Below are 144,179 nucleotides of genomic sequence, written 5' to 3'. Positions count from 1 at the left end.
GTATCCCGGTGAAATGGTTCACCCCAAGTACGTATACGTATAGGGCTCACACGGGTAAATAATTCACCATAGATACGTGCGTTAAAATTCAAAATTAAAAAATTCCCGAAAACTGAAATAGCTGGGAGAAATGAGGTGTTTCATCTTCACTAACGTGGACAAGTGAGATATATCCTTTCATCTATCAAATTCCAAAAGCGGGTTCTCTTCTGCTCAAACTCTGTCCAAGGGTCCGCAAAGCCAGACTACGAGTTCTTTTCACTCCAAATATCACCTATTTTCTGTACATGCACCCAATGAAACATAGTCCCTTCAAATCCCATGAGAAAAGCTTTCATCTTCCAACCAAAATGCAGTTTGTAGAGGAATACATACTCAATATGTGCAGCTATTCAGTTTTTTGCCAAACTGCATTATTGATTTTTAATTAATTTTTTCTTCATTCATTTTTGTATCTTTGGTACGAATGTGCATGTGAAGGGGTGTGGGACATTCCATTTTATTTACAGTTGTGAGCCCTATACATACAATAGGGTGAAATCATACAACTCTCAAGATTCCATGGAAGACCGCAGCTCATGCAGCTGAACATGGGCTATTCAGCCGTCTTGTCAGATGGAAAAATGAAAACAAACAAACATACGTAGCAAGAGGAAAGTGCTGATTTCGACATAGATTATAAGGCTGCCCACTAAACTTACTGCCCAGTTGAAGAGAGTATTAAGATAGTCCCGTCAAAGAAGAAGATTACAAGATAGTTATTTACAATTCAACTAAAAACTTGAGATGACGTACGCACTAACAATGAAAATGATAACATTCTATCGGTGAGCTGTTATTACACCGAGAGAGAGGGCTGCTGCTCCCACATTCCAAAAGCTTATGACGTCATGAAAAGAACAATGAGAAGCCAATTTATTGAGACTGATGACATTTTCGTTGGTTGCACCGCGTAATGTTTTCCACGAATGCAAGGAATGCAGAGCTGCCAACATGGGAAACTACTTGAGAGTGAGACTCCCATAGGCCAATGCTATAATTTCGAAGTCAAAATGAGTGAAATCAATAGAAATGCATGCAAATGAAATAAAGTTTTAGAGTGAGAAAGGACCAAAATGAGTGAGTCTCACTCTCAATGAGTGAGAGTTGGCAGCCCTGGGAATGAATGGAAGTGAGAGAAGGGGGGGGGGGGGTGGTGTAACGTCCTGTGCCTTTGAGACAAAATTGGGTCTAAAAATCCAGTTATTTCTTTGATCTTCAGACTTTCCGACCCTCGACGATCCAGAATTTTTGCAGCTTCCAACATATTTCATTCCTTTATCACATCCCTTAACCTGATGATGAATGAGCATAAAATGGTGCTTTAAGTAGCTGTAAACATGATATAGCTCATATTGATGTTATCATAGCATACTATCAATTTAGTATATATTGAAGAGGAGGTGAAGAAGATGAAGAAAATGATGATGGTGACGAAGAAGAGGAGGAGGAGGAGGAGGAGGAGGAGGAAGAGAGGAGGTCATTGCACTTCCGGCATGTATGCACATTTGAACGCTAATTCAGTGCTGGTCTCACGGAAATATCATGAACTTTTACCTACAGGAATGAGTCGATAAAGAAGTGACGGCCGCTCGTTGTATTAAGCTATAAAACAGATAACACTCTTTTTGAGGATTGAGAATAACTCTAGAATTTAATGGGTACTTTTGGACTTCTGTGACACTCAACGACTATAGATACATCAGTTAAGAAGTTGTTCAATTTTAGCAGAACATATAGATTGAAATGTAGATGTTTGAAAGTCAACGATATACAAATAGGGACTACGAGTGGACCAGAGCGAATTGATTACAGACTCACTGTATAAAGGAAACTGTTTGCCATCTATCATTAGATATAGAGGCGTATATTCTGAATGAGCTAAAATAATTAACATCTTTTGGAAACTTGCAATCACATATACAGAACAATGATGTTGTACAAGTATATTTGATGTAAAAATTTCCATGCGGAGGGATTAAACGAACTGGCATCATGATAGTATTTCTTCTAAATTTCGTGATTTGACAGTAATAACAATAAATGCTCATTATGACAATGACTGGTTATGTTATCATCATCATAATTTTTTTTTTCAGTTTTAGGTGTTTTCTCATTTGAAAACCCTATTTTACGCGAGGAAGGAGCGCTTGAATAACATGAATTGCGTGTAGCCTACATTTTTCCGCTCTACTTGTTCCCGCAAACCGCCATTTTGACCCTGTTCATCGTGAGAACTATATTATAATTAACTGTCAAGTGAGAACAGCATGGGTCAATGCTCTGAGAATGAATGACTTTTATGTATCCGACAAAATGAACATAATCGAAAAATACACTTGTTTTGAAAAGTAATGTCCTCACGTGAAACATTCCATCACTGAAGAGTGAATGGAGCGGGTTGTCACGCGACGTTTGTGTGTGTTCCAGTTGCCTTTTCCCTTCCTTTTTTTGTTGTTGATATTTTTGCATTGAGAATCAAAATGATTATCAAGGCAATAGACGTGATTTGAAAGTAGCAATGTGTTCGTGCTACGGTGAATGAATATGAGTTATGTGTGGTCGCCATAAAAACGTTTCACTGCATAAGAACGCAATACACGAAACAAAAGACATGCAATACTACTGTCACGTCTCGCGAACAGACGTCCAGATCTTTACCATCGGATTTCATCTTTCTTTCTTTCTTTCTTTCTTTCTTTTTTCTTGGTGACCGATTATCAACCGCGCCAGGACAAAATAAAACAAAACAAAACAAAACAATTACATGTGTACTGTCGTAGCGCCCAACGCGAAATCTCCTATTGCGTAATATATCTCGGGGACGGGAATTTTTGATTTGCTTGTTGCGATTCCAGAGAACAGAGAGTCGTAAACATTTTACATTACCACCTCGCTATTCAAAGTAATATAAACAGCCAGGGTTGCATGTGACATTCTCCACATTTCACCATGGACAAGAAAAAGAGGTAAGCCTATAGCCAGACAGTCTGAGCTATCGGATAAATCCGTCAAATTCTGCACAAAGGATGTCTGTTTCTTTTGTTCGAGATGAACAAAAGACATGTTTATTAGTTACACTTCAAACGACGGGTTTTCAATCCAGTGGTGATAGAGGTCTCATATTATCACCTGCTCACGGACAAGGTAACTTGCGTTGAATAGAAAATGAGGGTGATAAAGAAAAAAAAAATGCCGATACCTTTATGGCGTTGTGTGCAAGACTTGGCAGAAAGCCAACGGCAGGCCTAATGAACGTTAGACAAAACAAGAAAAAGAAAATGTCTCAAGCTTTGCTGTCATCTATTGGGACCGGTCAATAACTTTGATTATGCATCAACTTTCTGTGAAGTGTTACAAGCTTTCTGGCATATCAGTATTATTATTAGGTTTATAAAGTTCATATTGTATCCCTTTTGCAACCCTAAAAGAGTTGGTATATTGTAGAGGTATATCGGATCTTCCTCACCAATCTGGAAACAGTCCAGTCAGCATCACATAATTATAAACGATCGAATCATCCCAAACTGAAGTTTTGAAACACTGCTTAGGAAGGTCAACATTTTGGACAATCATCACAATGCATGTCAACGCAAGATTACACACCGCGCGAAAGAGACGGAGGGGAGGGGGAGGTATTTCAAGAAGGTTATACCCAAAAATAAACGCAGTTGCATAATAACAGTAAAGAAATATAGTGCGTCTTTTCTTCAGTGACCCTCTTTTTGCCAGACAGTATTGAAAATGGCTTACTGAAGGATGATGTAAGGTCGAGATTTTAAAGTGTTGCGAAGATTGCCACGCACAATCAATGCTATGACCCCATGGCGATTTGCAAGCATTGAAGAAGGATTGAAGAAGGTTGTGTAGAACAAAGCAACTAAATCATCCTACAGATATAAGTGTAAGATTGTGATTGCTCGGACATGCATCAGGCCCTAACCGCTAGATTTTAAGCCAACGCTTTACCCCTGGAAATGTTATTGCACCCTGTCCGATTCTTTCTTCTTTTGTTTTTGTTTTGTGTGTGTGTGATGTTGTTGTTGTTTTTTTGTCTACATCAACGACGTTTGTTAAGGAAAGAAATAAGATTTACTCGAATAATCAGGAATATCAGTGTGAAGACCATTAGTCATCCGTGGTGGCTGATGAGAAAGGTTTAATTCCTCTTCAAAACTGTCTCCCGAGTAACAGTTTCTCTCTTAGTGTAAAACACAGTCTTTTCCAAAAGTGTGAAAACGGCAAATAACCGTGCAATCAGGCATTGCAGGTCCCAGTGAGTTCAACGTTCAACGTTTCCAATTTTTACCCCTATGATCAATATACATCCAAACAAACGCGTCAAACACAATTACTTTCCTTGCTACAACCCTCTAATATGAGATTGCAACTGTATAAGCTGTTATTTTCGCGTAGAGATAATTTTCGTGAGTAAGGAGGTCACAGACATTTTCGCGAGATGTTGTTTTCGCGAATGATACTGCGGCTACCAGGGATGCGCTGTTTCCCTTCATCGCATGGCGACATTTTCGCGTGTTGCTAAAGTCGCGCTAAAACTGTGATTCGCGAAATTTGAGAAAGTGATGGCTTATAGTGCACAAATACCTCTGGTGCCTCAATCGGAGCACTTGCTATACGTTACGTGTTTGCAAATGCCCTGAAGATTTTGGAATTCTTTCCTTTCTCCAAAACAACAACAATAACAACAACAACAACAACGAGTTAACAGAGAATAGCAAAATGCTGGTTATTTCAAATTTGTCTCCTGTATCTTTATTCAAGTCATGTGATGATTTCCGTGACAGCAACACTTATAGTCAGCTTTGAAGGCTACCAAAAAAAAAATGTTCCTGACTTTCTCTTTCACTTCTTACATTTCTTGTTCTTCGTAATAATCCTTAGTCCTTTCATTCTAATGTATCTTCTTCTCTATCTATCTATCTATCTATCTATCTATCTATCTATTTATCCCTACCTACCTTTCCACTCGTCCTCGCTCATTGTACATTGTCGTTTTCATGTCCCCCTGTCCTCATTTCTTTCAATCATATTGAGTCTCCCTCCTCCTTGATAACCTAGTTTCCTTCCGTCTACTCTTTTCTCATTATACAGGTGTCAGAGCAGTCGATTTTTACAGCGATTATGTCTCACCGTTAACCTTTGAATTTATACCATCATTGTTTTGTTTTCAGTTCTACGAGTCTGTATTGACATCGATATCTACCCCGCTTTACGTCTGTACTTGTTACTGTTTTGCGCTTGTCAACGTTTATCTTGTTCATCTAGAGAGACGCATTAACCTGATTCAATTGCAGTGTTTGTTGCCAGAGCGAGATTACTCGCTCAAAAGATTCCAATGGTGCATAAAGAATGATTTGGGCCATGGTTATAAACGTGATTGTCTGTGATGTCATAAAGGGTACGAATCGACAACTGATATGAACGATACGGCGACATGCTTAAAAGACGAACTTCATGTCACTTCAACCCGTCACGTCCCCCAAAACCACATCTCTGTGGCACGTTCTCTTCTATTCAAATTCTTTGGTGACTATGATTATTTGTTTAAGTTGCGGAAATTTAGAGAGCCTCTCAATCTGTATAGGTGATTCTGAAATTGCACTATGAGTCAGACGATTTCAATCCTTGTTTCTCTCTCATATCTAATCGGCAAGCATATATTACACTGATCGCATGTGCCAGATTTCAGTTCAATTGCTATAAAACTAAGAGAGAAGTTTGATCCACAACATTTTGTGTGATTTTTTATGAAATTTTGCTGTTGCCATGGCAACGCATTACACTGTCCTAACAAAAAGGTGTCTTGCACATTTACCTATAAATAGATACCGGTATGATACCGGTCACATCATCATGTCAAATTTGGGGTCAATTGCTCAAAACCTGAGGGGGTTAGGTCAATCCACATATTTTTGTATGATTTTGTGTAAAAACTGCTGTTGCCATGGCAACAGATTTCTTTACACTCACGAAAAAAGGTGTAATGCACAACTACATATTACATTGAGGGCATGTGCCAAATCACATTTACTCTAAATTACTCTACAACTGAGAGAGTAGTTCCATCCACAACATTTTGTGATTTTTATGAAAATTTGCCATTGCCATGGCAATGTATTTCGCGATACTGACGAAAATGGTGTCTTTCACATCTACCTATGATAGCGGTCACACATGCCAATTTTTAGGTAAATTCCTTTAAAAAAAATGAGAGAGTAGTTTGAGCCACGACATTTTGCATGATTCCTTTATGAAAATTGGTAATGCATTTTACTCCATAGCAGCGCATTTTGCGATACTGACGAAAATGGTGTCTTGCATATCTACCTACGATAACGATCATATCTGCCAAATTTTAGATCTATTTCTCAAAAAAGAATGAGACAGTAGTTTGAACCACAAGATTTTGCAACAGAAAAAAACCGACCGACCGACCGACCAGCCGGTCGGCCATCCGACCTCAGAGTGATGCCTATATACCCCCATATACGTACTATGTGTTTGTGGGGGTATAATTAAACAAAATGTAAAACTCTCTGATGGATTGTCTAATTTGGGGCAAATTTTCACGGAGTGTTACTGGGTATACAATTCTTTCAGTTCACTAGATTCAAATCTGGGGGAAAATTTGTGTGCTGAAAATCCGTTGAACATGGTAGTGCTGCAACCGTTCTTACATCAGCCCATTCCATTTAATCTGTGCAAAAAAAGGCGCATATGAAAAGGGAATATGACAGGTGGTTAAAGGGATCGTACAGTAGTGGTGGAGCTGAGGATTTGGCTTCAACTCACTTTTTTTTTTTGCGAGATATCAAGAAACCACTTATGAAATAGTACAGAGCATGCCATTCTAAGAGGAATTCAAAGTTTATTTGATGAAAATCGGTTTTGGAATGGCTGAGACATCCAAAAACAAAATAAAACAAAGCGATCGTAATAAAATGTGGGTCCCACATTTTATCAGTATTGCTCTTTTGTGGGTCTCTCAGCCATTTAATAACCAATTTTCATCAAATAAACGTTGAATCCTCTTGGAATTACATGCTCTTTCATATTTCATAAGAGGTTTGTCATTATCTCATCCAAAAATGTTAAAAACCTGAAGTTAGGTCTCAACCAAAATTTTATGAGCCCTTTAATGTGACCTTCTGATTTGAACATTGTGATGGTTCACAATGGATTTGACAACGTCAATCATTTCCAAGAACCACACCATGAATACGTAGAGCATGGTGAAATGCGTGTGACACCTGACTAAATGTGACCTTGCTTCACAAACAAATGCCATGATCAAAGCTGACAGACGAAGTGTGTTACTTGACGTCAATTAAAGAAAAAAAAATCATAGCTATGCAATGATTAAAAATACATCAACATTGGTCGAACCCTTTTAACCTACTGTTTTTGACTAATTGATAGAAAATTCGGCATTTTTTTTTATAACAATGCTACATTTAGAAAAGGGGTTTTGAACTAAAAGGTCTGGTCAAGTGTACTGAGTCTTTGATTTGGAATCATGTCAGTTTCAAAACTCTATGGCAACCACTGTAAAGGGATAACCATATTAATCTTTAAAAAAAAATTGACTTAAACTGCACATGCAATATCCTTTTCATGGTAAGATATAAGTATCAAAACTACTTAGTGTTTTGGTTTTTTTTTTTACTTTCCGTAAGTTAAAATATTATATCTTATTAACAAAACGCGGAGGGAGAAAGGCAAATTGAGACATAGATCATTGCTTAGAAAATACAAGAGCAAACATTTACGAAATTCTGTACTTTCAAACTTTGCACTGGGAGCAAAAATGAGGTAACACTGGTTAGAAAATGCCATTAACCCAAGTTCCAGCCGAATTGCCCCAAAAAGGCATATTTCAGGCCTCCTAGAAATTCATTCACCGCGACTTGTTTTGAGGTATATTGGTATGGGATTTTTAACACTCAGAAAATGGGCATGTCAGAATGAACGGGGGAAAATGGAATCCATCGTCCGCAAAGATAGCGGGCCCCCCAAGATGTCTTCAAACTTTGATTTTTGACGTAGTATGAGTTCACCAGCCGGTCTTTTATTGACGAAACATTAGTAAAGCATATCAATCGACAAATATTTATTTACCTCAAATGCAAATGAGTATGCGTAGACTCTTAGCGATAAGTCTGCCAACCAAACGTGTGCAAACAATTCAAGGGCTGTCAGGACGTGGGACGGAACAGACAAACATTAATTTTGTGATGTGCAACATTTTAGCAGCCATTCGACTCGGCCTCATGTGAAATGAAGAGAAAATAAAGGCTGTGTGCTCAGACTAGAACCGCCACAGACGGGGGTAAACATCGTGATAGTGACGTCATAATTTTGTCATGTCACAATATCATCACGTGGATAAAGTTCGCTCACTCCTGCCCGGCGGTTGCGCTAAATTACATCCATAGCGAACTTTTTGAATTACATTTATGAGACTTTGTCGAGCATGATCACTTACACACACACGCACTCACGCACACACACACACAGACACACACGGACATTCTTAATACAGTTCGCTGTCCACACAGACGCGCAAAGGGGGGGGGGGGTAAAGGGAAAATTAACACACACACACACACAAAAAAAAAAATCCATTCACAATCGGATGTAGAGAGAGATCACCAAAAAATAAAAATGCAACGTCATAGTCCTACACCGTGACTCACTGGTATCAATCACTTTTTGTCCCCGCCGAACGAGTTCGAGCAGGGGACTATGAAACGGGCTCCGAACGTGTGTGTGTCCGTGTGTCCGTCCGTGCGTCCGTGTGTCCGTCCGTGCGTCCGTGTGTCCGTGCGTCCGTGTGTGATCAAAATGTTCAAAATGCTACTCCTTCGCCATTTCTAACCCGATTTTGATTCTGTTTGCTTTATATGATAGCACTACATAGGAGCTTTGAAACTTCTATACAGAATTTCAGTTGTGACCTTTGACCTTGACCTTTGACCTATATTGTACATTTTGCTTCAAAATGCTACTCCTTCGCCATTTGTAACCCGATTTCGATTCCGTTTGCTTTATATGATGGCACTAGGTGAGGGCTTCAAAACTTCTACACAGAATTTTGACCTTTGACTTCTTTGACCTTTGACCTTGATTTTTGACCTATATTGTACTTTTTTGCTACAAAATGCTACTCCTTCGCCATTTGTAACCCGATTTCAATTCCGTTTGCTTCATGTGATGGCACTAGGTGAGGGCTTCAAAACTTCTACACGGAATTTTGACCTTTGACTTCTTTGACCTTTGACCTTGATTTTTTACCTATATTGTACTTTTTTGCTACCAAATGCTACTCCTTCGCCATTTGTAGCCCGATTTCGATTCCGTTTGCTTTAAGTGATGGCACTAGGTGAGGGCTTCAAAACTTCTACACAGAATTTTGACCTTTGACTTCTTTGACCTTTGACCTTGATTTTTGACCTGTATTGTACATTTTGCTACCAAATGCTACTCCTTCGCCATTTCTAACCCGATTTCGATTCCGTTTGCTTTATGTGATGGCACTAGGTGAGGGCTTCAAAACTTCTACACAGAATTTTGACCTTTGACTTCTTTGACCTTTGACCTTGATTTTTTTACCTATATTGTACATTGGCTACAAAATGCTACTCCTTCGTCATTTCTAACCCGATTTCGATTCCGTTTGCTTTATGTGATGGCACTAGGTGAGGGCTTCAAAACTTCTACATAGAATTTTGACCCTTGACTTCTTTCACCTTTGACCTTGATCTTTTTACCTATATTGTACATTTTGCTACTAAATGCTACTTCCGGCGGGGACATATTTTACGCACCGCGTAATTTCTACTTTTCCTTGTTTTTTTAGTGAATATCCATGATATATGCAAAAATGTGCACGTGTGTTGATGCACGTAGTGCTTTTTTGCCCTAATAGTAGTTAAAGTTTACCGTCCAGTAATGCCTGGACTCATTCATCTTGTTGTGGGGGGGGGGGGGGGGGTTCGCTTTAATAACATCTACAGACCTTAACCTGAATTCCACCCCATAGAAGTGTCCGCAATATCCTTAGTATCTCACAACTTTTCTAAATGGTTATCAATACATATACATCATTCTGTGTCCATCATGTGCATAATGTTTACAAACACATTATCATATGTATTAGCTATTGTCACTGATATTATGTTGTTATATCAAAACGAAAGAAACCGGTTTATTTCCATTCATTTCTATTTGTTTCTCTTTTTCCATTGATTTTTCTCATGTCATACTCAAGTCATCCTTAGCGCGAATTGAGTTTACCTTCCACGCGAAAGCACAAGCACAGCACACTCGAAATTCGGTTATGTTCGTTCAGGAGAACCTGGAACATTGCAATAAGCCAGTTTGTACTTTACACATGAGCAGAAAAAAGGTCAAAATGTACCAAGACGCATGAGGGTTTTTAAATTCACAGGGACAAGCATCTGTCATATAATGATTATTCATGCAATCCCCGTGAATGATACTTACCAGTAGGCTACATCCACCTGACAGCAAACCTGGTATTTGGCAATATTCGAATAAAAAACAAGTTTTAATGCATTCAATACAAAACAAAGAAATGGATGCTTCCCACGAGGGTTGTTTGACTCATGGTCGTATCAAGGAGGTGTTACAGAAGGAGAAGAAACGAAATCGTCTTTCCTTGCACCCATTCTCCGTGCTGCCGAGAAGTTATAATGCGCTCTATCGCAGGTGTTAATAGGTTGCTTCGATGAAAGACAGCACTTTTATTTAAGTATGCACCATTCCTAAAATACAACGTACCTAGCCAGCAGCAATTCGATGTCCCCTTCAGTATTTTCGGCAGAAAATGTTCAGTGTGCAAACAATATATAGGACACGCGAAGAAAATTAATAAGAATTGTACTTCTTTAAAGGTAAATTGCTTCTGAACAAGTAGAAACACGCATTAGCCAATTATTTAATTCGAAATATTTAGCGTTCGAATGCTTAACGTGACAAACAATGCCAAGCATAAAATATAATATGCACGTGATGGATTGATATTAACTTAATTTATCTTAGCCCTATTAACCTAGGATAATCAATACTCATCTCTCAGTCCGGATATTAATAACAAGAGTAGTTGTTCCGTACAAGATTTCCACCAGGTTCCATATTCAGCATTTATTCTAAAATACAGCTTAGAATTGTTTAGATCGAGAACCTCTTCTTTGGTCTACATATCCAAACTACAAAGAGTGGTTTTGAACATGGAGCATCAAAGTCACTGAATTGCTGAGCATTTGTGGACCCCTATGAAAAAAAAAAAAGAAACTCTGCTGATCAGGGTGTTCCACCCCATGAAGTGGCAATAAATTCAAATCAAATCAAATCAAATCATTCAATTGTCATGTTACAGAACCTACGCATAAATTTGCACATAATTGCGAAGAGATTCCACTCCTTCTCTAATATAACACCTCTCTGGTCGTATCAAGATGGGATGATCTGCCACGAAATTAATTTGCTCAACAGGTCCTCCCCTCACCTCCCCTCCGCAGGATCTGCTGGGTGAAGGACAAAATGGAATGTTCCACCTGTCACCCGGCCTACTTTCTAGTCATGACATTGTCAGACGACAGGTGAGTAGGCCTACTATTATATTTGTTTGCAATACACTTGACATGCTTTCTGGGGCGTGAAAAAATAGAACGGTGTCTTTCATAGAAATGATGTCATGTCTCGTTGTGGTTGTAGCTTTTTTTTTTTGTCCCCGCCGAACGAGTTCGAGCAGGGGACTATGAAACGGGCTCCGTACGTGTGTGTGTCCGTGTGTCCGTCTGTCCGTCTGTCCGTCCGTCTGTGCGTCCGTGTGTGATCAAAATGTTCAATTTGCTACTTCTCTGTCATTTATGAGCCAATTTTGATTCTGTTTGCTTTATATGATAGCACTACATGGGAGCTTTGAAACTTCTACACAGAATTTCAGTGGTGACCTTTGACCTTGATTTTTGACCTACATTGTACATTGGGTACAAAATGCTACTCCTTCGTCATTTCTAACCTGATTTCGATTCCGTTTGCTTTATGTGATGGCACTAGGTGAGGGCTTCAAAACTTCTACACAGAATTTTGACCTTTGACTTCTTTGACCTTTGACCTTGATTTTTGACCTATATTGTACATTTTGCTACAAACTGCTACTCCTTCGCCATTTCTAACCCGATTTCGATTCCGTTTGCTTTATGTGATGGCACTAGGTGAGGGCTTCAAAACTTCTACTCAGAATTTTGACCTTTGACTTCTTTGACCTTTGACCTTGATTTTTGACCTTTATTGTACATTGGGTACAAAATGCTACTCCTTCGCCATTTCTAACCTGATTTCGATTCCGTTTGCTTTATGTGATGGCACTAGGTGAGGGCTTCAAAACTTCTACACAGAATTTTGACCTTTGACTTCTTTGACCTTTGACCTTGATTTTTGACCTATATTGTACATTTTGCTACAAAATGCTACTCCTTCGCCATTTCTAAACCGATTTCGATTCCGTTTGCTTTATGTGATGGCACTAGGTGAGGGCTTCAAAACTTCTACACAGAATTTTGACCTTTGTCTTCTTTGACCTTTGACCTTGATTTTTGACCTGCATTGTACATTTTGCTACAAAATGCTACTCCTTTGCCATTTCTAACCCAGTTTCACTTCCTTTTGCTTTATGTGATGGCACTAGGTAAGGGCTTCAAAACTTCTACACAGAATTTTGACCTATGACTTCTTTGACCTTTGACCTTGATTTTTGACCTATATTGTACATTGGCTACAAAATGCTACTCCGTTGCCATTTCTAACCCGATTTCGATTCCGTTTTCTTTATGTGATGGCACTAGGTGAGGGCTTCAAAACTTCTACACAGAATTTTGACCTTTGACTTCTTTGACCTTTGACCTTGATTTTTGACCTATATTGCATTGGCTACAAAATGCTACTCCTTCCCCATTTCTCACCCGATTTTGATTCCGTTTGCTTTTTGTGATGGCACTAGGTGAGGGCTTCAAAACTTCTACACAGGATTTTGACCTTTGACTTCTTTGACCTTTGACCTTGATTTTTTACCGATATTGTACATTTTGCTTCTAAATGCTACTTCCGGCGGGGACATATTTTACACACCGCGTAATTTCTACTTTTCCTTGTTTCTTTTTCTTTTTTGAATCAGCAGTGAATGTTGACGTGTTTGACGCAAAGCCGTGCGGTGATAATCATAGCCGCCACGAGTGGAAGAACAGGTATATTCGTCATCAATCGCAAGTTCTTCAGGGTACGTTAATTCTGACCTCATTCTAGTTTTCACTCCTTGCCTTTTTGTTTCAGAAAAAAAAAATGTGAGTTGCAGTCTCTGATATGCGTGAATACAAAGTTATTTGACAATAGAGGGAAGGTGTCTGTGAATAAATTTGATTCACTATACCCTTTATGTCCCTTCATTCAGTGAACTTTTTACTTGTTTTTTAATGATAACCTATTTAGAATATCTTTACGGTGACGTCATAATATTCAATGTATTTTTAGAGTGGAGTGATAATCAAATCAGTTCAATCAGTTTCGTGTATTTCATGATAGTATATCTTTCTGTTATCTTCTTTATACATCTTGAAGGGATTTCGATGCTGTCAGTATCAATCTTGACTCCTACCCTGTACAAAACTATATTATATATATATATATATATATATATATATATATATATATATATATATATATATTGTGTGTGTGTGTGTGTGTGTATCTAAGATTATTATGGTTAGTGTATGTTTGTGGGTAGAATCTATGTTTGGCTCAATCACCTTCTCTTATCTACCATAAGCAAGTTCATGTTTAGTACAGTACCAGTGTCTTTAGAACATTTCACAGGCGAGTTCTCTATGTCGCTGACTGGTATTTGCCTATAAAGGTAAATGAAGAAAATAGCTCATTGAACCATTTCATAAAACAAATAATGCACAGGTTTAAGTTCGGGACGTTAGTGGAGATTGGCTATTCACAATGCTGAGCAACATGCACTCGCGGCTGCGCCCCGTGCTCAGCCCCGTGTATGTATCTTGTAGGCCTACACCATTGTAGATACCTTCAAGTGCTCTGCATCTCCACTAGCCCCCCCCCCTTGTGCATTATTTAGGGCCTATATATACATTATTGTGAATTTACCACGATTTATGCTATAGGGGTCATATCATTATCTTATAGACACCTCGAGCGCTACGAGGCGGGAAGGCAAGATGTGAAATTTCGCTTGCCTTTTCGGGTCAGAGAAGGCAATAAAGCTGGGACTATATGAGATCTCGTCTTCCCTCGTTTTTGTTGATAATGTTTGCAATTTCTTTGAACTCCGAAATAATTCGTCTTTAAATACGCCTAGGTTACAGTGTTATAAATCTCCGTTTCCTTCCCTTGCCATGTGTAGGCTTATTATTGGGCTATTCCTTTAACAGGTAAAACATCATTTTATAGATTTTATAGGCCTACCTGTTACCTGTTACCTCGAGCTAAAATGTCTTGTACGTAGAGTTGCATTTGAGTATCAATGCCATTTGACCTATACACCACACACACAAAGCACAATGTTTATTGTCATAGTGAACGACAAAGAACAATGTCCTGGTATGCGATTTTCATAGTCGAGCACAGATCTGACGCTTGCTATTATTATGAGTATTCATGCTTGTCTGCCTTACAGTCGACGTTACATTCAACGTGGGTTTTTTTTATTATTATTATTGCATTGTGCATTTCACTTGAAATCGAGCGGGGAATGTAAATAGATAACTGAGAAAATAGAAAAAATGTATCAAACGACGAAAAACGTGACTATAGTTGTTCGACGCGGAAATCAACATCAGACATAAGTTCACGTATATACTCTGAAACCAGTGTCAGCCGAAGCTTTTATTTTTCCCATGGCTAATAAAAAACAAAGAGCCGGAATTTCTTTAACGCCCACAATATCTTTTGCCTTCGCATCTATTGACAGTATGCATTCAGATCGACAACAGAACAATTGCAGATAGGGGTGAAAATAGTGCAGAGATTTGTTAAAACGGTGGATGGTTTATCTTATGACGGCACAAAATTTTCTTCAAGGAAATGAAAACGTACAACAGAAAGATAGACTTATATGAGATTTATTCATACTGATTCTATTAATTTGATTCTCACTGTTGCATCAATACAAAGGCACTGTTTAACATTGCCATGGCCGACCTAAAAATTTTGTCTAACTTTGTTCATTGCGCTGTATGAGGAATTTCAAATGCACGGAAAAAATAGAAGTTTCGAAAATTATATTGTCCCTATCAAGCAATTTCGAGTAGATTGTCATTCTTTTAAAAAAAGTCCACTGAATGGGTTATTCTGACGCACACTGTCTACGTATAATAATTTATGTGGTGAATGCGGTCACTCATGGATTTAATACCCCCTTATTTTTCCTTATAGCTTTTGTATTCTCACACATTAGAGACGGCGTCTCAAATTCTGAAACCGGAGTTAATGGAAAGCACTGCCTTTGGGCCGGGTTCATCCCACTAGACAGACACCCACGAGTCATACAGCCCACAAGCTCGACTTAAAAAACGAGTCCATGAGTAATACAGCTCATCACGAGTCATACAGTCCATGAGTTCGACACCAGGCAAATAAAGCCCATGAGTTCGACACTATGTAAAAAACAGCCCACGAGTTCGACAGATACAACACGGGTCTTAGTGTGTCGATCTCGTGGGCCTTGTTTGCTTAGTGTCGAACTAATGGGCTGTATGACATGTGAGCTGTATGACTCGTGGGTTGTATGACTCGTGGGTGTCGGTTTCGTGATGTGCACCTTTGGGCCACATATCATAATGACCTGAAGCAAAAGTTAAAAGTGAGTAGACATAATTGACAGTGCTCACCTCACATCACCTACTTCTCGGCATGACAAATTCCCTACAAGCCTATAAATAGGCCTACAATATCAAAGTGTAATACGAATCCATTTGTAACGCCACGTGCTACACTTTGATCAACTGGGCGTCAACGTCCAACAATGAGGAAACTAAAGCGAGAATGTTTTAATGACTCGACAAAGTCGTTTCTCTGGGGTCATCCCACGAGCCCGACACCCACGAGTCATACGGCCCACGAGCTCGGCATTGAAAACGGTCCATGAGTCATACAGCCTACGGAATATACCAGTAACGAGTCACACAGCCCACGAACTCGATACTATAAGTCAAATAAGGCCCATGTTTCCGACAGTAAGCTAATAATGCACACGAGTCCGATTCCAGGCTAAAATGGCCCATGAGTCCGACAGCGGGCAAACAAGGCCCACGAGTTTGACACTAGGAAAAAAAAAAGACCCGTGAGGCCGACATTACGCGTAGATGAATGTCGGACTCACGACATGAACTCTAAGACTTGTGGGTGTCGGACTCGTGATGTGCACCCCTTTCAATATCCCTGACGTTTCTCTGACAACACATATGTTTTTTTTTTTTTTTTTTTAATGAGTATATTCTATTTCCCTGCTGATTAGTGGTATAGCTGTTTTCCATTCTCTGTCATCCCCCCCCCCCCCGTCCTACACGTCTGCTGTGTCCCAATGTCTTTCTTGTTGTTGTTACATAAGTTTATGTTCACGAACCCGTCATCAATGTCAATGGCAACATGTACGTCTTTGCATTCGCATTGTGTCTTTGTCTCTGTCTATCCTTTTCGTACTTCTAAGATTCCTGTCTCTGTTTCTATAATTATCTTCATCTCTTATAATTCCGTACATTCATACTGCATGATATCATTATATTCATTTATATTCAAAGCACACGTTACTGAAGTTCTTTACTTTGGGATGCGCCCCAAGCATGTTTAAAACTAACGAATTGTTATGTATGGACTTATGCATATTGTTTGTTAGAAATGAATGTCAATGAACTTGAACTTCACTTTAAGGCGGGCCACGTAGCCGCGATGGATACATTTCTACCAGTATACTTCGATATGTACAATAGAACATGAATTGATATTCTACGAAAGTGAAGTTTTACAAGATAGCTTTCTTGCTAAACCATTTAGTGGTGATGGCTTATGTAACAAAACAGCTCAGCGTAAGCCGCGAAAAGTATAAAGCATTGTGAATCTCATGTGTGTAATCTCATTTCGAGAAAAGAAACAAAGTCGACCATACTCGCTGCATAAGCTGCTTTTACTTTGCAGTCTCATTCGTTCTCTTCTACGAAGCATCCATAACAAAGCAATTTCAAAAGGGGTGTTGTTTTGAGTTGAGATGAGGATTCAGCTGTTTAACTTTTTGCGACAATTCTAAGAGGAATTGAAAGTTATAATCTTGAAATGGCTGAGATGTCCAAAAACAAAGTAAAACAGAAAGATCCTGTATAAGTCCTATCTTTAATTAGGATCGCATTGTTTTTTATATCTCAATCATTTCAAACCTAATTTTCATCAAATAAACTTTGAATTCCTTGTCGATTTATACTCTTATATTTCGTAAGAGGTTTTCCATTATCTCAAAAAATCATCATGAAAAAAGCTGGAAACTTGAAGCCCCATTTCAATACTATACCATCTCTTTAAGACTTTGCATTATTTTGTAAATTATGCTGAGAAAATGGCTCCTATACGGACAATTAAAGTGGTAGGTATGATATTTGTCTTGCTCATAAATTGCTTTGATTAACTCACGCAATATCACCATTGTTGAGGACCAAAGTTATCGAAACTGCCAATTCTATGAATATGCACATAATTATGCAAAGTCGTGTATTCATGAATTGGTCCAAAGAAAACCACGTGAATGGAAAAGTTGCTATGACATGTAGGGCTACGAGGAGAGAGATCACACACGTGGTGCTCGAGAAATAAAGTTAGCCCTTGTTGATTCCTCGTGAACAATAAATATTGGTCGTTATTCCGAAGGTTCGTTGATCCGAAAATGAAATAAGGTTCGTTATACCGAATGTTCCTTATTCCGAAGGGCGCAAATTCCCTATATACCTGTGGATGTTTATTAATTAGAATATGGAAAAGGTATGTTGTCCAAAGTATGAAAAAGGGATCGTTAATCCAAACATTAACTTTTGTGGCCTTTTACCGAAGGCTTTTTGTTCCGGAGGTTCGCTAATCCGAGAGTGAAATAAGGGTTTGCTATTTATCAGGTTTGTTAATCCGGATGTGCGTTCATCGAAAAACAGAAGAAAATGAAATACGGCTCGTTAACCCGAAACAAACAGACGATGCGTCGTATAACAAACTTCAGAATTACAAACCTTATTTCATTCTCGAATTAACGAAACTTCGGCATAACAAACTTTTCGTCAATTTTAGGATTGACGAACCTTCGGAATAACGAGCTGTATAACCAATGCAGCCATCATTGCCCGGTGTCACAGACATAATATGACACGTGTGCTCTTGGTAACCACTATCTCCTCCCCGAGGTTACAACAGTGTAACTTATTTTGCATGCTTAAAGTGATTTCTCTGGAAGGTTTATAGGCTACCAATGGTCTCTACACGTATAGAAGGTATCTGGATATCTCATTGGCCTATTTGAGCTGCACAGACAAGTGAAGCCGCCTCGCCGCCATCTTACCAGGCAAACTCTTTGGTGATTGGCATGCATTTACCAGCAGAGCCCATCACCGAGATCACGTGATGTCGTGAGCTCTGTACACAAATTAGGCAAGGGCGATGTACATGGTAAGATGGCGCCGTGGTGGCTTCAAATGGCCGAGAAGATGTCCAGGTGCCTGATGATAAGGACGTTATTATGTTGGACTTCGTATGCCGTTTCTGGCGTTCGGCGCTCGTACAGAAGGCAAGAACAACAACAACAAAAATGTAATGAAACTGACAACATGAGCACGCACTATGAGAATATCTGTATTAGAAAATATTAATAATACAATACACAAATGCTGAACTAAACGACAGCAAGAACGTAAAAACTAGGACGAGGTCACAATGAACGTGCCTTGAACGACTGACAATGATGAATATTTGCTTTCCAACTCGTGGCAGCTATTTGATTAGGCATGATTCTGATTACCAAGGTACGGCTTTGCGTCAACATGTCAATATTCACGGATGATAAAAAGGGAACAAAAGGCACATGACATAGCGTCTATGAAATTCACATCATTTTGTTTTGATACGCCCCAATAGGAAGCATTTCAAGTGTATCGCGAACCGAAAAGAAGAGCCATTATAGTCGCCAATCGTCTGACAATGTCATGACTGATTAGAAGTAGGTCGGGTTATAGATGGAATGCACCATATCGCATCCACCAATCGCCCGATCCTTCGAGTCCTGTTGTTCAAATGGAGTCATCCCATGTACCCGACACCCACAAGTCAAACGGCCCACGAGTTCGACACCTGAAAAAAAAAAATCCAAGAGTCCGTCACTATCATGACTATACAAAAAATGCGTACATTCAGCATCATGATGTCTGTCTCATGAGCCTTTTTTTTTGCGAAATGTCGGACTCGTGGACCTTGTTTGCCTGGGGTCGAACCCATGGGCCTCACTGACCTAATGTTGAGCTCATGAGCTGCATGAGTGGGCTGTATGACTCGTGACATGCACCCGCTCAAAATGCTGTGGTGGCTGGACATCCTATTTTAACATGACAAAGTATACATGAAAAACGAACGTAAAATTGCACTCTTTCATGAGCGTTCTTCAGTCCTATTCTTCACTGCATGTTCGCATTAAAGTAATGCTAATTAAATGTCATTGTGATGACTGCACAATATAAATTTTTATTATATCATCAAAGGTCTAGTCCTCAGGCTCAGGAGTGGACTATGTACATATGTCTTTAGATTGTTTTCTTGTAGGCACTAATTGCTATTATTTACATAATTATACAATATTAAGTTTCTATCTACATAGCTGCTTTCCCTTCATTCAGATATTAATCGTGGGAATAATATCATGTATTTTGTACATTTTTCATTATATTCCTCCACTGGTTCTCTCTCGTAAGTTATCGGGTGTCTTTTTTTCTGACGTGATCTTACAAGGTTTTCTCATCGCCGAATAAAAAGTACAATGGCACTCAAGAAAATACGGCATGATCAACAAAAAACAAAACAAAACAAAACAAAACAAAACACAACGGTACTTTAAAAATTTCATGGTGAATAAGCTCCATTCTCTGAACCCCCTCATTGGACTGAGCTGATGAGGTGGGAGGGAGATTCAGCTAGTACACCTTTTCTCTGGCGTCATCGGATTTTGGGGTCAGCTGTTCGCATTCCGGGAAACTTTCCGTGAAGCTAATCACCGGTTTTGATTCCGAGGCACCCCCAGTCCCTCTATTCATCCGGCGAAGTCCTAATTTCACGAATGTCCAAAGTCGTGCAGGAGAGCCGAACGGGCAAAGATGGAAAAGACAAAAGAATTACAGAGAAAGAAAGGGGGGGGGCAGGCAGGAAGAAAGGGCAGATGGGGACAAAGAAAAGAGAATCGAGGTCATGTAGCCCCCATGCAGTTATAGGGAAAGTAAGGATTCAGTGCTGAGAATAATGTGAGTTCTTGGAGGAGGACGAGAAGGGGTGAAATAAGATAATACTAATATACCAACGATGATCGCACTTTCCTGGCATGGGAAACAAACAATATTATTGGAACAGGGTATTGGATGTAATCACAACTGAGTGCCCAAATTCAATTCCCCAAGTCTCATGAACAGATTATAGTGGGTTAATACCAAAGCTCTTTAATATCCAGTAACGTCCAGTATTGTAGAATGCTCTCTCATCTGGGACCACTGCTTCGTTGTGTGAAACCTATAAAGTGCATCTAAGCTATATTGTGCGTGTAACTCTATCAAATATCGATGGTTCTTCATACCACATTATTTGAAAAAGTTCTCTGACGAACAGAGCTATGATATGGACTTCTTTTTAGCAGAATAATTTTATCATTCTGTCATAAAAATAATTATCTGTCTAATATGTGGGTCATTCATACGTTATTTGCCTAGGGAAGGATTATCGTACTGAATATTTCGTACACTGAGTATGTGTCTTGTTCTTATAATTGGACAACAGTAAGATTGTGGCGATATTCATCAACAGTTTAACTTCACCTAGGAAATATTTTCAAATTTGAAAGACACTTTAGTGGGTCGTGTTCGGGCGACGCATGAAGATCAAAAGAGGGAAATAATAATCATGTGCCAACACAATGGGCATTTCTATCTCTCATCTCTTGCGTGCCCATAGGAAAGAGTGGTTGTTCTTCTGCGAGTCTGCATTGACTTCAGTAACTTTTTAAACTTCGTTGAAGGACGATTTCTTTGCAGGGCACCTATATCCATTCTCTTTACCACCCATGAGGATTCAGATCTGAATACTAAGCTCGCAGTATCGCTTTTATCTTCATTGTTGTTATCATCACTTTTATAATAGCGTATTGATGATAATGCATGGAGTGCGTTGAAGGTCTGTAATATATGCCACGTTGTTTTCTCCACATGGTAAACCAGCAGAGCTCGTAATCTAATATAGTTTCCCGGGGATGAGTTAAAGCGAGAAGAACAGAGAAAGTGATGTTGAACAGATGATGATGTAGACCACCGCGTCATTCAGAACTTTGTCCAGTTATTCAGAAAGTTTATTGAAGGGGGCTGTCAAGGATGGATATATGATGACCTCCTTTGCAAAAATTAAAGAGAAAGTCTACGCCATAATCATTAATTGATACGATCGAAGTAGAAGGTATGTTATGTCAAGCAAACATCACTGTGAAATTTGTACTTTAAAGTCGAACATACGAAACCAAAAGTGAGAGAGTTAGAGAAACTTTGGAAAAGTTTTGGAAAGTTTCACTGTTTTTCATGGACAGTGAAGCTTCAGTCTGAATCTATGCAGTGTCGTGTGCAAGTGAAAAGACATTATGACGTCATCACCCACAAATCTCACATTGGTTAGTACATGAAGGAGTCATATACAATGTATGTATACATTTCTCGAAATCCCTCAAAAGTGTTGTCAATAAAGTGCAACCTACGAATATTGTACAATGCGAATAATGAAGTGATTAATTTTCGTTTCACAGAAAAGAAGGAAGTTAATGAAGTGTGAAGTGAATGATGTTATCACTTTAATAATTTTTTTTATATTCAATTAAGTGATCGCGACTGACATCACTTTTTCGCATCACACGTTATACATAAACTTAAAAATCTGTCACTTCTTCTTCTCTTTTCAATTTTGATATGGCTTCTTCCCTGTGTTTCTCTGATATTATTCTCTTTGTAGAGAAGACTTAACATGAAGTGGTGTTTCCCTTTAAAGGTGCATGACGGGAGGTGATTCAAGTCCTCAGAAGGCTCACCAGCTGACCTCACATCGCCCGCCCGTCACTCACCTTCCAAACACACCCTGACTTACATTCGTGCGCGCGTTTTGCCTCCTTAATCTCTTATATAGCGGGCGGAGCAAAAACTAACTATTCACTTTGTCCGGTGTGTGGCGATCGGGACCAGTATTCGTGATGGAACAATCACAATATCTCCGGGATTTCCTAGAAAAGCTAACGGTCCCGTGACGCCATTCCATCGTCGCTGGATCTGATTCAGGTCACTTTGAGGTCAATTTTGTCTAAATGACGCGAATCTAGGCCAGGCCAAAATCCCGACGAAAAATCCGAGCACACACTCGCCGGTCAAACTGTCACAGACGATCGCTTGTGGCTTCGAGCATAGACAGACAGGCCCGCCACCCCGTCATTTTCATTCATAAATTGTGACGTCGTCGTAGGTCAAGGGTATACAGCACGCGTGGAGAGACGAAGTAGGTCAAAAGTTGAACGTCCTTATAGAAAAGTCGGAAATATAAGAGGAAGAATATCGCTGTATGCATGCAGCAGACAGGTTCCTCCATAAAAAAAAGGTACTGCGCACGCAGGTGCTGTAGTTTAACCGGGAAAACTGGAAAATTTGGTTGAAAAACAGTTGAGACAGCTATAAAAAGTACGCGCTTCAGTCTTTATTCCATTGTTTTATTTTCTTGTATCCAAATCAAACTTTAGGTTTTAATAGTGATACTTGACAGGCGGACTATCATTGTGCATATCATAATAATATGTGTAAGGGTGTGTGTGTGTTTGTGTGTGTGTTTGTGTGTTGTTGTTTTTTTCCGTCCTTTGGCTTTTGGTACGTGCAAAAATGGAGGTTCCATGCTTGGTCGCGGTATGTCTCTGTAAGTACTAAAGCTCTTATTCTGACCAACAGTCCATCGTGTACTATGGGAGGTCGCGAGATGATCTCCTTTTGAATTATGCTGAGGTAAAATAGAGAGAGATGAAGTTGAAAAGAAGTGGTGCTGGGTGAGATGAAATGGGAGAAATAGAAGATGTCCTTCAAGCAAATAATGGAATAATGGTAATAGTGAATATATTGATAATACAAATAATTTGTGTGTCCAAGCTGTTCATGTGTATGTATGTATTTTGTGTATATCTATATCTATTTATCTATCCATCTATCTATATAATATATATAGCAATATCTCATTCAGCGACAAGATGCGACGGCCCAGGGGTTTAACAACTGAAAACACACCTTTTACACTCATACTCCTAGTTTTCAGCTGGTATCCTGCCGGCAATCCGGCCAGGATCCCCCTGAGTTCAGACTTCTTATCCTTACCCCATCCACCCACTCGGACAAGCATGGATACCCACACCCTCAATACACAGGCAATGCCCATCTTCAGGGCGTTATATACACTCCTATTAACTTTGTTATTTTCTGCCATTTTTACCTCTATCATTATCGTTATTATTTTCACTATTATCTTGATCATTATTATTTTTTGTATACAATATCTATATCATGTTCTGTATCCATCATCATTATTTTGTCCGATTTCTTTGATCCTCAGTCTTGATAAAGGGCAGGGCCCGAAAGCTTAAGAATAAAAATCAAACTGTGAGGATTCAAGCTACGTCTATCGTCTCATCCTTTCTCTCACCTACACACTACTAAGATGCGACGGCCCAGGGGTTTAACAACTGAAAACACACCTTTCACACACACTATATACATATACATATACATATACATATACATATACATATATATATACTCCTAGATGGGTCATTTGGAAGACATTTCCATTTGTTTTATATGCAAATTTATTATTACATGTTCAATGGCAGTTTACGCAATGGAGACACGAAAATTGTCTCCTTAATGACCAGTTGTCTCCCTAATGAAGACACTTCCCCCCAATATGTCTCCCTAAGGTGCCAACTAGGGATATATATATATATATATATATATATATATATATATATATAATGGTATTATATATATATATATATATATATATATATATATATATATATAATACCATACATATATATATATATATATATATATATATATATATATATATATATATGTATATATGTATATATATATACATATATATATAGTGGTATTATTATCCGCGTGTTGGAATAAGAGCAAATAAATGAAGTTGGATTCTAATGCATTATGTCAACTTGTTTGTCTTCATCGTCTTCATACATATATATATATATATATATATATATATATATATATATATTATATAATAAATATATAGTAATTCGTAGTACATGTGTTGGTACAATAATATAAGAATAGAACAGAACTCAAGAAATGTATCAATACCAACAGTTTATTTTAAGAACACAAATTCTTAGGCTCCCCGCCCGTTGTCAAATGATTTTGATTCAAAATCTACAGTAGATATGATAATGATGATCATGATAACAATTATAACAATGATAATGATAATATAAAATCTATAATATAACCGAATCAGCTATTGATACCAATACACCTTGGTCAAGAGGGTATAGTGTGCGTGCTGATAAGATGAATGAAATTTTAAAAAAGACAAAGTTTATTGTGAAATTTCCAAGTCGATCCCTGAACAGATTTTACATTCTTCTTCCAGTAGTCTTAAGACAAGACGAAATGAGTCTCCTTAAAATTTTTGTGATGTGTTTGTGACAAAAGCCTTTTAAATCCACGATAAAATTTGCGTTCTAAAGGCTTTACAAACTTTGAGGTGTGTGACAATTAGGATATGTAGAAACTATATTCTATATTATTTCGTTACTCCAAGTCTCAGACATCGCGGAATCTATATCATACATGTTATAAAAATGTAATGGAGGGTAAAAAATAAGCGCGCATATTTATAAACATCCTCTCCTGGGGATAGACGTTGAGAGTTGTTGTCAGAAATTGGAAAATTACTCCCAAGCCGTCGCTGGAATTAGTTTTATTTTCGCGAGAAACACAGACCCTATACAAGGACGAGTCGCTACATCCTTGTGTGTCGCGCGACCTTTTATACCTGTTTGCACCTTGCAAACACCTAGCTGCGCTCGCGGAGTTGTTCCCCGGCACTCGGTTCCAAGACAGCGGATAAAATCAAGTCTTAAAGGCATAATTTACCATTTGCAGATGAAACAAAAATCCAGCATTAGTGCTTCATAATAGTTCTAACATGTGAGTTAGGGGTAGAAACAACCAATGTAAAAGTTTGAACCAGCATCATCGATGTTAAGTATTGTTGAATATACAAAATGGGAACAATAGTTATAATAAAAATGTTTCCAGACAGTGTATGGTTTAATGAGAAACAAAGTGATATCTCCTTATATTTTAGGCTTTATTGCAAAAAAAAAAAAATCTATGAGGTAGGTTGTTTTGTGATACAACTGACCTACACATATGCATCAAATGTGATATCTTGAACATTTTAAATCACTGCTCCCAAAGGTAAACAGGACCTTTAACAAAGGTGCTATTTCAGTCATGTAGTTTACAGGAGTATATAAAAATACATATGTCCTACATGATATATACTTATATACACTTCTTCATCAAACAGCTGTGGTCGCTACTTTAACTATGAGTTTGACAGATTTCTAGAATCTTATCAGACGTTTGAGACTGTATATAATCATCCTAATATGATTAAAGCCATTGCTTTGGTATCGGGCCAAACGGTAGGTTTCGATTTTAGATAACAAAATCCACTCTTTTAGATGTGGCTTCGGCGTTTCACTCCATTTTTTCCATTTTGTATGTTATCATAGTATACATACAATGAGCTCAAAATTGTTCTTCAGTCTTTCCTATGCCATTTAATAGGAAAACCCGTTTTTCAGTTCGTCGTGACGTACGTCGACTGAAGAAGAAAAAAAACGACATGTAATATGAAAATTACCATGTAATCACTAAAACACACACACACACACACACACACACACACACAGACATACACGCACACGATAATATAATGTATATGATTTGGTAAGGCGTCTCGTGGTCGTGCCATCGAGGTACCGATGTCACCCAACCTGCGGGGGATGGTGGGTTTACAGACACACGAAATGCGACCTACTTCTGCTCGATGATTTCTAGGTAAAAGAGCACACATGATGGTCCCCGCCTGTGTACCGATCGGAGCAAACACTCGATACAGAAATGTTGCAAAAAAAAAACAAAAAAAAAATACAGAAACAAAAAGACTTATAGTAGCTCTCCAGCCTCAAATCAATATCTGGGTTACTCGAACGCCCTTAAAAATGTACATAATACATGTGCGATCACTAATTAGATCATTTTAAAGAAATCATGTGTCAGTGAAAAGGAAACAAACAAGAAACGAAGAAGTAGGGCAACGTCAATCGACGAGATAACAGCAGACGATCATGGTCGGTCGGGGAGGCAAGAACAAAACCCGACCAAGAATGCCTATCACACTTTTCAGTATTTACAAAGTCTCGGTCTATTTCATTCAGAAACGTCTGTGCCAGGCTTTGGCTTGTCCCGCACAGCACAAAGAGAGCGCCCTTCCCATTGGACAATGATGAGCAAGCGGTGGACTACGTATGAAACGTCACTTCCTATTGGACGCATGTAACAGGGGGTGATTTTATTCGATTGTAGGGGTGCGTAAATGTTTATCTTCGGTCTTCCGGTCACAGAACTTGTATTGTCGCATCACCAATAATACTTACGGTTCGAGGGAACCCCACAGGACGTTCAAAACTATTGTTAGTATATAAGTCAAGCTCGGAGAATCAGTTAGGGTATGATCATAGGCAATCCGTCATTCACCAGTCTCGACTTGAGACAGAGCTTTGCATAATTGTTTCTGGAGCAACGTATGTACAGACATGGGTATACTTAGTATACCAATACTTGACACATCTGACTCTGCATGGAAGTAACTGCAGACTGACACTTCATCTCTTTATTAATACAGCAACTACATAACATAACTTACACGAGAACATGAATTATACGATAATGTTCTTCGCTCACTTTTATGCTTGGATGGGCGATATTTGCACAATGAACACAAATCATCAGAAAAACTTGCAGCTTCATGCAGGACAATGCATATATATTAGTTTACAACGTATTTCTTTTATTTTCTTAGATTTAAACAAAGAGGTACATTGCTTAGACAGAATTTGGGAGACTTCGTATCTTCGAGCAAAAATATATCACATTGTATCGCGAAAACTCATACTTACAGTTGAGCTACACATGAGTTTCTGCCTCTCCTGTACTCAGCATATTTACCTTACCTCATTACCGTTTTATTCTTATTCTTTTTATTAATTCATTACTTCATATCGGTACAGGGGATATGAGTTTATGTAGGAGTGACAACTAGGTTGATTGTGGCTCAGCCATGAACAATACGTCTGGGGATAACTGGGCTAAGTAATTCCAAATTGGGTCAACAGAGATAGCGGCCAAATTGACACGCCTCCTGATGAAACCGTGTTGGGCACGTGTGGGTCGGACAAAGGTGAGATGCAGTTTGACGAGAGAGGGGAACAACGGTAATCGGGTTTTTTTTATGACTCATAGAATACAATCAAGTTTTGGTAAACATTGAGTGCGCATTATTCGCATCTTTTCACAACCTGTGTGTGTGTGTGTGTGTGTGTGTGTGTGTGTGTGTGTGTGTGTGTGTTTGTTGTGTCAGTTGAGTGTGTCTTTCATAATCCGTCTTTGGTCCTTATATTCCCTGTAATATAGTTTCTTTTTTTCTCTCCTGAACTGTTTATATATTGTTTTATCTCTCTTTTTTGTTCTCGATGTCTTTTCGTTTATCTTTTTAACGTCATCTCTTTCTCTTATTTATCTATTTATTTATTTTTTCTTTTTAGGTATAACTGTAGTGGTTATCAAGTGTAAGAGCTTTGACACTCCGGAGAATAGTTTTAAAATGTTTCCGTGTTTGTCTTGTTAATGTCACCCTTTTCTTCTATTCATTTGTTTCTCTCTTCTTTTTTTCTGTCCCTGTAGATATCACTGTAGGAGGCAGCTTTACTCTCTTGATTTTCATGATGACTCGATAATCTTGGCTTGCACTTTTCCCTCTCCTTCTTCTTCTCCCTCGACAAGCTCGTCTGTTTTCGTCGTCTGTATTGCCCCGATTTTTCTGCTACTTTCTTTCTCCTTTCTATCCTCTTCTCCTCACTCTCATCTTCCTGTCTTTCTTCTTCTTCTTCTTCTTCTTCTTCTTCTTCTAGCACTGCATTGACTCTCCTCACCGTTTATTCTTTCTATCGATCCCACCTCTTCGTAGTAAGGAGGTTAAGAGGATTTTTGATTAAACAACTAAAGCAAAACACACTCAATATTCAGCACGTTTCCCCTGAGAAAACTAGAGATTGGATCATGATGATAACCATTTCCTTCTTGGATTTTTTAAGAGGACCAACCCTATCAAACTCGGCAACAACATTACTGAAAGTTACGATTCTTACCACATCATATTCAAGCTAAAACCAAACAGCTTAATAGAATCAATTCAAGCTACCTCTCCCCTACCCCTCCCCCCCCCCACCCACACACACATAAACACATACATCCACACCCCACTTACCCACTTACATGTATACACATACAGTGAGAGAATTGGGACGGCAAAACTTACAATTACTAAAAGACTTCTTGCCTGCTCCGTCAGTCATATTAATTTTGGTTGAAAGGCTGTGAAGTAGGTCAACAGAGAGCCGTCACCCGAATACATGTGAATGACATGCTTGACACAAATATTCGAGATAATACTGCCAATATCAACGTAATCGGTTATCGTACAAACAGATAAGTAAATGACAGAGCAGTCACCGTGTCAATCTCGTGCTGGCAGAATGGAAGAGTCTATCATAGTATGTGTCAAAAGCCGACCAATCAGAAGCCACGCACAACAAGTGGGCGTGTCAGCTACTCGACCTAATTTGACCGTGTCACTTGTAACGAAGAGACGTCGCGGCCCACGTGCGAGCGGAATACTCGCATTGTTCTCGAGCCCGGAGCCCCTGGGCAACAGGTAGTCGTCGAGCTACGACACTATAAATTGCCGCGAATGACGGGCATTAAAACATTATGCTCTCAGAATTCGACATGAAGAGGATGAGGACCCTAGTCCTCAACGGCAGCAATTAACGAGTCAAGCTCTGGTCGAGACGAAAACCTCATTTCTCGGGACACTTGTTGTTTTCGCTGCAAGCCAATCGTGAAGAAGAAACAAAATTCGAAAGTGCCGCACATCTTCTTGAATCTCATTTGCAGGCAGCGATGTTGCCTGGACCGTTGTAGGTAAGATAATTTCCTTTTTGATATTCAGGAGAGCTGCATGAGTCTTTTAAGTTCGGATGATTTGGACAGTAATGCCATTTGGTTTGATTTGAGTGATGTCGGTGGTCTTTATCAAAAGTAGTTGAGATGCACCATTTTCATTTTTCTTCTTCTCGGTAAAACTGACGATTTTTCGGGGTGAATGATTACAGAACCTGGTTTTCTGCGGATAGGCAAAGAGCAAAGATTAGAATTAAAAAAAAAAAATCTGACTGAAGTTCTCTAGACGATAACTAAACGCAAATCTGAAATGGCTGCTCTTCAAACAGGAAAAAAAAAATAAATGCGATTTCATCTTGTCACTTTCATAGCTGAAGTGAGAATTTCATGACAGATCATCTCGCATATTTTTCTCCCATTAAAATGTTTCAATTGAGCTGTGACCTTAAGAGTAAACTTGGTTGTTGGTATACCACGACATATACGATGTCGTTGACATTGCAGTGCAGTGCATTTATTGCCACTGGTATTTACGACGAGGCAGGTAGGTCTATAAGTGTATACATTTGACTCGAACCCGGACCTGAAGGTTACAGGTTCGAATCCTATCGTCAGTGCATATCGCTTTTTACCCCTCGCGGCACGATTTCCTTTCAACGCTGCGCACCATGTATAGCAGTGCAATTGACAGACATCTTATAAACGTGTACAACAATCGCATTTCTATCATGATTGTTGCAAATTTCTACCCTTTAAAAGTCACTGCTGCATTTTGTATTGACATACTGGCTCAAACCAACCAGAGACCGGGATAAAGTGTCAAAAGCCAAAAATGATGTCGACCTCTCTAGTATCAAATATTTGGATGTTGACATTGACAAGAAGAAGAAAAGAAGAAGAATTACGAAGGGCGATAAGAGTGCAGAGTCGTTGTCCTTACTTTGTTATGTACCACTTTTTAGAGTTGTCAAAATGGAGATAGCGGGAAGTGGCCTTTTAAAGGAGGTGTTCGAGGTTCATCAGTAATATCTGTTTAAGTCTGTCTGTCTGTCTCCATTCAATGGCGCGTCATATCAGTTTGCTTACCTGTTGGCGCGTGACATTCCTCTCTGACACTGACAGCTATGGTACGAAGCATTGCTTTTATTGTGGAACATAGATTACAAACAACCCGACGTAATGCAAATAATTGGTTAGAGAAATAACGCATTGCATATATGCTTTGCAGACTCTGAGATCTGAAAAGCTCGCCCTTTGACTTGCGAAGGAATTATAATCAAATCATCTACACCTCCAAAGTATCCAGAACAATACTATTTACAGGATCGTTGTGTTTCTCTTCTTTTCTTTTACCGACACGACACGTGCAACATTAAAGTTGTAAAAAGATGAAATGCGATTTATGTTTTGCTTTTTGAAAAAGTAGGTTATCGTTTGTCATTGATCGAGAAGTGTGGTTTGTCTCGCAGTGGAACTCTCGGGAAGAGGTGATGTTGTGTGATAATAATCTCGTTTTGTCAAAACTTGTTCTAGGTAAAGATGACACCCTCCGAGTGCGGGGGGGGGGGGGGAGGGAGGGTTATGTTGTTGTGATTCCTCAGACCTTTGTTTTGGAATACGGTTGAAAGTACGGGCCGAGAGGGGACCACTGTGGTATGACATATAAGAAACACCGATCCTATCCAGGGGCGGATCCAGGAATTCCGTAAAGAGGGGGCGTGTTTACAAAAATAAAGGGGGGGCGCACGCACCCCTCCCCCCATTTTTTCTTTTTATTTCTTTTGTTTCAACAAAAAATAAAGGGGGGGCGTGCGCCGGTTGCTGTCCTCTCTGGATCCGCCCCTGCTATCATACTCTGCTGAGTTTGGTTACCGTATTGACGTATTGTATGCAACATGCATCGGCATTATACGAACTGTTGCCGTTTTGTTGTAAGGCTTTTATAGCCAATTATCAAGTTTGGAGTGAATTTGGCAAATGTCAGGTGGTAGGGGCTCATTGGATTACTATAATCGGTACTACTACACATTATATATAAATTACGAATATATTTCTTAATGACACCTAGTCAAGATGATTAATGTCTCTTTGTTATTCTCACCTTGAAATACCAAATTTGGAAAAAAAATAGTAATACATGTGATATTTCTGTCTACATCACTAATCTGCGACAAATCCAATCATACTCGAAAGAGAAATCTTTACGACTTCATTGAGAGCAAGCTCTGCTGTAACTCACAGATTTGTAAACCATGTCTTATAGTCACTTTATAACTGGTACCAAAACGTTCAGAAGCTATGCCTATTATAGGAAATACTTTCACAATTGGTGACATTTTATAAAAAGAATGACTCTGTATTAATGACTTTTCCTCGTTTTCCTGCCTAAAACCAATTTTATTATAGGCTGTCTAAGTTTCCCTTACTTTTTCAATGGCAGATAGAAAAACCCTTTTCATTAAAAAGAAAAGTAAATTTAAGTTTACATACTCTGTATATATTGGAAGAGGTGAGAAAATCTTTAAATTGTGTACTTGAATTAGGCTTTACACTTTATACTTGGAAATTAAAAAGAAACTGAATTGGAAATGGCAATTGATAATGAATTGAAAATGCTCATTTCAAGTGCCCTCTGAGCTTAGATTCCTCCTGCGATATTGATATACCAAATATCTTTGACTACTATGCATGTGTTAAAAAAAAGAAAAAGATCTACGACAATGATCAGGATACTCCACACATTTGGCCCTAATAGTGGTGCTCTTTCTGAACAAACATATCAGACCGCCATCCTTATATATATATATATATATATGGGAGAAAGTAATTTTGCTGAGGTAATGACGTCAGAATCCCACCACTGTTCATTTCCATTGGACCTTCTACGCATGTTCGCAATTTTAATTGAGATTCAGTGCAAATCAAATTGTACATGTACGTGTTTTAAGGACTTCACTGAAATAATACATTGCCGCTGGAGATAACCCTTTTAACCCTTACTCTATCTTCTTTATCAGTACGACACCTCGCCTGTAGTTGTAATGCATGATTTATGTATGTCTACCTCACGATCATAATTACCCGTAAACAATTTTGATGGTCGCTACGACTCCTTTGGTAAAACATCCCAAGTACACTGGTTACCATCATTACTGTTGTTCTCATCATCATTATCAGAAATAAAAGTATTAAGTTGACATATTTATCATCATTCTTCATTATTGTGACACTAAAATTTGTCCGTAAACAAGCTGACGAACAACAACAACAACAACTACAACAAAACTTTTGAAAGCTGATGTGACACAACAATGGAAACGTCATGTAAGGCTGCAATGGGAGAAATAGTAGCATTGTTTGTCCATTACTTTAGATTTTCTTTCGTCTATTTTAAGAGCAGGTAGTCGTTTGACCACGAAAATTACATTATTCATGACCATCTTCAAGCCCATGCACGAGGAGCCATACATGTCAAGTCATTTTGCCTAGTATAGACTCAAACCGTCAATCTTTGCACCTGAGGCTGTAGTTTTTAACCACCTCTCTTTTTTTAACGATTCAAGCAATCAAGCAGAAAAGAGAGCGATGCGGTTTCATTCACGCAATAATTCCACCCACTCTCCTTTGGTGCTTTCGTTTATAGTGTAAACAAAACCAGCAGTAGCGATTTGGATTTAAACGAGCTATTTGCATCTCATCTCGAGACTAAACCATTGAAACATGGATGAGATCAGGTGCCTGTGGTCTATGCTTTATAAGGTAACCATGACAACAGGCCTGAAGCAGTAACGTTGGACGTTAACTCTAGCAGCTCTGGTAATCTTGTTAAAACCATGACCACCCCCCCCCCCCAAAAAAAAAAACAAAACAAAACAAAACAAAACAAAACAAAACACACATACACACACACAAACAAACAAACAAAATACAATACAACGAGGTCCCGAGAAGTCTTTGGATGAAGTACAGCGTAATTCATCCAAAGGAATTTCTAAAACTCTTGAGTAGACCTGTATACGCTCTCTGTTGGCATTTTGGATAGTGTATGATGGACTAGAAATTGACCAATCCTCTTTGTGAAAGCGCGGATAATTATATGCCTTAAATCTTCATTTTATCAGATAGGTCCTATGAAGTAGTGGTTCCGTTTTTTTTTTTTTTTTTTTTTGGGGGGGGGGGGTTTGTGTGTGTGTTTTTTTTTTTTTTTAGAAATCCAACAACATTGAGTCAAACGAAGTGATGGTCCTATGCAAAATGACATGTGCTTAATGTTTTCTATAACATTCCCTTGCTAAAGATTTAAAGGAATAAACGAAGATCATCCGTGTATGTAAACTTTCCATAAGTTTTCTTCAAATAATTTTACTGCGCACCGCGATGTGATGTATTTTCGCCTTTATTGTTTTCCTCAAATGAGGTTAAGGATTTAATGTTACAACCATGAATATTCCCCATTGCGTGACTCTGACTGCATTCCTGCTCAAGAACCTTGTAAAAATAAAAACTACTATCTTCTACACGAATGCATTATTTCTTGGGTACAAGATACATTAAGTCATTGGTTCAAGGACATGCACATTACCTAATGTCATCCGATTCCCTGTTCTCTGTTTACCCGCAGAAGTAGTCCGGTATTAGCCAAAGATGGGCGGGGCTTGTAGCACTGCGAAAAGTGACGTAGGTGTTACGGACCAGCAAGGACTTGGCAATGGTGTCCTGCAACCGCATCTTCTTGACCCAGACTCCGTCATTCTGACCAACAACAACTCCACAATCAAGGCAGCCATGGTGCCGCCCAACGACGGACTCAAGAGCGCCATGAAGGACTTGGAGAACGGCAGCATGCACGAGTTCGACAAGGACGTCGTCCCGTCGCTCGGCGGGAAGACGGCGGTGACGCTGCAACATCACGTCCCGCTGATGGACCCCAAGGTGGTCGATATGCTGGTCGAAAAGATGAGGCAAATGAAGGAGATGAAGCAGCTGATGTCGACCAAGGGGCCGAACGCGATGAACAATGGAAAAGGTGTCGCACCGGAAGGGGGGATGCCCAATGGCACCACCATGGATGGAAAGTTGCCTGCAGGTGGCACCCCGCCCCCAGTGGGACCGATGCCCCCAAGTGGTATGGCACCATCCAACGGACAGATGCCCCCAAATGGTATGACTCCACCCAACGGACTGATGCCCCCAAATGGTATGGCACCACCCAACGGACCGATGCCTCCAAATGGTGTGGCACCACCCAACGGACTGATGCCCCCAAATGGTATGGCACCACCCAACGGACTGATGCCCCCAAATGGTATGGTACCACCCAACGGAAAGATGATGTCTATGCCGTCACTGCCCAAGCTCTTCGGGAGCGTAGAAAACGCCATCGCGGTGGTGAGGCACATGAAAGCCGTGTTCAATTCACAGGAGATTCAGGATCTCTGCGACGAGAAGATGGACCCATCAGAGCGGAATATCATGTTCAAAATGATGGTGAGTTAATACACTGTATAACCTACGACTCTGGACAGCCTTCGAGTCTTTGATTAAAAAGAAAATTTCCATGTTGTGCTCGGGCATGAGGTTGGGTTTCAAACTATACATTACTTATACTTTTTTCGGGGGGGGGGGGGGGTGAGGTCACTTACCCCGATGTTTATCGTAAAAATCAACCTAATCGGCAATCCTGTATAAGAGACAAGGAAAAATGACCTCACGTAAATGCATATCGATTCTATTCACACTGACAAACATCTTTGAGGACACTGTTTCATCGTGTTAGGTTTAAACTAAATTGATTAAAGCAACGTGAGCTAAGGCAGATTTGAATTGATTTGAAATGAATTGAAGGCAGTGACGGTAATCGTTTTCTTTCCTCTCTTTCTCTCTTACGTACGTATCTACCTATCTCCTCGGTGAGAGCAGCAATGTAAACTGGCGATGGAGTTCAAGGTGCTCCACGACCTTGGTATGCTTCACCTGGCTCACCTGGTCGCCACGGGGAAGCTTCCCCATCTCCTGCAGCTGGTCCTCATGGGATATCACGATGAACCAGAGGTGTGTTCCCTTTATTGCACGAAGGACAGGACAAAAGGCGGAGGGGGACGGGAAGGGAGGGGGCATTGGGTGAAGACTGGGGGCTGCAGCCCCCACCGTCCATTTCCCCCTTAAAAACAAAGTGGGCCAAAATAAGAATTTTTTCTTCTCCATTTCCCTTTTTTTTTTTTTGAAGGGGGGGGGGGCTTCTGGATCCCTCCTACGAAATTGTTTGTTTGCTTGTTTGGAGGACCGATCAGGAGTAGTGAACGGACCCCATCCTCTTTGGGCCGGGAATATATTCCATATCCCAGGTATATTCTCATGCATCTGTTGGTCTGAAATTGATTAAACAACTTTGGCGGGGTGTGACATGATGAGCTGCATTCTTGAAAGCCTTAATTGTTGGTGTCAAGCAGTTTGTGCACGAGTCATCCTTAGAGGGAACCATGTTTTCCAGTCGAATAAGTCATTCTAGCTTTTGTTGCGTAAATCGTGTTGACTGAGGGGTTTTCCACAAAACCAGACGTGGGTGTTTGCAAAATGGCTGCAGTTTGTGGACTTTATCGGAAACAAACGGATCATACTGCAAAAGTGAATGAAAGGAAATGTAAACTCATCAAAAATAATCAAAGATCTTATAAGACATTGCGCAAAGAGATGTATGTCAATCAGATTTAAACACACGATATATTGCTTCATCTCTATAAACTTGTGTCTCTTCTCTCTAGGTCATGAAAGAACTGAATTTCATCGGTCCCCTCGCTAATCTACCGAGCCACGGTGTACGGACCGGGGATCCCGTGCCGAACATTGCACTTAAAACGTGTGCTGGAGAAATGACGTCACTGAATGACGTACACGTCAACAAAGACCGCCCCCTCGTGGTCTTTGCTGCGTCATCATCCTGACCTCCACTTCAGGTTAGTAACTGGTTGGGTTGCCCTTTAAAGCACGGTACGAATCATTGCTTTTGATTAGATGGACGTACAGAATTTAGCAGCTGCGTAAACGTTGGTCCATGCAAGAGCGCCCTCTTTGGATCCCGAGTACATGTACCTTTAAAACCCTCTCGGGACCACATTCGTAAACATTCTTGTACACAATTGTTTCTTCAGCAACATATAATGACATATTTGATTTACTGATCTGTCGATAACTTTTCTCATCCTCTCTTTATGTCATCATTTATCTATAATCTCTTTTTTCTTGCTTTGTTTCGTTCCTCTTCAGGCCTGCGTAGTAGGCGGAACTCTGTCCGAGCTGGCAGAGGACTTCCGAAACCAGGCAGAATTCATCGTAGTTTACTTGGAGGAGGCACACGCTAAGGGGGAGTTTGGGATGGGGAACAAACTGAGTCGGAACTTCAAGCACAGCTCAATTCACGACAGGATCAACGCAGCAAAGTAAGTAGGAAAAGCGTCCTATCCCCCGCTTAGTTTCTTCTCCACCTACAGTACATAGTGTATAATGAAAACACACACATACACACACAAATAATCCAGATTTGTATCCAGGGTTGCTAACACGATATTGAGTATTGCTTCCTAACAGCACGGAGAATTAACTTATTGAAGAAAAGTTCAGACGTTTGAATGCTCTTAAATGCTCTTGAACACTCTTTTTCCTTTCTTTTAATGACTGCATGTAATAAACATGTTAGCATGTCTGCCACCACCTTCAGATATATTTATATCCTCTTAGTGTTTTTCATATATCAGCAGGGAAGGGGAGTTTACCCGTGGCACTGTAACTTTGAAATTTTGAAAAAGAAAAATAGCAAGGTTACTTTAGTGACAGGTCAGTGATACGAGAGATAGTTTGAGTCCATTCTGTGTAAATATACATATCAAAACTATACACATGCTAATGTCGCTGTGATTTATTTTGGCAGAGAGATATTTAACAAAATACCTTCTATCATGACAAACTCTTCTCTATGATCCCCAAAGAAGAAAATATAGTGTTACTGTTGTGTGGCTGTCCAAGTATTATTAAAAGAAGAAGAAGAAGAAAAGAAGAAGGATGAGATAATGATATAATGAACAAACTCCTGTTTTCAGGGAAATCTGTTTAATGCCTGATTCCTAGTGCGTACCCCACTTGTAGACTAGCATGAGGCAAGAGGACTCAAGAACAAAATCCTTATCCCGATTCTGATGCATTATCCCCACAGAGATCTTGTATCCTTGGATAGCGATAACTATAACTGTATGAGTGAAGACAGCCGTAATGCCAGCAGAGTTCGCGTGGTCGTCGACACCATGGACAATTCGTTCTCGTCGCGATTCAACGCATTTCCCGATCGCGTCTTCATTTTGCGCGGGGACAGAGTGGCGCACGTTGGGTCGGACATTATGGACCAAATGGAACATCCCGAGCAGCTGATGACTGACGAAGTCCGCCATTGGCTAAAGCTTAACCTGTAGGTTTGTTAGAAACTCTGCCATTTGCACAAGCCATGTTTGGGGGCTTGTCCGGGAGCTCCGACGACGCTTTATGGTATATGTGAGTGGGTGCAGAGAGTGGCAACTTGTCCGCACGTGCCCGCGTTGGCTGTATGTGTCCACGTGGTGGATGACGAACACGCGTGGAGAGGATGTATAGTCACAGCATTCGCGCACCTGTTTCCCACTGCTTGTTCATAGCGTCACTGACTCTTTATATGCCTTCTACAAGCACGCGTCCCAACTTTGATTGGGATCATATTCGTTTGTCGGCATTTCTTATTCGTCATTAATTTAAGAGTAAGATTCAAACATTTGCAGCTGTAGGATCCTTTACTTGCCATTCCATGTGTGAGTATCAAAAGAAAATACTCTCTTTGTGATTCCACTGACATTTCACATGAAGCATATGGCTGTACTATCTCCAGCTGACGTCTTGTTACTTTGAACAATGCAACCAAATTCTAGTTTCCTCGTGTCTTGACGTCCTTTTGTCGACTTTTACTCAGTATCAGTTACAGAAATAGTAGTAATAGACAAAAATATGACCAAACAAAATACCTGTGCAGTACCTGTGCATTGGTTTCGTTTGTTCCTTCCCCCCGTACACCTCCCCGCCCCCGCTCCCGCCCCCGAGATTTGTGTCATGTTCAACAAAGTTGATTACTTTCTTTTATCTTTGCAGAAAACTTCGTGCTTTCTCTAGCTATAAACGGAAAATAATGTTTGTCACACACGTTCTCTTACAGCATATCTATTCTCACTCTAAAGTCCTGATATTAGGCCTATGGATTAGGACTAAGGATTTTCTATACGAAATAAAAGACCTACGTCATTGCAACGACATACATTTGCAGTTATTTCTCGCAAAACTCTTCTTTTCATCGCCATGACCAGATGGTCACATTCCATGCAAAGTAACACACTTGCCTGGGGATGGAGCTGGGGGGGGGGGGGGGGGATTCTTCAAAATGTCATATGAATTCTATGCCGTGTTGAAGTTTACCTTACCAGAGTTAAATAGGAACAAAATATGTAACTTTCATCAAGATATGACCCTCTAAACTATAGCAAATAATTCTGAAATCTCATTCGTTTTCACCAGATAATCTTCTTGGTAACAACCACAAATGCAAATTATCTGAAGTGAAACTCAAAAAAGTGACTCATATTTCTCCCATTGGATCGTACACAGAAATATCACAAAATCATGTTTTTGGTCGATTATTGTGTACTTTACCCCCCCCCCCCCAACACACACACGTACATCACCAACAAAAAAACAATAACTAAAAATGATAAGAAGAATAGGCTACAGTTTCCATTCTTGATTTCATGTCAGATATCGAAATAAACATTCTGTATATAAGTGGAAGCTTTTTGATGATACTTAAGGGGATCGTACCGTTGTGGTTGAGACCTAATCTCAGGTTTCTAACATTTTTTTGTGTGTGTGTGTGAGATAATGAGAAACCTCTTACGAAATATGAAAGAGCACGTAATTCTATGAGGAATTCAACGTTTATTTGATGAAAATTGGTTTTGAAATGGCTGAGATATCCAAAAAAAGAGCAATTCTAATAAAGTGTGGGACCCACACTTTATTACGATCGCTTTGTTTTACTTTGCTTTTGGATGTTTCAGTCATTCCAAACCCGATTTTCATCAAATAAACTTTGAATTCCTCTTAAAATGGTATGCTCTGTACTATATCATAAGTGTTTTCTTGGTATCTCGCAAAAAGTTAAAAGCCCAATTTTCATCCCCACCAATACTGTACTTTCCCTTTAAGCGATCAGCTATGACGCATTGTCTTACAGAACAATGTAACAAGAGAACAAGGTAATTCTCATTATCACTCATTTTGGCTGTTGATATAACAATTATCAGACATGAACAAATAACACTCTCCTGGTTCCATGGACTTAGAATTCCAGGTCCCAAGGTTGTCCCTGCATATACCTTGAGTCACGAAGTTCGTCATGCCTAGCTGATATATATTGCGTTTTCCTTGTGAATCTGAACTACGCTCACATCAATCAAATCTATGCCTACATTCATTCTTGCAACAACCTTGACAAACACACACACAAACATACACATACATACATATACACTAATAGACAAATGTTTATGGAGTTCATGCACTGCAAAAAGTCCGGTGTTAAATATGAAACACCGAGCTGGTGTTAAATTTTCGGTGCTCATTTTTGGTGTTAAATTAACACCTCCTGGTGTCACTTTAATGTATGAAAATGTTTTTTGACTAGTTACTTGGTTACTGTTTTTCTTGTTGATTTTGAATTTTAACAAAACGATCAAGAACTTTCCAATAAAGTACTTGATTTTGGAAAAAAAAAAGGTGTGAAAACATCTACACCACAGTAACACCAGTTGGTGTGGTCCCTTATTGAAGCTGGGCGGGTGTTATACTACTGAAATTAACACCAGCAATATCAACTCAGCACCATGTGGTGTCAATGTTGAATTAACACCAAGGCAGTGTCAGAATATCACCAGCTACAGTGTCAAATTAACACCACGAAGTGCCAGGTGAACACTTTTCAACACCATCACAAAATACTTTTCAACACCTGTCGGTGTGGTCCTCTATTGACACTTGATCGGTGTTAGATTTAAAACCCATGATGTTAAATCTAACACCGATGTTTTTACAGTATTATTACTTTACCTCCATTCCACTCCCATTTTACAGCGGTCTTCCTCATTCATGAAAGGAAATGTACACACACAAACACACACACACAAAGCTACTTCTGTCTTTGTAGCTGACGCTGTAATTAGTGACTGCTGTGACAAGTTTGTTCTCATGTAGTGGACACAGTTTCAAGTCTTGTCAGATATTTTGAATGTAGGCCTACTTAAAATGGATATCATGTTTGTCATATCATACTATGATCATGTGTGCATTTTAATCTGTCAACTGTTCACTGAAATCGAGTAGTGGTACTTTATCACACCAATCAAGCACTCCTTATTCTATGATGGAAGTCCACGATTTTAATCATTGAATTTTTGTCGCCTTGTGCAGTAGAATCAAACATTGCTCAGTCAAGTTGACATGGCTGTTGGGGTATTTAATAGAATTCATCTCAATTGTTGCAGTTTACTCTTCGTGTCTGCACTGCATTAACCCAAAGCCAAATGAAATAATTCCATTCATTCCAGACAGCACGTGGGTGGTCCCGGAGGGCTTGGCAATTTCATTGTTTTCACCCCATACAACCTACAAAAAGAATGTGGCAAAATCTCGCATTCCGTGGCAAGAACTGTTCATGCGTACAGCACACTGTCAATGACAAGTCCCGTCAGGGGGATAGAGAGAAAGAACAATAACAGCATCAACAAACATATCAACAACGGAAGAGAATACATGTACATGTTGTAGCCGTTGCATGTTCTGTGTTATAAACATCACCATACAGAGAGTTGCCGCGGTCACACTGGCAAAAGATCTCGAAGACTTTTGTGATCATTAACTTCGCGATCTTTTGCCAGTGTGACAGCAGCTACTGATAGACATCATAAGCAGACAGAACCAAACTTGTACACACAGTTTCACCTTTGCACACAACACGAGCATAGTTATAATCATGTACATAACATTGTAGCACTACATAAGTTCCGTTTGTCATTGTTTCTGCGTGTGTGTGAGTTTTTTTTTTTTTTTTTTTTTTTTTTTATCTGTCCGTGTCATTGACATTTCTGAAGGGCATTCTGTAAAGGCACGCTTTTACATGGTACGCACATTTAAATACTTGTTGTCCAATTCTGTATGTGGATAAGACAGAAAGGAAAGATGTATAGTAGCATTGTATGATGGAAAACGAACACACTCCCATGATATTCATGTGTGTAGAGAGCTGTATATATATAATATCGTAGTTGCTATCCAAGAATGTACTTAGCTTTACCTCCTTTTCTCACGGTGACCTTTCTTACATATTTTGCAGCTGGATTGGAAAATGGGCATTGAACACTTCTCATATTTAATATGTGCAAAGTGCAACAGTAATCAGGAATGTTTGCGAACAAACTTGTTTTTTTATACCCGTGATACTTAAAGTAAAGAAGTTTAATCCATATTTAAACTACAGTATGGAACTAAATTATGTTCTGCTGAAAATTATATTTGAGCTTGTGGAAAAAAAGGTATTATATTTATGTACTATATTCCATGTTATATTATTCCATGTAATGAGTTGTGTATTATTAACAGAGTATGTATTCAAATGTGGTATGACTTTGTGTTTCAGACTTTTACTAGTCAACATAATGTGGCATTACATATCCTGCATGTCCTTAATGTTGGTTTGATTTGAAAGATGCATTCAGGATCAGAGACGGGACTATATGGTTGACAGTAGGCTCATGAAGACCTCACATTAAAGGTACGCTGTTGCCAGTGTTGGGGTTGGATATCATTTTTCTACTCACAACCGTCGATTCCCTTTTCTCGATGAAGCATTCTCGATCCGATTTCTCGTCCTATCATTCCACGACACGAGATGTTACTCAGATACGTTTAACGTACATAAGGGCACTCACGTTTGTTCTCGTATTGCACGATACAATCTGGTCAAAGATGTTGGAGAAGTTAGTGAATAATAAAAAAATAATAATAATAATGAAAACTTGTGACTGATGCATGATTTGTGTCTATACTGACTAAGAAACCTTTCTATCATTGAAACATGTTACGGAGCAAAATGATATTGCTGGAATGATAAAACATGTATTTTGTGTTCTGTTGACTTTTGATTTTACACTGCTGGCATACAAAAGTCTCCCAGGGTGTAACCCATACACATCACATTTATCTTACATTACAGTATAATCATCACCAAACTCACTCCAGAGAACATGAACATTAATACACATGACACACTCAATTATGCTATCAGTTTGCTAGCTAGCATATGTGCACACAATCATAAATATTCCTCTCAACAACTTACATTCCCTGCAATTCTGAGAAAACAGATGAATGAATACATTCAGTTAATTGTTGGTTCTTTTTTTTTTTTGCACAGAATAATTTAATACCTTCTGTGCATCGCATTGAAAACATGTCATGGTGTTTCATCACAATCATACAGTTTATGAAAAATATGTTATTCCATTACTGGAAGACTTGCGATGAAAGATAAATAATGATAAATGATGCCAGGTAGTACTTTGTTGTATTTGCATTGACTGTCATTATCAGCTTTTCTTTCTGTATGTCTAATATTCAAAGAAAGAATGAATTACCAGGCTGTGACAAAATGAGGGCTAATTCCAATACTGAACATCATCAATTTTGCCTTCCACCTGTACAGCTGAAATTGCACACACACACACTGAGCTGTAAACTGAGATGCATACTGCTTGACATAAAAACAGACAGAATATCCTTTAAAATCAGATTTTTGGCCCTGGAACTGTGAAATGTCAGAAAAAAATTTTTATCTGGTAAGAACGGGTAGGAATATTGTTACTTCATCAAAACTGATCAGAAAATTGTAAAGCAGGCATATTTTTCCTGCCCATCTAGGCTCGTTGTTCAATGTTTTTGTACAGGTTGAAGGAATTTTAGTAGTCCATCTTTCTCCACAATGATGCTGTCTTCTGCAGTTTTCTGCAATTCATAATGGCTTCATTTTATTTTTAATTTGAAAGCTGAAAAGTTGTACTTTCATGAACCAATATCGTACACCGTATCATCATATTTCACTCTGTTTATCATACTTAATACTATAAAATTGTATAGGTTGGCATCTCAGTGTGAATGTTGTGCTGGTTTTAAAATACAGCTATGAGAGAAAGTGGATATTCCTGAGTGGGGGTAGAGGTTAGAGAAATGAGGGCAATTCATTATAATAAGGTGCACTTTCTTCAGGTAATGCAATATAAACAGGATTTTTTTTTTTTTAAATACAAGACTACACAGTGCACTCCCACTATAATTAACACAGTCAGAAACAAAATTTTGGATACAACAAAGTAAAATTCAGGGCCCAAAATTATCATCTAGATATCTTTATCATTTTGTTTGTTCAGATATAATGTTATTATGTTATAAAGAAAGAAGAAAAAGTGAGAGCAGCTCTTGACTATTAAGTAACCAAAATGATAATCAGCTAAAGTAATCAATCTAAGTTTGTCAACGAGCTACTCTAGGTGATTGCCGACATCCTGAAATACAATTCATTTCCATACACAGTCAACCAGGGCCCCCTTGTCACAACACTGTGTTCAAACGCAACTAGAACTCAAAAGTAAGTCCTACAAATCTCAAGCAAGTGCACTGCTGACAGCACTTGCGTTTGATAACGAAGGCAAATATTGAACGCACTTTCAGGAATCAACTGCAACTTGATTCATGATTACACGCAAAAATGTGGGCAATGCTTTTGTTGATCTCATGTGGTGTTTATTCGCAAAGTAAATTGCAAGTTGAGTTGCCAAATGAACTTTATCATAGATGCATACACAAAGACACAATGCATATTAATCACAGCTCCAACCTAGCATCTAGTAATCAGATTGCACAATTTTCACACACGTAAGACATCTTAAAGAGGACAAATAAATTGATGGAACTTCTAGAAGAGAGATGTTTTTGTCACCTTTTCTTCGACGATCAAATTGAATTCTGCGAAAGCTGTGACTCTTATTCTGCTCAATATTACACCATGCAATACTGATCAAGCACCATGAAGCAGAGCTCAAGCAGTACCTGAAACAAAGCAGCAAGCATCCCAGTTTATATGGATTCTGACCATGGACACAAGATCTGTCACTGGAGATATGTCTAATCACAATCATCCTTAAAAATATCAACCTGGTACAAAATGTATGATTTTTTTTACCATATCTGTGTGATGTCACAACTAGGAGGCCTCCTTTAGGAAGTGTTGGAGCTATGTGGGTTCACAGCAGATGGGATAAGTATGGTTGGCGCTGGGGTGGATAAATGCCCTTGGGGTTGGTGGATGTGTGCCTATAGTAGCATGAAGAACTGATGGAAGAAGATGACTGTGGCAGGGCTACATGGGAAGACATGGCCGAGGTCTTGCAGAGAGAAGAAGATACACCACTTCCTCCTCTCTTTACAGCTTCCGATCAAACAAAGATTCCTGTTTTCATGACTTTCGCTCTCTGTAACGAATGTGCACCGACAACGTCACACAATGTAGTCTACAGTACGTCAGGGCCATGCAACACATAGTCCACTTTGTCGAGTACATGTGCATTCGGCAACGATCCCTCAGACAGCACCACTTCCGCGAGACTCTGCTCGTCCACGTCCACATGCACCATGTACACCGGCCAGTCCGACGAGGTACCGGAGGTGGGATCGAAGATGGGCTCCCGGCCACTGCGGGCGGCCAGGAGATCCTTCTGAAAGCGGACCTGAAAGCCTGCGATTCTCGTGTTCTCGCCCACCAGGAAGATGCGGCCGAGCATCTGGCGCACGGTGGCGGCGTCCAGGCACGACAGGATCTCCGTCACCATGGAGACCAGATCGAGGCACCTGTACATGTACTCGGTGGCGAAGAGCATCATCAGCTCCGACCTGCGGCACGTATCGTCCCCTCTCAGGACCCCTACAATGCTGAGAACGAGGTTGTTGTAAAAAACAAACAACAGAATGATAATACAGGAACAATTTCCTTTCAAATGGCATTGAGAAGGCCTTGGAGAGGACAGAGTTTTAATACACTCAAAACTTATGAGGGAAAAATAAGAGCCAATTATAACCTACAGCCCTTTAACACCACTCACATACTACCGACTCCATTCACCATTTAGGCTAAAACAAGATTAAAACAGAATGGTTGTCACAGAAAAAAAAAAGAACGATGACAACCGTGGAATATGTTGAATACCTGAAGACAGGTTACTCCCATTCTCATGAGTGGACTAACAGTCACTCTTCTCCACTGAGATCATTTGTTGTCAACATTTACGAACCACATCCACAGAGCAAACTATGGAGATACATGTATATGTGATACATGCATCACAATGGGCAAAATTATCATCTATACAGGACATTTTAACGGTGCATTGTTGTCCACTCAATTTCTTATTGTGCAATACGAGAGCTTATTGAATGAAATGTGTAAACCAATGGATTAATTCTCCTTTAGGTTACCGTTTGTTACTGGCCATTCAATAATACACTGTATTGCATTGTCTCATCAGTTCCACGAGTGCTTGCTGCGTGAGTGCGCGAATGCTTGGTATGTACTAGGTGCGCAAACTCTAATTGTTACAATTCACAAGCGGGCAAACATTTGCTACATGCGCAAGTACAATTCACAAGCAGGCAAACATTTGCTACATGCGCAAGTACAGTGCACATCGCTCCTTTTTCAGTGCAGTGTCGACTTCAAAGGCTGATAGAAGTACGGTACTTTTTCACAATTTATGCCATCTCTACATAATGATTATAGATGATAATAATTATATTGGATGGCTTTGATTCATGGAATAACAGGGATTATACAACACATGTATGGAATCTTGCCATCTGATTGGATAAATGCTGGTCACATGACATTCAGAGGAATCGGCTATCCAACGCTCACCTCAATGGCAGTGCAATAGTCGACTATTGAACGGTACAAGCGAGCCGACAGTGCAATAGACCCTAGGACACACTGAACTTGTGTATCGTTATACAGCTAGCTGGCATTGATGCATACGCGCACCCGTAGGGTTTGCACTGCGCCAGCACGCAACAACCGGTTCAACCCCAGTCCACCATGACAATTGTGTACCATACCACCACCGGTCACCTACGCACGTCGCACGGCCATGCCACTACGTTATCATGGCTACGTAGACCTACCTCTTTTCACCCAAGCCTTATTGTTCTCGTCTCTGATGAGGATCTCAGCGCATTGCTAATCATGAGTGAAATGCAGCAGCAAATACTAAGAAAGTGATCAAATACAGTATGCTTTAAATAGAGGTAAGCAAACTCTCTAGACCTAGCTATATAGGGTTTAGTTAGACCTTTTTCAAGACCTAGGGGGCCTACCAGAGATCGAGCCAGTGGCAGTACGTTACGTAGTTAGTTGGCCTATTAACGTTAGGCGTAGGCTTTCGCATAGTTCTCGATCTACCTAGTTAGGGTTAAAACATATCTATTTTTGGTCCAAACTGTAGACCATGCCTAAATATTTCGATATCATGTGTTGTATAAAACAAATATTCAATGTTTATCATTCGTGCGATGGTACCGAATATTACATTCAGTACAAGTTTAACCGTTCTATTCAACTCCGCTTCGCGTCGTTGAATAGAACGGTTAAACTTGCACGCTCATGTAATATTCGGAACCGTCGCACTCATAAACATCGAATATTTGTATAATATTGCACTCTTTAGGACCGATTTTGCACTCGTCTTCGATTCATGCAATATTGGCCCTACTCGTTCAATATTCTCTGGTATCCCATTCATTGCCGTTCAATGTAACATAAATATTGCACTTGTTAGGACGAATATACTCTGGTATCCTATTCATTGCCATCCAATATAATATAAATATTCCACAATCACAGAGGCTTTCATATTGTCACTCAGGATGAGGCAAGATATCAAAACTTTTTTTGGAGCCTCCTACAGAAGCAGGGTGACTTGACAGCTCTGATTATAGATAAACAGTACTTGCATCAAAAGAAAAAAAAAAGCATGACAGGTTGTCAATTTGATAGAAAAACCAGTTCTATGCCTTTGGCTTTTAAATAAAGGAGACCTCCGGATAATTTTCAGATTTTTACATTTGAACACCTATAAATTAGTTATACTGAGGACAGAGTTTCACAATTTATGAAGGTTTGGATGAAGAATAAGAATATTTTCGAAATTTATAACAAATTGCAATGAACAAGGATGATGACATGGCAGGGTCACCATAAGAATGCGTGTGTTGGGCCTCAAGGAAGCAGCACAAAAGAAGAAGGCATGCACAGATTATACACAGGTGAACTCGCAAGCAAGCGGTATTGTAATGGAATTCCACTGCTACATTTCTGAAATATGTAAGCCTCCTATGTCATCATCCTTCATGTGTCCTTGCTCAGTGTAATTTGTTTAAGGTTTTTCAAAGTATTGTTTCTCTACTCATGAACCACAATAAATTCCACAAATCTACACATGGAGCTGTTGATTTATGTACTACATGAAATTATGAAATTATGAAAATCGTCTGGAATGCCCCTTTAACGGCATCTCATTGGGCTGGAGACTGGCAACCTGGTGGCAGCTTGATTCTCCCTAGTGGCAGAGATATCTCTGCCGCAGAGATATCTCTGTGATGTCTCCGCAACCTTTCCATGACGTCTCCTGAAATGTAGCCAAGTCTCCAAGGAGTCGCAAAAGAATCTATCATGTTCGATTTTCATTCAGAGACTCTTTCCGGTCCCTAGCTGTTTGCTGGAGGTCTCTACGATGTCTCCTTCCAGTCACGGCCAAGTTGCAGGGACTAATTCTATTCACAAGGTCTCCGAGATGTCTCCGCCACTTTGCAGAGACCCACTGGCGACCTACCGGAGACATCGCAGAGACGTCTCTACAAGTTCTGGAGGAATAGATTATCATCTTATTAGGAGAAGTCTCTGAAGTCGCCCTGGAGTCACCTTCTCAGTGAGAGCAAAAGCCATATTTTTTTTCTTTTGAGTTGCACAAATTGCGGCAACTGATCAATCACGGCAGTAGCGGCAAAGTCTCTTCCAGTGAGATACACCCTTAAGTCTCCACTGAATAAAAAACAATTCATCGGAAATAAACAACCATGCAATTAACTCCTTTACAACAGCTGGCTGCACCAGACTTGATATGGCAAAGATGGAATGTCTTGCCTTTCAAACATTTCAAAACATTTGGTACCATCTTCGAGAACACATGGCAAAATAAGAATAAACAAAGAAAACAACTAAAAATGAAAAGACTTACCTGTCTTTCAAATGGATGGCAGTCCCATAATGAGTATAACCCAAGTAGGAGTCATTGGAGTAGGAGTAGGCTTGTCTGCACTCCCTGCGATACGCTGCCCTGATGGCGTGCCTTGGGGCTATGGCGAGGTGAAGCCGCTCGGGGTCCGTTTTGATCTGTAGGCAGGATGTGCTCACCTGGTTCTATAGAAAGTTGCAAGGAAACAAATATGGGTACATAATGAGTATACAGTGAGAGAAAGAGATAAAAAAAGGGTGATATAAGGTAATCATATTGTTACTATTATCATAACCATTCTTTTCTGCAAGCCACCAATATCATACATTTCATGTGTGAGAAGGTGAATGATGATCATAAGTGACCCTGCACCACAAAACCAACAAAAAGTCGGCAGACATGGATTTTTAGTTGAAGGCAGATTCTGAAAGAGCAGACTCTAAGCTATAAAATGATGTATAACTCAATTCAAATGGATTCTCCAGACATATGAGGCCTCCATCCATTTCAAGCTTAATCGCTTATGATGGTGGTCTCCTGCATTCAATTATCTCTGTTGTTTACTGAAAAATACTGTATATTTTATTTCATGTTTCTGTGTATCTACATTGCTCAATGCAATCACCTATGTGAATCTATTTATGTATACTGTTATCGATTTATTTCACTGCACTTGTTATTCTTTGTCTTTGTACTTTTTGAAGTTTGCATTCAAATTGCATCTGATTGAATGCAGAAATAAAGCAAACAAACAAACAAACAAACATATCTAAATATTGGAAAGAAAGCACACACTCTGGAAAAGCTGGAACTAAGAAAACAGGCTCTGAGAAACAGGGTCTATTCAAGCATGCAATCTTTACTAAGCAGTGCTACCGGGGTCATGAATGGGACAAAAAACATGATGTAAGCCACGGTATCAATGAAGGGATTATCAGAATTCGATGAATTTGAGCATGCTTTATTAACACATTCTGTCCGTGATAAGTTTTCAACTTTCAAAGCAGTAGCATCATCCTTTCAAAAGTTATTAGAGTTGAAAGTGAAGAGTGTGGAAAGGATTTTCAAGAAATGAAAAGGGGCCTCTAAGAAAAACTTGATCGCACTACTCTACCAAAAATGGGGTTGTAGAAAAACTGCTGAAAACCCACTTTCCCATTAAATTTATGATCCCAAACTCGAGAATAATGTAGAAGAAGAATATCTCTTTAAGAAAATGTGGAAATCTCAAATTGACTAGGTTCACCCATTTCACCTTTCTTGAGTCCTCATGTAAAACCAAAGGGTGCGACTTTTTGTTTGTTTTGTGATGAACGGTCACATATACTCAGATGTAGACACAGGAAAAGGCTGATGATATCGTGTGGGACTAGACAAGTTATGTGGGAGTTTGTTGTACTTCATAACTGCCTTGCATATCAGTTTCATTTCATTTCAGTTTATTTTGACATTTCTGAAAAAAAAAATGAACAATACATTAAACGGTATTGTAACCAAGAAACAGTCTCGCTGATGTGATTGTTCAACCGTGTATGGTAGTTACGGGACCACATTTGATACCATTGGATATGAGGGCATTTCTCCTTTTTAACAAAAAGAAAATTGACATTAACCATGAAAAAAAAAAATAAGATGAACAAATGAACGAGAGTGTGAACAATTCAGCTTCAGTTTGGCACAAAACGGTATATCATATTCCTCTGGGATTTGAACCTGCGCCCAAACATGAACTTTTCAATTGCAAGGCAAATACACAATCAACTGAGCCACCTCACTGCCATACTACAATTGTACTTGTTATTCACTGCAGCAGAGTTTAATAGCCAAACTCTGGCCTGAATTCACGAAGGTGGTACAATCTTGTCCATGGTTTAAAACATAGACAAAGACCATAATTTTTTATGGGGTGCTAAGTGTCGCATCACCTATTTCATTATGAAATCAGTCATGTCATCAACGAAATGAAAATTTTGTTAACAAAATGATCATTTCGTCAACGGATGTTGTCATTTTGTTACGAAATGACTGATTTCCTAACGAAATAGGCCATGCGACACTTGGCGCCCCATAAAAAAACCATGGCCTTTGTCCATGGTTTAAACCATGGACAAGATTGTACCACCTTTGTGAATTATCAGGCCTTTGTATGGATAGATGCCACTGCCTTACTTCACCAAAGACTGCTCTCTGCCCGTTGATGCTCAGCACGAGATAGTCCAGGACATGCGCGAATCCAACCTGCCTATGCCGAACCAGCTCGGGAATAACGACCCCATCCACAACAGGTGTGACCAGCGTGTGGTGTCTGTAGCTTTCGATCACGAGGCAAGTCTCGGCCTGGGCCCGCGTGCTAACATGGAGGGCCAGGTTAAACATGGTCAGCCTACAGCAGGATCAGCAAACGAGATATCAGCTAGTGTGAATGATGTTTCAATGAATTGCAAAGAAATGAACAGATGTAGCAGGTGCTCACTAGACACCATACTTGATAACTTACAGGCAGAATTGGAGACATTAATTCATTTTATGAGCTCCCACATGAAGACTATTTAATAACATTATTTGTTTTTGAAATGAGCATCCATGTGGAGACCTTCTTTTTTTTTTTGTTGCTATGATCTCCTCAAATCTATGGAGACAATTATCATCACGAGCTCCCTCATGGAGACATTCTACTACAATGTAGCATAGTTTAAATGATATTGTTTGATTTGTTAATTATACCATTTGATTTGATATCAGTAGTACCTGGGGCAAATCATTTCCGACAGGACAACATTTTTCATAAAAAAAAAAACCCAACAAAAACACAATTTAAAATGGGTAATACTTTGGTAACACTTTGCCAATCTGATTTTAATACCAGTTGCCAAGCTCTGTCTTCCTTTTTTCACTGCATCCATGGGATGTTGTTCTCTCCATGAGATACAAGTTTTACTTACTGCCCAAGGCTATGGTCACAACCCCCTAAATCAGTTGGCAAGTGTTTCAGCCAATCTTGGTCAGAGACTGACCGGTGACCGACCAGTGACCAACCAGGCAACCACTGATTTTTAGGGCACCGCTCGGTTGCCGCTGAAGTTTTCACATGAAGTTAAAATTTCAATAGCAACCGACTAGTTTTCACTTGCAGCCCAAAATATGCTTGGTGTTCGAGCGGCAACCGCCCAGGCACCGACCTAATTGAGCGGTTGCCATTGAGTGATTTAGGGAACAAAAATAACACAGATAAACACATGCACAAGTAAGGTTTATGATATTTATCCTAGCATGCACTGCATACTCTGGCTCACTTCAGTGCACAATTACTATTGCATTGAGTTGCAAAGATTTTCAACCACAATTTCTGTCATTACACAGTCATACCTTTCAAAGCCCATTACATAGAAGAACAGGTGGAGCACCCATTTTAACTCTTCCGGTCCCAGCTGGAAGGGCGATTTGAAGAATGTGTTTGGCATTCCCTTAGTAATGAAGACTCCTGGTTTCAAGAGTTCAATGACCCTGCAACACAGCTCACTACTCGTCTCTCCGGACTGCTCAGCAGTTTCTGCGGCGGTGACTCGGGTTGCGGCCAACCTCCTCTTCAATCTCCAGCCACTACCCATCAGGCTCAGGGAGCAATAGTCGGGTGGCATGCCGCAGGACTTGTTGGGCAGCTCCGACAGGCAGTGTTCGTTGAAGTCCGCTTTCTTTCTCATCATCATTGGCATTCTATGCCTGGAGAGAACGGCCTTTAACCTCTTCTCTCCAAATGGCCACAGCTCCTGCCCTTCCGGGGCGGCACGCTGCCTCTGGAGAATCGCAAAGTCCGTCAACGCATCCACGGCACCGCCTCCGGACTTGCGGATCGGCACGACGGTGGAAAAGGTGGAACGGATTCGGATCGGACGCGTCTGATCGACCTTCTTCCGCAGCCGCGTCGAATCGAAGAAGGAGAAGCAGCGCAGGTTGTCGACAACATCAAACCCCTCCAGCTCGCCTTCCGAATTCACGACAAACCACTGCTGGGCGTAGCCCCTGTCTCTGTGCGTCATCACGAGCCGAAAGCAAAGATTTTCGTACATGCGCGGGACGGGAGTTCGACACTCCAGCTCTCTCGTCTTCTCTGTCTCCAATCCATGCTTCAGGCAGAGTTGACTCCATATCGTCTTCCTGAAAGGTTATAACAGAATCAAAAAGATCTCTTCTCAGGTATTTAAGAGACATAAATTTCTTTACATATTATATTCCGTAGTATGACAGACACCAATATCTATTATCATTATAATGGTAAGAAAGGAACTTGCGCCATTCAGCCAAGCACGAGAGAGATGTGGATCCTGAAAATATTGTATATGAAATGTGGTGTCATCAATTAACCATCAGATTTACAGAGGTTCTCAGACATACTCTATACCAGTTACTCTTTGGGTAGGCACTATCCCGCACAAATACTACATGGTATGACAAAATTTCATCAGTTTATGAAGTGATACTGACTGATCAATTTCTTTTTGTACAGTTCTCTTGTAATCATGTTGATACAGTTTTGTATATACCCTTTCTCCTTCTGTCATGTACAAAATAGTGTCTAAACACACCATTCTTCTTCATCTTCTTAAATAAGTACAATCCACCACTAGGTGTACGTACATGAGGTGTATAGTCACACTACATTTGGCAGGTCTGGTGTGGTGTAGGTGTGGTGTGTACAGTGATTTTTAAAAACATTCCTAGGCCTACATCATATTACTGGCATTGTGCAGCTAAAAACAATACTCCTTTAACAGTCGAATACATTAATGTATATCATGTAGTGAACAATCACCTTTCTGTCTGTGAGTTTCTACTAAAATCAATCTTGTGTCACTCTTACTTAGTAAAAATATAACTGCGCTCAAAAAACACGTCTGAATTCTCTTCATTTTACACTGGTTGTCAGGTAAACTAAATTACACAATTACAAAATGTTCATTCATTCCGACTAGACTAACGACCTACAGTACCTACACTCTCCGAGTCTACACCAACACCATCTTTTTGAAAGTTCTTATTTGACACTTTGTGTGGTTGTAAAATAGTTGAACTTTGATCTGGTGATGTCTTTGTTTTTGAAGTCCATGGCATAGACTACACCGTAGATGACAACTGATAATACTAAATTAACTTTGCAAACTGTGGTGACAGTGTGTCATTGGCAAAGGCGGTTACCTCGACGAGCGTTATTGCTACGTGCAGAAAACAGAAATCTTTTCATCACAGTGACAACACCCACAGCTGCATAGCCCATAGGCAGGCACACACACTCCGCTTTTCGGCGCAGCCGGTTCTCCATCACTATTGACGTACATTATGTATGGTTGAGGGGTCTAGATATCGCGCACGTAAATTTGAAATGCTCTTATAATAGAAGTTATTCCATAATCGTACCTGAATTTCTCAATGAATATCACGAAAAAGCAGAAAAATCACCTCCCAGAATCTCCTGATGATACGATGACGGAGTAGTGCGCTGTCGCCGTTTGTATGTCGGACTTTCTTTTATGCGTTCAATTTCTCGGGGTATGTAAAGATCGCGCAGCTGCCCTCTGTAGTTTCATGCGTGAAAGTGTCTGCCCCTCTGCGGCTGTAACGTGCTCCGGCTTTCGTAGAATATTTTTTCACTTGATATTAAATTTGTCCCTGTTATAAGCAACAGAAGTTTTACCTAACTTGTGTATATTATTGTTATTATTATTATTATATGTGTTATTATTATTATCATTATTAGGCCTATTATTATTATTAGGGCCTATTGTTATTATTATTATCATCATTATTACTATTATCACCACCACCATCATCGATCATCATAATCATCATCATCATTATCATTTTCATTATTATTATTATCACTTCCACCACCATCATCATTTTATCATTCTTATTATCATTATTTCTATCATTGATATTTTCATAATCGTTAATGATTTTCATTTATAAAGTTTTCTTACAATATTTCTAATCACTTTAACCAATAATATACACGTAATATAAATGGAAAAAAGTAAAATATGAACATATACTTTGTGTGTGTGTGTGTGTGTGTGTGTGTGTGTGTTTGTGTGTGTGCTTACCCATTCGTCACCCTCTCATTTTCGTCTCCCATTTGTCACACTCTCATCTAATTTGTTTTCTTCATATTATGGCCCTCCCCTGTCACAAATATATCACAAGTTAGCGCAAGAAATCACAAGCAAATTCAAATTGAAATCACACTTCAACTTCGATAGACTGAAATATTTATTCCTTTGTAATATTATAATCGTTGTGTTAAAATTTGACTTAAAACAACATTTATTAACAGTATTTCAGCGTAGCTGGCAGCATACATTGTTCTTGTGTATGATGACGTCACGTGGTAAACGATCGATCGAACAAATTACGAATTCTATCGACTACGAACGAGACAAGCGAGACGACACGTCTAGGCTACAACATCCTTAGAACAGATTTTAAGGGAAGGTAGGTTTGCACAAGGTAAAAAATTGGAAATTTAGTGGAAAATTCGTTGGAAATCAAAATTTCTTACCTGCTTCCTTCTCATGTTGAGCGGTAAGTCAGGTATGTTTATTCCATGGGCGTATCGGCAAATTTTGCGCTTAGTCCTACGCGTAATATCGCTTGCTATACGCAGTTACGCTATGCGCGATCAGTAGGTCCCTGCGCGAGACCTAGTACCCTTACTATACATAATATCAACATTCGTTCACACTGCAATCAATGACAATGCTTACCACACAGAGTTGCTTGACAAAACTTCGTTCAGATATTTACATGTCGCCCTTAGTTTCCCTATGCTTGCCACAGTACAGAAAGATGCAACATGGATCCATATACTTTGGATAGCCAAACTGTTGTCATCCATTGCGACGGATTCATAACATTTCGTCGAAGTACGCGCAACTTGGCGATGGATCCAGGCGATCGTATTTCATGTCCGAGCTTGTGTTGTCTTACGTCGATGATCGATTGGATTGAATGGGCCGTGGTATGGCAAGCCTGTTTGACATTTATTCCATTTTCGTGATGTAAACAATATGATGTCAAGAAATTATCTATTTTTCTCAAGGAAAACAAAATCTTGATACCATGAAATTAATTCTTCTAAAAAATCAAAGTTGAGCATTCTTAATACCAAAAATTCGTATTGATTTAATTGATGTCATGAAATGCGTATTATTAAAAAGGCTTGCCATAGAATCGACCTCGCGAGAGTTGAGCGTGCGATTTCAATAGGTAAATATTGCGCAATAGCCAGGATTTAAAAAAAAAAAATGTATGAAGTCAATTTTCCATTTTTTTTTTATGCCTCCGCCACGAAGTGGTGCCGGAGGTATTATGTTTTCGGGTTGTCCGTCCGTCCGTCCGTCCTTCCATCCGTCCGTCCGTCCGTCCTTCCTTCCGTCCGTCCGTCCGTCCTTCCGCCCGTCCGTAATGAATTTTGTGGACAAGGTTAACTATCAAAACCTGTTGAGGTATCCTAATGAAACTTGGCATGTATGTGTATTAGGGGGTGAAGTTGTGCCTATCAACTTTTGGGTGCACAAGTTCAAGGTCAAAGGTCAAAAGGTCAAGGTCAAATACATAAAATTTCACTATTTCCACCATATCTATTGAATGCCTGAAGATATTTTCTTGAAACTTAGTGTATACATGTATTACCCAAATAAGATTCTCTGGTGAAAGTTTGCGTCATGAGGTCAAAGGTCAAAGGTCAAAAGGTCAAGGTCAAATACATGAAATTTCACTATTTTCGCCATATCTATTGAATGCCTGAAGATATTTTCTTGAAACTTAGTGTATACATGTATTACCCAATTAAGATTCTCTGGTGAAAGTTTGGGTCATGAGGTCAAAGGTCAAAGGTCAAAAGGTCAAGTAAAAATATCAAAACTTCTTTTTTTTTTCTCTGTGCCTTGGAAAATTGTTCAAGATATCTTCATGGAACATAGTATATACATGTACTGACTGGAAGTGATTATCTAGAGAATGTAGGGTTCATGGGGTCAAAGGTCAGGGGTCAAAGACCAAGTGCTACACTTCAAAATTTTACTATTTCCCTCATATTTATGCAATGCCAGCAGGGTTATTTTTTTACACTTGGTGTATGCATGTGTAACCTAATAGAAATTCTCTGGAAAGTTTTTTTTTTTCTTCTTTTTTTTGCCTCAAAGGTCAAACGGTCAAAGATCAAGTGAAAGTGCTGAACTAACTTTTTCCTCCATATCTCGAAGTGGCTCAAGTTATCTTGAAACTTAGTACATATTATGCATGTTCTACCTGAAAGTGATTATCTTATGAATTTTAGGGTCAAGGGCCAGATGAAAATGGTTAACAATTTACTATTCAATTCAGAAATTGCACTTTTTCTCCACACCTGTACCTTGAAAATTACTCAATGCCTAAATGTATGAATGGGTCAAAGTCAAGTTAAAGTCCTTAAATCCCTAGATACATGCTCTCCTATTCATCCAATTAAACCTAGGTCAAGGAAGGTGAACATTCAACACATTTGTGACAAACTTGTCATTTCAATATTTTGCCAATTTTGTGAAAATGTAATCACACATTGTCCACATGTACTATCTAGACCTATTGGGAAAATCATGCATTATGGCGGAGGCATACCAGTCGCCAAAGCGACATTTCTAGTTCTTACATGTATCGACTGTTTATCAGCCTCCTAGCCAGGTAGTCTTGGGCTTCAAATGATAAGTTAGTAGTGTGTGCGCTGGCATATGATTTGTACTGTATTGTAGTGGTAATATGGTAATATCGCGGGCACATGCATAATTTTGATAACATAGCAACTGTCGAGTTCAAAATCGCAATAATTTTGCACATAGTAAGTCAGATTTTTTTCTTATTATTTTCTTTTTTTTTTACAATAAGTTGAAAACAGTCTTCCTGTCTATTTGTTGAATTCAGCTTTATAAATATGGTGTTAAGTGTCCCTCCCCAGAGGCTTTGAGTGTGCCTATATCCACTTCAACTACATGTATGTACTTATCTGTTTCTTATCACTTTTACATGACATTAGATCATTTCAGTGATTTTTTAACAGAACATTTCAAATCTGTCCATTTTTTTTTCTTTTTTGGACATACAAGTAGACTTTTCAGTAAAGTTTGATGAGTGAATCTCAAATTGGTGTAATAACAAATAAGAGAGAAATATAAAAAGAAAAAGGTGTCATTTTTATGAGAATGATAAATAGTTTTGTATTCCCTGGATTCTTTTCAGCTGTCTTTTTTTTTTTAATGTGGCATAGTTTCTTTTTGATGTTGTTCATTCTTCAAGTGTTGTAAAATATGAAAAGAAAAAGAGGGACAGTCATTTGAAAGAAGAGGAACTACATCATAGCTTTCTGTGGTCTTTCAGCGATTGACACAGATATAACAAGGAAAAGTAGAAATTACGCGGTGCGTAATATATGTCCCCGCCGGAAGTAGCATTTTGTAGCAAAATGTACAATGTAGGTCAAAAATCAAGGTCAAAGGTCAAAGAAGTCAAAGGTCAAAATTCTGTGTAGAAGTTTTGAAGCGCTCACCTAGTGCCATCACATAAACCAAACGGAATCAAAATCGGGTAAGAAACGGCGAAGGAGTAGCATTTTGTAGCAAAATGTACAAAAAATGTAGGTCAAAAATTAAGGTCAAAGGTCAAAGAAGTCAAAGTTCAAAATTCTGTGTAGAAGTTTTGAAGCCCTCACCTAGTGCCATCACATAAAGCAAACAGAATCGAAATCGGGTAAGAAATGGCGAAGGAGTAGCATTTTGTAGCAAAATGTACAAAACAGGTCAAAAATCAAGGTCAAAGGTCAAAGATGTCAAAGGTCAAAATTCTGTGTAGAAGTTTTGAAGCCCTCACCTAGTACCATTACATAAAGCAAACGGAATCGAAATCGGGTAAGAAATGGCGAAGGAGTAGCATTTTGTAGCAAAATGTACAATACAGGTCAAAAATCAAGGTCAAAGGTCAAAGAAGTCAAAGGTCAAAATTCTGTGTAGAAGTTTTGAAGCCCTCACCTAGTGCCATCACATAAAGCAAACAGAGTCGAAATCGGGTTAGAAATGGCGAAGGAGTAGCATTTTGTAGCAAAATGTACAATATAGGTCAAAGGTCAAGGTCAAAGGTCACGACTGAAATTCTGTGTAGAAGTTTCAAAGCTCCCATGTAGTGCTATCATATAAAGCAAACAGAATCAAAATTGGCTCATAAATGACAGAGAAGTAGCAAATTGAAGATTTTGATCACACACGGACGCACACACGGACGGACGGACGGACGGACGGACGGACACACGGACACACACACGTACGGAGCCCGTTTCATAGTCCCCTGCTCGAACTCGTTCGGCGGGGACAAAAATTGCAACATTTTACTAGCAGTATTAATAACATGGATGAGAATACGATATGTACCTATAATCAATGTACATGTTCTTGTTGGGCATCTGTCCTTTTCATGCATAAAATATTTACACATGTTCCTCATCAAGAGTACACACACTACAATGGCAATTCAACCCACATCCATACAATTGTAGAAACACACACACACACACACACACACACACACACACACAGACCAATGCATTGACACACATTTTACAAAACATGTACACTGTAACTCACATTTGTGAAAAAAAAAAAGCATATGGCTGAACTTCACTACAGCAGGATGTTGTTGATCTCATTAAAAAGAAATAATGCATTGTAATAACAAACTGTCCTTCACTACTCGCATTTCAGGCCAACTGCTAGAAGATGTACAGTCAACCTTGCCAGAGGTAGGATCTATTTGGACTGAAGAAATAGCTTCAACTTTAGAGGAAATTCGACTTATGAGGGTTAAAATCAATAGAATATAAAGAGAGCTTGAGAAGACCTTCGACTTCGGCAATTATTCAACTTATGCGAGGTCGACTTCAGCAAGGTTGACTGTATACTGTTCTTGCTCTATAGTAGAAGCAGTGGAGTATGAATTGGTAGTTGTTGTTATAAGACACTAGGAATGGGTTACCCCCCCCCCCCAAAAAAAAAAAAAAAAAAAAAAGTTTTTTTTCTTTAATCTAATAGTCACAGAGTATTCATTAGATAACTGCTAATACAGTATAGAAAGCACACACAAACACACATACACACAATAAAATCACTCTTCCGACATTACACATTGGACAACTCCCTCAAAGGTCACACATTGGTGAAGACTTCCAAAGAAACTGGACATAGACCAGTGTGTGCTGAAAAACTGGCTGCAATGTACAATCTTTTTCAAGTTTCTACTTTCTCTCTATCTCTCATCCATGTACATCTCTTTCTCTGAAAAGCAAAGTCTAAACAGGATGCTCTTGTCAAATTTTAGTTTCAATTTATTACAATCTCTGCTTGTACACAAAAGGAGTCAAGTGCATGACTTCTTCACAGGAGTCAGTCTTGTCAATTCACACAATGGTTGCATTCACGAAATGATGGTTTGCAAGCTGTGAAATGTCAACATATCTTAAATACTATGGGGCTATTGAATTTCACACGAAAACTGTGCAGATGAGGTCTCATGTGACAGACTAATATCTCTAGATAACACCATATTATTAGTGACTGAGATCGAGAGAGGTATTGAATGCGAATCAGAAATTCAAGATTTTTGGGCTGAATGTGATTTTGAATGATGACATTCAGAATATATCTTCATTGGTATGTATGCTGATAAGAGAAGGAACATGCCTATGAACACAAAAAAGATGGCCTCGAAAATGTGGTCCTGCCCATGCAAGACATCTGCTGCCACTGTAGTCGAGACACAAATCAGTCCCAAATATCTTCTCTCATGTAGTGCTACTCCCAGCATACATCAAGGGGCAAAATAGAACACATCAATATAATATATACTATCTCGTAATGCGGATGCTTGGTCAAGTAACACAGCTGGGGCTAGACTGCCTCCTTGATTAGGTTTGTGAGGGTCTTCACTTTGGTCGCCGTCGACATGTCCACGTACTTGTCCCCGACCTCGACGATCATGCCTCCGATTATTGAGGGGTCCACCTGAAGGTACAAGAACACAGTGATGGCAATAAAGCCCTCCGTAAATGGATACAAAGATTACAGTCTTAAAAATTGAAGTGCATTGTTGATTTGGCTAATTTTTTGGTGTATCAAAAAAATATTTCATTACAATTGATACTTTCATACCTGTGCACCACACACACGGTTTACCTTCTAATGAGTTCTAATGAGAGAGTTGCTTAAAGACTAAGTTTCTGGTGATAAAAGTACAAATATAAGGTACCTTCACGCATCTAAAATAGTAATCATGCCGATAATGAGCCATATGCATATCAAATCTTTGGTCACTTTTTTTGTGTGTGTAATAATGAATTTCATTTAGTAAATTCACTAGGAGTTAAAAAGTACTACAGAAGAAAAATTTAGGTCAATTAATGGTCTACCTAATCCGGTCCCTTTATCGAGAGTGTATTACTGCTGATGACATCTTGGGAAATGATATTTTCATACTCTGTGCCCATTACAAGACTGATTGTGCGCATGTGTAGGAAAATCCTGCATCAGAATCAATATTATTCTCAAGCTGTGGTCAAACAATGTGGATAGGTTTTTACATCATCATGTGCAGGACAAGAGAACATCCCCCATGAAATGCACACAATGCTTTCACAGTTATTAATCTCCTCACTTTCTGGAGAGCTGGAGAGGGAGTGGCATGCAAGTCTTGATACTTACATTCATGTTGAGCTGTAGGGATTCTCCCTTCTTGATGAAACCCTTGAGCGCCTCCTGCACCTGTTTTTGTTGACTGGCATCCAGTGTCTGAAGGGTAAGAGATGGGAACAGATAAATACATTACATCTGCCACACTTCTGGAATGCAGACACTCTATAGCTCTCCCACTTTAGGCCATTTTTGTAAAATCTCCCGCTTAAGATTGAATTTCTCTCGCTCTAGGCCTGTGCATCACACTTAAAAGATGGATTTTCTCCAGCTTGAATTCAGCTTTCTCCTGCTCAACTTATATGTGTTCAAAAAATAAGGAAAGATGGCACTAGAAAGCATATGAAACCATCTACAGAGCTTCCACGGCCAATGAAGTGGAATCCGGTTGCAAGGGGTGTTGCGTTTCACCCATATTCTTGTGATTAGAGTCTCCAATTTGCTAGGGGCCAGGCGGGAGCATTTCCAGTTTCAAACATGCTGGAGTTGGAGTCTCAGTAGGAATGGCTACATGGAGTTTCATTTCTAACACGTTGGGTCGACGGCTCCATGACAACTCGAATACATTCTGCAGTGAGGTGGCAAGCGGACCAACTGGATGCATGTCATAAGAGTGGTTAACCAAATGACCAAACTTTTATCACGTGGGGACCTACACCAAGAACAGGGGAACCTCATTACAACAGGGACCTAAAAACCGAGGCAATTACCTTGTTTTATCATGTTTCTCACTTTATGAGGGTAAAAAAAAAACACACACAAAGAAATACAACATGTTGTTAGCCAGTTCGAACCTGCAAAATTACCAAGTCATAAGAGGACTTTGGTATATACGACCTCTCTGTAACAATGTTCCACTGGACTTAGGTTTCAGATTACCACCTAAAGTGGGATGTCTGGCTAGCTGTGAGTAATTGAGAATCTTCCTTCCCTGGTCACCCCTAACACGTTTTTCTCTCGTTACACACCTTGGCAGTGGTGACATTGCACACGACCTCGCCCCTGTGCGCTGCCATAATCCTTCGCCACGACACAAAGACTTCCTTGACCTTTCCCAGTCTACCGTTGTCGGCCAGCAAACCGAAGAAGTTCACAGTCGAGGGTGAAATTTTCTCGCCTTTCAGGACATCGGTCAATACGCCTACAAATAGGGCAAAAAAAGAAATGCAATGCAAAATGCAGCAATTAAACCTACTACAAGGTCATCACCTAAAAGTTAATCATAAGTGGGTAAATATAGTTCCAAGAAGAGAAGAAAACAATGCTCATTTTCTTTTTCTTCCTGTATGGTGCAGAACCCCTGGATAGCGTATACTCACACATTTATGGCAGGATATCACGCATACATCATGTAACAGACATAAGACTCTAGGCACAAAAAAAGGGTACATAAAAGTATATATGTTTCTAAAAAGTTTTGTACAAGTTAAAATCTTCTTTTTTGCCCTGGTGACTACTTAAAGGTGATATCTTTGATCTGTGATTCAAAGATATCAATTGTCATAAATTTGTCAAGCACTATGTGTTGTAAAGAGTGCAATTCAACTCTCTGCAACTGTATTAATGTATCAAAATAGAGTTTACTGCATGAACACTTACCTAGGCATCCTGATGCTATACGCCAGTAAACGGTGCATATGCTACAAAATTCGACGTAGAGTATCCTGCTTATCAGAGCCTAACAATGTCTTTGAAGTAAATTTTGATAACTGAAATTGATGTTGATATTGACACTGTCATATTTTGAAATATGTCATTAAAATATAGTACGTGGCAGTGCTTGCATGAAATATTTTGTTGACTATTGTTGGTGCAGCCTTACTCTTGATGGGAAAATGACTTCCATGGAAAAAAATAAAAATAAAAACCCTAATTTTTTTTTTCATCTTACAAGGTTTTCAATCAAAACTACCAATTCTGCACAATTTGATGGACTAAAAAAATGCCCTTTTCTGGGAAAAATTCACCCCAAAATGCACACAAGGAAGTAGTCCCTCTCGGACAGACTATGTGTAGTACCAAACCCTGTCTAATCAAGAATTGTTCAGCTACAAACTTTTCATTTGACAAAAGATGACTGCAAGTGTGAAATACACGAATTAAACAAGACTACAACTTATCATCTGGACAAACTTTTTTTCAGTCTGAAATCCACAGACTTTTACAAGTGGAAATAATACTTTTTGGCATGCTGTGTTCACACTTACTGATCTTTTGCTGCTTCTTGATGGTGGGATTTCCCATGAAGTCACTGAGTGCTGTACTTTTGCCCATGAGTGTCTGTAAAGGAAAAGAGAATATGAATAGCAACTTTTAATGCAATCGGGAGAATAGGAGAACTTATATGAGAACCCATCGTTTTGGCTTCTGTTCTACATGCTCTGCAGATACCTCAGTAATGGGACAATGCAATCCATACTCATTTTCATACTCTAATCATTTCATAATCAATGCATAGTATATAATTTGCTTAGGAGTTGATATACACACTGGACACATACAAATTGCATTTATACAACATGTAATGCGACAACTATTTTTTGCCTTTAAATAATGTTTTTATTTTTCAGCCAAGTAACCTCTCATTTTTGCTGGACAATGACTCAATCTGCCAAAAGTGCAACCACTATATACATTGTAGGTGGCTTACACACTCTGACTTGTCTAAGATTCAAGCAGCACCTCCCATCACCTCGAGGTCGCAGCTCTTACTTACAAAGTTGCATGGCTATATATTAAAGGTAAGTTAAGTTTCATGTAGCAAGTGTATCACAGAATTATTAATTCCTTCCTGATTTTAAAACAATCACACAATAAACTAAATGTTACATCTGTGGGTACACCACTGGCTATGAAGATGTACAATACATTCTCTTTAGTTGTGGAGTACAATTATGCAATTTTATACAGGAACATCATGAAGACTACTTGCAGACATTTGGCACAAAGAATAAAATCTTACAGGATTCTAATTTAAAACAGAATTTGGTAAACTTTGGAAGAGATTGCAAAAGAGGTAAGAACTATTTCTACATTGTAAATCCACTGGATGAGTTAGAGATGTACATTTACAAGAGTGGAATGCTCACCTCAACATTTGACATGTCCTTGTCTACCTGGTCCAGAGCTTTTTGTTTGCTGGCTGCCGAATAAAGGGCAGTGGCATAGCGTCCACCAACGCCATACACCTGGACGGGTGGCTACAGGACACAAATCAAACAGAACAGAACACTGAATTTTCACTACTGAATATAAACCAAAAATGTAATGTACATGTAGCTGTGGTACAATAAATCTATAACAAAAACATAAAAAAATTACATACTCATAGTGATACAGTATAAAGTCATGATCATACCTACTGCATATCCATACACCTATTGGGAAATACTGGGGGGAGGGGGAGTGAATGGCATTTCATTTCAGTGAATGAGCAAGGAAGCTGATTTCTTTTGATTAAATTTGAAAAGTTGTGCAAGAAACATAATGGCTACCAAGGCACTTCCATTATTTCATGGGGGAGGGGGATCCAAGTTACAATTAGGCCATGACATTTGGTTGATGTGCATGTACATGTACAATATACAAAATAATAACAATAATAATAATGACATGTATTCTTCTTTTCTGTTTCTTTTTTTTTCTTTCTTTCTTTGTTTTGTTTTTTTTTTTGCACATGGGGATATGGAATTTCAGTACATGTAGGTCACACCTGCTAAGTACTGTAGATTTGCTTTTCATACAATATTATTATCAGCTAAATGTAAGGATTGTGTATGCAGCTTGAAGTAAGTAGCAAAGACACTGTGTATATAAACACTCACCTTCACCATTTGAGCACCTACAGAAGAGGTGCTGAAATGACGAGCCTGTTAAAGGAATGAATAGAGGACAAATATTGCATTAAACATCAAGCATCAACACAGCTCAAGTGAACAGCGGCCATTTTCTTTCTTTCTTCTTTTTTTTTTTTGCACATACCTGTCTATGTTAGCAGGAAACGCAATGAAGCAAAAATAGTGTTACACCTACTCCTTTACGTCCTACATGTAAGCACATAGGCTGAGGCCATGGAAATTAAAGGTCCAGTTTACCTTTGGGAGCAGTGATTTCAAAAATGTTCAAGATATCACATTTTATGCATATGTGTAGGTCTGTTGTATCATAAAACATCCTACCATATGAAATATTTGCAATAAATCCTAAAATATAAGGAGATATCAGGGTTTTTCTCAGTAAACCGTAACTGTATACGGTTTAGTCTGGAAACATTTTTATTATAACTATTGTTCACATTTTGTGTATTTAACAACACTTAACATCGATTATACGGATTCAAATTTTGACAGTGGTTGTTTCTATCCCTAACTCACATTTTAGAACTATTCTAAAGCACTAATGTTTTCATCTGCAAATGGTAAATTATGCCTTTAAGGACTCAAGGGGCACAAACAGTTTCAGTTTGCATGTGGACTGTCAAAAATAATCAAAAAGCAAAAAAAAAAAAAAAATCAAAATCAGAAAACAAAAATAATAATCAAAATACGAAAGATAGAAAGGTTTGGAAATGAGGAGAGAAAAGCCTGATGGTATTGGGTTGCCAGAAAAGAAAGAAAAAAATCCATAAGAAAAACACCATAAGATTTATATTCCCTATGAGGAAAAGATATACACGTGCCAGAATATCTACTGCATTATTTTTGCAGCAAACATACAGTAGTTATCATCACAATTGCTACAGTACATTAGTGTGGTACATAACTAATACTATTGCTCACTACTCACATAGACTACAAATATTCTGTGTAGAGCATGCAGGAGAACTTATAATTATACAGTGTAAGCCAGTTCACTATACGCTAAGTGCATTGCACAGAAGCAGACAGCGCGGCATGGGTAACATACAACACGCGTTCGAGGCACGGCAGCGAGCGCTGCGATTGATCTGAATGTAGCAATCTCATAGCTATCACAGCAAGTTCTTCTATAGTATCTTTAAAAAGGATAAATTTGTTTTTCTGCATTTCCTTCAGCTTGTACCGACTCTTGTGGTGTAGTGATTGAGCTACATTGGGGTTGTTGCTTGTGTTGTGTGCGTGTGTGTGTGTGGGCATGTGCATGTGTGTGTGTGTTTGAATGAAATAAGGTGGTGAAAAATGTAATCTATTATAAAAACAATGGTGATAGAATATAAAGAGAAAGGATGGGAAAAGTGGGATATGACTGAAAAGATACTCAAATGGCTAATGTGAGAAATATTAAACATTTACAAAATAGAAAAAAGCAAATAGAAAAGCAAAATAGAAAGATTGAAAACAAAAAAGCAATAAAATGGAATAATAAAATGAGAAATGAATCAAAACTGGATGAAAGGAAAGATGAATAGGAAAGAAAGAAAGAAAATTACGCCAGTAAAAAAAAAAAGAAAAGAAGGAACTCTTAAAAGAAAAAGATACATCAAAAGGAAACATAAGAAAAATATAATCGAGTGGAAAAAAAAGGAAAGGTTGATGGAGTGAAACATACCCAGAAGGAAACAAAGAACAGATAGAGGCAGAAAAATGAGATTGAATATATTGAAATTAATTGAGAAAAGTCAGACAAGAGGAAGCCCATAAAGGAAGGAAAGGGAAAATTAGGAATAGAATCTACTTGAAAATCAAAGCAAATGGAAACAATCAAAGAAAGAGAAAATCAGAGTAAGATACATAAAATAAGGGATACACACACATAAATTCAACCACTTCGTAAAACCGTTTCCGCAAGACTTGTTCAAGACAAGGGAAAAACAAATTTTGGTTTTTCAAAGACAGCATAGAAAAAGCCACTGTGGTACGTGCTTGTGATTATTCATAGTCATAATACAATGTACTTGCATGCACTGAATGTACAGTGGACTCCCGTTATAACGAAGTCCCTCGAGACCGGCAATTTTCTTTCGTTATATCGAAATTTCGTTGTAACCGAACAAATAAACAATAAAAATACATAAAGTGGATAATGGCACGGCCTGAATTTTTACTTCGTTATAACCGGAATTTCGTTATAACCGTGTTCGTTATAATGGGAGTGCACTGTACTTCTACTGTTCCAATTGCTTGTGTGCAGAGCAGTATTTCAAGCGATCGAGGTTTTCCAACACTTGTAAAAGCGTTAAACATAATTTCTATCCGACTTTAGTTTAGAGACTCAGATGCAATTATTTCAGCTTTAGATCTACTGAATAACTAACGTTAGGACAAGTTTGCACATGTTTAGAAATAGTTTGAGGAGGTGCGATGAAAGTAGACTAAGACAAGCGCCGATTTGTATTACCGACCGAAAATTTACAGGAATTCAGAAGTTACTGTGATGAAGAGGCCACCGAACAAGAGGCAGATTTATCTGTCAACCATTAACAAGGGTCAAGGCAAGTCTTGGCTAATCTCCAACAACATCTAGGCACCTACCACCTGCATTTATTGGCAGACGCACACTACCGTACAGTAGTCTATAGACCCCAGTTCTACTCTGCCTCTCCTGTACACAGTGTATGATCCTCAGCTCAGCTGCAGCTACCCAGCTAGCCGCTGCTCTCCTCTGCTGGCTGTGTGCTCGCGCCTATCGTATCGGCTACTTTCACTGAAGCCGGCAAAGGGTGGACGTGCCATGCATGCACATCACACATACGGTGCACTAGCCCGACCAGACGCTGTTAATACGCTACGCGAATACAGCGTCTGACCAACGAGCGGGCACCTACATAGTGGGGAACCACAACACAACTACAAAACTTATGAAAATTTATACGTTCTTTATAAACAATGTACACGTTACCAAACGTTACTCACCTTAAGTGCATGCTTGTATTACAGAAGGTTCGTAAGTCCATTGAGAGCCCTCGTGATAAGTCCGTGGAACCAAAAAAATGATACTTTCTGGCGGATTCCCTAACACCGTCAGGGTTCATCGTTGCAGAATTCAAAATGACGCCTTGATCTCTGCGGAAATCTTTTGCGTGCGTGCGATGCGCTGCTTGAGTGTTGGTGTAGCAGCACGGTCGACAGCGCGACCTTTTGAAAGGGCATTCAGATCATGTGACCTCCCGGATATTGGAAATGGCCTGGCGTGAAAGACGATGTACCGTTCGTGAACCGTTCACACATGCTGCATATAACCATCATTTTAGGTAAGTTATCAAATCTAAATTTCAATATTCATAGCATAGATATGAAGTGTCATTATCATTTTGTTCGTCAGATGAGTTTGAAGTGACAAAAAAATGATCTAAAGTATCAAAATTCAATCCGATCGCATGCTATCGTTGGACCCTCTTCGTGTTTGGAGCTTCGTTGGTACAGCCCTGTCGCGCTACGTATGTACAGCGGCGACTGGGCTGTGTATAGTTAACGGTGCACTAGTGTAGATGTTCTAGATCGACAAGTCTAGACACTCTTAGGCATTGTATTACACATTATCAAAACTATCGCTTTGCGTCAATGGACAAATTAGAAATTTTAAGAATTATGGATCAGACATGACTACGGACTGGCGATCAAATCGTAGAGTAATTGGTAAAATGAAAGAATACTTTCCCGAAACTTACCGCGAGTAAGCATCTGCTGGCAGCCATGATGAACTATTGACAAACCCTAACGTAGAGGGCAGCAAATGACTACTATCGGGGATTAGAGATTGTCCAGCTGCAGGCCATATCGTTCGTGATAGATAATGATAGAAAATAGTATCAGTTTGGACTCTATTAATCTCTGGACTTTGGACTATTTTTCACCTTTATCTTTCTCTTCCCCTTGTATCTCCTCTTCCTTCTCCTCTTCCTTCTTCTCATTCTCCTCTGAAATTGTGAGGTGATGACATCATCGCCTCTTACCATTGCTCATGTACCAAGGTACGGTAGTGGTAGTGACCAGCATCATATTTGGGTTAAAACGGTTGATATACCACAACTGTTTTAATTCATATTTTTATGTATACAATAATTATAATGAGGTGTCCCCCCCCACACACACACATTTTTTTTTGCACCATACAAAGGAATACATAAAGTGTCACCACTTTGGGCCCACCACTTTTTTTTTACCCCGAAAGTGCGTATTAAAGTGGCACTAGAAAGAAATAGATAGAGACCTTGAAGTGAGAGCGCGGTAAGGTTACATTTTTGCGCTGAAAATTTTTTGTTTTGTTTGTTTGCTTGTTTGTTTGTATTTGTTTTTATTTTTTGCTTGTCAGCTGAAGAAACCTGGAAATGGCACCGTTTTTTTGCTTGTTCGCTCATGAAATCCGAAAGTGCCCCCCTTTTGAAAACGCTCCGCCAGCCTTGTTACAGTATAGTTAGTACAGTACTATAGATTTATGAAAATCACTTTGAGTTGGCTTAACATTGTTTTTGTGGTTAGACCATGATAAATTTCCAGAGTGACTTAACTTTGACAAGAAAACACTGAACAGAAAACATGATGGCCAGGCCTCAATATCAATAATGCTCCCTCCAGATAAAACTCTAGCTGTCCTTTCCAAACTTGGCTATGCAATGCTATTGTTGTCGTTGTTGTGGTTGTTTTTGTTGTTGTGGTTGTTGTGGGTTGTTGCTGTTATTGCTGTTGCCTGTTTCTTGTTGTTGAGGCCGAAGTTTGGAGTTTTGTACAATAAGTTTTCCATGTAAGATACCTAAAACAACACAGTGAATGAAGCACATATACAGTAATATTGGCAGAAACAAACAAACAGGCAAACAAAAATCCTATCTTTTGTCATTCAATTAGTTGCACATAGCAGTAAGCCCGAATAAGATAGGTGATGGCCATTTTTATCAGGACTATAGCCACTATATTTATAGAGGATTGTGTGGTTGTGGGGGCTTTTGCATTAGGCCTATCGATATGTGTTGATATATGTATTTGCTTATTTATTATTTGTCCATTAATTAATGTATGTATTTTACTCATTCATTTATATATTTCTTTATGTATTCATGTACGTGTAAGACCCAAAATTGTGTCCTTCTCCCCATTCCTCACTTCCCTCTGTTAACGTCCTTGCAGTGCATTATGACGCATGAGGCATTGGTGTACTGGGAAAGTGGTCAGTCCCCACTGACCCATTTCACCCACTTATTATGGGCCCCTTTGTTTTAGACTTCTTCCTAAACACTTGACCAGTACACTCTTTTGTGCTGACAACCACTACAACAGAGTAGTGAGTTCATTCATAAAATCTCATGACCGTATGTTATTATATGGTTTAAGAACTTTCCCTTTCCCATGTGATTGGATTGCCCTTCTTAGAAATATCCAGCATATGCATTAGTAAATTATAATCTCCTCTCTCAGTTTATGCAAAGTATTAACCAAAGATAACATATTCACAAGTTTAAGTATAAATGTTCTTGTAAACCCATGTTCGTGGTTCTTGTTCAGTCCAACCACTGGTGCTGCCATCAGTCACGCCAGTCCTCTTGCCACCCGTCAGACAGTTCATTGGGAGCACAACAGGGAGTGCAAAGTGTTTATATCAATAATATTGTACTAGGTGTTTCAAAAAACATTTCCCACTTTTGATTCTTAATAATTCATAAACTGTATATCAGATAATACTGTCATTGATATGAGTAATAGCTGAATAGTGTACAATTTGGTTGGAGGTGGTTTGAATATAAAATCATAAATCGGTTTCATGAAATCCATGATTAATTTCACAGTTAGGTTCCAGATGTTGCTCTATAGATTTTCAACCCTCTGTACAAAATTTCACTTTGCACAGGGGTCAATGGGTGTGTATGGGCGTGTGTGGTTAACACCCTGACAATGGTCCTTAACAATGGTTAGGGTTTGAATGCTTCATTATTTATTCCTGAGAAATTCCACTATCACAACTAGTCTTTATTCAGCCTCTGGCACTATCTGTGTAAAGTCAAACGCCTGCAGATACTGTCGTTGGGTCTCGACAGTGCCCTCCCTACTTCTGAAAAACAAAATTACAATGAATACCTTCTGTTCTATCGTAAACATGGTGACAAAAAGCAAAGAAAGTCAATTAGAGTATACACTTGTGTAAATGGAGCCTTAAATAAATCTACTGTGAAACATATCGCCCCAATGATAAATGCCGCTGAACTCTTAACCACAAATTATTTCTTTTTATCAAAAAGCGAAAACTTTGTCAGACTATTTAATTAGTAGACAGTTGTATTAAAATGAGGAACTTTAGATCATTTATGCTTATCTATATCCCAAATTTAGTGATATGTGAAGCAAAAATTGAAAATGATTGCCAGCTGGAATGGAATGTGGTGTTTGCAAGCACATGAAAACGTGTGCTTCCTTTTTCCATGTGCACGCAGTTTACCCTTTACCGTGCATGAATCCAGACTACCAGTGCCCAGGGCAATCTACATGAATTATTGATTAAGCATTTATGTGCCTGGGAGCACGAGACTGACGCCTAGTCAACAGGTGGTTCAGGCATGTCCATTGTTAAGGGCCATTGTCAGCACACACTCACATACACATCATTGGTTCCTGTGCAAGGTTCAATTTTTGTACAGAGGGTTAAAAATTGACCAAAATCTGAAACCTTACTTAAAAATCAATCTTCTTTCACACTCAAATTACCTTCAACCAAATTGTACACTATTCAGCTATTGTCTATATCAATGACAGTTTTACCAGATGAATAGTTTTTGAGCTATTAATGATCAAAAGTGGGAAATGTTTTTTGAAACACCTAGTACTTTCACCACACATTTCTGTACTTCGACTAATAAAAGACATCCTGGCTGAACTGGACGTCGCTTCACATTATTATCACCATGAACTGATCCTGATACTATAATTATACTTCAGTAACAGTATAAAAGTGTTACATCTGGTGGCAACTGCACAGTAACACTAGCCTTCAAGTCCATGCTTCACCAACAACAATCAATCAAAATTTTATGTATGTATGTATGTATTAAATTTCAATTCAATTTCAATTTTTCAATTTCAATTTCAATTTCAATTCAATTCATTCAGCACAAAATAGATCAAAAGTACATTATGTACACAATAAAAACAAAAGCAATGTGTATAAACATACATGCACATGTTATGTATGTATGTATTTATTTATTACAAGTGAAATATATCAATCTTCGGCACACTTTCGATGGAATATTGGCAAAATGTTAAATAAAAAAGTAAGAAAATGAATAGGGCTTATTGATAGCTCACTAAATCGTGGTAGGCCTATCTGAGTCTGTCAGGAGAGGCTGAACATCGACTATTTAGTATGCCTGGTCGAGGTCCTACAACATCTTTCAATGTTAATCTGAATTTACAGACAGCAAGTGGATAGCATACACAGAAACAAGTTTAACAGAAAGAAGGGGACACAGTCATACACCAAGCAGTTTTGAATGGATCAAACTTCATCCGATGTTTGCAAGTTTTCATATTCCCCACGCGTTGCATGCTAAGGCATATTAGAAACAACTTTGCTCCACCAATTATTTATCAAAATAACTCCCTATGTTAGGTTTAAACGTGCTTAGGAACTCTCCTTGAGGATCCCTCCTTCTCATTAGCCCACATTATGGATAGCCTATTATTGGAGAGTTTGAGGAAAATCGGACAATCCGTTCAAAAGTTATGAATTTCTAAAGTTTTGGTAACGCCATCTATGAATAAGAAGACTGCATGTATACCGTTGGTGAGGTCACTGCAGAACAACGATATGAAAAAACAAGAAACCCGCGGGTCACGCGCTCACCTGAGTATCGCAAGTTCACCTTCCATGCATTCTTGCAGACTCTTACCTGAGAACATTGGAAACTTTTGGTGGGGGTAGCTTTGAGAATGGGGGCATGGTGTCCATTTACATATTCCATCACACTGGTAAAAATACCTGCCAAGTACACTGTACTTCATAGAATGTTGGATTATGCAGCTTGGGAAAAAAAGACTTAAAGCCCTATCACTTTTGATTAGAACTAGAGAAAAATATTATTTAATATTCATTCATTTAGGAGGTTTGGACCCCCTGGGGCCCCTAAGGAAAGCATGGTGCCCATTCAAACACTTTGAGATCTTATCCCTATGGGAATGCTACTTGATAAGTTTGGTGAAAATCCATTATGTTGTTTTCAGCAAAAAGATTAAAATTTAGGCCCGCATTTGGACCCCCCTTCCATCCCGCTTCCTTGGGTCCCAAGGGGGTGGGTAGGGAGGGCACTTCAGATTCTCCCACGAACAAACTTGAAACAACAGTCATCAATATACCGACTCATTATTAGCTCAATCACTTCCAGTTCTAGAGAAAATCTGAAAAGATTCCTTACAGGAGGGTGGTACCCCTGGGGCCCCCAGGTGGGGCATAGTGCCCAATTGATGAAATTGAGATTCTATCCCCCTAGGGATGCTACCTGCCAAGTTTGGTGAAAATTAGTGATAGGGTTTTCAAGAAAAAGATGAAAATTTATAATTTCGGTCCAAATTTAGGCCCCCTGGGGCCCCCAGGAGGGCCATGGTGCCCATTTGATGGGAATGAGATTCTATCCCCCTAGGGATGCTACCTGCCAACTTTGGTGGAAATTCATAATGGCATTTTCAAGAAAAAGACGAAAATGTACAATTTGGGCCTCATTAGGACCCCTCCCCACCACCCTCCCCTGGGTCCCAAGGGGGGCACCCCTGATTTCGCCATGAACACACTTGAAACTACAGTCATCAATGTACTAATTCATAGTATTAACTTAGCTCTATCACTTCTGGTTCTAGAGATTTTTTAAGATTCCTTAATTTGGGGGGGGGGGGGGGTTGGGCCTCTCTGGGGTCCCCCCAGGAGGGGTATGGTGCCCACTTGAACAAACTGAGATCCTATTCCCCTAGGGATGCTACCTGCTGAGTTTGGTGAAAATCGGTCAAGGGGTTCTCAAGAAGAATCCGCCCTTGCGGACGAAGAGCGATCGCAATAGGTCAAAATTCTGTGTAGGTCAAAAATTCTGTGTAGAAGTTTTGAAGCCCTCAACTAGTGCCATCACATAACGCAAACGGAATCGAAATCGGGTTAGAAATGGCAAAGGAGTAGCATTTTGTGGTAAAATGTACAATATAGGTCAGAATCTTTTTTACCTGGCTGGATAGAACATCTACATCGTTTCCATTACAGAGATGGTGACACCTAGACCATGAAATTTGGTTAAAAGCTTTTGATTTTGTAAATTTTCCCATCCATGGAATGGCATTTCCTGGTTTTGCCAAGATTTCAGAGTTCCTCAAGAGCCCCACTTGAATTATATTGCATTTCAAAGACTTATTGGGCACTTTGAGTTTCTCCTAAAGCCATATTCACGCTTGTAGCATGACTCAAAGAGTGAGGAGCAGCAACTCGGGATCTCTTGGTTGCATGAACTCCAAGAACACGCTCCGTCCTTGTCCTTGAGTAGTCATGCTCTGCCACAGCTGCACGTTTAGAAGGGCGGCCAGATGTCCGATGTCTCCTCCCCCCCATTGCAGCCTTTCGCCGCGCTACTGCAGTTGGTTGTACACCAATACTTGGGCCGTGTGACTTAAGTGGTGCACCAATGAACTTGCGCGGAGCCAAGTTAGTTGCACCATATTTTCCAAACATGAACATAGCTGATATGATGTTGCTGTCTGTCATCTTTTGGAATGTACGAAACATTGCATTCACTGGCTCTTTGAAGGTTTCCGGGTCATGTTGCAGCTTGCTCTTTAGCGTATCAAACATCAAGGCCAGATTTGCACATTCTTGCGACGTGTCAGCATCTGGGGGTTAAAATAATAATAATAATAATAATAATAAATCATTTATTAAGCACAGAAACTATGTCTATATATTCTACTGCGCTTCAAGAGCTCTTAAGTTCCTATGTTGCACAATGCTGCATGGGAAGTACAAAAAGAAATAAGCCCATGCTAAAACAAAAAAGTTTTCACTTTTGATTTAAAACTATTTAAAGTCTGACATTTCCGAATGTCTAATGGTAATCTATTCCACATCCTAGGGGCTGCACAAGAAAATGATCGGTCACCAAAGGTAACTTTTGTTTTGATTTGGGGTATCTGCAATGTCAATCTATCATTAGTACTGCGGAGATTATGGCTATGAGTCTGAGATTTAAAGTTCAATAATTCACTGATATAACCAGGGGCCTGACCATTCAGAGCTTTATAAACCAGCATCAATATCTTGAAATCAATTCTTTGGCGAATGGGCAGCCAGTGCAATTCCTTTAGCAGTGGTAAAATATGATAATCAGAGTTTTTGAGAAGGACAATAAATCATAAAATAACTAGTTATATATAATCACTTAGTTTCATAACAATTCATTTTCATTTATTTTTGAAAATGTCCATCCGTGATGCCATGATCACAATCACCACCTTTTAATAAACCCCCCAAAAAATCATCCCGTGTTTATCATCATCCAGTTTGTGCCTTATGAAGATATCAAATGAGTTTGAGAGAACAAGCAAAAATAATCTACAAGCTATGGAAAGGAGAAAAATTACTGGTTCTTTATAAAAAAAAAGATTTATACATGAACAGTTTAGCGATTTATGTACAATTGTTTTCTACATATTTTCCAGCTGGGAATTTCAGAAGTAAAGATAAGATCTTAAGGAACAAATGCACCTAATTGATTTTTTAAAAGATGTTCTTCAGCAATAATAATATAGGGGTATAATTTTCAGAGGTGATTTGTCTGGAAGTGGACCAATATGTTGCTTATATGAGAGGGAGAGTAAGAGTATTGTCAAGGGTCATTTATCGAGAGGTAGTTAGTGTGTACAGAAGAAATAACTGAATATATCATATAACTTCCTCTTCCTCCAAGAAAAATCAAATAAATTAAGAAGAAATACAGGAATAAACGAATACTTAAATGAGATGCTTCCATTCAGTCCCAGTCAGTTTCCCAGAAATATACCCATACTTTAATTCTAACAATAACAAACATATTCCCCTTCAGCCCATATTGCAAATCTAGATATTAACTCTGAACTGTATGTATAACAATAATGAAATAATCACAATAAAATGACAATAATAATAATAGTAATGAAAATATACCAGATAATAATAGTACTAATAAATACCTATAACACAAATCGAATAAGCCTAAGTTGCAATTTTCATCGGTTTTAGAGAAGAAGATGAAAATGGTAAAAGTTTACGCATGACGCACGACAGACGACGGACAAAGGACGGACAAAAGGCAATCGCAATAACTCCCCACCTCATTTCTTACATCTCTCCCTTTACATCACATTAGCTGTTATTCAAGCTCTGTCATTAATTCTTACCTTGGATTTCAGCTAATTATCTTTAAATATTTGACAATTTACTATTTAATTGATAGCAACAACAAAAAATAACCATGTGTGGAGATTGGTTCTTCCAGCGGTTCATTCCAGCATTCCGTGGGCTGATCAGTGGTTTCCTCAAGGAAGGGGTCTATCTCTTGTCTTTCTCCAATGTTCACATCAGAGGCTGTACCATCATCTGGACTGTCCTGTTGGCCTTGGAGTGGTGCAAACCAATCAGCTGGGAAGGCAGTAGCATTGACTTTAAAGATACAAATAAATGGTTCTTGTTACATTTCACTAGCAGATATACCCGTGTGTGCAGATTTGCCTTATCGCATTTACTGGAGAACGCAAAGTGATGAGTGTAATAGAAATGAGGTATCACAGAAATGTTATCATGAGAGTTCTGCCAAGGAATAATCTGAAGCTTGTCTCATCATATTTTCACAGGAGTATACAAGCAGTTATTTGCATGTAATTTTTTGTTTGTCCACATGTGCAGAAAACTGTAATTAAAGTCATGCGGGTGTTTAATTTTAGTGATGTTTATTGTGATTAGTGTTTTCTTTTTGTTTTGTATATTTGTTATTGGTTGTCTCAAGCATTGAATCACATGATAACACAAGAATCTTTGCAAACATTTCAGAAATAAAAAAAAAAAATAAATAAATGTTTTTTTTTCATGAACTACATCTTTTGAATCTGTAATTATGTTTATTGCTAGGCAAGACATGTAGAATATGCAGAATCAGCAATATATACTTATTACAACATGTAAGAGATATAAGATAAATTTCCATTTTTCCTTTGGTAAAAGTTATAGTTTGAGGTATAAAGAATAGATAGTTCTTTTTTTTTAAATGAGTCCACGATATGTAGAACCCAATAATAGAATAATGATGTAATGATGGGAAAATGGGAAAATAATGATGGGAATGGAGTTCACTTGTTACAGCAGTATGAAAAAGTTTTGCTAAAGTCTGACCACCCATTCTGGAAAAGAAGATGAATATGTACAAGTTTATGGACGACGGAAGACAAACTACAAACAACACATTACCGATGACATGTAAAAATGGATGGCAATAGCTTTTTAGAGCTTTATTGACTCAGGTGAGCTAAAAAACAAATGAAATGTACTGAACCTGTTGATGACTATTCCTGACACATCTTGGGTTGTTGTATGGAAAATACACGTAGAACATGTAGCTAAATCTAATCGTCTTCAATGAGTTACAACATGGGGAAAGTGGTTACATTTCAAGAGTACTATGAATTAAACATAAAGAAATACTCACTTCCAGTTGCTATGTTCAGCATGGTGGCTCGCTCCTCCGGTGTACTGGGTAGGAAGTTATCGCTTGCAACCTTGAGATGGAAGTGAATGGCAGCTTGGTGTTTGCATGCATCTCCAGTTAGGCCAGCATTGCAGGAGCACACACCAAGACTCATATCCACAAGGTAGGTACTGGAGCCATCACTACTTCTCACTTCATATGTCATTTCTCCAGTCTGAAGTGAGATTAAGAAATATATAATACAATCATTGTAACATGGAATTGGTACTTGAAAGTACAATCACGCAACTGGGCAATTCCACAGTTAGGTGGACATGACATGGATAAAAGAAATGTGCCTCTTTACATTACCCTTTGATCTAGGTATCAACTAATGCCATGGATGTTCACCAATCATTAGGGTCTTTCAAATTCAGTAGATTTTATTTTTCGTATTTATTGATTTTGCGAGATCTAAAACCATCATTTAAAATGTACATGTGGGACTGGGGATGCTGAAATTCACTTAAATGCAAATTACAGTGGGTTCCTTTGAAATTTTTTCTCAAAGTTTTGCTAAAGAGTAAAAGATGAATACATTTAAATACTCCAGAAGTAATGTGACATTTTGTCAATTACAAAAGGGTGAAATGACTTGCGGAATTACTCCAGACAAATGTAACGTTACTAACCGTAACATTACTAACCATGCTTTTGGGGGTCTAGCTAAAAAATTATCGGTCGAACTGCTAAAAAGATTTGCATGAACATTTGTCATGATGCAATAATTGAAATTAATGCAACACTTTGTTTGAAGTAACTTGAATTTTTGCACACTTTTTGTTACAAGACATTGATTTTTTTGTCATGTCCTTTTTTCGTAACGTTACTAACCAGCCCTTTAAGTTGCTATAGCAATTCTAATATTTCTTGGATTGTGTTCATTCTTTTCTGTATCATAAACCTGGGAAGGATGAACATGTTTTTGACATAATTTTGACTTGAAATGAATAAATGGTAATTTAGTGGTAAAAACAAATATCTAAATTTGTTCAAATGTAACATTACTAACCGCGGAATTGCCCAACTACTTTTATACATTGTGTCCATTATCTACGTACCCTGAAGTGAGTTTACCAACTAATCAAGCTGAAATCATTTATAATGAAAAGACTTACACCTCTCACAACAACCTTGGAACTAAAAAGTCAAGTTTCATGGAAATAAATACTGATAGAATTCAAGGACAATGCACCATGTTACACCATGGCTCCTTGCTCACTGGTTTTGAATTTAATATAACTACATGTATTAAAACTAGTCTGACTGAAAAAGGGTTCACCTGATTCATGTATCATATTATGCAACTTGAGCAACTGCCCCATTTCAAATGAATATCGATCATACAATAAACCTTGCCTAATTCAAACTCGCACAAGTCGAATAATCACGAAGGTCTTATCAAGTCCTCTTCATTTCACATTCTTTTATTTTTAACTTTTTACCCCTCATAAATATTGTGTTGAAGTTTATAAGTCGAAGCTATAATTCTTTAGTCCCAACTCCCAACAGATTGAATTTAGGCATGCAAGGTTGACTGTACAGTCAAACCTGCCTTAGCGGCCACCTGTCTATAGCGGCCACTGAAAAATCCCCCCCGAGAGAAAAGCCATGTTAAAGACCCTGTGTATTGCGGCCACCTGTCTAACGCGGCCAGCGGCCACAAATTTTGTTTCCCGTGGTAGATTTTAACTTGTCTATAGCCGCCAAAAACCTGATGGAGCCGTAGCCGAGCCGATAATTCAGCGTGTTTTTCTGCTTTTTAGCCGTGCGAGTCATTCCTGGGCAACATTCAGTGATCGCCACCGTTGCATTCGTCACTTATTCAGTCCCAATAATGCACTAGTGTTAAGTTTTCTTCATGACTGTGCACATGCGACGGTACTGTGCAACAATTTCATAACGCCGGCATTGTTTTATGCATGATACACACGTGTGCATACGTACACACATACATGTACATGTAAGTGTTTATAGATGTATACAACGATGATACATGTACATGTAGGCAATGTACACAAAGTTGGATTACCTGTCTATAGCAGCCACCTGTCTATAACGGCCACTTTTTCCGTATTCCTTGGGTGGCCGCTATAGACAGGTTTGACTGTATTTCAAAAACTTTACAACATATCCCAAACACAAAGATCATCAAATTTGGTTTGGGAGTTTATTTTTGTGAGTTGTTTATTTTGAATTGTCACTTTCGAGATTTGACCAGTTTTTTAGTTCCTATAGGGACGATAATGAGTAATGAGAGCAAACCCCAAAAATGAAATTCCTAAGGAAATCACTCCAACCAAATTTGGAGAATTTAGTGTTATAGTGACAAGACGATGTTCTATCCGCAAAATGAAAAATATACACAATGATCAGCATTGTCCTAAAAATCAATTATAAATATTGATTCATTAATCATGCCCCAAACCTCTGAATTAGGCAGTTCTTGAAAATGACAGTCTTAATCAAATCAGTCATAACATCAAATGTTCTCAACCGAAAATGATGATTATGTGTTATTTTACTATGAAAACAGAGGTTCTTTCTACAGAGGTAAAAATTAATAACTGAAAGTTAAGGCAAGGTCCTGAAAATCCACTGATCCTTTTTTATTGGGCCACCCTTTACATATATATATATATATATATATATGTATATGTGACCCGCTACAACAAAAGGATCCTAAAGTCGCTGACGGGCGAGCCCAGCATGGCCCAGAAAAATGCTATTTTCAGGCCTTTCCATTGATCATTTAGCTTCGAAATTTCAGCAGATGATAGAAGATACATTAGACTACAAAATTATGTTAAAAACAGAAATCTGAACATTTTGACAAATTTTAGTGATCCGACTTCAAACACGATTTTCTCGGCTCACCCGTCTGCGACTTTAGGATCCTTTTGTTGTAGCGGGTCACATATATAAAACAAAAAAATTAAGTCCCCCCTTTTAAAAAGGAGCATAACTTTATAAAGGAGGGGTGTCCAGTAAAAAAATTTGGCAGGACCATTTTTCAACTATCTAGCTACCTTGTGTATGAAAATCAATATGTTCCAATATGCTAAGTCTGAGTGCACACTCATAAAAGGGAAAAATGTCACTTTTCAAAAGTCACAAGGGTCTTTTTGTAAGCTCTTCTACAAAGAATTTCATGAATTTTGTTTCTCGTGTACATTGAAAGAGAGTTTTTGATGTAATGCCAATCTTTAGACCCCCATCCACATATCCCAGCAGTTTTTATGGTTGAACAGGCATAAATTTAAGGTGTAAATTACTTTGTTTCGACCCCCCTTTTCTGGCTAAGATCAATATGTATGAAAACGCTGCAAATTGCAAATTTCCTTCAAAAATGATTTTTTTGTTGTTGAAAATAACCGTTAAAAATATCCAGATCCATGGGATAGTGTCTGATCATTGAAAACATGACAAAAATAGCACTTGAAACATGCATTTGAAACTGAATTTGCCAATTTTCTGCTAAATTTTCTCCCTAAAACAGAACACTTGTGACTTTTGAAAAGTGACATTTGCCCCTTTGATGTGTGCTCACTCATGCATAACTCAATGGATTTTTACACACAAGTGAGCCCATTAGTTGAAGAACATGACTGCCAAATTGCATTGCTGGAAACCCCCTTTTCAAGAAGTTGTGTTACTTTGAATAAAGGGGAACGTACTTTTTTTGTGGTATCTACTGTATACATATATACATACATATATATGTATATATATATATACATATATATATGTATGTATATATGTATACAGTAGATACATTCAATTTTTATTAAGTTTTCTGGATCAGAAATTATTTTCATTCGGCTGACTGAAAATAGATTTTATCATTAAACTTGGATCAATGAACCACTCAAAGGGCAGGGGAAGAATCAATGCTACTGCTATATGCTATGGTGGCAAAGTATAATAGCTTTAAAATATACCTTCGAGATATCTTCCTTTTGGCAGCTTGTAGGCCTCATTCGAGGAGAGGTCATGGGTCTTTGGTTTGCAACAGCAATAAGCCTTCTCTGGTAGTGTGGTTCAAGGCGAGACAAGATGAAGTGCACTAGTTGAGGGATGTTGAAGGCTTTTGTACTGTGGAGAATGTTGTCTTTCAGCACCCTCATCGCAGCTTCGACATAATTATTGGTGTTGTTTCCATGGACAAGAAGTGATGATCTCAATGACAGTCCCCACAGGGGTCGCCTCTCATACAGTGCATTCAGGTAGTCAAGGTACTTAGGAAATCTACAGACAATGAAATTAGAAGTTGAAGGAGGAAACTTACAAAAATTCACTGATGCATGTGTCTGTATATTTCTCAACGTCCCATTACTGGAATTTCATTCACTTTTCCTCAATTTTCAAGGCGTATGTGGTGTGTTTCACACTGCGTGGTTGGTAGCGATGGGTTCACAATTAATCAGTATCCAACATACTGATTGAGGTAAAGGCTATTACAGATTTTGTTGGAGTTAGCAGGAGACCTAGCAGGCAGTAGCTGTCTCCATGTTCACATTAGATCTACCAGGGTGTTGTTACAATTAATACATATGTGTGTATGTTACGCAGTACATATTGGCATACCAGTACAGATGCATGCACTAGCTGAATGTAGTACAGAATAACGAAGGCAGTGTACGGGTTAACACACAAGCTAGATGTGCTATAGCTATAAGAATGAAATAGGCAAGTGGCGATAATTCACAAAAGTATGTTAAAGTCGGATCATCTGAAAAGTGCTAGAATTTGTGACTGCTAAATCGCATGTTTCCACATAACAATACATAAATAGTTTCCTCAAGTTCGTCAACGTTCATCATGATTACATGCATGCATTGTAACAGCTGCAAACAATATAAAGAGTAAGAAGACCTTTGAAGATAAATTGGCACTGCCATGCCAATTTCAAGTACTTTGATTTGCAACAGTTTGCGTTTGCACAGCTTTGGTTGCAAATTTCACTTCATGCATGAATTTAGTCAATCTGACGTGGTTCTAGCTAACACATGATGGACCTCAGTCTTTATAGTCAGTTTTTATTGCATCGTAGTAAACATTTAACCTGAATTTCTGTGAAATCTAATTGAGAGGGTCACATTTTGTCACTACATTAATTTGCTGAAATTATATGAAAACAGACCTGTGACATTTGACCTGTTTAATCAAAACAATCCTAAATCCACTCAATTCATCATTTCATGCATGATTGATGGCATGTTATGCACCCTAGCTGGTTTCATTCAAATATCATCCGAGCATTTCCGCCTTTTTAAAATTTTAAAATTACCAATCCGGCCTGCTCTTCTTTAACTATATTGACTACTCTATTTATTTTGATCTTTCCATGGATTATTTTTTTTATTTAAGTATTGAGTCTACAATGTGTACATCAAACAGGCATACCTTAATGTGAGAGGGTCTTCAGTAGCATTTGAGAACACTGTGGCAGCTTCTACAGGGGTTGATGCATACATGATGCGCTTGATGTTCTGGAAGAGGGCTTGTCTGGCAGATTTAGGAATTCCATGTTTACTGTCCCACAGCCAGCGCCATGCAGCCTGGAGCACATGAAATGTGCACAGTAGCAGGGTGGAGGAGGGGTAGACATTCCCAAGTGCCATCCGCTCTGCTGTGCTGTCATCGCTCATGAAGACGATTGGCCCAGCTGCTCCTCGGCCGTTGAAGCAATCAGGCGGCATCACCTCAGAGAGGAGCTGCAAACCCTTCTCTATCACACTCTGCTGCTCAGATGATGTAATCATAACGCCCAGAGGTAGACCACCGGCACTGTTGTGTGTTAGGAGTATAAATACTCGACTACCGTGTCGATCAACATTACCTGCAAAATGAGTTTTGTAATAATTAAACCACCTGTAGGTAGTTTCCAAAGTATGGTTTGGTAATCCATAAAAAATAATAAATTTATCCTTAACTGGTTTAGTTTATAGAGCTTTATGAGCTCTTAAAGCCCTGTGAATTGTTTCTCCAAAACCAACTATTTTGGGGATTGCTTACAAAAAAATTTAATATATCGGGATGCCTGCCCCCAAGATTTTACCCAAGGAATGTGTTCAGAGCTCCCTCTAGTGGTTGCTTAATATTTTTCATTAACAGTAATCTTAAATGTGTTGATTATATTTTCTGTTGTCTTAAGTGAGAATGCTCCACTTTTCACATGATTGATAAAAATTAACTTCTTCAATAACACTTAAACTATACTGGGGCTATATCATCAAATGGTGATAGTAATAATTGAAAGCATCCGATCTCGCAAGAGGTATCAATTTTTCACAAGCATAAGACACACTTTTGACTGGTAATTAAGATTTTATTCTAACATAAAGATTTGTTTGTATGTGATGTGCTGATCAACCATATCCAAAAAGGTGGCATTTGCAGTGAATGCCTAATTTACAGTGATGAACATATGCATGCAATCACATACACTAGCTGGCAATGAAGCCCAAAATGCTACCCATGTTGTGTTTACATATCACATGATATAGACTCTTTCCTACCAAGTCCTCTTTGATGGCCCATTGACATCTTCAACATCCATAAAACACGTACAAAGTATATAATATATAATCAAAGTGGATGCATATGAATAGAGACTTCTATGCCATTACAATCGACTGGTGCTTGCTACACAATGTGATAGTCGTGTGACATTAGAGCACGATCAAAAGATGTATCTTTCTAGTATACTTATGTAGTATATACTTAAAAAAAAAAAACTTTGAACAAAATCATCTTCTGTTACAAGGTGTCTAGAATCATGAATATGAATGCCTCCTAAAAAGTTATATATCTTCCAAGTATTCTATACTGTGCCTTTTCCATTTACTTCTAATTTGTAAGCATATCATTATACAAATTTCAGTAGGCCTGCAGTACCTGTGGAATCTACGAACACCATCTCTCCACTCTGCCTTGTCGTATGCACCCTTCTCATCATTGGTGTGCAAATGGCTATGATGATGTGGTCATCCTCTTTGGCCATGGCTGCACACTTCATTCCCACCTCAGTGTTGTATGGGGCGATGACTCTATCTTCAATGGCGTCAATCATCCCTTGTACATCCCCTGCTTTATAATTTTGCTTAAAGATATGGTGGTACAGTCTGCAGAGTAGAAATAATCACAATTTGCAAAACTCATATATCATTAATTATTCCAAATTTCACAGGTAACCAATAATGGAAGATCATCATGAAGCATTTCAATATAACTTGTGTGCCAGACAGTTTCCTATTGAAGACCTATCAACTTCACTACAAGTGTAATAAAAACATTTACACTAAAAGTGATTTGATTTGACTTAAGTTCATTTAATTTTTAAAACAAGTATGAACTGATTGATTCTTTTCTCCTCTTAATCTTATTGCCATACGGTTTATTGGTATATAGTTGCTCTTGTTTGTTTCTTCTACCCTGGCAGCATGGGCGTAAATCCCGGGGGATGGGGGGGATATATCCCCCCCTGAAATGGAGGAGGGGGGGATGGCCTGTACAATCATCCCCCCCTGAATTTTGAGGGGAAAAAAATGGAGGAAGCAGAAATGTGATTGTATCAATTTTGGCATATTGCATGACGTTTGTACGCCGGCCTTCAGACAGGTAACAGAGCTGAACAGTATTCTATCTTGTAGGAAAATGTATAATTTTCTCAAGCGCTCGCTCGCTTCACTTGCTCCCGAAGAAAGTAAAATCGACATGCACTGTAAGGTGTGGCTCAGACGTTGACAACATCAAATAGTATAGGCCTACATGTAAACATGCTATGAAGCGAGTAACTGGGGACCATCTGCAAAATATGTACGAAAAGAAACAAAAAAAAACAATAACAAAAACTATATAGCCATAATTGAACCCCCTCCATTTCCTGAATCATTCCTGAGAAATAACAGTGACTGATGACTCAATCAGGATACATCTATGGGCATACCCAGGGAAGATCATTGGCGTCGAGTCTATGGGGGGGGGGGGGGTGGCAAAGGGGCATTTGCCCCACCCCTACGGAAGTGTTTAAGCAGACAAATCATTTATCCCCCAAGCAATTCCCGAGATGAGGACAAATCTCGAACTTTCTAAATGGAAAATTGTCCAAATATCGCCAGAACTATGCACCAGATCGTTGCATTGCAATCATAAACATGCAAAAGTTGCGCTATACAGGATCCCTTTCGATAAACTTTGTACACTTTTGACATTGACGTATATTTCCCTAATTTATCAAAGGGTGTGTAGCAGATCTTTCACTTAACAAAAGCACCCTCATTATGCAGAGGCGTCGATGGGGGGGGGGGGGGGGATGGTTCCCCCATAAAAGTGGGACAAACAAAAGCGAAAAATATAGCTACAAACGGCAGTTTTTTGAGCGTAAAATGTAAAAATTTTAAAGCTCGCTCGCTCCGCTTCCTCGCATTTAACCGCTATGCTGTTCTCCTAATGTTGCTGCCACTGACTAACAGCTGCAGTTGCGCCCGGTGCGCCCCCTTAATTTCCAAAGCGGGAAAAAAAAAAACAGCCACAAACGACAGTTTTGGGGACTGTAAAATGTCAAAATTTTTAAGTTCACTCGCTTCGCTCGCTCACATTTAATCATTATGCCATTCTCCTGATGTTGCTGCCAGTAATTGCCAGCAGTTTTCGCCCGGTGTGCCCCCCCCCTTAATTTCCAAAGCGAAAAAAAAAAAATACAGCGACAGACGGCAGTCTTTGGACTGTAAAATGTCAAAATTTTGAAGCTCGCTCGCTTCGCTCGCTCGCATTTGATCATTATTCCATTCTATTGATTTTGCTGCCAGTAATTGCCAGCAGTTTTCGCCCGGTGCGCCCCCCCTTAATTTCCAAAGCAAAAAGAAAAAAAAATATATATATATATATAACAGCCATAAAGGACAGTTTTGGGGACTGTAAAATATCAAAATTTTCATGCTCACTCGCTTCGCTCGCTCGCATTAAATCATTATTCCATTCTCCTGATGTTGCTGCCAGTAATTGCCGGCAGTTGCGCCCGGTGTGCCCCCCTTAATTTCCAAAGCGAAAAAAAAAAAAATACAGCGACAAACGGGAGTCTTTGGACTGTAAAATGTCAAAATTTTGAAGCTGGCTCGCCTCGCTCGCTCGCATTTGATTATTCTATTCTATTGATTTTGCTGCCAATAATTGCCAGCAGTTTTCGCCCGGTGCGCCCCCCTTAATTTCCAAAGCGAAAAATATAGCTACAAACGGCAGTTTTTGGACTTTATTTATTTATTTCATTTTGTTATGTTCTTGGTTACTTTAATTACCCATTATGTTTTTATGCAAATAATGCAGTATTTAGTACACACTTTTATTTCTTTACAGGGGCCTATAATTGACAAGCATTCCTTTTAAATAGGCTCCTTCCACATCTTAAACTTGTTATACTTAATGTGCATTATCATTAATATTGTTTGTAATCATTCTTTTGTACAGTGCAATTTATCTGCTTTTTTTTTCATTTGTTATATTATTGCAATATTAAGTTCATGCTATATCTATTTGTGGAAAATAAACGAAATGAAAAATGAAAAAAGAAAAAAAAAAGAACTAGTCATAAATCACTGGATATAAATATCCTAAATGACCTATGCTGGAACTTTGTAAAAATTAGAGTCATGTCAGGCAAACCAGATGAAAGTTTTCAGCCATTTTACTATATTAATGTTTTGTATTGGTTCATTTTGCATGAAATTATATTGCATTCAATCGTATTATTCATTTCATTTCCTACAACTTCAAGCCCTCTGATTTGAATCTTTGTCCACTGATAAGGAGACAAGTTTGACGAGAAAACATAAGTGACATAGGGACACATTTAACAATAGAAGCACTCATGCATAAAACCCAGTTCTCACAATTCATTAACAGTAACTTTAGATATGTTTGATTTTATTTCCCAGTACCTGGAGTGAAAATGCTTTAATTTTCGAAAGATTGATAAAACTTCAATAATATTAAACTCCCCTGGGGCTTTAATGTGCTCTTAAATTGCTTTTTATTTGGGTGCCAGATTTATTTGGAAGCAGAATTTACTTCCTTGAATCTTTGTCCACTAATAAGAAGACAAGTTGATGAGAAAACATAAGTGACACAGGGACACACTAAACAATATAGAATCAATCATGCATAAAATCCAGTTCTCACAATTCAATAGGCATTACAATAATTGCATGCATGACTGCATGTTTATGTGAATTTGGTACTCCGTTGTTGAAACGTTGATCTGGCATTTTTAGGGTCAATGCATGATGATGATTGTGATACTGGTGATCATAAGGGCAATGATAAGAATTGTTTACCTATAACAAAATTGGAGGTCGGGGCACACAGCTCTATCCGCAGACTTTGTGATGTAGCCCTCAGGGTCATCGACTTGCATATCACTATGCAGTGTTGTGAGGGCGGTTTGAGGAGAATGCCCCTGTTCAAACAGTTCTTGCAGTTTCTTCACTGCCTCCTCTCCAACATCCCTGTACTTGAGTGAGGCAGGGATGCTTGACGCATGATTGTGAGTCCAAGTGATACTCACTTCAGTTGGCCACTCCGGCATGTGGGTGTCTGAGCTCCTGTATGCAGAACAAAAAAAAAAAAAAAAAAGGTAATCATGTGTGCAGTGAATACAATAGGCTATGGTCAAATAGTCTATTCACTTGACAAGTTATTTCCAGGGTTAGCAAGGGTTTGCAAGTGTTGTGAATTTGGGATTCAGGTGATCTGGCCCCTCTTTTATAAAATTCTGGATCGGCACATGCTCATGCAGTCACTAAATGTAGTGCTTAAATTAGGTAAATAAGTAAAATATTGGTCACATAACCCAGAAGGCAAACTTAGAGAACTTGTAAGTTTGAGCAAGAAATTATTTCAATTGAAAAGAACTGTGAACATTTGACTGAAATCAGACCCTTCCACCCCCCCCCCAAAAAAAAAAAACCAACACAAAGAGGTTATAAAATGTTGAAGTCTCTATCACAAGAAAAAAAAAAAATTGAACAGTGCCTGTGAATATGCAAATGACTGAGTTGATGTCCTTGTCTAAAAATTTTCCCTTGGCTTTGTACATGAAAATGACACTTAAGAATTCTCTTGAATTTTGTGGTACCGGTACGTCAAACATATATATATATAGGTCTTAAATCTGTGGGTATACATTTGTATAAATTCAATGAACAATTGTGATGCCATGGCAGCAACACTCATTTTCATTGCATTTTTATGGAATTTCAAGCCTTAGCTTATTGTGATTAACCCCTGCAGCTTCCATGATAAAAAACAACAAAATAAAATAACTCTTATACACTCTTCTCAATGTCTAGTTTATGTATAGAAAAAAATATGTCATAATATTTTTTTTTTCTATATTCACTACCAAGTCGTGTAATTGTCATCTACACACACTATAACTTGACTATTCTACCCTACCCCTAGGGCCCTTGGGTACATTGTGAACAACTTTAATATATTTTCTTTTTTATTTCCTTATCTTTTATTCAAGTTTGATCAAATTTTCAGTGTTCTTGTCTATTCTTGCTCTTTGTTTGAAAATTTACTTGGAACTGGTTTATACTTGTCCTTTAAAGTCAAGACACCTGACTGCCTCTGGCTCATTAGATAGAACAGAATTACATTAATGAGTCATGTATTGAACATTGTATCTACTATCTAGACCATCTGTGATGACTATGCAATGCTAGAGTTTTACCTACCTACTCTGTCTTTTCCTCGAAAACTCTGTCTTTCTGATGGTCACTGTCATGGTAGATGTACAGTCAGTGTTTTTAGGATGAAACTTGGTATACCGTTTTGTCCTCTGCTGTCCATGTTGGCATCTGTATTGTTTCTTGAGAGTCAAAATAAAAAAAAAAGAAATGAATCTTATGCAATTTCAATTAAAAATGACTGAATAAAAAAGAGCATACTTTGTAGATGTTTTACAGGAATATAATTCAGGGTCGCACAAAATCATACTTACTGTCAACAATACAAGTATAGAAAGTTTGTTACAATGGTAAACATCACATTAGTTTTTGTCAATAACAAACACAATGATTTAAGATAGCTATTATTTGTAATAACTATTTGACATGTATTGTATTAATAACATTTAGAACCACAAACATCCTGTGCATTTTGTGCAAGACAGTTCAATTAACGACATGTACTTAATTTCTTCTTAGTTCTGGTTTGCTATCATTACGTCCCTTCAGTTTTAGCTAGGTTTTAAATGCTGCCACCCATTCTCATTTGATCTGTACTCTATTTTTGTCATCAAGTGTTCTTCATTCCGTTCTTATTCAGAGGTGTTCATTCATTGCATCAATACACATTAATATACAATATACTAGTAATCAATATAAATTTATAAAATGTTGGGGGGAGAGCCTTATTTCATTTTGATATTTGTAATTATAAAATGCAATTTGGTGCATACTTTTGGCAGTTTTTATCAACATGATCTAACACCTTTTTTTTTCTGAAATCTTGCTTTGCATATACAAAATTGAAATCAAGGAAGACTGGATTGACGTTGGCTCACTGTTGCTCCATTCCTCTCTGTTCAATTAAAGAATGGAAGAAATTGAAAATTAGTATGATTAGTGGGTGGTCCTACCTTGAAAATTACAGATCTTCCATGTGCTGGCATGGTTGTCTTTATCCTCCATGTTACTTTTGTCTTTTCTTGGAAAGTAAGCAGCCACTGCTGCCAGCTGTCAGGTGTTCTTGACTTCAGGCGAAATGTGGCTGAAAAGTTTGAGGCATTGTCATTGGCACTGAAGGAACAGACATGTACCGGGTCAACTGGAAACATTGCCTGTGCAAACAAACAATGGAAGAAACTTTCAGAAAGGGGCTTTTGCAATCAAATAATTGTAACTTGACAAATGAACATGCAAACTGATTCACATCGATCACTTTTTTTAAATGTTCCAGAATTTTCTTCGAGAATATTCAAACTTTATAGTGAAAGAATAAATAAATTCCCCCCCCCCCCCCGAAAAAGAAAGATAGGGTTCAAGTAAAATGAAAAGGGATGCTTCAATTCACTCAAATTTGAAAATATTTCAGGGATGGATTTTGTTTCTATCATTTCTACTCTAGCCAAAATCCCTTATTTTCCTTTCATTTCATCCCTTTAACTTTAAAGCCCAAACTTAGTTTTGGTTTTAAGGGAGAAGTTTATGAATCTTTTGAAAACTGGAGGATTCTCACTCCAGACACCAGAAAATTTACTGAAACACACCTAAAGTTACTGTTAACGACAGATTTGAGTAAACAATGAACGACCACTAGAAGGAGCTCTGTATATATTCCTATGGTAAAAATCTCTGACACTGTGTCGAGGGTGAAAGTCTCCCAGAGTAAACCTAGCGGCACGCCTCTGAACCATTTCAAGCTTCCTGATTTGGTCTTGGCAGTGAGGATCCCAGGCTGTTGATGCATATTCAAGGATAGGGCGGACATATGTCATATAGGCTTGTTCTTTTATTTTCTTGGGGCAGCCATGTAGGTTTCTCTGGAGGAATCCTCGTGTGCTGTTGGCCTTTTTACATGTGTTGTCTATATGTGTCTTCCAGCTTAGCTTTGAGTTGATATGTACTCCACAGGGATGCCAAGTTCAAAAAAATTTTATGAGTGAGATTTTCATGACTCGGCATCTCGGCATGCGAAAGTGCGCGCAAGCGAGGGTGTGGGAGGGGTTTCCCCCCCCCCCCCCTGTGGCCTCCCACGGTAGGGAGCTTTTTCAATTTTTAGCATTTAATGGTGCGATCAGGTGCATACTTAAGTGACTATTTTTTACTTATTTTGAAAGTCAAAAGGGAAATAAACCTTCAATTGCAACTATCACTTTAATCTTTTGAGCTATGCTCATTATTATAGGCCCAAGTTGCAGACTTCGCCCGATGCGTGAGAAAAATGGATGTGATGCGTGAGATCGTGAGATGGCCCCTAAATGCTTGAGTCTCATGCAGAATGTGTGAGACTTGGTAGCTCTGACTCCAAGGTACTTAGCATTGTCCACAACTGGAAGATTGACTCCATGAAGAGAATAAGAAGAATGGATGACATTTTTCACCTTGTTGGTCACTCTCAGGACTTCACACTTGGATGGATTGAGGGACATCTGCCACTTGGTTTCCCACCCTTGGATGTTGGTAAGGTCTTCAGGAGTCTGTCTGCATTCGTCTGTGAGCTAATGTGTCGGTAAAGGAGACAATCATCTGCAACACATTCGAAACTCAGACTGGACAAAACTTGGTAGATCGTTTATGTAGGTCAAGAAGAGGAGTGGGCCAAGTACTGTCCCCTGGGGCACACCAGAGGTGACAGTAGCTGGGTGTGAGTTGGTTCCTTCAAGCACAACCTGTTGTTTACGATCTTGAAGGAAAGCTCTGATCCAACGAAGAAGGTTCCCCTGGATACCATACAAGGCTAATTTCCTTAGGAGTCTTTCATGTGGTACTTTGTCAAACGCCTTGGAGAAGTCTAATAACACTGCATCTATCTGCTGTTTATATATTGTCAAGTCCCTTGGCGAGGTCATGGATGGTTAACAGTAGCTGGGATTCGCATGAGTGGTGCTTTCGAAATCCATGCTGCTTCTTGGATAGGATATTGTTAGATTCCAGGTGGTTGATAATCTCTGAGAACATGTATGTGCTCAAGTGTTTTGCACACAAGTGAGGTCAAAGAGATTGGTCTATAAATTGCATGCCTCATGCGATCATGGCGGTTGCCTTTCTTACAGATTGGTGTGATGAATGCAGATTTCCAGTCCACTGGAATCGCTCCCTGATGCAGAGTAGACTGGAATAGTAGTGTAAGGACAGGTGCAAGTTCTGTCGAACACTCCTTTAGGATGCGTCCAGGAAGGTTGTCAGGTCCTGATGCTTTGTGCGGGTTGATCTTAGATAGCAGTTTTTCCAACACCTGCAGATCTGATGTCAATACTGCAGATCGTTGGGTGTGGGTTGGCTTCGAGGTCAGGGATGTTGCTCATGTCTTCCTTTGTAAAAACAGAGGAGAACTGATCATTTAAGACGGCTGCCTTTGTTTCGCTGTCACAGCGAAGGACCATCTTTCAGAAGTGGAGATACTCCAGTGTTGTCACACCATCGCTTGTTCTTTATGTACCAAGTACCAGGTACGCCCAAAATCTCTTGCCTCCATTGGAACCTTCTCCACAGATTAGATCCGAGATATATGTCTGGTGGGCTCTGCGGCATTCCGTTTGCATGGTTTTCTTTAGTCCCTTGTATGAAAAGTGGTGTAAAGTTAGTCTGGGTTATTCTTATTCCCAGCAGCTCTTGATCTCCAGAATGCCCTTTTCTTCTTCCGGGAGAGACATTTCAATTCTGCTGTGATCCAAGGTTGGCTAAACCTGCATGATGAGGTTATCTTGGATGGGACATCTTTCTCGAGAAATGGCACCGGATCTTGTTTTTGATCTCCGTCCACTGGTTTTCGATAGGAGTATCTGCAAAGCTTCCCATTTGGCATTGTTTCTCTAATGTGATGGCAACCATATCTGGAATCTGCCTCACTTATTTTCATTTACTTATCATCATTATGGAAAATTATTCAACAAATCACCGTGCAAAATGAAATCAGTCAAAAACTATTCTACTAATAAAACTTACCCTTAACTGAGCAGGAATGGTGTCTAAACACATTGTTGACACATTTTTTTGCAACGAACCAGACAAGAACAAAACACAGGAACAAAACACAGCAATTACCATACCGTGTTGGCCTGGCTTTACTTTGTATCTGTGCGCTGGCGCTGCGCTGCATACTAGTAACCATAGACAATACATACGGTAAGCGCGCCGAGTATACGGGTTACGAACATGTGGCACACACAGAATGATGATCTGCTGCAGCTAGCTAGCTAGCTGTCTAGCAGTGGCGTACTTCAACCACCTAGAACGAAGCTTTGCCTTTAGCTTAGCGATAGAAGAAGCAGCAGTTGGCGTGTTATTATGTGAAATCGAACATGTCTAATATGCACGGCTATATAATACGAAGTGCCATGCTACCCAGATTGTAAGTAACATCTTTTCGTTAATTTTTAGAAATTGAACGATTTACTTACCATTATCTTGTTTATCATAGCCTATCTGACTGCAGTCCTATCTGGACATGAATGTTATCAGTATTGAAAAGGAAAAGGAACACAATTTCGTATGTACGGGACTATGCACCGGCATGTCGTGCGTGATGGCTGATGCAGCGAATATTAAAAGGATGATTAATATTATGCCGCTTAATATGCATCTTTTAACTGGGACCGTAATATTAAAACAGTCAGGACGTGGCCATGGTGACATGGGAGCTAAAAATCACTGTGGCTAGTCTGTAGAAATATGTCTGAATCTGTATTGATTGAAAGTTGGTAATGGTAGGTAGGCCTAGATCTAATTAAGTATGGCATGGCCCATACTAGCCCGACCAGGGAGGTGTTTCACAAAGCTGTTCTTAAAGTTAAGAAGGACTTAATTGCGACTGGTGATCAGTTCTTGTGCTGAGTTATTGAGATTCTGATAAGTATAGCACACAAGAACTGATCACCAGTCGCACTTAAGTCCTTCTTAACTTTAAGAACAGCTTTGTGAAACACCCCGCAGACGCTGTTACGCTATGCGAAAACAGCGTCTGACGAGCGCGGCATGCAGCCTCAAAGTGAGGAACCTCAACACAACTACAAAACTTAGGAAAATGTATACTTTTCTCCTTTAAACAGAATACTTTACTCACGTTAAATGCATGTTTCTATTACAGAAGAATAGTTCGCCACACTGAGTCCATGGAGACCACTTGCGATAAGTCCATGGAACAAATAAATGACACTTTCTGGCGCAATTCCTGACCGTCGGTACGTCGCGACGTACCATGTACAGCGACTGGGCTGTGTATAGTTAGGCCTGGCGTGAAAGATTGTGTACCGTGTGGACATGCTGGATATGATGATCAAGTTTGATAAGTTTCATTGCGTACATTTGAATACTGATAGCATCAGATGTAGAGTAAATATTGAAAAGTATACTCGTTGAGTTTGAGGTGACAAAAATGATGTTAAGTATCAAAATTCAAAGCTATCGTAATACGATTACGTCGCTCTCCTAGTGGTTGGTGGTCGCGCGCGTACAGCCCTGTCGCGACGTACCATGTACAGCGACTGGGCTGTGTATGGTCAGGCCCATACCATACATACTACATGTAGTATCATACATGGGCCCATGGCCATCCATGGGCACATTGGCAAGGATGGGTGCGTTTATCAACTCTTTATCTCGGCAGAAACAGGTTTTCCAAACGGCTTTCAGGGGATTTTTACGAGATGATAAATGCAAAGCTGTTTTGATTATGGGGTTCAGAAAGCCTTTTTGAAAGCCGCAAATTTGTTTTCAGAAACGGGTTTCCGAAACAGGTTTCCAGAAACCCTTTGAAGCAAGATAAACGCAAAGCTGTTTTGAAACGGCTTTGTACTGCAGTTACAGGAGGTCAGATGACCCCTTCTCCTCGAGTCAAATTGCGCAATGCAGCTGCGAAGTGACAAGGCCAGTTTTCGTGTTCGTGATGAGTTGATAAACACAACTATTTTGGAAGCTGTTTCTAAAGGGCATGGAAACAGCTTTTGAAAGGGCTTTGGAAACGGCTTTTGAAAGCCATTTCAAACAGGAGAAAGATGATAAACGCAGCCTATGACTGATATTTTTTTTATTGTTAAATTTACTTGATCCTTGACCTAAATCCAAGTCGAATAGACCTTATGCATTGACGTCATCACTCGCTTGACAACCTCTCGCGACGCCATCTTAGAGGGCAAGCGAAGTCCTTGACATCGCAGAGGCGTGCAGCTAGTTATGTGCTTTTCCTATGCTTTTCCTTTTCCTATCACGGATGTTGCAAATTTGGTCTCAAAAGTTGTGCGAGACTTGACCAAACAAAGTCAAGAAGCCTCGCGACAGATTTATAGCGGGGGGGGGGGGGGGGGTGGCGGATCCCCCCCCCCCCCGTCCTTATGTATGTATGTAATATATATGTGCGTACATGTAGGGTCTACATAGTAGGGTACCTAAGGGGGGGGGGGGGTCACCATGCACCCCCCAGGACTCCTCAAAACTTACTTGACTTTGTTTTGTTCAAGTCTCACGCAACTTTTGAGACCAAATTTGCAACTTCCTCGCATACTTTTGCGAAGTCACGCCCATTTTTGTAACGGAATGTCGTCCCAAAACGGGCACAATTTTGTGCTTTTGTGTACATTTCCTATGGAAAACAGGTGCTCTGTCATGAAAGTCATGAAAACCTGATTATTTTTACAATTAATCTCTTTCATTGATTAGTTTTGTGCTAATTATGGTAGAAAAGTGATCAGTGACAATTTCCAATAGAAAAACAAAGAAAAAACAAAAGTTGAAAAAGTTGAAAAACAAAGAAATACATAAGAAATTATGAAAAACAATAGAATACATTAAATTTCACCTAGAACAGCCACTTTTCGTTCCTGTTAACATCTTGATTATGTTTTGGTATGTCATGAGGATCCTGAAAATGTAAGTTTCGAGGAGTCCTGGGGGGGGGGGGGGTGCACGGTGACCCCCCCTTAGGTACCCGACTATTGGGACAACGTGTCCCATTTGTCCCTCATAATACCATTACGTGTATTTGGAATTCATACAAAACAAATAGACATATGTTATATTAAGATGAAAGTTGAATCAAACAATATTTATTTCCCAAATTCACAATTGATGTACTCTGAAAAGAAAATGCAAAGACCAATAAAGATAATGGAGATACAGCAGGACTAAGTTTATATTTGTTAACTACTGGGCATAATTTGTTCAGGAAACAATTCATTTTCAAACATGTTGTTCAAACTTGTTTTGTTGAAATAAAGATCATTTTAAAGTATGTTTGACTATTTTCATTACCAATGTGTCATTACGCCTTCCAACTTTGACATTTCTATAAGGATATCCCTCTTTACCCTCACCGTCCCATTTCTCCCTTGCCGTTGTCCCACTTTACCCAGGGGTGGGTCAACCTCTCCCCCAAAATAAGGTTTTTTTTTCTTTTCATTAACTGCAGAAATTGAGAACAGTGCCACCCCTAGCTTATGGCTCTTTATGTAACCTACCATATGAAACTTCACGCAAGCCCGAAAGGAAATGTAATCATCTCTTCTATAGCAAGATATAAGAAGAAAATCGGCAAACTTGAAATTATGTCCCACTTCTCCCCGCTCTCCCCTATCCAGCCAAGTGTAGTTATCATGTTGGTGACACTGGATTCTCTGGAGTACCAGGTAGTTCCCTGTCACAAATCAGGCTGCTCATCTCTGTAGCCAGGTGTACCATTTCTAACAATTTGGTGTTCTTGGCGCAGCAGTACTTAGGGGCCATGCTATAGTGGCATATTCAAGATGGGGTCGAACTAAGGTGTAATGCAGACATTTTTTTTTTTTTTACCATTTTAAATCTTGTGAAATTTAAAGCCCTTGTTCCCTTAGTCACAGCCTATTTGGTCTGTTTATCCCACTTCAGGTTGTTTTCTTTGTGGATCCATAAATATTGATAACTGTTGACCTCCCGGAGTTGTTGGCCAAGGAGTGTGTACTTGGTATATCCTGGGTCTCTTCTTCTGCACTCAGCAAAAAAAGAAAGTAAACACTTTTTCGAGATCATATTTTGTAAAGAAGATTTTGATGAAAATCAATGTATTATATACCATATTAAAGGTAATTTAATTGGCTATCAAGTTAGTAGGTTGATACAAAAGGAAATTTTACGCATGAGTGAACACATTCATTTTTGCCCTCCAAGACACAAAAGTAAAAATTGCAAAATTTGACAAGTTGTCTTTCATTTGGAAATGCCCTTCAAGATAACAATGACAAAAAGCCATTTTAAAACAATGAGAGACATAAATGAAATAGCATAAACAGGTTTTTGTTCTCTTTATCTCTTTATAACCTCAAACAGAAACAAAATGGGAAACTAAAGGAGGAAAATGAGAATTTCTTGTCAGCTTAAGTTTCAAACGACATGGGGATTAAAGGCATAAAGATAAATAAATAAACGGAATTTCTTTATTTTACTCTTTTTAGTAAGTAAGTAAAAGATTCATGAGATAAATTTAAGAACCAAAAATCATTTTCAATTCTCCTAATTTGAAAACAAATTGAAATTTCTACCGTTTTTATTAATATTTCTTTGTCTCTTATTCATTTGAATTCTGGCTTAACCCAAGATTCTTAATTTTTCTCCCTTATTTTTTGCCTTTATTGATATTTGGGCTTCAAAGATATTATACAATTTATAGAGATCAAAGGTTCATTTTTTGCAACTCAACTCATGTGTCTAATTGTGTTAAATTTGTCTTTTGTTCTTATTGTTATATGGAGGAGCACTTGTGCATGAATGACAACCCGTTCAATTTTGCAATTTTTGCTTTTGTGCCTTGGAAGAGAAAAACAAAGGTGTTCATTCATGCATAAAGTTTCCCATTTTATTGACCTACTAGGCTGATAGCCAATTAAATAACCTTCAATATGGTATATAATACATTAACTTTCAGCCAAATTTTTTATGAGAAATATAAACTTGAAGAAGTGTTTACTTTCTTTTTTTGCTGAGTGTAGAAATTCTCATGGCAGAGCGTTTTTACACGTTGCATTTCATACCCCATATATTGGCCTGCATGACAAAGTCAAGGTCTTGTTGCAGTGATATCTCATCCTAGGAGTTGGATATTGATCAGCAGAGTATTTGGTTACCAGCAAACAGCTGTGTTGTGCTAAGAACCACACCTGTGAGGTCGTTGATATACAAAATGTAAATATAAAATATTTCAGTAAGGAAGATCTAATATTATATAAGTCTGTGAGTGCAGACATTCAACGAGTAGGGCCTTGTTTAACAATGGAATACACATTTATGTAACAAGTGTTTTATATTTAACAAGCTTGTATGTTCAGCAATTGTTAACAACCTGGCTTGGTTAAACTTCGTACAGGTGAGGTATGAACTCTTGGCGAGTATGACTTCACATGTTTTTCAATGGTTTCATTTGTATTATGTGATATTGATATTTGTAATTGATTAAATGATGATGATGATGATGATGATCGGAATGATAATGATAATAATAATAACAATAACAATAATAATAATAGTAATACAAAATTTAGTAATAATAATATAATAATGATGATGATAATAAATTGCAGAACGGGGAATAGACGTTCAGCTGTCAGTTTAACCCATTGAGGACGGTTTGATTTTGCTACAACACGCATTTCCCATAGACGCTTGTCCGAGTATACTCGGGACTCGTCCTCAATAGGTTAAGGACTTGGTTTGATATATTATCCGGATCTGCAGCTCTTAAGATATGAAATTTTCTCAACAACTTTACAATGCCGCTTACTGTATTTGACTAACAATGGCACGGTGTCACTCATTTTTCGTGTGTTTGCCCATAGATCGCACAGTCCCGCGCTGTGGCGGCTGGATGTATTGAGAACCATGCAAACGGCAGCAAGGAGACAGGCAGAGGAGGATGCGGGAGATGGCGAGTCAATAAAGCCAGTTCCACCAAAGAAAAAAGTTGCCGCTACTTCTGCCAGCAACCTGCTTGACATGCTGGCTGGCCTGAGGGTAAGATGATTGAATTGATTGCTGTGACAGCTTAAACACATTGTCTGTTTACGCTGTGCTTGTAGTAGAATCTTTCATCAATGTATCGTACAAAACTAGTAAAAGTGCATATGAAACAAATAAATTCCACCTTAGTAAACCACCAAAGGAATACTGAAACCAGAAATATTTACATGAGTTTCGCGAGTAGTCTAAATTCTGCAAAAGTAAAATACATGCGACAGTTTCTGTCTACGTAAAGTATACTCTTTACTTTTTGCATGGTTGGCAATTTGCGAAAGTTTCATGCTGCGATAACGGCTGTCGGTGCCAATTTGCAAATGTTTCATGCCACGAATCATTCTGGTTTTACCTTATATACCAGTTGACATGGTCCCTTTAAACAATTTGCAACAGGTTCAGAAAAAGGAGGGCAGTGACTCAGACACTTCTGAGGCTCGTGCAGCAGAGAAACAAAAAGTGTCAGCCGCTGCAAACTTCCAGCGGATGGTGTCGCGGGCACAGAGGAGGCGAGAGAAGGAATCACAAAAGGATGACACGGGCGGAGAAACCGAGATCCAGAAATCACCGGGGTATGAGGCATTTCATGTCCATGAATTGCTGAATGTAGAAGAAGCATGCAGCCACTTCACCAAGCACAGAATAATGTTAATTTTGAATTTAAGAATAAATTAGTCTGTCTTGAATACATTAGTTTAGAATGTGCTACATTGAGAACTTTGTTGTATATACCGCATGTTTTTACATTTTCTAGCCCATCATATGCAAGAACTTTGATTATTAACCCGTCGAGGACGAGTCCTGAGTATACTCAGGCAAGCATCTATGGGAAATGCGTGTTGTAGCAAAATCAATCAGTCCTCAATGGGTTAAGTAAAACACAACATCATGAGTTGTTTCAATGTGGAATAACTTTTGTCTTTATTAGTTTACATTGTATATCTTATACACTGATGTCAATTCTCAGCCAAGTTGATGTCAAATTCTTACGTCCTTATTAGCAAAGTATCTTCCTCCTTGATTCTTGATAGATACACTGAATAGAGATGTTGGTATTTCTGTCAGTGAGAACACACTTGAGCGTGGAAATAATTACATTTTTTTTTTTATTTGTAATCAAAGAATATGTTACCCGTGGTACCCATTTATCATCCCCATGATCATGCCACAGCGAAAGCAAAAAACTCTTTGACGATGGACACTGCTAGTGACTTCGTGGTATGTGACCTTCTTCCCCAGGTTACAAGAACTCCAGGAGCTGACAGCAGAGGCGGCCAAGACTGTGGCTGAGGTCTACCCAGACAGGGAGCTGGTGGAATCCGAGCTGCTGAAGGAGCTGAGAAGGCATGACGAGGCAACGGCAGCGGGGGAGCGCGGGGAGACTGGCAACATCAGGTAAGGCTGGGCGCAACAAACTGACTCTCCAAATCATTTAAATTTCCTTTTGTGTCTGGACCCATAATGCTTGCAGCATTCGCAATTCCTGGGATGCGTGGACCCCAAATTGCTTGCAGATAAACCATTCATTTTTGTTTTTTGGCTGTTTAGATTCTCTCTCTGTTTAGCAGAGATTTACAATGTGTGCATATAATTTTCTTCATTGCCATACCAGACAGGCCCAGATTAAGCTCTTTCAAGCAGCTGAGTTGCAGTTGTAATTTGTGTTCTGAAAGTATATGCATGCACACAATTTCTAGACATTTGTTAGTGAGTCCATTGATTTACCCAGATATGACTTCATCGTTTGTAACTTTTGATTGTACTCAAGTGGCTTTTACAAAGTAGTTACTCTGAGAAACTTATTTACAGTTGATGCGACATTATGGTGATGCATTTATGAGGCAATTTGTGGCTTTGTTGATTACTTGTATGATAAGATATGCTGTTGAAAAGCAACATCATTATCTGGAAGAGCTTTAATTTTCCTAAGGGTTTGCATTCATGCACTTTCTATTTTTTTGTGTTTTTTTTTTTTGTCAGAAGATTGACATTACTTGCATGTAGAGAAGGTTTGGTCATTTGTTAAGTTTAATAGTGTTGTATGTTAATTAAGGTCATGTTTATTTGAGATACTGTTGATACCATGCTTTTTATCATATATAATTTCACCCCTCTTGACAGCACATACGGTTTTGACTGGCAGAATCTGCGAAGGATGCAGTCACATGTGTGCCTGCTCTGGGAGCACAATGAATCTTGTCGCAGCATGGAATCTTAAAATTCTGCCAAACTAGAGATTACAACTGATTACAGTGCCTATTCATGACATGTTCAAACGAAGGAAGACTTAGTTATATCAACAGCAAGAACTACACCTGCCCGAGTGTGTATGCCAATGATTTCTTCTGTCATGGCTCCTACTAAAACACTGATCAATTCAGTGCCTATTTATGTCAATGTAGGGGAATTTGTTAATCAGTAGCAAGAATGACACTGTATTGTCAATCATTTTACATCGTGTAACTCAAGTGCGACTCCTGTTCATGATCCTCCACTCTCGCCCTCCCTGCTTTCCCCCCTCTCTCGGCAGCTCGGTTCTCTCGGGCTTTCGTGTCCAGAAGCAGACAGTGCTGGAGAAGCACCGGAGCGGGCGGGACCTTCCCCAGGGGGGCAGCCAGAGGGCGGGGTCGGCCCAGTTCGATGCAGCCTTCTCGCACAGGGACCCCAGAAGGGCAATGGAGGAGGATACGGAAGATGGCGAGAGGAGGATGGGAAGGATGGAACCCCATCAGAGACAGCAGAAGTAAGAATGGGACACGCCCAAACTCGGACAACTGCTGCTTTTTTATCATTTGTGAGGCTCCAAATGAATCTGAAGCTGATGAGCAGATGCCTTAGCAGAGGCTGAAAATTTATTCAGCATATAAATGATTGAAGTATCAGTGCGACTGTTAACTTTTTTTGGGGGGGAGGGGGGTTGCATGCACATTTTCAAGCAGCACATCGATTTAAAAAAAAAATGTTTTAAACCAAGGTGAACAAAATTTATGAATCACACAGATTTTGTTTGACTTATTTCATGATTGCATGCTTGAGATAAAGAAAGAATGGTGACTACGATTACTCTTTCAGATTTCAAGAAATTTGAATTGAATACAGATCTTTTAGATCCAAAACACATATTTTCAGGTTGGCTGAAAAGTGAACCTGTTGGTTACTAGATTAATGAGTCTTGTTTTGAAGTGTTATATTCTGTCATGTGAAAATCACATAAACATGCATAAAGATCCCTTCATCTCTTAGAGGGAGTCAGCTACCAGATTGTGGTAATGTCTTTAGCCACAATGACACTGCTTTCTTATCTTCTTCCTCTGGGCTCTGTTTTCATCTGTTTTGCAGGAGGTCACTCTTTGATCGTCAGAAACTGAATATCTTCACTGCTGCATCTGAACTGGATCATGCAGTCGGTAAGTGCAGCATCTAGTCTGACAAAGACTGCATTTATCATCTTTCTCATACTTAAAACATGTTTCAGTGCCCACTATCAAAATGTATTTACAAAGGCCTTTTGGATCATATTTCTTGAGTTATTGTGTTTATCATGATGATCTCTATCATGAGTCAAGATGGAGGCCTTGTCACGGCGCAGCGCCATTGCGCAGTTTGACCTGAGGAGCTGAGATGTTTAGTTGGCAGTACAGTTGTAGTTTGCATTGCCATGTCTGAGCTATAAAGGCATTTCAAAACAACCTTGCATATATCATCTCCACAGACACACATTTTTGGCTCAAACGCATTTGAGATCACACTTTCTTTGGTGTTACAGAATGGCATTTCAAATTTTTTTTTTGTGTGTGTGGATTTTCCATGCTCTTTCTGGAATGTTAGTCCAACAATGTTATACAAGTGAGGGATAGTGTCAGTTAAAAATAGTGGAGGAAATCTTCATCATTCCAATATGATTGTGTCACTTCCTCATCAGGCGATCATCTGATCCATAGTTTTGTGTTTACAGTAAAGGCCCAAATTTTCGTGGTACATAAAAATGTGCAGAGAAAGTTGTAAAGATATTTTCGCGGGTTTTAGAATTTGCACTAACTAAAAGTCCAAAAGTGAATGTACCGCAAAAATTTCTGCATTAACAGGAGGTGATTATTATGCACTGTCCACATGCACAGAGTTGGCTGTATATCTTTAATGTGGGTGGCTGTGTCACAGCAGCGGATTGAATTTGCCAATTTTTTACACACGATGAGGTACGAACAGATGTTTACATTTATACTTCAGCCCATGTATGGTGTGCCTTAGAGCTGGAGATGTTCAAGATGCAGACCTAACAATTCAATAAAAATGCAGGGGTTACATTTCTCTCTTGAATGGACTTTGAAGTTGAGGAGTGTTCCAATGTTTGCGCTTCCAGAAACTGCATCAGAGACGTCCATCTGGGAAGTAGAACAGCAGAAGCAGTTGAAGGCGCTCTACTACTCCGCCGTGCGGAACGGCTTCGAGGAGGCCATGAAGCTGACCGAGGAGGGCAAGTTGTGGAAGTATCCCATCGACAATGAGCAAGGTGAGGGCGCTAGACCTTACTTTAAAGATAGAGTTCTATTGAAAAGTGAGATTACAGCCGTCACTTCATGATATAAAACTCATGGTCATACATTTTTTTTTCTACAGAGAAGCTCCATTTTTACGAACTCTGTAGCAAGAAGGTACCACTTTTACCAAGGTGAATTTAACAATCCTGATTTTCTGTTACTGTGTTTAGCTGGTCACTTCTTGTAGTAGATTTACAAAGAGGTACCAGCTGTAATGAGGTAATATCTCCGATCCGGCTGACCATGTTACAAAGGACTTTCCCTGTATCAATGTACATCATAATATGCCAACCGTGATAGAGATTTTATGTATTTCCTGGAAGAGACTCTGCAGGTAAAGTTGCATGTAATTAAAGATGTCAATAAAAGAAACAGTTCAAGTGAAAGCTTTAGGAAATCCCATTCAACCTGAAAGGGAAATCATGCATCATTCATCCCTGACATAACGAGGTAATATATATATATATATATATATATATATATATATATATATATATATATATATATATATATATATATATATATATATATATATATATATATATCATATATATATATATATATATATATATATATCATATATATATATGTATATCATATATATATATATATATATATATATATATATATATATATGTATATATATATATATCATATATATATATATATATATCATATATATAGATATATATATCTATCTATATATATATATATATATATATATATATATATATATATATAGATATATATATCTATATATATATATATATATATGTATGTAGATATATATATATATATATAGATATATATATCTATATATCTATATAGATATATATATCTATATGTATATATATATATATATATATATATATATATATATATATATATATATATATATATATATATATATAACAATATAACAAGGAACTTTCAGAGGTCCTAAGCAGCTTGTTATAATGGGCATCCCCTGTATCACTGTTCTCCTGTTCTTCTTATCACCAGGTCTGGAGGAGGAGCGAAAAGTGGGCTTCCACGAGCACGTGTTCCTGGACCACCTCCTGCAGGACTTCCCCCAGCGCGCCCAGGTCCTGGACTTCATGGAACTGGTCCTCATCGGCCTCGGCAAGAACCCGTTCCTCACCGTGGCCCAGAAGCACAATCACGTGGCGTGGTTCCGGGACTACTTCTGGAAGAAGGAGGAGGTCTTTGACCGGCTGGAGGCGGCAGACAAGGAAAAGGCCAACGTCTGAGACACTCTTACCTCATTTGATGTACAGGGCATTTAGAGGGCATTTAGAGTGCTCCAGGAGTGCTCCTGAGACCCTCTGAACTCTGTATGAACAGACAATCAGTCCCGGGAGCACTCTGAAATTATGGCCTTCTCGAGGCCAGGTTCAGGAGCGCTCCTGAAAAGCTCTACACCCTGTATAAACAGTCACCAACGTTTAGAGCATCCCAGAAGTGGAATGTGGTGCACACTGTGAATTTAGTTTCTATGCTACAAGTTCCTGCATACTCAAATGGTCTCCATGACAGTTATGCCAATCTCAGCTACTTCACATGTGGTCTCATTGAGCAGTGATTCTCTGTATGAACAGAAAAGAGGGGCATAAGTTGGAGCACTTCAGGGGTGCTTCTGGGCCCAACTTTGTGTATAAATTATGGGATATCCAACAAGTGGAATGATTATCACTCTGTGCAGTCACAGGATCAGCCTGGATTCCTATCCTCAGGAGGTTGTTTAGATGGACTAAACATTGGCTTCTGTCGCGTGAAACTCATGTTACAAGGCCCTCACTTTGGACTTGTGCAGTTGGATTCTGATGCCATTCTTCTCAGATATGATTAACCGTTACCTCCCCTCCCCCCCCCCCCCCCAGCCTTTTTAACACCTTGTAATTGGCACTAAATACACAGTAATACGCTTATATCATTGCTGGGGTGACAAAGATCTCAAATTTTAGTGAAAATGACTTTTTTTTTTTAATGGTCAGATAGTCAGTTAAGTGATGCCCTGTCCAAATCCTAGCTGTCTTATCCCCAAAATGATGCCCCCACAGCATGTCAAAGGAAAGGTTATCCCATTTGATATAGTGCTTTGGCTGCCACATTTTTTGCTCTGCTTGAACATTTGACATTTTGTAGATACGAGGGTCATGTTGCCCCAGCGATGATATTGCTCCTGTGTGGAGTATTTTCATGTTATTGTATGGACTCGGGAAGCAGCGGATAGTGTTTGCGCCAGCTCCTAGGCTTGGCTCAGTTGTGCCATTTACAATGAATCTTGTATTGGATGAATCTGTTGGGACTATTAAGATTACCAAAGTGTGATGTCATAGCCATTCATTGCCATGGAAACAGGTTCTAAACATCCTCACCTGGCCCAGTCTGTGAACACTATTGTTGCTAACTGTGCTCACTCATGGTACTTCCAATCCAAGGTATAACAAAAGACTGTGACATCATCACTTCTGTAAGGATAAAAGAGTAAGAGGAAAAACAAAAATCCTCTGTCCAAAGATCAGTGAGTTTAATCAAATTTCTAAGTATATGTAATATGCTATTCATGCTTTTGAAATTGTTGATCTAAATGTACCAGTACATTAACTCCTTGGTGTGTTTACCAAAAAAAATCAAAATACACTCTTTTGTGTATGCATATATACAGGTCATGCCATCACTGCATGCAGTTGTAATAAAGATCAGAGGAAAAATTGGAACACATCTCGACTTACAGTATTTGATTTTGATAAGTAGTACATGTACAGAGACTCCAACTCCAAGCACCTTCTGATCTGGAGATTCTCCCGCCCAAAACCCCTAGCAAACGGGAGACTCCAAGTTCATGTGTGTGCGAAGTTCCTAGCGTTCTAGATGCTCTCTGGTGCTATCTAAGGCTTATTTTTTTTTTCAACATACGATAGCAATAAGTAGGAAATCCTTTCCAACGGGAGACACAGAGCCAGGGCGGGAGAAATTAAATCTCACACGGGAGAACGGGAGATTTTGCAAAAATGGGTTTCCGGCGGGAGATCTCTCGTCGAAAATGGGAGGGTTGGAGTCTCTGCATGTACATTGTATCATAATATCATTTTATCCCCCCCCCCCTTGTGCTTTTCAGCTAACTGTAACAACACAAACTTGTGTCAAGTGACAATGATGGTTTGAAATGATGGTAGCAGGGATGATGATTGACACAAAACATTGATGATAGGTAAATGATGATGATGATTGCAGTGGTGATGTATACTCTGAATGCACAATGATAACAACACTGGCAATGATGGCCATGATGAATGATGAATGGTGATTGTGATCGTGATGATGCTATATGATGTTAAATAAATAAATGATTGATTGATTGATTGATTGATTGATTGATTGATTGATATGATTGATTGATCGATCGATCGATCGATCGATCGATTTTTAAATCTGCAAAATAAAGATAATATGTACATTACTTCTTATTGAATAATACAAAGAAATTACAGTATCACAAGAGTACACGAAACTGCGGCTGGATGGCCCTACTCAGCTCCGCCCACATGGTGGAGCTGTTCTACCGAGGGGTCCAGAAGAAAACACACTCGGTACATCCGATATCAACATACAAATTTATATTGAACATAACACTACACAGAATCAAATCAAAAGTATACCAAATCAAAGTAACATCCATTATTACTCTTCAGTTATTCTATGATGTTGATTGTGATAGAGATGATGGATGATGACGTTGATGCTGATGGTAATGATGATGATGAATAATAATTGATGATGGTGATGATGGTGATGCTGATGGTAATGATGTTGATGATGAATGATGATGATGATGATGATGATGATGATGATGATGATGATGGATGACAATGTTGGTGGTGATGTTGATGGTGATGGTGCTGTTGATGGGGTGGTGACAGATCATGAGGTTGATGGAAGATGGTGCCGATGATAATGTCGATTGTAGTGATGACAATGACAGTTGTGAAAATGATGCCGAACTTTTTGTGATCCTCATAGTGATGCTGATGATGTATGTGAAGAGGATTAGACAAGTATTAAAGTTATAACATATGTCATGCCGGGGACGTAACTTTAAACACCGTTAATCACATTAAGATAAGTAATGTTTTATTTGTTTGTTTGTTTGTTTTAGGGATGGGAATGTATTTTTGTGTTGCCAGTACCCTTTGGAATATTGATGATTATACATGCACTTCCACAGGCTTGAAGACTAAGTGACGACCTCGAGTCGTGCTGGTTGCAGAGCCGTCTCCGCAAAGTCTCCCCAAGCCTCCTGAATACCTATTTGCTTGTTCTCCAAGGAGTCGCGGATCAATCGAACATGTTCGATTATTTTTTTTTTTTTCGACTTCAAGTCTTCAGGTGGTCTCGGAGATGTCTCCGCAACGTCTCCTTACTTGCGGCCATGTCGCGGAGACTAATTTTGTCTTCGACGGACGTCTCCGCGATCTTGCGGAGACTCATCGGCGACCCATCCAGGCGGGTGAAGAAGTTGTCACCTTGTTTGAAGACGTCTCGGACGTTGCCCTGGAGTCGCCTTCTTGGGGAGAGCGCAAGTCATTTTTATTTTTCTCTCTCGGGTGGCAGCAGTCGCGGCGACGCCTCTTATGATAGTGAGATGATAGTGAGATAGACATGGCTCACTGAATCTTGTTGTTTTTGTTTTTTTCAAATTAGTTTTCTTTTTTCGGGGGGAGGGGGTGCTGCGGACTGATGGCGGGTCAAGGGGCATAGTCCGTCATCGTCATACGGTATTTTATTTGCAATACATCGTTACATTCATGGACAACAATACCAATTTGAACATTTTCGCAACATTCGATTGTCAAAATAATCTTCCTGACAGAATCAGGGATTCACCTCACGCTCACCTTACACGGTTAGTTTGCACTAAGTGCCGGGACTAATTATCCATGAATCGCTTAACGACAGAACCTTGGCTGTATCAACAGAGAAACAAACTTTGCATCAGGGAACGCGGCCTTACCGACTGTAAATATTATCGTGGTTACGAGTGACATTGCAGGAGCAAGTGATGAGGGCACGAAAACAAGGAGGGAAAATAATTGTCTGACGCGATCGCTGTGTTGGCCTTTTGGTCGGCGGTTGTGCGAAAGTGATGAGCGCGCATATAGCCCTTGTGCTGCCGATACCTCATAAAGTGCCAATGCCATTTTTTTAAGGAGTTTTTTTTTAATGTATTTTCAGACGTGTGTAACAAGTGAGCAGAAAACAAAATAAAACAAGTCTCGAAACGCCAAGTACGAACACAAAATTTGCTAAAAAAAATCTATAGACATATTATTCTTATGCGCTGCAAAAGCTTCTGATGTACTTGGTGATAATAAAGAGTTAAATGGAAAGATGTGTTTTAGGTTGTAATTTAAAGACTGCTACAGTTGGGGATTTCCTGACTTCTAGTGGTAGATCATTCCAGGGTTTGGGAGCTGCACAGGCAAATGCTCTGTCTCCCAATGTCACTTTTGTTTTACGTGTTGGAATTTGTAAGAGAAGAGTGTCTTTGAAACTGCGCAAGTTATGAGTGTGTTTGTGAGATTTAAACACTAATAATTCAGATATGCAACTGGGGGCTTGACCGATGAGTAACTTATATACAATCAACGAAATCTACTAGTAAGTGATTGCGGTGGTGGATTCTGATTTCGCGTGCATGACACGACCTCAATATGTGACGAAGTTTAATACTTGATAGCTTAAAGGGATCGTACAGTTCTGGTTGAGACCTAATTTCAGGTTTCTAACATTTTTAGGTGAGATAATGAGAAATCTCATATGAAATATGAAAGACCATGCAATTTCATGAGGAATTCAACGTTTATTTGATAAAAATTGGTTTTGAAATGGCTGAGATATCCAAAAAGAACGATTCTAATAAAGTGTGGGACCCACACTTTGTAACGATCGCTTTGTTTTACTTTGTTTTTGGATGTTTCAGTTATTCCAAACCCGATTTTCATCAAATAAACTTTGAATTCCTCTTAAAATGGTATGCTCTGTGCTATATCATAAGTGTTTTCTTGGTATCTTGCAAAAATTCGAAAGCCTATTTCTCATCTCAACCAAAACTGTACTATCCCTTTAATCTAACATAATTGACAGTTAAATCTGTTTAGGATTGTTCGACGATTTAGAACATAAACTTTGAGGACCTATTATGTTGAATGTTCCATGGACGGGAGGTTTGATGCGTGTTTTGGTTGCTTTTGTTGGTTGTTCGTGTTTTACATTTTCTGTTGTTGACTATGTTTGACTGTTTGTGTGGATGTTTTTGTTTTTGTTTTTCTTTGACGGGGACAGGTAGGGGGAAGTCCTCCAAATATTCTCAAGGTTTTTTGTATACTGCCACACCTTTTTGGACATAGCGCCAACATCTGCGGAAAGTGCATCAATCAAAACAAGTCAGGACACTCTCCAAGCACCTCTGCTGACGAAGTGCAAATTAACCATTGGCAAAAAGTGCAATTGCGTTGGCAAAGTTTCTGCAACAGCCTTGGCGTTAAATTTTCGCCTTCTGACTCTCATAACCTGTTCATTAACCAGTGGACTCTCGAATAGATTCTCGATTTATGAAATTGTCATAAACAGAGAAAAAGTAAGGAATAGATAGAATGGAAACATCTATGCTTGAAAACAATGGGACTATTAAAAGCATACATTTAACTTTTTCTGCTATGTGCCAGGAACTTTTGACAGAGCGTACAAAGGTCTAAGCCAAGTGGCACTCACAGCACGCAAATAGAGCTTGGAATATTGCAAGGACACTTTCCGTTTTGTTGTCGATATTCCGAAATGAGAAATATAGTGAGTACACGAGCAATGGACTCACTAAGTACAGATATAGATACGAACGGGACATGTAATGTTTTAGTGTTATCAGGACTGGGCAGACTGCCTTATTTTGGTTTAAATTTTTGGAGATTTGAAACGAGGTATGTGCATGCATGTATGCTTGGGGGGAGTGGGGTGAGGGTGAGGATTCAGCCATTTTTATAGAAGCTGTCGGTTTTAAAAGATTGCAGCGGCAAGGAGATGTGTCTGTATGCTCAGAAGACACATTTCCGTCAACTAGGTATTTCATTTATGGCAAGTTAAAAAAACAGAGACATAGATTATCATATCACGATGCATAATAAATGCGATGAGATTTCCAACAGCTCTAGTAGGTAATATACATGTACCATGCTATGTCGAGGTTTTCTTAATCGCACAAAGTTATCATTTTTTTAATCTCTCCACGGTAATACCCTCCTCAGTTTACAATTATTTCTTTGTACAGCTTAACTGCCCAATCGTTAATCGTCAAGACTGTTATTCAATACACATCTGAGTCAAATTATTTTTTTAAACCGTCTATTGAAAAAAGAAACTTTCAAATTTGTTAGTGCGCACTTTTGTTTGTTTGTTTGTTTTTTTCATTTACGGATTAACGACCCTTCGAAATAACAAGTCTTATCTTATTTTTGGACAAACGAATCTTACGGGAATAACGAATATCCGGAATAACGCCACGAATTTTTCGGATTGACAAACACCTAGGTATTCGGAATTTGTATGTTTTGGAAGAACGAACCTTCGGAATATTGATCATCATCCGTCGACAGTGAGTCAACATACTGACTGAGGATGCATGGTTCGAACACAGAGTACCACTTTCACGAATATTGCATAAAGTGATGAGATCTTCCATCTATCCTTTTTCAAGCATTTCATGTATGTGTCGAGATGTGTGCATATATATATATATATGATTATGATTATTTTGTTTGTTTGATTTTATGTGCGTGTGCAAGCATATTGCAATCTACCGGCTAGACATCCATCGTCCAAGGCCTACTCTATACAAAACCTACGTGACGCGCAAGGAATTTCAAATTTCCAACTCATTAGCCAGAAACTATAGAATAGAAATAAGATGTAATAGAGAAAATCAGCAACAGAAACAAAGAGGACCAAGGGGTATTTCCCCGAAACAGCCCGAAGGCACTATCGTTATTAATGTTACTTTTTCTTTCTTTTCTTTTTTTTTTTCGTGGGGGTGTGCTGTACGCAGGATGTTTGCAACATGTCTGCAGTATGTTTTACAGGAACTAACCTCGTCTGGTTTTCACTATAGATACTATCCTACAATACCTTGAGTATGTTACAAGGGCGCCGGGAAGCGGTTGAAGCTTCCCTCACGCTAGCTTCGTTCTTTCTCAACGCCTCTTCTTCATATCAAAACATACGCAACGTATGCTTTATGGAAAGGAAAATCTTGTCCCTCGAAAGGAAGTGGATTAAAGACAAACATTATGCACCTAAAAGAATAGCGAGTAAATCACCGTGTCTTCCGAAATTTTGGGGAACGGCTGACGCCGGACGCGCGGCAGGCTGGGCAGTGTGTTCGCTCTAGGATAAAGGATGTGATGTCTGGTTTTTTTTTTTCGCTGCGCTGTTTCGTTCAATGTCAAATTCATGTGTATCCGGCGCGGCGGTGGCATTGTCATTAATGTCCATGTGGAAAGATTGAAAGGAGAAGCATATAGGGCCTACGTAGATATCCGTTCATTTTCCCCTTTCCCCATACAAACAACAAAAACCCCAAGCTCACCCCGTCCACTCAAGGAACTTACTGTTTCGTGGAAATTGACCTCGGGCCTCTCGTCTCTTCGAGGAAATGAAAATTACAATAATAGCGTTTTAAGCATAATATTCTCGTGATTGTCATCCATTTTATGCATTGAAATGAAAGTGATTATTGATAAATGGCACTTTAGTTGACTGGCGCCAATGGCCTTCTGAATAATTCAATGGGACTGTCTGGATTCAACCTGTTGTCATTATTAAAGTGTTCCCTTTTTGTAGCCCAAATGGCAGTTGCCAACGTCAACAGTATAAAAATCATGTCTTGATATATTCACATTATTAGGTAATGATGCGACATAAAAGCACGTATGTTCAAACGTTTTATACTCACTAACTCATGAGAAAGCTAGAGAGAGCGGGGGGGGGGGGGAGGAGGGTCGGGAGAGAGGGAGAGAAAAAAATCAACAATGTTCATGTCACGCGTATCCGTTCCGATGCACGTGTATTATAACAATGCTGTTTTGATATTTTTTCTACACGTTTTACAAATTCAACAAGGAACATACATCTAATTCTAATACAGCGTAATAATAGTAATGATAATGATAATAATAATAATAATAATAATAATAATAATAATAATAATAATAATAATGATAATAATAATGATAATAATGATGATAATAATAATAATAATAATAATAATAATAATAATAATAATAATGATAATAATTTTTCTATTATTCTTCAATTCATTTTATCTATCTATACTTGATATAACCTGCATACATAAAACATGTGACAATAATATGACAAGTACAACATGACAATGTGACAAAACAAACAAACAAGCAAACAAACAATCAAAGTTATCAAGTGAAGGGGTTAATGAGAAGGCAATGGGCCTTATTTAAAACTAACCCCTGGAAAGTAAGTAAAGTGTTTTTGTCTCTTCTTTCTATAAGCTGTAACTGACAAAAAAGGTCAGCAAACGAACGCATACTCACGATCATTTAAACCACTATTTGCCATTTGCAGATGAAAAAAAAAAAGCTCCCGCATTAGTGCTTCAAAATAGTTCTAAAATGTGAGTTAGGGATAAAAACAGCCAACGTAAAAATGCTAATGTATCATCATTGTTAAATATCATAATATACGCAGTGTGAACAATAGTTTTATTAAAATCGTTTCTAGAATAAACCGTATACATTTATCGTTTATTGAGAAAATTGGCGATATCTCCTTATATTTGTGGTTTTATTGCGAAATTCTTATATCGTAAGATGGTTTGTGATACGACTGAACTTTCCACATGCATCAAAATAATGTAATAACTCGAACATTTGTTTGCAATCACTGCTCCCAATAGTAAACAGTGGTATTAAAGCAATATTTTTCTTCAGAATGTAAACGGAGCTCGGTAAGCATGGTAATAACGATGGCGACGATGCTCCAAAGTTTGAATAAAGAATATACGCCAATACCGTATAATAATAACAATAACATCAACAAAGAAGTGATTCAGAACTTTAACATTATCTGTTTTGATGGCTACCCCTTCAACGTTTACTACCACTGGTTCAAATGATCATAGCGGTACTCTATCATGATATCCAAAGTGATGGATGATGATAATGCTTGTCGTAACAAAGGTGATACTAACAATAACTGACAGTATTGATATTGAAAATGATTCTAATAATTATTATGAGAGTAATAAAGAAAGTTGAAAAGAAATTATTTTACATACTTTTTCTAAAATAATAGGGTAGATAGCAGATTAAGAGGTTTTTCAGTGTCTGCACTCATACTCCTGCCCTCAAAGTCACTTTAAATTCCTATCTTCTTGTACCCGTTCGTATTGTTGGCATTAGCTCCAGTTTCGTGGAATAGCGTCTAAAAGGATAGCAATAATATGTCCTTTTCACCTATCTAGATACACGGACTTCTTTCGCTTTCTCTTTCATGCACAGTTTCGAATGACATTCAATTTTATGCCAAATGATAATGAGAGTGGAATGTCTGTCTGTGGTTAGAACCTTTTTCCTGAAACATAGTATGAAAATGGCACCTATTCCAAGGTGACATAAGAAAAAAAAATCCTAATAAACAAAACCAAACTAAATGTTTCCAGTAATCATTTATAGTATCCTGAGGTCTTGTGATGCTGCGCATGCTCGGTACAATCGATCATTGTCATGTCGACAATGCTCCCGGGTGGAGGAGGAAATCTCTTCGGCAGAGGGTAGCGATAAGTGGGTGGAGCTTAGACAGCTGCTTCCCTGTAATACTGCCCTCTCTGGTGACAGGGAGGCATTTATAGTGTGTAAATATTCCGTCCGTTTTGCTTTCCAATGAGGTAACACCAGGGGGGTGTTTCATCAACGTTTGTCGGTGCAGACAAATTGAATCACCATAGTAACAGTCAGTGACCAGAGCATCTCAGCCAATCAAAACCAAGGATTTTGCTGAAATTGGTCAGCGCCGACAGTTGTCAGCGCTGACAAGTGTTGATGAAACACCCCCCAGGATCGTCAACTGCCTAATTGTCATTGATTGTCTGTCTCTGCGCAGCGAAACTTCCTAGGTCTGTCTTAGATTTGCGTATACATGCAGAATTGTATCAACCATGGAGCTACATCTTCATGTATCAGCATTTAAACTTTTTGTTCAAATAAAAATCGAGCGCAGAAACTAAAAGTCCTTCAAGTTTCACTATGCAGAACTGAGGGAAGAAAAGCACAAACAATAACTGATAATCCTTCAGGTTTCATTACGCAGAATTATACTGGGTGAAAAAAAGCAGAAACAACATCTGAGGTAATGAATATCATTATTTGGCTATAGTTTCAACGCATCACTAGGGTTGGATTTGTTCGATTTCTGAGAGAGAGAGGAAAAGAAAATTGGCAGCAATCATCTGACCGAGACTTGATTTCTCTTTAAACACTCTCTCTCAAAAGACTCAGAAATGGAAACGTAATCACTCGCATATTGTAGAAGCTGGCGTTGATAACTATAAGTATGATAAATATGACAACGATAATGATGTAGATGATAATGGCATGATATTGATAACAAGGGTAATAATGACGATGTTAACAATAACAACAAAAATCATAACAAAACTGTCATTGATGATAACGATGGTTATGATGCAAGCAATAATGATATTGATAATGATGACTACATAAAAAATAAAGTCTGAAATGAATGATTGATGTCGTCGTACTTACAATTAGAACTTGCAATAATATCTAATCATTACATTTTATGCTGTTTAAATCATAACTTCGCCAAACTTAAATCCTAGACACAGCAATCGTAAGGCCTGCCCACACTTCTCAGTACCAGGACTGATAAATTTGATTTGATTTGATTTGATTTATTTCTGCTTAATTCCGTTACATCAGATATGATTATGTACATGACATTTATGACAAACAGTATATCGACACATAGTTTTTAGTACAATTATACAAGACAAATACAAACAGCTTATGGAACTTAAACAGAAGGGTCTCCAAAATAAGCCGAGGCTTGACGGTATGGAGACTATGCTTACCTACTCTGGATAGAATAGGGAATAGAGAAAGAGAGAAATAGGGAAGGGTAGGGGGAAGAGGGAAAGTTACAGAGTGTATGTGTACCACTCCAACTACTTTACAATAATAGTAATGATGATAAATACAATATGATAATGATATTAAAGTTTACACGTTCAGTTGCCTTTGCCGGAGTAATGACCGAATATGCACTATGAAAATAATAATGTGTGAATACAAAGTATCCTATACATATTGTTATCTGATATGGAATGATGCCGTCCTTGATTCCATTAAGGAGCCTCTTTCTATTTTTTTTTTAAATACATTTAGAGAAACCAGGAAAAAAAACTGCAGCCAAGTGGAGGAGCTACCCCCTCCCACCCACCTCCCACCCCACCCCCCCCCAATCGATGTAACTGGTTTACAAGGACGCACCACTTAGTCTTCAAAGCAAACTGTTTATCTTGTTAATATATTTCAGTCTTTCCTTTTTCATTAGTAGTATTTTCCGGACAATGTGTTTTTTATACTCCGCTCCAACGTACCTCTCCCCCCCCCCCCTCTTGGAAATAATCATAACCCTGACCTGCGTCTATTTGGGAACAATGTTTTCAAGATGCCAGGTCAACTCCACAAGCTGAATTCACCGATTGTTTCACGTGGTGTCAGGTAAAAGTGCATAGATGCTGATAGGTTTTCCCTTGGGATGATAAAGTCTGCTCCTTATTCAAGAAATTAGTTGCAAATTGCGGAAGGGTCTTACCTGAATTCATGTCAGAAAATCTAATACAGACAGAGGTATATACAAGTTCAGCAATAAGAATGTCAAGACTCTCTCTCTCACTTTGGGCAAAAATAAAGGAAAAGAAGAATTAAAGAAAATATTAAACGACGAGAACTGACGCTGACACAGGAACGCGGAGTGCAGCTTTAAGACCCGAGAGTTCACTTGAGGACAGTGAGCAGATTGGCCCCATGTTGAAACCACAACAGGCTCGGGCAAGGTCATCCCGGTATCACGTGACTTGAGTCCTCTCGCAGCCGCAGGGCGTCGCCACGTGCCGCGCGTAGGGTTCAAGAACGTGAGATGTTGAAGTCAGCTAGGATGGATCGGTAACTCGGTTAACAAGGGGTGCAGGAGAGGGTGGGGGAGGGAAGGGAGGTGGGAACATTGAGGAGGACAGGGAGGGACAGAGGGAATGAGGTTGGGGTAAAAATAAGGGTGGGTAGGAGGGTGTGGCACCATGTAAGCCTTCGCATGGAATGAAATGAGGGCATATTTTATTATTCTACAACGTTTAAACTTTATATCTTGTCATTGGGACAAACATTTGATGCTGATGTTTGATTTTGAAAGCTATCATTTTGCTTTACGGGGCACGGAAAATAAATAGTAACACGTCCATTGTAACGAGAATATGACAAGGCCTATGCTTATGGATATTTCGTAATACACTAAATTTTGTTCTACATGTATATTTCACGTGGGTTGTCCGGTTTCTTCTATTATAAACAGTGAACTACCTAAATGGTAATTGATATTTAAGAAAAAAAAATGCAAATAAAATTTGAATAAATTTAATTGCAAAGTAATTTCCCCTGTGATCGAAAGTATAGAAAGAGGAAGACAGAAAGGAGAAAAGACGGAGAAGAAAAAAGAAACTATTACTACTATGAACCAGAAAAAAAAAATGGTTTACGACCTCAATGAGGTCGATATGTAACGAGAAAGTTTCGTTAATAATAATTCATTGCTGATTATTATGGCCGTATAGCTCGAGTGCAAGTTACGAGTTCGAAACTCACGAGCCATCTCGCCCACGACCTCAACACTAGGTAAGTAAGGCCCATGAGTCCGACACTAGGCAAAAAAGGCCCACGTCTGCGACACTCACGGGGCTTATGTACGCAGTGGGCCGTATGACTCGTGGGTGTCGGGCTCGCATAGGATGACCCCGATAGCAAAGCTCTAGTGAACATTTTAATAGAAAAGCGCTGTATATTTTATATCTTTGTCTGTTTTAGAAGGGGGTGGAGATCTCTTTGTTACTTTTACGACTTCGTTGCTATAACTGATTGGCATAACTAACGTGCTGAGCTTGTTTGTAGAATGAGGAAAGCACCACAGAGTCAAACCCAAGAATCCTTATTTCCAGGGTAAATTTCCAATATATTATGCACTTGAGGACAGAATCTTTCGGTCCAAACACAAAAGAATCATTTATATCATCTCACGTTTCACTTATTTGTAATCTCTTGCCCGAACCAGATTCTCTTGGATTCTTCTATGAAAAGTTCTTTTTATCAATACCATTACATTAGGCGTTTTCACATCAGCCTGATGTTTCGAAATAGCGCGCTATTTTCTGACTTGGGAAATTATCCCGATAGCGAAATAGCGCGCTATTTGATAATGTGAACACAAATTAGCGCGCTTATTGTATCGCTCTGATCGAGAAAATTTCTCGAGTCCAACTCGGGACATTTCTGAAATAGTGGGATAGTAGCGCGCTATTTGATAATGTGAAAACAACTCGAGAAATTAGCGCGATGCATCCCATCATGCCTAGCGTGTGTGACCCGATCGATCGAGGCAAACTGCACACAAATCATGAGGAATTTTTTGAGAGGACACACACATTGCTGATGCTGTTTGCACATACTCAGCTGTCGAATTAGCTCGAAAAAAAAAATCGGGCTAATTCTCTTCGGGCTGATGTGGATAAGAAATGAAATAGCGCGCTAATTCGCAATCGCGAAAAATATCTTGAGCTTGGATTTTTATCGGGCTGATGTGAAAACGCCTAATGTGACTCTCTCTCTCTCAATAGGTGGGTCTTCATCAGCTTGAGCTTGAAGAATATCTCGCTAATGGGGGATCAGAGAAATAAGCCCGAAGTCAGCTGAAATGTACAATCGCGTCTTCACCAGCTTGAGCTTCAGGCACAGTCAGGTTTATAAGCTCAATGCTCCCACCCGACTGCCTACATTCCTGCGTGGTGTGCAACGCATGCAGTGCCAATGTTTAAGCTCGAGCTGATGAAGACGCGTTAAGATTAGCCCGCTATTCTGCAACTTAGCTGGCTATTCTGCAAATAAGTCCAACATTTCTTTGGCTTACTTTCCGATAGGAATAGCCGGCTATTTCGGTCTTCATTGCAAAATTAGCGGGCTATTTTCTGATCGGGCTAATTCTTTGGATCAGAAATAGCCGGCTATTCTTCAAGCTTGAGCTGATGAAGACCCACCTAATACCTCTTGTTCCTTTCGTATTCTCCTTCTGATTTGGAACTTTATTTGTCGATTCCATCTCCCAGTCCTTTCTCTCTCTGCATCCCTTATTTTTCCTTTCTATTTTAATCCACGTCTATCTGATTAGCGGCTGGTTGCAACCTGACAGCCTCAGCCACACGACGTAGGAACCAGCTCGAGTTATTCTCCAGTATCATTATAATTACCAGCACCACCACCACCACCACCACCACCATCATAATCACCGGCATCATCATCATCATTATGATTATCGTCTTCATCGTCATCATTATTATCATCATCATCCTCATCACTATCATCATTACGATCATCATCATTGTCATCATCATCATCATTATCATCATTGCCATCATCATCGTTGTCGTTACATCCTCATATCATCATCATCATCATCATCATCATCATCCTCAATCATCATCACCATCATCATCATCATCATCATCATCAAAATCATCATCACCATCATCATCATCATCCTCCTCATTATCATCATCATCATCCTCATCATCATCGTCATCCTCATCATCATTATCACCATCATCATTGTCATAATCGTGGTCGTTCGCATTCCTCCTGCCTATCTGAACTTTCCCTTTCTTCTCCATTTCACACACACACACACACACACACACACACACACACACACACACACTCTCTCTCTCTCTCTCTCTCTCTCTCTCTCTCACTCATAACACATCACAAACATGTAATATTTATCTTGAAAAATGTCATTGTATGGATTCATAGTTTTTCCCGGCCCTCCCGCTCTCTCTTTCTCACTTCACATCTCCGTCATCGGCTGGCTGCACTCAGGCATCCTCAGCCACACATAGGGCCCAGCTCGAGGTATTCTCCAACCTCATCGTATCACCACCCTGCACCACCATCATCATCACCATTATTATCATCGTCATCATCACGCTCCATCATCATTATGATTATTATAATCATCATCATCACGCACCATCATCGTCATCATCATCACTATCATCATCGTCGTCATCATCATCATCATCATCACCATCATTATCATCATAATCATCATCATCGTCATCATCGTCGTCATCATCATCAGCAGCAGCAGCATCATCATTTCTCTCGTGTCCTCAAGTTCCTGTTCTTGTTTTCCGAGCACGCAAGCCTATCACTCCTCCTTCATGCCTATCCGACCTTACCCTTTAAAGCTGCGTTTCTCTTTCCCCCGTAAAGACACACACTTTTTTGTTTTTCAATGATATTTTATTGATTTCATTCAAATCATTCATAAATCAACCCATTCTGGGTGTAACATGAACATAAAAACGGTACAAATGCCATTCAAAAGACAAATCCATTACCAACTTATACTGCCAATCATCTCCCTTCAACATAACAACTCGATTATAAATCAATCCTACTGACCATTTCTTCACGAGAAAGTATTGACATGTACAAAAAAAACTCTCTCTCTCTCTCTATCTCGTAAACACACACACACACACACTCACACACACACACACACACACACACACTCTCTCTCTCTCTCTCTCTCTCTCTCACTAATTGCACATGACAGACATGTATTTCATCGTGACAAATGTATCGTTATATGGATTCATATTTTCTCAGGTCCTTCTGCTCTCTATAAGCTCTGTCTCACTTCACATCTCTCTTCTAATCGACTGGCTACACCATGACATCCTCGGCCACGCACAGGATCCAGCTCTAGCCAGAGCTGTTCTCCAATCTTATCAAAATTAATGATAACCGCCGCCACCACCACCATCTTCACCCCCACCACCATCATCATAATTATTATTCTCATTATCACCACGATTCATCATCATCATCATCATCATCATCATCATCATCATCATCATCATCATCATCATCATCATCATTCCTGTTCTTGTTTTCCGAGCACGCGCGCGCTAGAATTCCTTCCTCCTGCTTATCCGACCTTTTCCTTTCTGCTGCGTTTTTCTTTCCCCGCACACACACGCACACGCACACACACACACACACACACCTCTCTCTCTCTCTCTCTCTCACTAAAATTACACATCACAAACACGCATTCCATCGTGACAAATATATCATCATATGGATTCAGATTTTCTCAGGCCCTTCTTGCTCTCTAAGCTCTAAAAATGGAAATAAAGTTTGAATTGAACCGAGTTGATTTGTCTTACTTCACATCTCTCTCTCTCTCCCTCATGATCGGCAAATCACAACCACCACCACCTCCATTATCATCCTCATCACCACCACTACCACCACCATCATCATCATCATCATCATCATCATCATCATCATCATCATCATCATCATCATCATTATCCTTCTCCTCCTCCTTATTCCAGTGTTTTCTCACGCTCCCTCCTCTCCCAATTCCCCTCCCCTACTCCTACTTCCTCCCTCCCCCCACCCCCCCCCCCCTCTCCATCTCCTCCCCTACCATCTCTCCCTGTTCTGTCTCCTGTTTCTCTAACGGCTGCCCTCGGAGACAGACAGCCGTGCTGGACCAGCCGACGGACCGACTGCTACTGACACGACTGCTGCGACACGAAGTCGAGACGGTCGATGGTGTTTCCTTGACGTTGTCGACCGAAGGCCTTCCATCCCTGGAAGAGATGAGCCGTGAAAAAAAAATAAAAATCCAACCCAACTCATTACGGCAATCGCACCATACAACAACAATCTGTATAATGAGTGTGCAAATGAACACGTCTGTTTGCAAAACGTCATCACGATTAACTATACACTGCAGTAAATCGACGAAATGTGAAATAGAATTAATTTGGTTGATTGATCAATCTGATATTGTTCATAAAAACAAACTAGCTATAAAGACAATATATGACGAATGACTATGGCCGAGAAATATTATGCCTAATATTATGACTAAAGATATCAACAGAAATATTCATCACACATACACAGGCATAATGATGCCCGTACGAATACGACCAATCATGTCACTATCGTGTCATTACATGTAGGATGACGTCATAATTATGAAAAATATAATACGAAAAGTTTGGGTCGACAGGAACGCCTCATGAGTATTTCAAATCAATTTCTCTCACAAGATATGGAAGCAGTTTCTTAATATATCGGCATGAATATGTCAGCCATAGGTACAACTATCACACAAACAAGATCCACGATCTAAGGGCAACTTCATAGACATTCTTTATCGTTCTTCCAGTAAAAGCTCTGAGCAAGAGCAAGGTCACGTGATTAAGAAGCCTGTCGTTATTGAGTTGTCTTTTCTGGGAGTGTAAGGGGGGGGGGGGGGTTGCAAAAGACGCCAAGATCGATAACGAGCAGTCATACGTCTTTATATTCAGTGTTTAATATTATCCCTCAGGGTTTCACTTATGTGTCTCTTGATTTCAATTTTGTTTTGCGAAAAAGAAAAGAAACATCGTAACCTTGAGGCACTCTCTTCAGAAGATCATTGGTAAGTTCCTTTATAGATGATTGTGTTCCCAAAATAAATCGTCCACTCAAAGAGACCGAAGAATATAAGGGAAATTACAGATGTTTCAGTTTAGGGAGAGTGTGTGAGGGAAGGAAAGAGAGAGAGAGAAAAAAAAAACAAAAGAGAAGGAGAGAGGGTCATATGAGTAACGTCACAAAATGGACGAGACATTAGGGAGCATTTGGGCGGCGTCTAGTCCTGCAGCAATCAATAATCTTCGCACGCCAAGTTCAATGTCGTTCCCTGACCTCCCTTCCCATCGCATGGGCTTCGCGTCTAGGCCGCTGCGGCCCCGCCGCATTCCAGTGGCCTTGCGTCGCCCAGAAGGTGGTCTCCGATCCAGTCACACTTTTCCCTTCTCTTTCTTTCTCTCTTTAATTTGCTCTATGTTTCTCTCTTTCTATATCTATATACAAAAAAGAAAAAAAAAAAGGAAAAGTGTGCTCTCTTTTCCCCATATCTCTCTCCCTCTCTCTCTTGATTTATCTCACCAGACCAATCTCACTTTTTTAACGTTTTAATTGAAGAAAATGCGCAACATTCAACAAAACAAAACAATGCATTCACCATAATTTTGGTCCAGTGTGGAGAGAAAACAATGTCAATAGCCTGCTCTAGCTGGCAGAATATCTAAAACGAGTTTAGATTATTCAAAATATAATGAGAACGTTGATCAACTTCTAATCTGGAAAAAATGAAAAAAAAAATGAATGAACTTCTAATCTCAGTCTGTGGCTAAGGTACAGATTTATGGTCGTTTTGGCGTGTTACTGGATGTTATTGTTACATTGTGTATCTATTACAATGATGATTACATGAATTCATATTCACACTATTTCTTTCAAACATAATTATTTTCCTTGACAATGTAGGCGCCCATATAATTGACTGGGGAAATTACACTATTGTTTTCTTTCTTTAAAACTGCCATTTGTTCTTCCCTTTTATCTCTTGTTTTATTTCTGTGTTCATGGTCTACTTTCCTTTGCTCCGAGCATTTTGTAAACAGCAGACACTCTATAGATTGGACAAAGAATAGAAGAGATTTGCCTCCAATCTTTAACACCAACCATGATGGATCGTTCGTTCATTATTTCGCCTGAGCTTGATTTCTGATGCTTTTTTGCTTATACTTCTTTTTCGGAAGGTATGCAAGGATCTCACCAGTCTCATATGAAAAAAAAAAAAATATTTTTGGATAAAGAGGAATCAATGCAATTGGAACAGACTGGAAGAAGTTACAGGAAAATCTGAAACAAGTTACAGGAAAATCTGAAACACATTTTTTTTTTTCTACAACAATGGCCTTCTCCTTGGAGCTCAAAATACTAGTAGCCATCTTGCGGTCACATTATCCCGACGCCATTTTGCGCATTGAGTATGTTTCCTTGGATGCGGCTTGTTCCCAACAGACAGGAAATGCACAGTGTATGTGCGAAATATGTTACGAGTCGTACATAGTTACACATACTTCTGTGTGTGTGCGTGTGTGTGTGTGTGTGTGTGTGTGTGTGTGTGCGTGTGTGTGTATGTGTGTGTGTCTGTCTGTCTGTCTGTCTGTGTTTTGATTGATTGAACGAAATTTGAATAAAGAATTATCAAAAAAGTGTCTGTCTGTCTTTCTGTCTGTGTGTGTGTGTGTGTGTGTGTGTCGTGTATGTATCACATGCTATATACACACAATCATTCGATTTTTCTTAAATTACATTTTCCCACCATAATGTTATTCTTGTTGGCTTAATTTAGTAAAATCAAAGGAATAATAGATGATTGGTGTTGAGGTCTCAACAATAATGATCCAGAATGTGAAGGTTACGACATTTTACCAATGAAATATCAAGGTTCGTTATTCTGGGGGTTGACATTTTTTTTTCATTTTTGGATATCGTGAACTTTTTGTCATTTTCGGATTAACTTACCTTTTGAATAACAATCCTTATTTCATTTTCGGAATCACGAACCTTCGAAATGACGAACCTTCGGAGTAACGCCACAAAATGTTGGGATTAACAAATCATGCTTCACTTTCGGATTAACGGACACCTAGACGTATATGAGGAATTTGTGTGTCTTGGAAAAACGAACCTTCGGCGTAACGAACCTTATTTCATATTTGGATTACGAACCTACGGAATAACACGAATATCACCCGAATGGTGTAGGCCTACATTATTGTGTGAGACCATGACTATTGGAGGCGTTTGTGAGACAACTCCGTGTGTGCCAGAGCTAACAACAGAGGGCGCTTTCCAGCCTTCCTTTCTGAAGGTGTACATAATGTCGTGTAACCTTGTTTGTCTCACTTTTCCATTTGATTGTTCTTGTAATCATTTAGCGATGTTTTTCTAACCTTCACACCGTAATATCCTAAATTATTTGTGTCCCATGCGGCTTAATTACTCGGCGTCTGCTTGTTTAATGTGAGTTCAGTTCCCCCCCCCCCCCACCCCAATAGAGAGCGGGAGAGAGAGAAGAAGAAGAAGAAGAGAGAGAGAGAGAGAGAGAGAGAGAGGGAGAGACGCACACTCACATGGGTAGAGCAGAGAAAAATAGCATGATTTTCATTAATGCATGTGAGGGATAAATGCAATACGGATGGATGTGGAGTTTGACGGTTAAAAGATTTAGAATCATCGCAAGTGATAATGATTGACGCAATCAATCAATCAGTCAATCAGTCAATCAATCAATCAATCAATCAATCAATCAATCAATCAATCAATCAATCAATCAATCAATCAATCAATCAATCACATATGTTTATCGCCACGTCAACTTTCTACAATTTTGCACTATGCACCATTATTGCGCATTTATTTCCCCACTCGGTATAGTCTGGGTGAACGGTGACTTGATAATCTATGATCGTATCGCGTAATGTGTATTTCTGAGGCCAGATTTCCTCGTCAAGCCTCTGCTTATGATAATGGTCTCCTGCATTTCTATTACACTTTCGTAAATGTGATTTTTTTTTTGTTATAGATTTGGTTAATTTTTGCGTCAAATGACACCTGTTCGTCTTTTTTTTTATCATCATGAAGAAAAATAGTGCTGTACATTAAAGTCAATCATTTGCCTGTTTCCATGTAGGCCTATTTCTATTGCTCACATATTGCTCAATCCGGTATTAAGTTCACCAGCGATTGAACTTGTGATACATTAATTTAGTATGGAAAAAGGAATGCACAAATAAGATAAAATGAAATGAATTAAGATTAAAAAATAAATAAATAAGATAAAAACCAAAATACAATGAAATAAAATATAAATCCCTAATCTTGATTGTCGTTTTTCCTCTTTTTCGTCCGTTCAGTCCCCTTTCCTTTCTTTAAGCTGGTGAGCAGCATTTGCGTAGAACAGTTACATGCAGTGAAATAAATCGGAACGTGGCTAAAATTGGGCAGATGAATATCGGTCAGGCTGACAGCGAAAAATGAACCAAGTGGAAAATGACTGCAGTGATTCTACATGAATTTATGCACCATCTAAACCGAAAATTAATAAAGAAACATATAAGTTATCAACCTCTACTTTTTTGTTTCTTGCTTCGCCCCTGGTTATCGCAGCCTCTAAACATCGTTTCATTAAATACCTTGACATTGTTTTCATGTCGTAAAGGAGGTTGAATATAAACTCGACAGGCAAAATCATCCTTGATCGTAATTGGCGGTGAAGCCAGCGGGACATCGGAGCACTCCCACCAAAAAAGAACATCTGACTCACTCTGAAACAAGAAGCGGGTCCCTCCCATATTATATTCTGCCTGTCCTATGCGGTTCGAGTTCCGCTCTGGAATTCTGCAGAATAACAGTGTGAAATCATAGCCCTATTTTAGCCGTCTCGCGCGCCGCCGAGCTGCTGCAGCCGACCGACCTTGACTGCGATGCACTTTTCCGCGCTTCTCGAAAAGTTCACGGCCACAAGTCGTCACGTCATCGTCAAATTTTAGACGGTTACAGCAACGGCAGAGGGAGAGCCAAGACAACAAAGTAAGAATAAAGAGTGAGGGAAAAAAAAGATGATGATAACGTTTCTGATGACAGATAACAACGAGGTCTTTTCTGTAATGTAGGCGAGCGCTTTTCCGTCTAAGAGATAAGTGCGGGATCCGTATAGCATTGCAAAGAAGGTCTACGGGCTCAGGCAGTGGGAGCACCTGAGCCTCGGTTCAAATTCTGGAAGACGCACTGAAAGTCTTCATTTACCGAAACCTGTGAAGAAGTGCTCATTCACACTGATTCTCCCCCATAAATAATACACGTATTACAAAGACGATCTTAATTTGGTAAGCCCTGTATGTGCATAATCTTGATTTAGGGTCACATGTCTTAAAGACATTATTTGTAATTATTGTAACGTTGGGTTACAATACATAAAGTTACTATGGCAATGTTCAGAGCTGATTGGCTTTTGCAAAACTGCTGTTTCGGTAACTGCGATTATTGAGCATTGGCATTGTTGTTGATGAAAGGGACATTCCAAACAATTTGTAATAATAGTTTCACATCCCGTGGCACATGAATCGACAGTACATTGTATAGATTTGTGGAATTTACTATGGTTCTTGAGCAGATAAACCAATACATATACTCTGAAAAATGAAATGAAATGAAATGAAATGAAATGAAATTCATTTACCAAACAAACAAACATCGTCAACAAAGTCACAACAATGAATAGTTGAAATATAGTTTGGCAAAAAAAGAACTGGCAATAGCGTGCAGGCTAGTCGAGGCCAGTCCTTTTATTGATATAGATTATAATATAACGTAACGCTCAAATACCCCAAATCAAACAAAATGCACTGAACAAGGATAATGACGTAAGAGGCTTCACATTCCAGTAATGCAGCAATGTGATTCCATAACAATGCCACTTGCTAAACGAGTCCCCCTCTGTAGAATTTGTGCATACTTTCTTCTTTTGTTCTGCTTCCTTGAGCACCCACTCATGCATTCTTATGTGAAGCTGCTATGTCACCATCCTCGTTCACTGCGATTCGTAATGCATTTTGAAAACGTTCTTATTCCTCATCACAATCACTGTAAATTCTGTAACTTAATGTAGCCCCCTCCCACACAGTGTAACCAATTTATAGATGCTTCAACGCAGGAATCTACAAGTCATCTATCTCATTGAAGTGCATCGTGGGACCTGGCAAAGGACTGTTCCCAGGATATCGAAGGTGGCGCTCAACATTTTGGGCGACAAATTGGCAGACTCGGTGAGTAACAAGCCAAAGAAGTACGACGAGTAGATGATGTTTTGCGACAGAGAACGAGCGTCCACTCCTTGACCTCTCTGACCTGTCTTCCCGACCAATATCCTGACTTGGAGAATCACTAACAGAAAACAAAGAACTAAAACAAATAGTTAAGTGAACAAAAAAAAAAAGAAGAATTTGAATGAACAGATAAAGCATGCAATAATAATGTTTTATGCAACTAACACAGTAAAGAAGAAGAAGATGATGATGGTGACGACGACGACGACGACGACGACGATGATGATGATGAAGTAGCAGTGATTATAAAGAGCTAAGCCTGATCAGTTTGAAGACCAGCCATGATAATAAAGAGTAAAAGAAGTTGGTAAGCGCACAGCAGCCTACAGCATCCATGGATCTAAGTACCTCCATGCAATATTCTGTATGGAGGGATTAAGTATTGCCTCCACTGCTATCATTAGCCACGTCAGTTAGAACAGTGCTGAAGAGCCCTCTGGTAAAGTATTATCAATATTTCAACTAAAAAGTATATTTCAATTTCAATTTCAATTTCAATTTCAATTTCAATTTATTTCGCAAATTTCCCCCCAAGAATACAATGCACAAACGAAAATACAATAACACCGCATTTTGGTTAAATAACATTTTCTAAGGAGATCTAATGTTCAAACAAATTACTAAATCATTTAGAAGCACAATACAGTAAATTGTTGCATTTTCACTTTTATGTCACAATAAACATACGTAATGTTTGACGAATTAACATCCCATTCCTGATAGAACAACAACAACAACAACAACAAAAAAACACTATTCTCAAGAATGGTCTATCTACTTTTCTGTTCGACAGAGCACCATAGCCCCAAGACAGTCGTCTTCTTGAAGAAACACAATCCATTCCATTTTCAATTTGATCTGTAAGAAAAGAGCAAAATCGGTTCTGCATGTATATATCAAATTATATTGCCTTACGGTCAACTAAATTCAAGGTTTTACATGTTCGTATGAGACATCGATATTGGCCACAGAAACTTACTCAGATTAATATAAGGTGATGATGTTATCCTTGAACGAATCTATCTTTGACCTGCCCTGGATTCTTCATGTAGTGTCTATTTTCATTTGAATGAATTCATTTCAAAGATATTGCATCCTTCAGATCTTCATGAATAGTGTCTGTGCGGTAACATTGTATTTTCGTACTTTAAAACAAGTACTGGTAACATCATGCTTTTATATCATTGGCATCATATCAATAATGATAAAATGTTCCTACAAAGATTAATTTTGTATCATACGTTATAATTGCATAATTTATCAGTGTTATTGTTTGGTGTGTTGTTGTTGTTGTTGTTGTTGTTGTTGTTGTTTGCGGGTGATCCACGACCGATACAAGCTCTGCCTAGCAGTGGATCATTTTTTTCCATCACTGTATCTATTTGGGTTTTTTTTTATAAGTGAAAATTTTATCAAAGAAATGTAATATCATCGAGATTCGTACCCTTTGTTTTTTGGTTAGATTACAAAGTATGCATTGTTTACTTGTTACATTATCATCCGTACGTATATATTTTGTCTTATAATTTATGATTTTCCTTCTTTTAAGTGGTTTAACAGTGACATGTGAAATGTATCACTTTGTATTATGGATCTCCTTTTGTTGATGGAGGAAATAAAGTATAATGATCATCAAATTAAAGGGAGGAGTCGGCTATGGACACATGCTAAGTCATCGACCAAAACATGACCTTTTTCATTACAGCTGACGTACAGACCAGTGGTAGAGTTGTTATACTATGACTTCATCGTCTCCAGCGGTTTGCCTATATATATGTGCAAAAAGTTACAACCGATATCAGTTTTTCGTGAAAAGAAAGTTTTCATTCAATCATTCTACTTGTTCTATGCCAAAAGTCGAACGCAACTCTGATCCCCACTGTGGTATATCACATTAGGTGTTGTTATTCTGGTTGGTAATACACTGTTGACATGATTAATGCAACTGTGATGTTAAATTGTTCGTGGAGTGGCATTGTTTCACCTTAAAATCCCCTCGCTAACATTTGCAATCAAATAACAATCAATGTTACGTAATGTTGAATATACAAAATGTGAACAATTATGATTTATTAAAAACCATTTCTTAAATACGCCGTCATCGCGACGGTTTAAAGAGAAAATTAGTGATGACATCTCTTTACATCTGAGGCTTTATTGCGAAATTTTTGTACGGTAGGATGTTTTATAACACAGCTGAACTATACATATGCATCAAATGTGATAATTCGAACATTCATTTTTGCTGCTTTTGAAATCACTGCTCGTAATGTTAAATAGTGAAGCCTTTGCTCTAATGGAGAACGGAAGAAGCTTTTTGTGGCTCGGTTCGCGGTTGGTGTTTCTTCTAGTTGTCTAGAGTCTTCACGAGGTCCCCTGACTAACCTGTCGGGTGTAATGGGGTGTGTAATTATTCTGGTTTCCTTCGCATGCTGGGATGGGTTGACGTTTCAATCAAGAGTACATTAAACCCTGAAACAGCCGCAGGAAAGAAAAAATGAAATCAAGACAGTCCTTATTATATGACCTATCGGTAATGAGGGATGAAATGAAACCAGCAACCATACGTGTATCAGGGGTAAGTCAAGACACGCAGGAGGCAACAGCAACTTATAATTTTTTACATGTTTTCCATCTCTTTTGGATGTAAATCTATCTATCTATCTATCTATCTATCTATCTATCTATCTATCTATCTATCTATCTATATCTATCTATCCATCTATCTATCTATCTATCTATCTATCTATCTATCTATCTATCTATCTATCTATCTATCTATCTGTCTATCTACATCTATCTATCTATCTACCTATCTATCTATCTATCTATCTATCTATCTATCTATCTATCTATCGATCTATCTATCGATCTATCTATCTATCTATCTATCTATCTATCTATCTATCTTTTAATCCAATCTTTTAATCCATGTATAAATCTAGGCTCTAATCATTGTCATTATGATTATATTGAATATGTGCATTCTTTTATTTTTAAATCTTTCATTTTGTATTATCCTTATCTTCGTTTTTTACTCTTTGTCGATGAATATGACACAAAGCCTTTTGATGTTGATTATTCGTTTCTGTTCACCTGTGCTGACACACGCAAACGTGCCAGCATGACCGACAACAAAGGGATAGCAACAACATACATGTAAGCTGTAGCTGTTGCATTTCCATAATATCAGTACGGGTTTATAATAGAATGCAGTAGTTATACTGCATGCATTTATAAATGTTATTCATAGTTAGTATAGCTGCACTGATGGTACACTACCCCCGAGTGCATCATCAAGAATTATATAGCGATGATTATGTTGATGATGCAGTACTAAAGTAGCTACAGATAAAGCTGCACTACAGGAACGGAACTAGATTTTTCTCTATTTTTATTTACTTATTTTTTGTGTGACTAGTTTGAATATTATCTTGGCAAAAGAGGGAAAAGGGTGTAATTCGTGTGGAAGCAAATGAACAAAGGTGGAAGCAAAGCCAAATGTAGAAACAATTGCAGCACGATGTATTTCCATGGGTATTACAAAGCAACGCTACCAGTAATGATACGGAAGTGAAACCATTGCGTGTCTTTCTGAGCGATAAATCTGCAGCTCCTAGATAATTCATTGCTGCAAAACCTTTGTTTGTTTGTTTTGTTTTCTGGTTTTTGTCAAACCATGAAGAACAAACAGACAAACGGCCTCGCGAGAGTCCTTGGGTGACAAGCGCTACAATATGGCATGCAAGGAGGTTTATTCGTGACATGAAGCTCTGAGTGCTGAGCAAAATTTGAAATCTGTTCATATCCATCGCGCTGTAATGTTTGCGTGCTGACAAACATTTTCACTGGGACTGCCAAAATGCATCATCAGTTGACTAAATCATAGCGTGTCTGGAGGACATGTTGCGGATAGAAAAGAAACTGACGTGCAGAATGTGCAGCTTGCCGTCCAGGAGGTAATACGCACCACCGTCACAGGCTAAATTGTCTGTCTCTCTCTTAAAAAAAAAAAACAAACAAACAAACAAACAAAACAGTTTGACTAAAACGCGAAGGATTTATGTGTTGAATAAATTCATGTCATCCATTGTTAAAGAGGGACAGGGCGAGCGTGTGTATGGTCTTCACAAATTGATGAATTCGTTTGCTACGGCTGACCGCTTGAGAAGTCCTAGTCTATTCCGGCTCCGATGTTTACGCGTTATGTTTTGCCACAAGAAAACAAGCACTCGTTGTCATGACAAAATAGGTTCTCATTAAGTGGCTTATCAGGGCAAGAGAGAGAGAGAGAGAGAGAGAGAGAGGAGGGGGGAGACGGAGAGATGGATGGAGAAGCAGAGAGAAGGGAAAAAAGAGGGAGGGAGAGCCGGAGAGGGGGAGAGAGTAGGGGAGACGGGGTACTGATCAACCAAGGTCATATCATTTCGCTGCTTCCCCGGGACTCGGAGTTTGGTCACGTATGAAGGTCATCTTGCATTCATTTTGTCCCTCCACAACTCGGCGGAGATTCAGAGGAGGAGATTTTCGATTTCGACACAATGTTGGACGCGAATCATTCCGAGTTAATTAGCGGTGAGGTCGCCGAATCAGCGCGGCGTCCTTGCTGCGACGGCCGCAATGATACGGCGGGTAGGTAAAAGAGCAGGCCAGCCATTGCAGGGGGAGCTCTTGGGAAGAAAACGAGCAAAGAAAAGAGAAGAAAGCAAGCAAGGAAACGAAATTATCCAGGCTATCTGCGGTGATTTTTGCACTTTAATCACTTAGCAGTCACGCACCCATATGATGAAAACGACAGTCTTAAAAAGTGAAATAAGACCGGACTGAATAAAAAAGAATTTGTAATCTGAAATTTGAGTGCATGTAACCTGCAGCATACACCAATGTTTACCTCATCTCCCGCTGTGTGTCAGTCTAAATCCCTGTCTATCTGTCTATTTATCTATTTATTTGTCTATCTATCTATCTGCTATCTACACTATCTATTTACCTACCTACCTACATATCTATCTGTCTATTTATCTATATATTTGTCTATCTATCTATCTATCTATCTATCTATCTATCTATCTACCTACCTATCTATCTATCTACCTACCTACCTACCTACCTATCTGTCTATTTATCTATATATTTGTCTATCTATCTATCTATCTATCTATCTATCTATCTATCTATTTATCTACCATGCTTTCTAACTCAATCCTCACTTATCGTTCTCTTAATACTAAAAGCATTATCAGCTATGATAAACCTCCTGCTTCCATTACGTGTAGTCGAAAATCATTTAGTTTAATTGTTCGTCTTTCTCCCACTGACATCCGTTCAATACTGTCGAAGCTATTGGCCGCTCACATCGTATAAAGAAAACACAATCTGATGGTATCTGAGGTATTAAATAAAGAAACAACAAAGGAAAAGATTAGACTGAAAGTAACTGAATTTCATAAAAACCAAAGATCGGAAAGTGCGCTTTCCAATTTTTGATCCCACGATCGTAAAATAGCCTGGCACAACGATCGTTTTACATACAGCTGTCTACTTCTGTCCAGGGAGGTAGGGTTAGACACATCTCCTCGATCTGTCTAAACTTTTCTGTGCTGGGGACTTTGGAAAGTTTGTACAAGGCTAAGGGGGTTTTTGTGCCAATCGGCGTCCATCAGTACACGAAGGGTTAAAGGGATGATGCAGTATTGGTGGAGAAGAGGAATGGGCTTTTGATTTTTTTGCGAGATACCAAGAAACCTCTTATTGAAAAGTACAGAGTATACCATTCTAAGAAGAATTCAAAGCTTATTTGATGAAAATCGGTTTTGGAATGGCTGAGATATCCCCAAACAAATTAAAGCAAAGCGATCGTAATAAAAGTGGGTTCCACCTTTTATGAGGATTGCTCTGTTTTGGGTATCCCAGCCATTTCAAAACAAATTTTCATCAAATAAATGTTGAATACCTCTTGGAATTACATGCTCTGTCATATTTCACAGGAGGTTTCTCATTATCTCACCCAAAAATATTAAAACCCTGACATTAGATCTCAACCAAAACTATCAGCGATCCCTTTAAAGAAGAGCTCCAATTCTTGTTCAAGGTGACCTTATATAAGAATCAATAGAGGGGTCTTCGTGTAATTGAAGGGAAAACAAGAAAATCTAGAGTTTGCCCTTTTTTAATATCGCTTCGTAGACGAGATTGTATTGGTCGTATTCCCATGGGCGTGGCTTTATTTCAGCATCGGCTTCAAACGCGTTGGAAGTGTGGACGATAATTCGTTCCGCGTTGTGTGTACCCTTCTCTACCATGAACTAAATAAAGAAATGACACCGCAGGAATCAACTATTCAAGAACTCATTGCTAGGAGGTAGAAGAATAAAATTATCTCCCCTCCCCTCAGATAATAATAATTCATTTTTTTTTAATTCAATTTAATTCAATTCAATTTATTTCCATAAACAAAAAGTAATACTTAATACGAAGTGTAATAACGAAGTAAATAATAAGGCATGATAACGAGAAAGAAATAAATAGAGAAATGTTGAGTTGACAAAAAAAAACAAACACGCAAAGTTAAGATAGCTTTATCATAAGAATATGCAGACCATGTAATGATTGGTTTTCAATGGCAGTTCACAGCGTCACCGACAATATCACTTTGATTAGGGTTCGGTTTCAATGCAACTGCTGATAAAACGATATTGGCATAGAGATATTCCAAACTTTGATGGTCGACCCAACTCTTAGATGAACGAAAGATTATTTTAACTGAAAAGTTGTACCCTTGACTATGGGCGAGACGTAGGCCCTAAATTGAGCACATCAATTTACTTCTTCCGCGTCTTCCGAGGTGAAAATATCACGGCAATTGAGTGGTTATAATTTTTTTTTTCGTGTTGTAATTCACAAGAATAATTTCCATCCTTGCTGTCATCATATTTCCCTCAAGTCTACTTAACACGACCTTGACATCGCGCGCACGCGCTTTAGGAAAGCCACTGTAGCGGAGTGGAAGCGGACCCTGATAACTTCTTCATAGGCAAACGATTCGACGTTCAAAGGCATCTGCGTGCCTAGCAATGCTCTCTAAAATGGAGATTGTATATCTAAAGAAAGGAAAGTGATAAATTATTTAATACATTTTGATAATAAAAATGATCGCAATCAGTCGTTTAGAGATCGAGCTATCTAGAACTGCTTATTTTTGGAGTGTGTGGTGTGTTGTCTTTGTTTATTTGTGTTAGACAGAATGCAACTCCTTTGTTCGTGGGAATTATTCAGGGATGTTGTTTTGATAGAATTATATTATCAGTATTTTTTGGGAGATAATGAGAAACCTCTTATGAAATATGAAATAGCATGTAATTCCAGTGAGAGGGATTCAACGGTTATTTGATGAAAATTGGTTTTGAAATGGCTGAGATATCCAAAACAAATAAAACAAATAACAAATAACTCTAGTTTGAGTTTTGGGTCTACACGCACGACTTCGGAACAGCGGATGGTCTCGGCAGAAGACTTGTCCGACCACTCTGTCGGACAAATTTGCTTTCGGCCAATCAAATGCAAGGATTTCAGTAGCTTTTAACAGTTTGTCAGACAAATTATCTGACAAAAAGCTTCATGACATGCCCCCTGATTGTTGATAACTAACGACTCTCTGTACAGACAAGGTTCCGTTTGATACAATCACTGGACCCTAGGCTTGTGAACTCCTGAACTCACCATCAAATACGGGGATTACCTTGAGTGCTTTGTAAACGGGTTAAAATGTTTTCGGTATAATGAGTAATGAGTGGCCGACTAGGTATTATAGAATCTTATTATTTTGTATGCTCTCCAAGGTAACTCTCAAGCATCAACTATATATTCTGTCATGTAGAAATCCTTGAATAAAGAATTACAGCATATTGTTATTTTAATTTTGTCGTGAGCCCAAAGTGTGCAGGGTATGCTACAAAAGGCAGGGACAGCGTGATAATTTCTTGCCTTCTCGAACCATTTCGGGTCAGAAAAGGCGAAGTAAATGACTCATTGTAGAGAGAGCTCGAGATGACGAGATTTCGACAATGTGCCGTCATGATAAGCAAATTCAAGAGTATTCATCATCATCATCATCACCATCATCATTTCCTTCTTCTTCTTCTTCTTCCTCCTCCTCTTCCTCTTCTTCTCTTCTTCCTCTTCCTCCTCCTCCTCCTCCTCCTTCTTCTCCTCCTTCTTCTTCTTCTTCAACTACCGAACTGCTCTAATTTAGTTGTGGTTTTGACCTACACAGCTATTTAAATCTGTTAACACTATAACCATTTCTGTTTTTCAACAGATTATCAAACCTTGAATTATAGAAACTCGTGGGTATACACTTTTTGTCGTCAGAGCAATATCGTGAGAGTATATATTAAGGGGGAAATAATCTCACATTTGTTTATGCTAGTTTTACATCTGAGGAAATTACCACTCTCTACTTGATGTAAATATCTTAATATCTGCTCAATAATGGAGCCTTTAAAGAAAATAGATGAAATGACAGCAATCTCGTAAATATATTTGGATCCTTTAAAAATACATAATAACAAGAAATTATAAGTTTTAGAATGAGAATAGAAATATGAAACAAATGCAAAGTAAATAGATAAAAAAAACAGGTAGGATCTTCATTCTCTTTGAAAAGAAATAAACCTCCATGTACAGATATTTTTCTTTTGAATTTGGAATTCAACATTTTAAGCATTATAAAACCTTAGTTTCTAATATGCACATGTTGAAATTCTTTTTAATGTGTTTTTCCCCTAGAAAGACACACTTTAAAAAGGTAGTTGTAACTGAGTTACTATTGTATGAGATAAAGCCCACCTGTGTGGATATGATATCAATGATAATAATAATCATATATCTATTTCCAAGGCTTTGTACGTGTATTCTTCTGGGCTGCAAGAACTCCCGATATGCTTAACAATGATGAATAGCTAAATGGGGGAAAATGTGTTTTAATTAAGTCTTGATTGTACGACTGCTACTGTTGGAGATTTCCTGATTTCTTCTGATACGTTATTCCACAGCTAAATATGCTCGGTATCCTATGTTGATCGGCAATTAGGGAGCATAAAATTTCGTAATAAGAGAAACCAGCAACGAGAAAAAAATGTCCGTCTGTGTGTATGCTGGTGAAATTGCACCTGTGCGTTTGTCCTGTGCGTTCATTTTGTGTGTATACGCGTGTGTACCCGCGTGTGTGTGTTAAAGAGAGAGAGAGAGAGGGAGAGAGGGAGAGTGGCCAGTATGCAGTGACCGTGATGTAATGGGCAGCTTGACCTGAAAGAACACTAATTAATCGCCGAGGACACTCGCTGCGTGTGTGTGTTTTTTTTTCTCTCTTCCATCACAAGAGGTCACTTTTCTGGAGAAGCTGCTTTTGGCCAGCAGGCCAGGTCACTTCACCTGCGTGGCCTGGAGACCGTTAGGATAACGGAGGAAGCCAGGAAAGAAAATACAAAAACAAAAAAACAACAACAAAGAAGATAAGGAAAAAAAAAGCGTCGAGCTTGGCCTCAAAATTTGGAGCGCAATACACGCCCGCTGGGAGCGGAGCGACCTCGAGAGCCAATGCATCCTTGCGGGCGAATTAGCGAGAAGAACGTGGCAACAACAATAACAAATGGAGCCTCGCGTTTTAAATGCGGCCCATTTTGATGCCGACACATCAGGGTCATCATTTTCTTGCTTTAAAACATTTCCTGTGTCGTGTGCGAGTTTGAGAGGACAAAAGTGACCTTCGCACAGGTCACTCGGGTAGAGGAGGTTGCAAAACAAACACCGCTATCAATACAATTCACCTTTTTATGATTATGGCTGGATCTTACTAGTACAGCTGCGTCCTGTGTGAAGAAGTAGAAATCGTACATCCAATATAAGTAAATCAATGAAACACATAGGACAGCACCTAGCAATTCTATCATACTTGAATTTATTTAGATTAACATAGATTATGGCAACAATGCAAACATCTCTGTTACATGATATAACTATCTTATTTGAAAAATTGCAAGAAATTTTGACAATGATCCCATCGAAAGAGAACATAGATTTTGTACAAAAAAATCCACAAGTTTTCTCTGGGAAGACTGTTAGCTGTCATTTGCTCAATCTTGCATGATACAAGTCGTCATTTTTCTTACGTGTATCTCACAAGATTTGAAGATGGAGATGTAATATTATTAGTCAGCAGTGCTATTCTATTGGAAACCCACAAAGACGCGATCCCTGTACTGTGTAAATGTATCACCTTCCTCCAGGCTTCATCAAGTTATCATCTCCACTCTCACGTAATTTTCGTGTGGCATCACATCTCACAGCGTTTACGCACACACACAAACACACACACACACACACACACACACACACACTTGTATAGATAGAGGAAAATACACACATAAACCATTTATAAGCAAACATATGTATTCATTAGTGAAATAAAGTCCTTTACCATTAGATTCGTATTGCCCTTATGCAGGTGCCAATTTTATGCTTTGAGACTCGTTTTAGAGACTATTGAAAATAAGTACATGTATGTGTGTGTGTGTGTGTGTGTGGGTGTGTCCGTGTGTGGTGACTGTGTATCGAGACAAGGGCAGAGAATAAGAGGGAGAGGCAGAATAAAGCTCATCGAGAGACCTTGATGGACGATGGAGTATCGAGTAGGGTGTGAGAGAAAGAGAAAGGGGGTGGGGAGGGGAAGAGAGCACTTGCCTTATAGCATCAATAAGGGACTGCTGATCGACAGATAACTGGTAATACGTACCGGAATGACTGCTGGTGAGTTCAATGTCGAAGAGAAAAATAGCTTCGACAGTCCAAATAAATTCATTTGCTTGGAAGTGATCTCAAATCATTAAAAATATATGCGCATGATAAATATATATATACATATATATGTATATATATATATATATATATATATATATATATATATACATATATATATATAATATATACATATGTATATATATATGTACATATATATATATAAGTATATCTATATATATATATAATGCACTTACATATTTTCATTTGTGTTGATGATGTGCTAGACACATTCTAAAATACATAATTTTTGCATTCGAGTTAAAGTGAAATTTAACAATTTGACAATCATCAATTCATATCTCGATTGCGTTAGATACGTGTTCGATAATCCAGAAAACCTTATTTTTCGAAATCTCAACTATCTAATATTTACTACAGGTATCTATAAATTTCTGCATCCCTCAAGATCTATCACATCTTTGGAAAGTTAAAATGAAGTACCCTTAGTACCTTGCTTGAGTGACTATACACGTACACAGAGCGTCTGAAGAAGATGTGAAGTTACTCTGACGAGGGTGTGATTTATATTGTGACCCTGAATACAATGTACGTGAGTCACGTTTGTTTATATATATATATATATATGTGTGTGTGTGTGTGTGTGTGTGTGTGTGTGTGTGTGTGTGTGTGTGTAAAACATATATCATATTCCTATTATTCATATCATATTCATAAAGTGCTTCTTTTGTGTGGTTTCGTGATATTCTTTCTTTGACATCTTTCTTCCAATGTTATCCATTTATAAGATGTTTCAGATGAAATTGAAGGTTCATTTTGCGATACTAGACCCTCTTTGAGGCCGGAACTTTGTAATGAGTTGTCTTTATGTTGCTTGAAAATCAAACATTTGCTCTTGTGACAATTTTCCCATAAAATATGTATCTGTACGCTATTAGGCCAAACATAAATTCTACTCCCAGAAAACATGGATAATCTCTGCAGCAGCTCGTAGAAAGCTAAACTGAAAGCTAATCCTCACACGAAACTAAAACTAAAACGCTATCACAACCCTAATCCTAACCTTAAGTCCTTGGGGAATTAAAAAAGAAAGAAAGATAAGACCAGAGCAATTGTCGCAGGAGCAAAAATGTCGTGTTACTACGCTCGACAGAGTATTCAACTGTTCAGGTTTGTTTTAATCACCCATTGAGCCTAATATCGTACGGTTCGGCCAATCAGTGGCATGCAACTTGAATTTTTGCGGCTAACTCTCCGAGGCACATACAGTTCAGTTCAATTCAATTCAATTCAATTCAATTCAATTCAATTCAATTCAATTCAATTCAACTCAATTCAATTCAATTCATTTCAATTCAAGCATTCAGTAAGAACATACGTATATACATGCAAACAAAAATATGCATGTAATTATATCGGAAAATATACATATATATTAAAAAGACATCGAAAGGTCATGGAACCCAGTGAAGCTGGGCTTGTATCGATGGGGCCCAGTAACGAAATCATATTCTGACACAAATCATACTTTATATTATGCAAAAATTTTAAAAGTTTTACACATCAGACATACCCACCCACTCACACACAAGCACTTTTCGACAGTTTACAGCTAAGCGCAAATCATAAATAGACAGGTTATAACTAAAAATATAGTTAAAATTGCATAAACATCAGAGACATGGTTAATATTCGTCGTCGTATAAGGCTCCCGTCAAACACAGAAAAGTAGCCACAGCTGGGGGGGGGGGGGCATTTCATGAAGCGTTTTGTCCGCGACAACTTTGTCGGACGAATTTGCTCTCAGCCAATCAGATGCAAGGATTTCAGTAGTTTATAACAGTTTGTCAGAAAAAAAAATATCTGACGAAATGCTTTATGAAATGCCCCGCGGAAGTATCAACGTAGCAAGATCGAAAGTCAATTCAAAAGTGACGCCACAAAATAGTCATCAGCACTGTTTCCAACTGAGAGAAGACATGAGCCTGAGAGTCGTTTTTTTTTTCTCTCTCTCTCTCTCCTCATTCCGTTTCCACCATCTCTTTTGTTATGCGGGAACAACATCAGTATTTGCATAAGGGTGCTGTCATGAATATGCATATATGCAAATTAGTGTATTCATAAATTCGTTGGAGGCGATTCCTCCTAAACGGGGTGATGCAGTCTTATACTGGTTCAAAGAAATAATGCGTGTGTGACTGTTATTGATTACCACCATCTTCTCCTTGATGTATATAATGATATACTTTCTTGAAACTAGGTTACTATCAGCATTAGAAAGCAAAAGATAACCTGGACCATCTGCTGCTCTTGAGCTAACTTCTGTTTGCTATGGCTTCTGGGGTATTTGAATTTGATCGAAAATGGAACGCATTGTGACTTCTTTTTGCTCGCAGTACAAATATATATGATGTCATACCCAAACTTGATATTTCACTCTTTATGACTCATAGTCAATGCTTATGGAAAATGAGTGAAGCACCCATAAATATTCATTCTTAGTGTTCTAGCTGTTGAAATATATTCCGTTTACATCGAACGCATAAAAAAACCCATATGAATAATGCCCATAATTGCAAACGACTGATTGGAATGATTTGTATTCAGCCTTTAGCTCTCTGCCTGCGACATTGATTCCCTGTCCATATAGGTGTGTGTGTGTGTGAGTGTGTGTGTGTGTGTGTGTGTGTGTGTGTGTGTGTGAAATTTGTGCACATTTCACTCATTGGCGCAGGAAGGGGTAACGATTGTGCAGCAATTGCGCCATCGCTCACTGCGTGGCTAAACGATTCGCAGACGGTCATCAACAACGTAAAAATGTTGAAACAAACAAACAAACAAACAAACAAACAAACAAACAAACAAACATACAAGCCTTGGACAACTCATTAGGTCAAGGCTCACCCCATGTAAAAATTACAAAAGCAAGAACAACAAAAAACAACAAAGCACATTTTTTTTTCTGTCTTTGTCCGCCTTTTTTGTCTGTTTTGTTTTTGCTATCTGCATTGGTTTTCAATCGGAATCAATTTGATGATTATCGCAATAAGAATTCACTTTCAACGAGATGAAACTCGAATTATGATAAAACTACAACTCCACACGGATACGAAAATATTATAATTATATGTAGGTGGTCAGTCATTCTATATTAGGAGATTGTGAGTGACAGAAAGTAATATTAACGATGTCTAAAAACATATAGAATGTGGTCAGTACTTCTATAAAGGGTTGTAAGAGCTAGAAAATAGATTAATGATTGAAAAAAAAATTGGAGGCCGTTGGGTTGTACCTTATGAGAAAAATACTATATGCGTATATGTCATGGACTGTGAAGGTAATATAAAGCTTTGCAAAGGGCGGAGGTTACCCTTTTTCTAATCAACGCAATATGCGGGGGAGGTATATTCTCATTGAGAGGGACCATTAGTAGAAGAAAGATGGTAATGGAGAAATAGCAATGACAGTAGGGAAAACCGATACAACGTCTGCAAAGGGAAGCGGAAGTATCACTATTCACTTTATAAGCTGTAAAATGCTGCAGCTGGGGCAACGAACGGGCCAGACCGGCAACATGATCACTCTTTCGATAACTGCAGAAGTTAGACACCATTGGAGGGCCGTGAAGTTCATGACTCTCAAAAAAAAAAAAAAAAAAAAAAAATCCAGGAAGTGTCATTTGCACTTACGAACAATTATAGCCACGTTTACTGATTATTGAACCGAAACCTATATGGTAGCTTGATCTTGGATGTAACTCCCCCACCCCTCTCTATCCCCTTGGATGAATTTTGTCGGTTGCCTACTTGAGTGAACAGCTGCCTCTGGTGTTCCGAAAGGGTGACCAGTTGATAATGAAATTCCTTCTAACATCACGATGTTCAACAGTTGTTCAAAGAATTGTATTTCCAGTGTTCAACAATACTTAAGATTCAGCATACAATAATGTTGTTTATCAACTATCATTATTTATTATTGTTCTTCAAAACGCAAACGCTGGCGATCGAGGTCCATAAGTGGGGCCTTTATAACCAAGGAGGTGATCTCCCTGGTATTACACGCGCCTCGTGTCGTTCTCTCGACATCACGCCGAAATGTAACGCTGCAAGTTATCGAAAATCATCTGTTTTTTTTTATAGGTATATACAATATTTACCCGAAAGAGAACGCTGCTTTCAACAGTAATTGTTGAGGCCTAATAGTCAAGTGAGCTCAGCTCAAGCTCTTTCGAGTTTCTCGATATTAAGTTTTTGTGGAGTTGTTAAGAAATCGGTCGAAGCTTTCGTGTCCTTTAGAATTCAACCATTATTTTACTCTCGCTCGCTCACAAGTAGGGAATGAAATCGGAGTTCTCTCCAAGGACA

At 38.8% G+C, this 144,179-nt stretch overlaps 6 protein-coding genes across 6 annotated transcripts; 3 read left to right on the top strand and 3 right to left on the bottom strand.

Moving 5' to 3' along the window:
- Positions 1-34,463: 34,463 nt before the first annotated feature.
- LOC140243000 (uncharacterized) lies at positions 34,464-37,117 on the top strand (the record flags this gene model as incomplete). The annotated part of the gene is made up of 5 exons (XM_072322740.1): positions 34,464-34,957; positions 35,072-35,213; positions 35,646-35,777; positions 36,488-36,679; positions 36,990-37,117. Coding segments are annotated over 4 exons (948 nt in total), but the record flags the coding sequence as incomplete, so codon positions are not given.
- Positions 36,738-38,185, top strand: LOC140242999 (type I iodothyronine deiodinase-like). The gene is made up of 3 exons (XM_072322739.1): positions 36,738-36,743; positions 36,990-37,162; positions 37,933-38,185. The coding sequence occupies exons 1-3, from the start codon at positions 36,738-36,740 to the stop codon at positions 38,183-38,185; spliced, it is 432 nt and encodes a 143-aa protein (XP_072178840.1).
- A 5,056-nt stretch (positions 38,186-43,241) lies between these two features.
- Positions 43,242-56,138, bottom strand: LOC140242620 (uncharacterized). The gene is made up of 5 exons (XM_072322372.1): positions 55,933-56,138; positions 52,541-53,329; positions 51,344-51,557; positions 49,178-49,359; positions 43,242-45,824 (listed from the first exon to the last, which is right to left on the bottom strand). The coding sequence occupies exons 1-5, from the start codon at positions 56,061-56,063 to the stop codon at positions 45,407-45,409; spliced, it is 1,734 nt and encodes a 577-aa protein (XP_072178473.1). The 5' UTR covers positions 56,064-56,138; the 3' UTR covers positions 43,242-45,406.
- Positions 56,139-60,551: 4,413 nt separating this feature from the next.
- On the bottom strand, positions 60,552-69,601 carry LOC140242504 (ATP synthase subunit O, mitochondrial-like). The gene is made up of 7 exons (XM_072322239.1): positions 69,518-69,601; positions 65,757-65,801; positions 65,022-65,132; positions 64,140-64,212; positions 62,901-63,073; positions 61,945-62,031; positions 60,552-61,248 (listed from the first exon to the last, which is right to left on the bottom strand). Exons 1-7 carry the CDS (start codon positions 69,542-69,544, stop codon positions 61,135-61,137), a joined length of 630 nt encoding a protein of 209 aa, XP_072178340.1. The 5' UTR covers positions 69,545-69,601; the 3' UTR covers positions 60,552-61,134.
- Positions 69,602-75,222: 5,621 nt separating this feature from the next.
- On the bottom strand, positions 75,223-94,293 carry LOC140242766 (uncharacterized). Its single transcript, XM_072322524.1, has 10 exons — positions 94,252-94,293; positions 91,224-91,424; positions 90,319-90,452; positions 88,915-89,181; positions 85,481-85,707; positions 83,987-84,422; positions 82,522-82,828; positions 78,542-78,755; positions 77,314-77,502; positions 75,223-75,698 (listed from the first exon to the last, which is right to left on the bottom strand). The coding sequence occupies exons 1-10, from the start codon at positions 94,282-94,284 to the stop codon at positions 75,223-75,225; spliced, it is 2,484 nt and encodes an 827-aa protein (XP_072178625.1). The 5' UTR covers positions 94,285-94,293.
- A 5,967-nt stretch (positions 94,294-100,260) lies between these two features.
- Positions 100,261-107,536, top strand: LOC140242998 (small ribosomal subunit protein mS31-like). The gene is made up of 7 exons (XM_072322738.1): positions 100,261-100,278; positions 100,675-100,850; positions 101,518-101,673; positions 102,809-103,021; positions 103,618-103,685; positions 104,639-104,788; positions 105,819-107,536. The coding sequence occupies exons 1-7, from the start codon at positions 100,261-100,263 to the stop codon at positions 106,064-106,066; spliced, it is 1,029 nt and encodes a 342-aa protein (XP_072178839.1). The 3' UTR covers positions 106,067-107,536.
- The last annotated feature ends 36,643 nt before the right edge of the window (positions 107,537-144,179 follow it).

The sequence above is a fragment of the Diadema setosum genome, chromosome 19 (genome assembly GCF_964275005.1).
Source record: "Diadema setosum chromosome 19, eeDiaSeto1, whole genome shotgun sequence".
In the NCBI taxonomy this organism is placed as follows: Eukaryota; Metazoa; Echinodermata; class Echinoidea; order Diadematoida; family Diadematidae; genus Diadema; species Diadema setosum.
Note: the sequence above shows the minus strand (reverse complement) of the source record. Positions and strands in the feature narration are given on the sequence as shown.

What these genes read in the sequence shown, in the direction of transcription:
- LOC140242766 (XM_072322524.1), bottom strand. Translation starts at nt 94,284, where the DNA reads ATGTGTTTAGACACCATTCCTGCTCAGTTAAGG. An exon ending in CCATTCCTGCTCAGTTAAGG is followed by an intron (nt 91,425 to 94,251) that starts GTAAGTTTTATT and finishes TTGTTTGCACAG; the next exon opens with GCAATGTTTCCAGTTGACCC. An exon ending in AGAACCAATCTCCACACATG is followed by an intron (nt 75,699 to 77,313) that starts GTTATTTTTTGT and finishes TTTAACCCCCAG; the next exon opens with ATGCTGACACGTCGCAAGAA.
- LOC140242504 (XM_072322239.1), bottom strand. Translation starts at nt 69,544, where the DNA reads ATGGCTGCCAGCAGATGCTTACTCGCG. An exon ending in TAGGTGCTCAAATGGTGAAG is followed by an intron (nt 65,133 to 65,756) that starts GTGAGTGTTTAT and finishes TGTGTCCTGTAG; the next exon opens with CCACCCGTCCAGGTGTATGG. An exon ending in AGGACATGTCAAATGTTGAG is followed by an intron (nt 64,213 to 65,021) that starts GTGAGCATTCCA and finishes TTTCCTTTACAG; the next exon opens with ACACTCATGGGCAAAAGTAC.
- LOC140242620 (XM_072322372.1), bottom strand. Translation starts at nt 56,063, where the DNA reads ATGGATGACAACAGTTTGGCTATCCAAAGTATATGGATCCATGTTGCA. An exon ending in TTGTCAAGCAACTCTGTGTG is followed by an intron (nt 53,330 to 55,932) that starts GTAAGCATTGTC and finishes ATAACCTTTCAG; the next exon opens with GAAGACGATATGGAGTCAAC. An exon ending in TATGTAATGGGCTTTGAAAG is followed by an intron (nt 51,558 to 52,540) that starts GTATGACTGTGT and finishes ATCCTGCTGTAG; the next exon opens with GCTGACCATGTTTAACCTGG.
- LOC140242999 (XM_072322739.1), top strand. An exon ending in GACAGGATCAACGCAGCAAA is followed by an intron (nt 37,163 to 37,932) that starts GTAAGTAGGAAA and finishes TTATCCCCACAG; the next exon opens with AGATCTTGTATCCTTGGATA.
- LOC140242998 (XM_072322738.1), top strand. An exon ending in GGGGAGACTGGCAACATCAG is followed by an intron (nt 101,674 to 102,808) that starts GTAAGGCTGGGC and finishes CTCTCTCGGCAG; the next exon opens with CTCGGTTCTCTCGGGCTTTC. An exon ending in TCCCATCGACAATGAGCAAG is followed by an intron (nt 104,789 to 105,818) that starts GTGAGGGCGCTA and finishes TCTTATCACCAG; the next exon opens with GTCTGGAGGAGGAGCGAAAA.